Below are 144,056 nucleotides of genomic sequence, written 5' to 3'. Positions count from 1 at the left end.
TAGTTCATGGTTTTAAATACATATTACCTTATTTCAAAATGTCTTAAATTACACATGTCAAAACTTTCTATAGCATTACAAATAAATGTAAGGCAAAAGTTGAAAAAACAACTTAAATTTTTCATTCACATTCAAATGTTAAAAGACCAGACTTTACTGAGTGACTGTGGTTCCTGACTAATAAAGCAAACCTGTCTGCAGTGATTAGGAGCCAAGCAAAAACAAAAAATGAAAAACGTTATGATGAGTGGACTTTACATTTCACTTTATGGGCTCTTAACATTTTTTTCCAGAGCTCAGTAAAAGATTATAGGTTTTCATTAAAAACATTATTTTCTTTTAAACAGATACAGATAATGATTTTAACCATTTAACTTTTTATAGTAAGTTAATTCAACAGTTAATGGCTGTTTCAAGCAGTGGATTCTTTGGATAGAAAGATTATCAGTTTCGCATCTTACTGTATTAGGAGGCATGTAGATACTTAAATAACTATAATATAATATAACAAATGCTTTGCTAATGGTCCTAACAAAAAAATATTGGAGCACAATTCTATTTAGGTGAAATGTTGTTACTGGTTTGTGATGGGCACATTTCATTCTGATTGTACTCTGAATTTGTCATACTTACTTTCATGTAGCACATAAATAGGCATTAATTTTTGAAAAATAGAAATGCTTATCCTTAATGTATTTTTAATAATACTAACATTGAGTTTTCATTTTCTTTCCTAAAATAACATATTACATACAATGAAAGAATTTATTCTCAGGTGAATAATTTTTATATCAGCTATTCTTATAAGGTAAAAGTTTACTTATTTTTTATTTCTAACATGTTACCTATAAGTAAATATCAATGATATCCTTTAAGAAAAATAAATATGACTATATTATTAGTAATATGCTTTAACAATTGAAAATTGACGACAACCCTTCATTTTGTATATTGAAATGGATTCTTTGTTATTTAATACAGATAAATGAATAATGAGTGACTCATTAAAAATGAAAAAATCCTGGCACTAAAATTGTAATTATTTCAAGTATCTGAGGGGAGTTTGCAAGTGAAGAAGGAACATCGACAATGTTTTAATTCACCTTCATATTTTAAATTTAAATTTGGCATTCTTATAGATTTTTTAATCTCTACCTTGTGAAAATATTCTTTCACTTACATTTTATTGCATTAACAGGTTAAAAGTTTAACACTATGTTTATCAGTTTCCTTAGAATTTTTTTGAGTAAATTTGATACTCTTAAACACTTAGGCAAGATTTTAAATGCACTTATTTTTAAAATTGTTTTATTGAAATCACGTTGGTTTAAAACATTACATAGGTTTTAGGTGTATGACGTTATAATTAGATGTATGTCTGTCTCACATCATGATCACCTCCAGAAGGGTAACTTCCACCCCCTACCATATAGTTGATTCCCTTTACCCAGTTTACTCACCTTCCTTTCCCTTTCTTCCCTGGCAAACACCCTTTTGTTCTTTATTATCTAGAGTTTGGTTTGGTTTGGTTTGTTCCTCTTGTTTCTTTCTTTCTACATATGAATGCAATCATGTTGCATTTGTCTTTAATATTATTTCACTTAGCATCATACCCTCTAGGGCCATCCATGTTGTTGCAAATAACAAACTCTCACTTTTTTTTTTAATCGCTGAGTAGTATTCCCTTGTGTAATGGTACATGTCTTCTTCATTCACACATCTGTTGATGGGCAGTTAGGTTATTTCCCTGTCTGGGCTATTGCAAATAATGTTTTAGTGAATATTTATCTCCTTGATTAGTGTTTTTATATTTTTGGGGTAAATACCCAGAATGGGATAACTGGATCATATGGATTTCTAGCCTTAGTTTTTTGAGAGCTCTCCTTACTGTTTCCCATAATGGTTGTACCAGTTTACGTTCCCACTAACAAGACTTGAGAGTTCCTTTTCCTCCCTATCCTCCTCAGCTGTGAGCTGATGGCAGGCAAAACCATGCAGTAGTGAGCTCACAGATAACAACATCCTCTTCAAAGGGCTCTATGACCATCAACTTAAGTAACTATGCACTGGATAAAGAGTAATGCCCAGACATTTCAAGGTCTATTGGATTCAGAAACGAAAAGCATTCTTGACTCTTTTATCAGAGTGGGGGCATTTGAGGGTCAGGGAGTAATTAAAATTCTGGCCTCGGTCCAGTTCATAGTGAGTCTGCCTACTTCTCTGTGGACCCATCTGGTCTGCACAGTTCTAATTCCTGCATCTATAATTGGAATAGACCTGCATGGGGGTTGGCATGACCCCCACATTGTTTTGTTGGTCTCAGGGATAAGAACTAGGGTTGCTGTAAAAAGTACCACAAAGTAGATAGCTGAAAATAGCAGAAATGTATTCTCTCCCATTTTTGGAGGTCAGAATCAAAGTCAGTAGATTGGTAGGATTGATTCTTTCTTGAGGCTCAGGGAGAGAATTAGTTCCAGGCCTCTTAGCCTCTGGTAACGGCTGCAAATCCTTGGAGTTCCTTATGTAGCTGTTTAACTCAGCTCTTGTCATATGGCCACCTTTCTTGTGACTCTATCTTGGTGTCTCTTTTCTGCTTCGAAGGACAAGAATCATTTTGGATTTAGGGTCCAGCATACTCCAATTTGATCACATCTATAAAGACCCTATGTCTAAATAAAGTCATATTTTGAGACTTCGGGAAGGTTATGAATTTTGAGGAGGGAGACACTGTTGAACCCACGAGAGTGGGAGAAGGGTAAAGGAAGTCTCCAAAATGACTGCCCCCCTCAGCCAAGATAGGAGATAAAATTTCATTCTGGGAGGGGGATGGAAAAAGAATGGAAAAAATTAAAGATGTGAGGGAGGGTGGTTTTTGTAGCATATCCCCATCTTAATAAACGAATCTTGCTTCTGCAAAAGTCAGATTCTGGATGATAACATTATTTACTCCAAACTTAGCTAAAACTACTAGCTATTATAGGGCAGCTTTGCCAGATACTCTATTTTTGCTAGAACAGATTAACACAACTTCTGTCAACCTGGTATCTGTCCAACCACTGATTTGCCAAGTGCCTCCTTTTCCACTCCAGTGAGAAAGAGAATTATAAATATTTTGCATTAATCTGCAATGCACAGAGGTATACATTTCAATCTTGAGTTTAAACTTAAGGTTCTCCCACCTCAATATATTCCAGAGACTTGAATCCACTGGATATTACACAGAACGTGGTACCTGTCCACTCTTTTTTTTTTTTAAAGATTTATTTATTTATGCATACAAGAGCTGGAGTACAGGCAGAGGTGAGAGGATTCACCAGAGACAGTGGGGAACAGAACAGGCAAACTGACTGAAATACACTGCTGAGGGGGGCAGCGGGCAAGATAGGAGAGGTCTGCTGCGCCATGTGGGCTGCTCCCTGGCCGACCGGGGATCGAACTCGTGCTGCAGAGTCTTCAGATTGCTTCATGGTGCGGTGCTCCTTGCACCACCAGGGAGGCCCCTCTTTTTTTTTTTTTTAAGATTTATTTTTATTTATGCATACAAGAACTGGGGTATAGACCAGAGGTGTGGACGGTGACAGGATTCACCAGAGACAGAGAGGGAAACAGAACAGGCAGATCTACTGAAATTCACTGCTGAGGGGAGCAACGGGCGTGACAGGAGAGGTATGCTGTGCCAGATGGGTCAGCTCCCTGGCCAGGATTGAACTCATGCTCATGCCACAGTAGCTGGCTATAGCCTGATAGAACTTAGACTTTAACCCCTGCACCACCGGGGAGGCCCTGGTCTACTGGACATCATAGATCAGATGAGCAAGAAGTGGCTAATATGTTGGGGGCCTGGGTAAGGAACGTGCTGCAGAGGGAATGTATCAAATCACAGGTCAGAGCATATTCTGCAGAAAAACCTTTTCTCATCTTCCTTTTTTGGCCCAAGTATATGGAATTTCTCCTTAGAAAGTCAACTTTGCATAAAGATGACTTACAATTGTTCAACATGGACTGCCTTAACCACGGTATTAGCACATTTTGAGTTGGTTCCTTCTCATGAGATTGTTCTGTGCATTATGGGGTTAACAGCGGTGCCCCTGGCCTCTTTCCACTCGATGTTAGAAGCACAATAAAAAAGTCTCAACTTTGTCAAATGTCTTAACATCCTGGAAGAAGGAGTCCCCCTTTTCTGAGAACACCGAAGTATAGATTTGGGTTGAAACTAGATGAAACTCATGTACCCGAAGATTTCAGTGGAAAAATTGTCTTTAATACTTTCTTGTGCTTTTTTCCCTATGCAGGTAAGGTTCATAGACCACCCAGGGAGGGTGGTCCTAGTTCTGATTTGCTCCAATGGAAGTAGTAAAACCATTTTGAAATTCTGATTTAAAACTACTTATTTTAGTGGAGTAACATTGGTCTGTAACATAGGTTTCAGGTGTACTACATTCTGATTTTTCAAATAAGCTTATTATGTCAGAATTGGATGAAGTATCTGCAAACTTATTCTGAAGGTGTCCATACTTAAAAGCTTCTCTTTCAGTGCTGGTTTGAGTTCATTTTGGGTTATCTTTGGATTATTTTGTGACCTGTTTATTACATGTCGGGTTATTTATCTGCTATTCTCAAGCTATTTTTTAAATGAGGTTCCCAATTTGGGCCTGTTCATGGGTGGGGAGGGAGCTGCCATTACTTGCAATAATATTATGAATATTAGAAATATTATGAATAATATGAATATTAGAAATGGGTGCCCATAACTGTCTGTATAGACAGTTTGGCAATATATGTCTGTGTAGCTTTGCTTTTGTTTTGAAGTTCAAGATAAGAAACAAACAAACAAGCAAAAATCCTACTGGCACTATTAGACAATACCATTGAAGTCATTATGTATATATTGTTACTATAAGGTGCAGCTGAAGATACAAAACCTACACAGCAGACCACAGAGAAAAGAATTGAGAACTGAATTGAATAAAAGGCCACTGGAAGTTTCCTGTCATTTTTATGACCTTTGATTGGAAAATCAAAATAACAATTTCCAATTTAAATTCAGAGTTCGATTCAGAGTGCTGGGGGAAATGAATCTCACTTTGGAAATATGGCAATGCCAGGGCTTTTTATTTAAAAAAAAATTTATCTCATGCTTTACAACTAAGGCCCAACCTCCCCTGCCACCTTCCCCAGTGACCGCAAGACAGTTTCTCACTGGGCATGTGAAGACAGGACAGAAGATGCCTCGTTGACCCAGCGGAATGTGAAAGCCATGGCCACCAGGTGGCAGCAGAGAGCTGTGTGGGGGCGTCCTGGCACCAGAGCAGGGGTGCGGGTAGGCAGCTGGGGCTGCGGTGGGAGGAGAGACCAACTGGAGCCAATGAGACAGTCAAGCTGGAGGCCTAAATCTAGGGAGCAAAAAGTCATCGCTGCTAGTTCGTTTGGGAAATAGGAGGCAACAGGGTTCAGGATGTCAGAACAAACTAGAAGGGTGAGCCAGAAGACTGTTCCAGTCATTCACAAAATGCAGGGTGAATAGCTAGAAGGTAGGAAGGACAAGGATTGCGTGGCAGACAAAAGCTTGAAGCTGGGTTTTTCATCACCGGTGTTAAATCTTTCCTTTTTTCCCTTGAATCAGCCACAGAACTGAACCTTTTCAGGCATTCCTCAGAAGGCAAGCAGGGAATCCTCGGATCCTGAAAGCAGGCTTTATTGATAACTGAGATAATTGCGAATGAGACAGACAATAAGTGGTAAGAGGAAATCTCCAGAAAAACTGGCATTGAGGTATCATCTTTGTCAATAAAGATCGGATCATGGTCTCGAATGTGATTTTGATGCAAAATGGCTACTTAAAGGCGTTAAAAGTCACTGACCTACAATAGAAGATTCAAGAAATTACCCTTTTTATGTAACCATGGAAGATGAATAAGAGAACAAGTTCCCTTATCCAGCCCTGCAGTTCTGGAAAAGGACTGATGAGACAAGTGAAACTTGTTAACAATAAAAATGGGAGCCAGATTGTAGAGGAGACTGATTTTAGGTAAGATTCTACGTAAGATGATGATTAAGAGGTTGTACCGTCAGGTAGCGTTTATAAAGAATTGGTCCGTTTGCTCTGGGAAGTAAACTTAAGAAATACGGTCTCTGATTTTTTTCAGTAAAACAGCAAATTTATCTGCTGAAAAACAAAAGTGAAGAAGGTTAAGGGTTAAGGACTGCAGGGTAAGTGAAGTTATCAGACTTTTTTATGCCCTCCCACTGCTAGCATGGATGCCAGGGGCTAAGGGGCATGGGTGCAGGGCTTGAGCACGTGTAAATGCTTACACCACTGCGTAGAGGGGAGGGAAAAGGCAGCAGGGGCCGGCCGCAGGGCAGGAGGACCACTTGAAGGTGAGACTGCCAGACTACAGGAGATGAAGAACACCAGAGAGAGACCAGAGAAGGAGCATGGCAATTCTTGCGGGGGCCGGGGAGCTGGGCTGCCTGCCTAACTCCCAGCCCCCGCTGCCTGGGTGCCTGTGTTTCTGGTTCTTAAGACAGTGTTAAAGGCCTAAAAAATCCATCCAGGGCTTCAGGACCCTCTATCTGCTGAATCGGCAGTGAGCCTGCCCTGTGCACGCTTGCACTACAAGGACCCATGGACTATGAGGGAGATTTAAAAGCAATCTGTGAACAGAAGGGCTGGGTTGATATTCTGAAGGCCCCCAAAAATTCAGGTTCGGAACATTTCAGCATTGTAACTGTAACAGAACCAAGCAAGTATCATCATACAGAAGCTTGGAACAGAAAAGGGGCAACGCTTGCTGTATATGTGGATTTTATGTGACTTTTCCAGGGCACCCAGCCAAGGGGTGACAGGTTTGGAAATTAGGCCTCAGACTTCTAACCTTATCTCCACATCACCGCACCATTTAGAGATGAAGATCCCTAAACTTATGGAAATAAATTATTCTTTCAATTGCGTCAACAAAGTGTCTGTGTATTATAATATAAATTTAGCTGTTTTTTTCTACCAATTAACATAAATATTAACATTAACACCTGGCCTGGCATTGGAACCAGGTTAAGTGTTTGTTCTTCTGCAGTTTGGACTTTTACTTCTAGTAATGTCTGGGAAAACAAGAAGAGAAATGTAACAAGGTAAGAAATGCAATTATAGAGAAAAAGTTTACTTCCATATTCTTTTTTCAAAAGATTTATTTTTATTTATTTATGCATACAAGAACTAGAGTGTAGAACAGAAGTGGGCGAGGGTGAGAGGATTTACCAGAGACAGAGTGGGGAGCAGAACAGGCAGATCTACTGAAAAAACGTTGCTGAGGGTAACTTGATAGTGCTGAGACTTTAACCCCTGCACCACCAGAGAGGCCCCTATTTCCACATTCTTAATGGAAACAGTAACATTTGCGTAGCCTCAGAGTTCTTAACCTTTTCTCTGTCCTTCACTTCCATGAAAAGTGGTTTACTCTTGTATACACCCAAGAAATATATTAATTACAGTAAAAATCATAATGAGATTTTGGGGGTTATTGAAAATTCTGAGATGTTAGTTGTAGCTGAAAAGTAATACAATAGGGCCTCCCCTGGTGGCTCAGCGGTTGAGCACTGGGCTGAGAGGCTGCAGCGCAGGTTCGTTCCTGGCCACCGGTGAGGGTCCCACAAAAAAAAAAAAAAAAGAAAAGAAAAGTAATACAATAATTAAAGTTCTGCCACTAAATTATTGAAATGGGCTATTAGAGATCACTTTCATAGTGGTAGTTCATAAAAGGGAGGGCGTCGGGACTCCAAAATCTGGACTCACAAGTTAGATTTGCTTTTATTTGTGCATGTGGAAGTAACTTCACCTTTATGCCTCAGTCTAAAGATGTAAAATGATTTGCTTTGAGCATTAATTGGAGATTATTCATTCCAAACCCTCAAGACACTTTCTCGCTCTAGGAGCCAGTCAGTCCCGGTGTCATTTAACCCACCTACAGGTAAGTCTCAGGTGAAGCTCTTCTGATTTTTGAGACAAGGGATCCTCATTTTCCTGTCTCTGTTAGACTTTCTTTTTAATCTGCTCCTTTTGGGATTGGCTGTCAAATTTTTAATCCTTAACAGGCAATGTAGATTTATCCAGGACTGGGTTGTTTTTTCCTTTTTGTATCCAAACACTTTTTTGCATATGCCAGAAAGCCAGAGCAATAAACAAACATCACGTGACACACTTAGCCAACCATCCCTAACTACACACTCCCTAGAGAGTAATTGAACAAAAAGAAAACCAGGAAAAAAGAACTCATCAAGAAAATAATGTGTTTGGCAGGCTTTGCACCTACAGTCCATGGCCTCTTTTCAAAGGGCTAACTGAATACAAACAATTTTAAAAGAGGAAATCATTTGTAGAAGAATCCTTGCTGGTTTCTTTAGCTGTTCTCCTGGACCAAAAGAGACCAGTGAATCAAAGATGCTTCTAAGTTCCTCACTTATTTTCTTGACAGTAAGTCAAATCTGTTTTTACTCTACAATTTGAATGAGGTAATTTGACATAAAATATATGATAATGACAAGCATCCTGATTCACACCATTAGAACTATATTTTTGGATATTCTAAATTATTTTATGTTATATATTATAGACCTAGTGAGTGAGTGAATTTTAAAAACTCATTATGTAGCATTTTAGTAATGGTGGTAAAACAAGACTCAGAAGTGTGAATAAATGGGAATATATTTCACAGTTATATGAAAAACAACTGACACTTCTCTGAATAACTTTTTGAGGATGTTTGAGGTTTTACTTCTTAGGAATGTGTAGGCATTAGGACACGTGGCCATTCCTTGTGGTTTCTTTTTCCTTTTAAAATGTCATTGTGGTTGCTTGCTTAGTTATATATAGCCTTCCAGTAAAGAAGGTGTTTTAGCTTAGAAAATTGCTCAAATTTGGATTCAGAGATTATTTTGGTATTTGGTAGGTAGCCTTACGTTTTATTTATATGACTCTAAAGGTATCCGTGAAATTAGCATTGTCCTTAGAAAAGTTTCACAGCTTTGTCTTTGCTTGGAAGGGTATTTATAAAGGCTACATTATAAATATGAGTAACTTTTTTCTCATGTAAACATCTGGCTGAGTGAGATTTAAATATTCATGTCAAAATTTAAAAGAATTGAGTTTCGGGGCAGACCGGGCGTGCAGGGGAGCGCGTCGCCGGCACCAGCATTTTGCAGCAGAGACCCTTCTTGCTGGAGACTGTGTGAACCCAGCAGAAGGTTCACCGAGGAGACAGAGGTTAAGCTGGGAGGCTTGCCCACACCGGGCACCTTCTAGCCTGCAGTTCCAGCCCAGAGGGGAGCAGCACCCACCGCTGGGGCAGACCGGGCGTGCAGGGGAGCTCGTTCCTGCATCGCCATTTTGCAGCAGGGACCTTTCTTGCTGGAGACTGTGTGAACCAGCAGAAGGCTCACCAAGGAGACAGAGGTAAGCTGGGAGGCTTGCCCATGCTGGGCGCCTTCTAGCCTGCAGTTCCAGCCCAGAGGGGAGCAGCACCCACCGCTGGGGCAGACCGGGCGTGCAGGGGAGCGCGTCGCCGGCACCGGCATTTTGCAGCAGGGACCCTTCTTGCTGGAGACTGTGTGAACCCAGCAGAAGGCTCACCGAGGAGACAGAGCAGGGACCTGTCTTTGCTGGAGACTTGTGAACCCAGCAGAAGTTCCCCAGAGGAGCCAGTGGTGAGCTGGGAAGGTCGCCCAAGATGCCGGCCAGTACCAGCAACACAGTGTCACAAGGAATACGGCAAATTAGAAAACAGGCAGTAGGGAGTAGAAAAACAACATGCAACCCAGCAACTCCTCAGCAAAATAGCACACCACAAAAAGAAAACCATCTACCAGATTGCAACGACAGTAACTTGGAAGAACTTCTGAGCCTTCCAGATAGAGAATTTAAAATTGCTGTGATTAAAAAACTGACAGAAGTCATAAAGGAAAACAATGATAAGGGGAAAATAATTAATGACCAGAAGAATGAAATTGAGTCCCTAAAGAGGGAAGTAAAAGAAATGCAGGAGATCAAAGAATTAATGGAGACGCTAAAGAACTCTGGGAAAAGCAGTGAAAGCAGAATAGATGAAATGGAAGAACGAATAAGTACTCTTGAAGACACAGAAATAAAAAGAACTAAAACAGAAAAGGAAGGAGAAGTACGAAGGAAAAAGACCGAAGAAAGACTTCGGGAACTATCTGACTCCATGAGGAAAGGAAATATAAGAGTTATAGGAATCCCAGAAGGAGAGGAGAGAGATGTAGGAACAGAGAAAATATTCATGGATATAATTGAAGAGAACTTCCCAAACGCTAAGAAGGATCTGAAAATTGATATTCAAGAAGCAAGAAGAACACCAAACTTCCATGACGAAAGGAAAAATACAGCAAGACACATAATAGTAAAGCTCCCAAGAATCCAAGACAAAGAAAAAATAATGAAACTAACAAGAGGGAAGAAACAGATAACATTCAAAGGGAAACCAATCAGACTGACATCAGACTTCTCTGAAGAAACACTACAGGCAAGGAGAGAGTGGAGGGACATAGTCAACAGACTCCAAGAAAACAGATGCCAACCAAGAATACTCTATCCCGCAAAGCTCTCCTTCCTCTTTGAAGAAAGAATATGGACCTTCCCAGACAAACAGAAACTCCAGAATTTCATTGCGACTAAATCCCCACTCCAAAAAATACTACAAGGAGTCCTAAAGCCAGAACCTCAGAGGGACGAATAACAACAAAAGAAGGCCAAAGAAAGTTATTAAAAGAATAAATAAATAAAATCAAAGGAAAGACAAACACAATGGCAAATACAGATGCTAACATATCAATACTAACTCTAAATGTAAATGAACTAAACTCTCCAATAAAAAGACAGAGTTGCAGGCTGGATTAAGAAACAAAACCCAACCTTTTGCTGTCTCCAGGAAACACATTTAGCTGCAAAAGATAAAAATAGACTCAAAGTTAAAGGATGGAAAACAATTCTACAAGCAAATGGACCAAAAAAGAAGGCAGGAACAGCTATACTCATATCAGATAAAACAGATTTCAAACTTAAAAAGATAAAAAGAGACCCCAGTGGTCATTACATTATGATCAAGGGGATAATACTTCAAGAAGAAATAACACTCATTAACATATATTCACCAAACGAAGGAGCACCAAAATATATCAGACAACTATTGGCATCTCTGAAAACAGACATCAGAGAAAACACATACGTAGTGGGAGACTTCAACACACCACTATCAACAATGGATAGATCAACAAGACAAAAAATAAGTAAAGACACTAAAGCTCTAAATAAGGATCTAGAGGGCTTAGGCTTAACAGACATATATAGAACACTAAACCCAAAAAAATCTGAGTATACATTTTTCTCAAGCGCACACGGATCATTCTCTAGGATCGATCATATACTGGGGCACAAGACAAACATCAACAGATACACCAAGATTGAAATCATACCAACCATCTTTTCAGACCATGAAGGCATCAAACTAGAAATAAACCATAAAGAGAAGGCAAGGTATTCTCCTACCTCGTGGAGATTGAAACCCACACTACTGGAAGTCCACTGGACTAACGAGGAGATAAAAGAAGAAATTAAAAAATTCTTTGAATTGAATGACAAGGAGGACACCAATTTCCTAAATGTATGGGATGCAGCAAAAGCAGTAATAAGAGGAAAATATATAGCAATAGATGCTCACATCAAGAAACAAGAAAGAACTCAAAGAAACAACCTAATCTCGAAACTCAAAGATCTAGAAAAAGAACAACAAAAAAGCCCCAAAACCAGTAGAAGAAAAGAAATAATAAAAACCAAAGCAGAAATAAATGAAATCGAAACTAAAAAAACAATCCAAAAGATCAATGAAACCAAGAGCTGGTTCTTCGAAAAAATAAATAAAATAGATAAACCCCTTGCCAGGCTCACAAGGGCAAAAAGGGAGAAAGCACAAATAAATAGGATAATAAATGAAAGAGGAGAAATCACAACGGACACAGCAGAAATCAAAAGAATTATTAATAACTACTATGAACAGTTATATGGAAACAAGTTTAACAATCTAGAGGAGATGGACAAATTCCTACAACTCTACAATCACCCAAAGCTAGATAAAGAAGAAATAGAACACCTAAACAGACCAATTACAATTAGTGAAATTGAAATGGTAATCAAAAACCTCCCCAAAAACAAAAGCCCAGGACCTGATGGATTTACAAATGAATTCTACCAAACATTCAGAGACGAATTGGTACCTATCCTTCACAAACTCTTCCAAAAAATTGAGAAGGAAGGTATAATACCTAACACGTTCTATGAAGCCAACATTACGCTAATACCAAAACCGAACAAGGACAACACAAAAAAAGAAAACTATAGGCCAATCTCCCTAATGAACACTGATGCAAAAATCCTCAATAAAATTTTAGCTATCAGAATCCAACAGTGTATCCGTAAGGTAATTCACCACGACCAAGTAGGATTCATTCCAGGGACACAAGGATGGTTTAACATCCGAAAATCAATCAACGTTATCCAACACATCAACAAAAAGAAATATAAAAACCATATGATAATATCAATAGATGCTGAGAAAGCTTTCGACAAAGTGCAACACCCATTCATGATAAAAGCCCTTGAAATTCTTGGGATACAAGGAACGTACCTCAACATCATAAAGGCCATATATGACAAGCCAACAGCCAGTATCATTCTCAATGGTGAAAAGCTGAAAGCAATTCCATTAAGATCTGGAACAAGACAAGGATGTCCACTCTCACCACTGCTTTTCAATATAATACTGGAAGTCCTAGCCAGAGCAATAAGACAAGAGAAAGACATCCAAGGAATCCAAATAGGAAAAGAAGAAGTCAAACTATCACTCTTTGCAGATGATATGATAATATACATAGAGAACCCCAAAAACTCCACAGAAAAACTAATTCAACTCATCAATCAGTTCAGTAAAGTGGCAGGATACAAAATCAACACGCAAAAGTCAGTAGCCTTCCTATATACAAACAATAAATCTGAAGAAGAAGAAATCAAAAAAACCATCCCTTTTATTACTGAAACAAAAAAAATCAAATATTTGGGAATAAATCTAACAAAAGAGGTAAAGGACCTATACAAAGAAAACTATAAAACACTGTTAAAAGAAATAGAAGAAGACACAAAGAAATGGAAAGACATCCCCTGCTCATGGATTGGGAGAATAAACATTATTAAAATGGCCATCCTTCCAAAAGCAATATACAGATTCAATGCTATTCCAATCAAAATTTCAATGTCATTCTTCAAAGAAATAGAACAATTATTGATGAAATTCATATGGAATCACAAAAAACCCCGAATAGCCAAAGCTCTCCTGAAAAAAAAAGACGGGAATGGAGGCATCACACTCCCAGACTTCAAACTCTACTACAAAGCCATAATCATCAAAACTTCATGGTATTGGAACAAGAACAGACATACAGACCAATGGAATCAAATAGAAAATCCAGAAATAAACCCACAGATTTATGGTCAACTAATCTTTGACAAAGGAGCAAAGACTATGCATTGGAGCAAAGAAAGTTTGTTCAATAAATGGTGCTGGGAAAACTGGGTCGCTACATGCAAAAGAATGAAGCTTGACCACTACCTCACACCATATACAAAAATCAACTCAAAATGGATTAAAGAACTAGACATAAGAACTGAAACCATAAAATACATAGAAGGAAATATAGGCGAAACACTACGTGATTTGCATATCAAAGACATCTTTACAGACACATCACCCAAAGCAGTGATAGTGAAGGCAAAGATCAACAGCTGGGACTACATCAAATTAAAGAGCTTCTGCACAGCAAAAGAGACAATAACAAAAACAAAGAGAAACCCCACCAACTGGGAGAAAATTTTTGCGCACAACACTAATGATAAAGGACTGATCACAAAAATCTGCAAAGAGCTGATGAGACTCAACAACAACAAAGAAAATAATCCAGTCAAAAAATGGACAGAGGAACTAAAAAGAAACTTCTCTGAAGAGGAAATGCGAATGGCCAACAGGCATATGAAAAAATGTTCAACCTCACTTGCAATCAGGGAAATGCAAATCAAAACTACCATGAGATACCATCTTACACCAGTGAGAATGGCACATATTAAAAAAACTAGCAACAACAAATGTTGGTGAGGTTGTGGAGAAAAAGGAACTCTTCTGCACTGTTGGTGGGAGTGCAAACTGGTCCAACCATATGGAGAGCTGTGTGGAGATTTCTGGACCTACTAAACATAGAGCTTCCATATGATCCAGCAATTCCACTCCTAGGTATTTACCCAAAGAACACAGAAACATCAATTCCAAAGAACACCTGCACCCCTATGTTTATAGCAGCACTGTTTACAATAGCTAAGCTTTGGAAACAGCCCAAATGCCCAAAAATAGATGACTGGATCAAGAAGATGTGGTACATATATACCATGGAATATTACTCAGCATTCAAAAAAGATAAACACATGCAATTTGCAGCAACATGGATGACGCTGGAAGGGATCATGCTCAGTGAAATAAGCCAAAAAGAAAAAGAAAAATACCGGATGGTCTCACTCATAGCAGAGATCTAGAAAACTTAAATAAGGGACCAGGAAAATGAATAACTATAAGAAAGTGAAAATCAAAATCAACAAAAACTATGAACCAGAGACACTTTTTGGGGGGTGGGGGGTGGGAGGGGAGGGATTGGGGTCAGAATGGGGGGATTGCAATTGTATGGGGAATATAAAAATAAAATTTATTAATTAAAAAAAATAAAATAAAATAACAATGGCAACAAAAAAAATAAATAAAATTATGTCAGTTTCTAAAAAAAAAAAATTTAAAAGAATTTAGAACAAATGAAAATGAAGGCAAATGAAAAAAATATTTTAAAAGGAGGTCACAGTTGGACTTCAAAGGTTTCCAAAACTTTCATTAATGACAGATTTTTTTAAACGACCTATTGGGTGGATTACTTCTGCAGAAAATGTCCTCATTCATTATGTGTGTTATGGATGTGTGTTAGCATGTGTGTTTGACTGCAAAGAATTTGTAGGTGGACTGTAACTTTAAAAAAAAAAAAAGATTTATTTATCTATGCATACAAGAACTGGGGTGTAGGCCAGAGGAGCAGGAGAGGTGAGAGGATTCACCAGAGACAGAGTGGGGAGCAGAACAGGCAGACTGACTGAAATACACTGCTGAGGGGAGCAGCGGGGAGACAGGAGAGGTCTGCTGCACCATGTGGGTCATCTCCCTGGCTAGGCGATTGAACTCATGCCACAGTGGCTGACTATAGCTTGATAGTGCTGAGACTTTAACTCCTGCACCCCCAGGGTTTGGACTGTAACTTTTCCTCTGATCTTTGAGCTGAAGATTCTTTGCCTGCAATTTATTTCCACTAGCATTCTATCTTCATGTGATAGAAATCAGCTTCTGATCTTGGCAGGAGAAAATTAACTCCATCAAATTCTCAAGTATTTCTGCTGGTTATTTTAAATATTTTTTCCTTTTAATTTTTAAATTATTTTAATCACAAAAGTAATATCTGCCCTAAATAAAGCTAAATAATACGAATGTGTAGGAAGCAAAAAATAAAAGTGAGAGATTTTGCTTTCATCCTAGCCACATTTCCTCCCCAATCTACTTCCCATTTAAATTTACATCTTTTGGGCCTCCCCGGTGGCGCAGCGGTTGAGCGCTGGGTTGCAAAGCTGCCGGCGACCTCTGCGGCGCCGGTTCGATCCCCGGCTGCTCCCCGGCCACCAGAGGAGGGTCCCACATGGCGCGCAGACCTCTCCTGCCGCCCGCTGCTCCCCTCAGCAGTGTACTTCGGTCCTTCTGCCTGCTCTGCTCCCCGCTCTGGCTCTGGTAAATTCTCTCACCCTCCCGTGCTTCTGACTGTACCCAGTGCATGTATGAACAAAACGAACGAACAAACAAATAAATAAATTAAAAAAAAAAAACATGTCTCTATAAAAAAAAAAAAAAAAAGAAAATGAACATTTAAAAAAATAAATAAATGAATAAATAAATAAATTTACATCTTTTAAGGGTAATAGGTACACACACCTGGTTACATATATGTTTACAGATGTATATAGACATACAAATTTAGGTTTTCTTCGCTAAAATGAGATCATGCTTAAAAATGCTGCAAATTGTTTTTTTTAAAACAGTATATCATTTATATCTTTTCACACCTTTGTATTGAACTTAACACAACAGAAAAGACTTTCAGTCCTTCAAGGTACCTATTTAAGGATAGTATACAATGCAAAGAATTTTGTGGGAGACATGAACTATTGCAGTTTGATTTTGTTTCCTCTAGGAATGTTTATATGATTACTTATATTTTGAAGTAAAGTTCTTTTTATTCCTTAACTTAATAACTAGTCTTACTCTAGGAAGTCTCATATTTTGGGCAGTTATTCAATATTCCTTCTTCTAGTATTGCAGAGTGCCCTAAAAATGCCCTAGACGGTACATCATAGATTCTGAGCATGCATTTCTATATTTTACTTTAGCACCGAAGTCAAGGTTTTAATTCTTTTGATTCTATAGTATAATAATGGGCATGTTTTTCTTCTTCCTCAGATAACAGTGTTGGGATATGGATAATGAAATTATCTGTTACTTAACAAGATCCTGACCAAAGGGGCTTGTGGTTTTTCAAACTGCACTTATTGCTGCAATTATAGAATTAAGTGCCTGTCTTCAAAGCTCTATTTTAAATCTTCTGCATTTAACCTGTCTACCAGTCTCCACCTCATGCATCCCCTACTCTATACTCTGAGGACAGGATACTTGGTTTCTCATCCTGAGAAAATAAAAGCTTTCAGGTGGGAACATCCCTCAGCTTCCCAACACAAACCCTACATTGTTCATCATCCCTTTCTTTAGCCTCATCTCTAATGTCTTTCCTCATTTTGTAGCTGGGTCCCATCCCTTCCAACATTGCCAGGGAAGTTGCACATTGGATTTCCCCATCTGTGTCCTTTCCTTCTATTTTCTCCCTCCAACTAGAGTCTTATCTTTGGTATTTAAAATTATTAGTTTCTTCACTAATAAAATCAAGACTTTCCCTCATCCACTTTTCCTCCCCAAGCAAGGACACTGTTCCCCTCTCTTAACAGCTAAACTTCTTGAAAGGATTGTCCTCACGTAGGCTCAACTGAATATGATCTCTGGTCACACCATACTACCCAAATGGCCATTGCTAAGGTGAGTGACAACTCCTATGTCAAGAGCAACTGATATTGTTCATGCCTTGTCTTACCTGCTCTTTCAATGAAATATTATAACATAGCATTCACCTGATTTCCCTTCACTTTTTTAGCTTTTCCTTCTCAGTCTTCTTTGCTCTCCTACTTCTTTAAATATGTCGTTCCACCAGATTCCATCCTAGTGTTCCTCCTCTCTTCTATGTACTCTCTTTAGAAGATGCCATTCATTTCCATAAATTTGTTTACGATTTACATGCTGACAGTGCCAAGAATCCTACTTCAACTTTTAGGCCAGCAAATTTTTCCTGTAAACAGCAAGATAGCAAATATTTCAAGCATGGGGGTCAAACTGTTTCCACTGCAACTATGCAAGTAATTTATTTCTCCAATATCATCTATAGTCTGTCCTTCCATTCAACCATCCATGAATCCATCCATCCATCCATCTTATTTTGCTACAGGTAACCTTTTCTGTGTTTCCAATGCCTTATGCTCCTTCTTTCCTTTTGCAGCTGCTGTTTTCTCTGCCCAGAATTTTCTTCTCCAATCTCAACTCTCCCCACAGAATCTTTGTTTAGAGAAGAATGCAGCCTTCAACTCTTGGTATAAATGTCACTTCTTCAAAGAAGGCTTCCCTGTTATTGCGCTCATGGCGCTCTCCACTTCTCCTTTAAGGCAATAGCTCAACTATAATTAAGCAATTGATTTTGCAATGAGTTGTTTTTTGCCTCCTTCTTCAGCTCCACCACAAATCTAAGACTCCAGGGAAATGAGGAGCATTTCTGCTTGGATCTCCGCTGTCTCTCCATCACTGTCACAACATATTGTCATGATAGACACCCAGCAATTTCTCAAAAGACTCTTATAATTAATACAAATTAATGCCAAAGTCTTCAAGATTGTTCTGATGTTAGTAATAGTTCACTATGTGATAAGTGATGGAAATATGTAAATACTGTTATATGTTCACTGTATGTTAAGTTATAGAAATATGTAAAAACAAAAAGAAACAAAAGATGTATTTTTTTCAGTAGTTAAGATAATAATTTGTTAACACTCCAATCTAAGTTACAACAAAACTTTCTGTGATGGAGGAACTGACATCAATTATTGGAATAAATATGAGGACACTTCCTTTCACCTCTAACAGAGGATCTATAAATGAATGGTTTGTTTTTATTTGTGTAGTTTATTTCTCTCCTTTTGTATTCTTTGCATCATTAAATATTACAAAGGAATGAAAAAAATAAGAAACAAATGACAGTGATGGGTCTCTGAGAGCTAGCATTCTGGTAAGTTGCTAGGTTTTTACCCACATATCGCACATTAATTAATAGAGAAATTAAAATTAATTTTAAAATTAATTTTAAAATTTAAATTTTAATTTTAAATTCTTAAATTTAAAATTAAAATTCTTAAATTTAAAATTAAAATTAAGAGAAATTAAATGCATTCATGAGTTTTCTTGCACATATTCAATTTAATTAGCTTACCTGTATTAGATGTTAAGATGCTGGCAGTAGAAAATAAGTAAGGATTGTGTTTATGCTTCCCTGAGTTGAAGAAAAAAATATTGTATCAGTTAGCTATTGCCAGAAAAAATGCTGTGCAAAAACAATCCACAAACCAGTGGTCTGTGGCATGGCTGAGGGTTGGTGGACCCAGTCTGGGTGAGGCGGGACTTGCTGCTGCAAGTTGCATCCAGGTCTGTTCTGTGTTTTTTTCATTCTCCCTGGGTCAGCAAGCTAGCTGGACATGCTCTTCTCAGACAATCACAGAAGTGCAAGTGGGCAAGTCTTCGTGCACAAACACACTTCAAGCTCCTGCTCACATCAGAGCTGATAAAACTCACTGGTTCAAACAAACCATGTGGACAAAACCAAAGTCAAGTGCAGAGAGGTCTATCTTGTCTACCATGAAGCCCAGAGCAAGTCAAATGCCAAGTCTGAGGTCAAAGATATGGGGAGTCATAGACTCTTCATGGACTTGAGGGAGGGAAAAAGGAGTGAAAATTAGAACCATGAATTCCTTTACCACAATGTTATTGAAGCCAATTCATGTGGTCAGTACATAAATATATTTTTTGGGTGGAACTGAGGATTAAATGAGACAGTATGTTAAAATTTACCTAGCACAGATAGGTTTTATAAGGCACGTAATAAAATGAATCTCAGTTGTTCTTTCAAGTATTTTGCCAAACATTTGCAGCTGCAAGACATTTTTGAATTAATGCCTTATTTCTGCCGTAGACTCTCCTAATGTATGCCGGCTTCATCTTTGTTATGTCCATCTTTATGACTCTGGTCACAGTGATTGTCCAAATCGTAGTAATCACTGGCTTCATGGTGCTGTTCTCTCTTCGTCCTAGATGGCCTGTCTTTGGTGAGTTTGGCTAAACATTGCTGTCTTAATCTTTCAGGGCTCGGATATAGGAGCGAATTGTTTCTTCATAGCATTGGGATGGCATAGTGACTAATTTTGTATTCCATTTTCAGTTTTGAGAAAGTTTTTGACAATGTGAGAAACTGAAGGATATTGTTATTCTTGATTCACAAAAGAAAAAATTATCCCAATTGGAAGTCTTCCGTCACATAGACTGACTTTCCTCCTGGGCATGTTGATAAACAAGCCCATCCTTACCTATTCAGTTGGCTTGATCGTTACTGTATTTTGGGGATGTCTGGGGTTCACTGTATTGATAGACAATTTCCTACATATTTGGAATGGGTTTTAGTCCATTTGCCTTTACTGCTGGAATTGTCCAGGTAAGGCCACAATGATGTCATGATTTTATTTATTAGATTTTTCAAAATTATAGAAGAATTTTGTTTCAGAAAACTTATTGATTAATCATCCTATATCTTAAGAAATTCTGCTGTTGCCAAGCTAAATAAAAAAAAAAACATTTCTTATCAATGTAATAAGCAAATAGGTAGATCATTTGTAAAATCCTAGAAAATTTAAGGAAGAAAAAAATAAATGCCCATTATCCATTATCTGACCACTGAGTAATATCTAGTTTCTATGTTTAATTAAAAAGGGAGTGAAATGTGGAGGTGATAAGTAATGAGTGGGGCCAGGTGGCATGAGTGGATGACCGTGGTCAAATAGCTTAACTTCTGTGGCCTCACTTTCTTCATCTGCAGAATGGGGATGTCAGTGGAACTCACCTCCTGGAGGTGATTGTGAGGACTAACTGTTATTACACTAGAACAATGTCTGATACATTCCATATGAATATTAGCTGTTATATTTACTATCTATTTTGTATTGTTTTAAAAATGTTCTCAATTCTTCAGCACTTACTTAATGTTTTGACATTTCTGTTGTATCATTTATTTTTATTCAACACTTCCTTGTAATGTTTAATCTAATTAGTATGCAAAAGAACTTTAAAAGGAGAGATCAAAAATGTATTAGAGATACTTTTTAGATTTTGACAAACCATCAGAGAAAGTAGATTCCATTCTCTAGGATTCATTGAACAAATAAACATACCATTCTAAACCAAATGTCTAAGGTCACCATTTTTTTATTCTCTACTTTATCAAGTGCTTCATCTATTGACAAGACTTCTTTCCATTTGTAAATAAACTTGATCTTTGGGAAGATATATTTACCACATCTATTTTACATCTCTTTCTAGTGTGTAGAGAGACCATTTTATTGGAGTATGAAGATTCTTGGGCACGGTATAGGAATGGCATATTTAGCTTTCAAAACATGACACTGTTAAGGTAGGATATTTTTCAGTGAAGTAAGTGGTAGCAGGTGATTTTTGCACTCACTACCCTAATGGTTAAGCCAATACTAATTTAAAAAGTTGTTACTGTATCAGAACTGTTAAAGCAAAATTAAAGTCAATACTGTGTGTTTGCAAACCCATCTGTTCCTCCTGGGCACATGGCTTGACTGCTTTTCCCAAATGATGTGGCAGGGTGACATGAAAAAATCCAGGCTTTTAAATGTGGCTCACTTTTGCCCATTACCTCTTCTCCCCAGGTTTTCATGGTTACATATAAGTGTGGAATCACACAGATAGAAACCTGGACTGTGGATGATTGCATGAAGCAAAAAACTTATGCTGACCCAGTGCAACATCTTACATTTAACAATTTTGTATTTCCTTTAAATGTCCTCTCTTCCCACTCTGAAGGCAAGTCACTACCTGCTCTGAGTTTCTCTTCCCAAAATATGTCTTATTTGGTTGCTGGTTCACTTCTCTAAATCTCTTTCCTTAAAACTATGATACAGTCATTTGTCAGTTAAACTTCTGTTCTTGCATTATTTTACTTTCTCATCTAGTAGTTTTCCATTTTATGACACTAATTTTATTTATAAAAAGCAACAACTATCATTGAAGATGATACAACTTCATTGAAGATGAAGCCATCTTCTTCACTGAAGAAGATGAAGCAATTAAAGCTGAAAGAGGCCTCCCTGGTGGCACAAGGGGTTAAGCACCGCACTATGAAGCAATCCGGAGCCGCTGCCACACAAGTTCGATCCCCAGCCCAGCCAGGGAGAAACCCACATGGCGAGGCAGACCTCTCCTGACTTGCCTGCTGCTCCCCTTGGCAGTGTATTTCAGTCAATCTGCCTGTTCAACTCACCAAACTGTCTCTGGTGAATCCTCTCACTCCCCACATCTCTGACCTGTACCCCAGCTCTTATATGCATAAATAAATAAATCTTTTTAAAAAATAAAGCTGAAAGAGTGCCAACAGCAAATGCACTCACTACTCTACACTTAGATGGGGTGGAAAGCAAGAGACTAGATCCTTAATGTTATTAAAACATCTCCCAAACATCAACTGCATCTTTCTAAGAATCCTATGAGTAATCAACTATTTGTTGAAGAAGGTGAGTAAGTAAATGAACTTATAAACTATCTCTTGCATGCTCAAAAAATATTGCTACTTCATAACCACATTTATCTCCCTTAGTAGAAGGAAGATTGAATCAAAAGCTATATGTGGGTCTGATATCCCATGTCTCCTGGAGGTGGTTTTACATGGGTGTGGATCATCAGGCAACAGGAAGATTGCGTCCTCAAGTTTTGGGCATACTGTCCTCAGGAGAACTCGCTCTGGCCCAGTCTTAAAGTGAAAGGATACCTGGAGTTGTAGATAGCTGTGAAAGGACTGAGCAAAGAAGTTACTGCTCTTAGCACTTTACGGTAAAAGCAAGTAGCCTCCCTAATACTTTGTAGCTGAAGGAAGGGAGGAATATGGATTTTTTTCATTAAACGTGGAAAGTAGACCATAAACAATGTCTTTAAATTTTCATGCAGATAAAATTGAAACATTTAATAAGAACCAAGTCCTAAGATTTAGAATTTAGCAGCATATTAATGGTCCTTAAATAATAGTATTTCAGATTGGTTGTGCTAGAGTTTTCTATATTCTTGTTTTTGGTAGGGATATGTGACTTATGTATAATCCCTGTGGATTTTTTTTGGGGGGGGTCAGATTGGCAGAAGCTCTGAAGCTCTGAGAATAACTGAAAGCTCCTGTGAAGACCTTATCTGAGGGAATAAAGAGAAAGGTAAGTGTGGGCAGCAGAGTTACTCTGTGCACCCACAGATAGGTTCTAGACTCTGTTCCTCTCATTCCAGCTGGGCTTTGTCAGCATCTTGGGAAACCCGTCAGTGCTGCTTCTGGACAAGACATCCATAGGGATGGACTCTAAGGGGCAGAAGAAAAAGTGGTGAGGAAAGTTTTATTAGTGTCAGAGTCAATAGTATGAGTCCAGATTTAATTTTTTAAAATATGTTCCATTAACTTTTGAGGCAATATCCTCTATTATTTAATTAGTGAAACTCAATATAGTATTCAAAATTCCCCAAATAGATATTTTAAGAATATAAAAACCTCTTGGGTATCCTTAATTGGATTTTCTTTCTCTTACTCATTCTCCTCCTGCCCCTTTTATTTTTTCTGTTATTGAAAATCCTACAAAGTGATGTTTCTCTACATTCCCACTTTTGTTTCCATAAAACTATTGTTTAACTATTTCCCAATTTTCTTTTCTTTCTATGAAGCCAGTTCATGTGGTAATATAATTGCGCAATGCAATACAATTTTTATTCTTTCTAGTACAAAGATTATTTTTCTTGTAACCTAATATAAAATTTGCTATTTAGGTTTCATACTTATTCTTGTTCATCTGTTTTCTCAAATTAATTTCTAAATGCAAAAAGTCCCTTACTTTATCTTTAGGCAGGAGATTGAAACCATTGCTAATAACAAAGACCCCTGACCTCCCTCCATGGCAGAGGCTGAGCCAGTGTGTGAGTGTGAGGTCATCACGGTGTCTGGAAGGGTGAGATGGTGCCTATCCAGAGCCAACACTTGACCCTCAAGGTCTAGAGGAGAGAGTTTCACTTCACTGTGAACAGCTGATGCTTTTCAGTCCCTTTATTTGTCATTGAACACCTTTCTCTGCATTTGCAGTTGAGGAAGAAACTAAGAGACAAGTTATCCTAATTAGTTGCCAAGAGAGTCGATGACAATCATATAGGCCATTAATGGGGGAAAAAAATCACTAGGCAGTTTCAGAGAATTAGATTACAGAGGGACCTGGACCTCAGTAAAATAACCAGCAAAGCTCTCTCAAGAAAGACATTATTCATTCCAGAAATGGAAGTTCTTAAAATGCTATTTAGAATCCTGTTTCAGTCACATTTGGGAGTGCTTGCTGAGCTTCCAATTTCCTCTTTTATGGAGATGGCTTTATCTCCTTTTGGCAGGCTCATAGGGGAGGGTCTCTTCCAGCTGCACCTACATCAGATGACTCCAAACTGGGATAATGACAGATTGAAGCTAGAGCAGAGCCAACCCCAGGCAGGGACCACAGAACCCTCTATCAGAGCTGAGAGGCTGGCAGCTGGCGTGGCCCACACACTCTCAGTGCTGAGATATGGATATCTGTATATGTTCTTGAAAAAGCAGATAAAACTGTAGAAATGTGTGAGAAGAAAACATGCACACAGAGAAGAAATGGATGGCTAGAATGACTGCTGCAGCTGCAATTCCAGAAAACTTGCGGTTAGCTACAACACACAAATTTCCAAGTTCTAGTTTACTCAAAATGTTTCTTTACTTAGAAAAATAAGTCTTGATCACATATTTTGTTTTACTTCAATAAAACTTTGATAGAGCCTTAAGTAGCCTGGCATTCCCACGTTCACTACCTGTCTGGACACAAGGAGCAAACTCTCTACCATGAAAGCATAGGGTAGGAGCCCCTGGACAAAAATCAAGTTGGCAAGAAAGCAGAGGCATCTCCAGCTCCACTTAGGAGTCCTCAACCTTTCAAGGGGGAGGCTGACCTCAGCCAAAAGCCATTCCCTCATATACACCACCAGTGCTTGACCCTCTCACCCTTCAACTCAATTGCCTGCAAACCCAAATCTTGGTAACGTTTGTATTCGGAAGACAAACATTGGTGGAAAATGCACATGAACTAGCCTCACTTTAAAGGAATGGCCACAGCCTTCAAGTGGAGCCTTGGTTCTGTCTGATATTCTGTAAGGAAAGTGGAGTAACTTAGCCTCTTTTTCGCCTTCTGCTTCTAGCCTCTGGGAGCACCACCTGCTCCTTTGTTTTCCTCCCAAGTTTCATTACCCATATGTGATAACATGTTATTGCAAAAAGCACTTGGGAGCATGAACATGGGACACACATGCCTGTAATTATGGACACCCAGGCTGAGAAGAGGGAGATCACAAGAGAGATCATGATGGAGATTGCAGAGATCTTTTCCCATTTGCCCAAATCAACAATGAAACTGCCCGGCCTGAGATGGTCACAGGATACCTTCCTTTCATCGATTCACTCTGGATAACTAATCAAATGACTTAGTTCCATCTTCTGTTTTCTCAGAATATAACTTTTCTCCTTTTTCACTGTCAGCAGAATGCAACCATGTAGAAGAGAATGTCTTCACGGGTTTTTACAGCCTCAGGAATCCTCCAGGTGTTGTACCCACCCCTCTGACTTTCTCCTTACTCTTGTGAATGAACAGCATTCCTCCAGAAGGCCACCAGCCCCCACCTGTGCACCTGGGGCCATTACCATCTCTCCTCTATTCAAGATCACACTCCTTCCAGTGTCCACCTGTGTTGTCTTTAGGATTATCACCATAAGGGCTGTTTTTTTAAGTGAAATGGGAGGATTTCTCATGACATATAGATAAAAAGGACCTTAATCCAGGTAACCTTGGGCTCCCACAACAAACTCTGAGGAAAGTAATGACTTAGTATGCAGGTAATTCCCTGTCAACCTGTCTCTGTTCCTACCTAGCAATTAAAAGTCTACAAAACCACAGAAACCTCTAAGAGTTCATCAGAAGCAGGAACTGAAGAAATGTATGAGTTGATGGGAAGTTGATGAGTTGATGTCTTCTGTCCTACAAAATTATTTACAATCAATAATTATTTGGCTTTGAAACTCATTTGGCAAACACCTCGGATACTCAACTCTATCTGTTCAATTTTCTTTTCAAAAATTATTTTTTGTGTTATTATCTTATTTCGAAGAAATATTTCATTTATTTTTAAATATTTTATTGAATTTGTTTACATTGATGCTTCCATAATAGAAGTGCACCATCCCACCTTCAAGCATCGTTGCCATAATCCTCTCGCTACCAAAGAACCCACAGTCGACTGCCAAGACACTGTGCTCCCTCCCTGCTTTATTCTCGCCCCCCCTTTCTCTCTCCCTGTCCCCCTCTGGTTGCCTCATTCCACAGTCAAATTTCAAGGGTTTATTATTTTTTTACTTAGGCTTTATCTGACACAAGTACATCCTTAATATTCTTTCATCCAAGCTATGTAAAATATAAAGATATCCTCAGAGAGGATATCTTTATTGCATGCACATTTACCTGGGAATAGAATTTGAGGTTGACAGTCCTTTTTGTCTTAGCACTTTGAAGACATTATTCTTCTGTTTTAGGACATCTTTTAGCTAACTTTTGAATCTTACTTTATAATTTGTCTTTTCTGTTTTATTTTTTAAAAAATATATTGTTCTCTCTATTCTCCTCATTCACATTTTCTCATACTTTGAAATCAAACTGCAAAATATTTGTTGGATTTTTGTTTGTTTTCTGCAAAGGGCATATTTTTCTAATTTATGGGCTCATGTCTTTAATTCTGAAAAATTCTCATTTTTCAAACTTTCTTCTTATTATTTACAAAGTTTTCTTACTACAAAATGCCTATTAGACATGTGCTAGACTCCCTCAATCTGCCTTCATGTCCTTCATGTCCCTCAATCTGTCTTCCATATTCTGTTTTTGCACTAAATTTTACATAATTTCTTCAGATACATTTTTGGCTTATTAATTTTCTCTTCAGCTGTGTCTAATCTGCTTAAAAACTTACCTATTAAATTTTAAATTTTAACTGTTATCATTTATAAAGTCTATAAAGTCAGATGGGTTATTTTTCTATTAGTTTTCCTTTTGTGTCCTATTTTAACAAGCTTGTGTTACTTCTTTTGACACTTTAGAACTGTTTTTAATAGACTGTCATAATTTTGTTATCTTCAGTTCTTGACTTCTTACTAGGAATCCCACTGTTTTGTTCTGCTGATTCTTTTTTCATGGTGGACTTTTTTTATGAGCTAAGCTGCTAGGAGGAATATTTCATTTTAATTCTGTTGCTTTATAGCCTAAATTCTGGATGTATCTCTATAGGATTATTTGTGTCTTCTCTGTGGGGCTGCAGGATAATAGCATTAGAAACAAGAAGGAGAACAGGATTGGGATTGTCAGCAACAAGTAACACTTGTTAAACTTTTACAATTTTTCAGGCATTGTTGTAAACAAGTATTTTATAATAAACAATTGAATTAATGAATTTAATCTCCACAAATCATATGTGTGTGTAAATATACATGCCTATACAGTAAATTCTCATTAAACACCATCGATAGGTTGTAGGAAATTCTTACTTTAAATGAAATGGCATATAACAAAACCAATTTTACCATAGGCTGATTGATAGAAACAAGGATTAAGTTATGGCAGATTTCTGCTGACAAAAACATCACCAAACTTCCAAAGACACCACCAAACTTCCAAAGACACAAAACACTTATAATACAAAACAGTAATTTGTATTCATTCATTTTCCAACCCTCTTAGAGTCTCTGTTCAGCATCACAGATGGCAGGACCCTCTTGCAGCAGTTCAGGGCACAAGGTGGGAACTGATCTGCATAGGATGCCCTCCTGTGGCAGGGCACACTCACACTCACACACACCCACATACACTTACCTTGACTGGGACAATTGCAACATTTAGTAAACCTCACATGCACACCTTTTGGGATGTGGGAGCTCCCAAAACCAGAGCACCCGAAACCAGAGCACCCACTCAGACATGGGAGAACATGCAAAGTCCACACCAGCTCATCAGTGTTATCATGAAATGACATTGAACAAAATGATGTTATTTGAGGACCTGCTGTTTGTGCAGATCTATATTTATGGCTACTTTTATTTATTATCTCCATTTTTAGGGATGAAAAAACTGAAGGGCTAAATGTTAAATCAGTTGTGCAAGGTCATGTAACTAATGTGAATTTGGCTCCACAGTATATGCACGAACTGCTCTAATATTATTCCTAGACACGTACTATGCTGGGAGAATAAATTGAGATCCCTCTACTGTGTCCTGTACCTGGCTTGTGCTATTGGCACTGAGTTTTTCATTTTTAATAAAGGACAGATATTTTTAACCCAGAGACTGGTCAAAGAATACACATCTTTACTCATCCTTCGGGTAGTAAGTAGTTCTAGATTCAGGCAGAGATATGAAACCTAGGTTCATAATTTTTCAAGGTCATGTCTAGGTTACAAAGGTATGACAGCACCGCTTTGACCAGCTGGATTTCAGACATACCACTTCCAGTTCTGGTTTTAATTTCCTTTACATTTTTAACACCTGGGATGTACTTTTCTTTTTCCTTGCTTTTTCCATTGAGTCTGAGTTTCTTTATCTTTTTCTCCTTCCCTGTTAAGTTTGATTGTGTATCTGGACTTCTCCTTTTGCGTATGTTTTACCCACCATTTCAAATGTACTTCTAGCTGAATATTGGGTACTTCCTCATCATTATAGGTCACCAAATCCTCAGATTTAAATAAAGAAAATGATTCCCCAAATAAAAATAAATCATGTAATTAATCAAATATATCATTGGTGATTATGTTTAGACACTAGTAGTGAAAAAAAAAATAGCTACAGGTTTCTGAAAACCTGAACTGTATTTTAGGTGATTTAAAAGAAACTTTGACTTTTTGTTGACCTGAGATTGACATGAAATTGTAAGTGTTTTTGACCACCCCCATCCTGAGACCTTTAGAATATTTTTATTATCTTTGTTTTTGCTCGTTTTTGATGTAGATGTCATTTCACTGTTGACATTTTTTTTTTAAGCAGGAGAGCTCATTACCAGGAAAGATATTTACATACATACTATGAAGGCTTTAAATGCTTCCAATGATCTCCCTCTTCCCCCAGAATATCTCTAGCTTTATGATTATTAACATCTGTGGATTGGGAGCCATGTCAAATATTTGAGATTTCCCAATTCGTGGACTTTGGTTTCCTGTTTTGCCATTTACTTTGGCAGGTCAAGAAAAGTTTGCAATTCTTTACAGGGAGAGATAGACTATGCAGTGGGAATTGAGTCCATTTCAGATTTTTCCTCCCCTTTATACACAACAATTGAAAGGAATCTTTCTTTCTTTTTTTTTTTTTTGTGCACTTAGCAATCCATTTACTTTTATTTTGTTTTTATTCTTTGTGAAGCTCTGCATCGACAATGGACACTGCAGAAGAAAGAAACTTGCTCACAATTCTTCATTTGTCCAACATAGAGGTTTCTCTGCAGTAGACTATGGATGGCCTGGTTTTAATAGGTAAAAAAAAAAATTCATCTTCAGCACATTTTGCTCATTTTGTGTAATTAACCAAATATATCATTGGTGATTATGTTTAGACACTAGTAGTGAAAAAAAAATAGCTATAGATTTCTCATACCAATTTCACCACTTTGCTTAGTCAGTTATTGTTTTCACTCATTTATTGCTATTTCCCCATCCTGGGCTCATCATGTTTGACGGGCTAGTTCCATTTTCTTTGTTTACCATTTTCTCCCTTAGCCGGGAGGTTGAAAGGCCAAGTGCACAAACACAGGGTTTGTTTTATTCCCAACCAACCACAGAACAGTTATATCCCTCCAGAATAATTGGCTTAGCAAAGAAATGACAGAAAAAAAAAAACCCAAATCCAACAAGTTCATCATGTACAGCTTGGTCTGACTACACCCCTTTTCAGAAACCAGTAAGATTTGCTGGGAGCAGACAACCATCAAAGTAATAAAGGAAGAAGTGGCAGTAGAAAATTGTAATTGTTGCCTTACACAAAAAGAGATCTGCTTTGCCAGTGTTTCCAGAGCGCTTTTTCTCATTTTCCTGACAGTAAGTAAAGTTCAGTGTTGTTGTGCTTGTCAAACATGTGGGTGGACACTGTAAAATCAATCTCTTTTTCAGATGTTTCCAAATACTTGTGTGTTTTCTACTGAAGACCTATTGACAATATTTTTCTGTTTTTCCCAACCAAATTTTAATGTTTTCCCAACAATAGGATAACAGTAAAATTTACTTCTGCACTAGCTAGGGGAAAATTGTTTGACTATTTTGATATGTAAATCTAAAATATTTTAGTTTTAAAGTTATACACATTGAAAAAAATTTCTCTGTTGGCTTATGTGCAAACAGTTGGGCAAAATTATTTTGCCATGTGATTTTTCTCTCCTCTCCTCTCTTCTCTCTCCTCTCCTCTCCATTAACTTTGTGATTTGTTTCCGCAGTTATTCAGGGACTTCTGAATTCAGAAATTTGAGATAAGTTATTTTATTCTTCCTATATCTCAGAATCAGGTTTCAAGTAGGTTGAACCTGGACTATTATCTCAGAGCCACTTTTGATAAGATTTGTTCAATTCAATCTAGAAGCTAAACACTATGAGAAGAAATCTCATTAGCATTACAGCTGATGGGTATAATCAATTATTTAGATGAGTTTAATTAATCAGAGTTTTGATGCTAATTTGATAACCAGGATTTCTATTTAAACACTAAGCAATTACTGGTCAGATGAGTTATACTTCAATTACTCTGCTCATACAGTTGCATTTTTGTTATTAAAGGTTAAAAATGTGAAGGATCTTATAAGTTCTCCAATCCAGTTCTGTCTTTTCTATTGTAATATTGTATGCTATTATAAAATTGTTAAAATAATCACTCTATCGCCACACCATTACCCATTCTTCAAAGACTTTATATTGAGCATATCTGGTATAAAATTTCACAATCATGAATTACTGAAATACATTTTAAATATTCTTGCAGTTTGTAAAAATAGGGACTATTTATTTAAAAAATAAAGTCAAGTTTTTTTCCTTCCCCAATGAGATTTTTCTCATTACATTTATTTTTCTTTGAGCTCCACCATATTTCCTTTCTGCTTGTTTGTTTAATGAACAGACTAAATGCATATGAAACAGAAAAGTGTGTATAGACAAACTCAAGCACTTCTGTGGAAGAATTTTCTGAAGAAATGGAGGATGAAAAAAGAAAGCTCATTGGTATGTGTGAAGGTTTCCCCTCACCACAGTTAGCACTTTCTGTTTTGCTGCCTAGTGATGTTTTTATTTTATATTTGTAAGCAGTGGCTGAATTGATTGATTTTGTGGTTATCTCTAGTCATCCTTGTTGAATTCTGAGACTTACAGCAGTCTCTGAAAAACAATGTAGAATGAGGAAGACTAAAAATATTGCTCATATTAAAATCAAAAAATGAGAATAGGTGAAAATTTAATTTTGCATAAATTAAAGCCACTACTCCACAAAGTAGTTTTAGAGTCAAGAACTAATAAAAATAGTGCCTAGCAGAAATCACAGAATGTTAATTTGGGGAAACAAAATTAGGGGACACTGATTGTCCCCTAAATGATTATCAGTTTGCATTTGGTAGGGAACTATCTGTAGCCCCAAATCTCAGTGGCTTTTACACAGCAAAGGTTTGCTTTTCATCCTTTCCATGTTTTAAGATTGACAGTGGAAGTGAAGTGGGTTGGGCAGGTGAAGGAATCATCACCATATAGTCATTCAGGGACCCAGATTTCTTCATCTAAGAATTCAGTTTTCCCTCAACCTTGGAGATCTCCCCTGAATTCTCCAGTAAGATCAGGGAGTAGAGAGACTGGGAGAGAGAACTCAATTATTTCACCTCACTAAATTTCCAGAATGTAGGATAGCATTGTGTCAAGGAGAAGAGATGACTAATGTTGGTGAACTGCTAGACCATCTCTACCATTCAATCCTTTTCATTTACTTTGATTTTCAATACAAGGATGTGACAAAAATGTTGCTATTTGCCTCTTTGACTCCACTGTGATACTCTGTATGCCACATTTATTAAGATCATCATCCATTACTAGCATGGCTTCTCCATGATTTAATGGGATTGGTTACCTCTAGATTTGGGATCTATGCTGCAAATGCCTCAGATGCACCTTGCATCAGGTTCCCTTTACCCTAAAGAGTGGAGAGTGTGGAGATGCCAAGTATGTGGCAAAATTGGAACTTGCCTTCAACTGTACTTTGATGTTAACTGAGTTCTTTTAGGGATATAATCTAAATTTATCCTTTTTTTCTGTGTTACAGGAATGGGGGTTTCCAATACTTTTAGCACTATATATGGGCCTATTTTCATACTTCAAAGAATATGACCTTTTTTCTGAAAAACCTCCTCAGAATCTGGGAAGAGTAGATAAATTTAATGAGTCTTTTGTACTTATGTATACACCAATCTCTAATATAACCCAGCAGATAATGAATATTACGGCATTTGCTCCCTTTTTGAAAGGTAAGAACAATAATGACCAAAAAATAATTACAGGTATTACTTTATGTCGTTATGATAAAATGTATACATGTTTAATGTGAAGTGACAGTGATCCATTATGCTAATTATTTAGGTATTAAGATAGCATGTAAATTTGGTTAGTTTTTCCTTTCTCTCCCAACAATTACCCTTTTAAACCCTTTCAGCTTGATGTGGGCCCAAAACATGGAGGCCTACATTTCTATTGGAAATTAATTTATGAAACAATAGAGTTACAGTTTCAAGCTTGTAGAATAGAGTCTGCGAAGAGTATGTCATTGGTGGATGTGGGTGTTTTTAATGTGGAAATGCAATGATTAAGATTTATGACTCAGTTAAAAAGTATCTAATTAAAAGAAATTAAGCCACAGTTATTGAACAATAATTTCAGAACTATGAAAAAGTAGGGGCAGATAATCTAAAGATACTCTGTTCTCTATATGGCATAATTTGTAACATCTTTTGAGGTCTGTATTCTAAGGCCACAGTGTATATTACTCAAGGGTCAAAGGCCTATAGCCTGACCTTCTACTCTGTAATTCCGATTTCTAAGAGACACAATTAGTGGAAACAGAAATATTTCAAAAATATATAAAATAGAGACTATTTTGTCATAAATGGAGTCACTTTGTGATCTTGGTTTCTGCATGAGACAAAGATCCTGAGTTGCCTAAACCTGAAATTTGGAGTTTTCTGCCTGTAGTAATTACTTCGATAACCTCTATTTTTCCACCCTAATTCTCTTAAAATGATTGACCCTGGCATCATATTTTTATGAACCTAAACTTGTTTTAATACCTGTCTCATGATTAAATGAAATCATTTAATTCTCATACAAGTCTCCTGATTCTAGAATCTAAAACTTTAAAATAAAAGTGCCTCCCTTGCCTTTTGGGGTAAGTGTAACTGATGTGGAAATGATTTCAGTTTAATTCCAATGAAAAACCTGTGACAATACCACCAGATGTGATGTTCTGTTGTGGTGAGGCCCTAATCATCTCCTATGTGTGTTTTCACCTGTGATTCACAGGAAGAAGAATCATTGGAATGCCAAATCAAAAAGATATGGATAAAATGCTTCAAGACAATTTCCCAAATGTAGTGGAAGTCATCTTTAATGATAATTTGTCTTATAATTTAAGATTTTTTCAGGGTTATAACATTCCATTTTTGAAGGAAGATCTTATCTCAGGTGACTTTTCATATGAAATGTCTTTATGGTATTTTTCTTGTTCTTAACATAGGGTAGGGTTGGAATGGGCAACAGAGATGCTTTTAATGTCATGTGAGAAAGTAGATAAAACACATTTTATTGTGCAACTGATTTCAAGATCAATCCTATCTTCCCACTAGAGGATGACTCAAAAACTCACGAATCATCCAACAGGTATACAGTGAACTCATAGGTGCATGTGGTGAGGGATGTGAGGGACTATCAAGGTGGATAGATCCCAGCCTCAGATGAGATTCCTGTTTAGCAAGAAGGACATACACTGAGCAGTCAACAGGTGCAAGGACTTGAACCAGGGGCCCCCAGTGAGCTGTGAGAAGAGGTGTTCTACCTGGGGAAATGTTATTTTAAGCAACATCGGAAAGACTGGAAGTCCTGCATTTCATGTGGAAAGGCAGGTATGGATTTCCTTTAGCATGAAAGGGCACCTGTTAGTATTTTGGAAGAAGAGCAGTGTAACTGATCGGAGAACACAAACAAGAAGGGGCAAGAGAATGAGACTGAAATTACACAAGGACTAGATCCGTTGTACAAAAATGAAAAATGATGTAAAAAATATATAAAATTAAAAAATAAAAAAAAAAACCGTAGGGCACTGGAGATCAATGGAGGTACTTGAGTCAGGGTAGAAAAGTGACTAGATTTTCAAGCCCAAGTGAGTACTCTGGCCATAGTGCAGAGAACAGGCAGCACAGGGCTCAGGGACAATGCAAGAAAGGCTGCTTAGACCAGACTGGAGGCTGAGCAGGAGCATGGTGGGTGCAGCTGAGGATTTTTAGAAAGTATTGATGTGATTCATCGTCCAATTGGGTTGGTTCTTTTCCTCCCATTTGCTGAGGGTCTTCGTGTCTCACATCATTCTTGACCCTGGAAATTGAAGAGAACCTAAAGCAGAGCCTGTTTGGTTAAATCTTCCTACTCAGGGACATGGGATGGGGAAAAACAATGTACTCTGCCAGGTGGTAATAAAGTAAGAAAGCCAAGAAAAGCAGGGTTAGAAGGTAGAAAGTGATTGAAAGAACTATATTTCTATCTATCTATCTATCTATCTATCTATCTATCTATCTATCTATCTATAATACAATAATATACTATACTATACTGTACTATACTATACTATAAAGTGGCCAGAAAATACCTCTGCGGTGAGTTTTCTTTAGAGAACAGACCAGAATGGAGGAAAGGTGTGAGCCATGGACAAACACACACACACACACAGTTTGAGCACTGGAGTGCTTTAGGTCTTGGTGGCACAGCAATGTCCAACATGGTTAGAACAGTGTTGATTTACATATTTTTATTTACTAAGACTTTCTCTGCTTATAGAGTATCTGTGGGTAAAATTGCTTCTTTTTAATATGTGATCCAAAGTTCTGACTGATGGAGTCTCCTCTACATTGTTTTCTCTTAGATTTTTGTTTCTTATTCTCCAGTAGCCTTTATCCCATAATGTTGGTTATGCTTTTGTTTGTTGATAGCACATTGTTGGGAATCAGATGAAGACTACTCGTGTCAGCTGTCCAAATATTGGAATGATGGATTTGTGGCTTTGCAAACTGCAATTAATGCTGCTATTATACAAGTAAGAAGAGTTCTAATCATTAATGGAAAATAATTCCAGAGGCATCAAGATTTTGATGAAAGATAATATATAATAAATATCATATATATTTCATACTATATATCACACACGCTTAGACTTCCATATGTTCCTACAATGAAGCAGTTATGCAAGTGCTGAAATTACATTTAGGCAAAGGAACATTGATTTTTTTTTTAACTTTACATTTTTAAGTTGTTATAGAATGACAGGAAATTGCAAAAATAATTTACAAAGCCTTGCCAGTTTCGCCTAAGGCATAACCATCGAACAGTAGTAGGACTGGGATGTTGACATAATAGGTACAATCCCCACAGCTTATTGATAATGTAAAATTTTCTGTACTTTAAATAATGATTTTGCTTATTTAAATCCTAAACCCTTATTTAGGTCATGACAAATCACTCTGTGATGGAGAAGTTGATGTCAGTTATTGCAATAAATATGAAGACATTATCTTTTGTTTCTAAAGAGTTTCTTCCAAATGAGCTATTTATTTTCTACTGCTTGCTTTACTTCTCTTCATTTATATACTTTGTATCACTTAATGTTACAAAAGAAAGAAAAAAGAGTAAGGAAGTAATGAACATGATGGGTCTACAAGATTCAGCATTCTGGTGAGTGTCAGATTCAAGTTATGCAAATGAATAAAAGTGGAAATTAAGAGGAAGTGAAAAGTACTATTGCTTTGGCACATCATGATTTAAACTTGATCCATCAACTACTTTTCTTTTGTTTTAACTTACTGATTTTTTAAATTCAAATTTACTGTTTGTTTCATTCCCCTCAAACCAAGCACTTTTTGATATGAAAATCTAAGGGCTATTTCTGTGAATATGCCTTCATATCAAGAAAATATTATTGATGTGGACCTATGAAATGGGAGCTATTTATAGAACAGCTCAGCAAGCCACATGGTCCCTGAAATAAAATTATGTTTAGGGAATTTTAAATTTTCTATGAAGTCTATTTTATTTACAGAGGGAGTTCTCATTCAAAATACAGGAATCATGAACCAGAAAAAGAAGAAAAGTGTCTTGAAATAAAAAAGAAAGGAAGACAGTGTCATTTCATTTTAGAAATGCAAAGAAAGGAATGGGTGGAATATATTAGGGAGGAAGAAAAGGAGTCTATGTAAAAAGGAACTTCTTAGAGTCCAGGGCAAGCCCTGTAGCCCCCAGTGAATAAATAGCTAGGCCTATGTCAACTCTAGATTAAAATCACAAAGGTACTGAATATTTAGATGTGGAATCATTCTCAGGGTAAATGGTTCCTAGTATGCATGTAAACTAAAACTTAGCAAAGTGAATTTTTATACATGTCCTTAAAACTTAGAAGGAAAAAGTTTCCAAAACATTTTAAATATAGGCTGTTTATTGGAATACATTTTGTGACAACCTTTTTATTTACTAATGTAATAAATGTAATCACTACTTAAAGTGTGATGCATTTTTTTATTATGAAGGTATTCCTAAGTTTGTTAACATCACCCCTCCCCTCTCAACTCATGGCAATGAAGTTCCTTTTTTCCTAGGTTATGTTTTAATTTCCTCCATTTGTAATTCCCCTACCATGATTTTTCAGTTCCTACCTATAGTAGTTCCCCTCTGCATTCAGGAAGTGCCATGTGCAGTATGTTTTTTAAAAATGCTGATCTTTCTAACAGTTTGAATCATCCTAATGACATGAAATGTAGAAAGAAGTCAAATAAGCAGGGAACATGTTCTACTGGGACATGATAATGCAAGTTCTTGTTTTAAATACTCTCGCTATTTTCTTCAGCAATTCAATTGTTATTTAATCAGGCATTTTTATGTAGGGGAAAGAGCTCTGGATGGAGTGAAAGTCTCCCACTTCCTCTCAGCTGTGTAGTTGATTTACTGTGTTGATTTTTAGTACACCCATTAACTAACAGAATAGCAGTTCACTCATCTGCAAAATGAGGAACTTGCCCTATAAACACCCTATAGGCTTGTTAAATCTGAGATTGAATTCTGTTTCTTTATACCTACCTCATAAAAATGTGAACAGTAGCACAGGGAAAGAAAACAGTGTGAACACTGCATTTATACTATAATTATTTCAGTTTAAGTCAATAGCATTTAAATTTAATATTATATTAAATATATTAAAGTTAGTATAATAACGTATTAGATATGATTGAATACAATCTGTTGTGTATTTAAATGTAACCAATTTAAATGTAATATTGTTTGTTAAAATTATTTTTACCATAGTTTATATCCATTTAAATAAAGAAATCACATATAGCAATGGCAAGAATGGAGTGGACTTAGGGGAGTTATAAAATTCTATTTTTCTACTAATGTGGAGAATGGAGGTGACTATACCTAAAAATGCTGAAATTGTCATCATTCTCCAATTTTCTATGGTTGTTTAATCACCAGATGTTAAGTTTCCTTCCAATTCTAAAGTTAAAACAATTTGATAATACATAATGCTTAAGAAACAAAAACCTCATCCCCTTTAAATCAGTAGTTTCACTTTAGAGAAAATTTTGTGCATTTTCCCAAGAGAGACAAATCCAAGAATGTTCTAAGCAACATTGCACTCAAAATAAAAATTGGGAACAAGCTAAATGTTCTTGCGTAGAAGGGGATATATGCAAACAATGAAATATTATACAGCAGTATAAAATATTGTATATGTTGATTGAGAAAGACAAGTTGCAGAGGAATACATATAAGATGATACTTTTTATGCAGTTTTCCTAGTGTTATATGATATGTGCATACAGCTTTGACCCCTAGTCAGTACAGCCATGCCAATGTACTATTAGCAATATTTTAGTTGTTAGGGTATTTGGCAAATGCAACGAGAGCCATTGTATTAGTTTTTTTAAAGATATTTTTGTGTTTTTAATATTTCAAAATAAAATTACAGTAATTGAAATATTTTTGTCTTTGTTTAGGCTCTCCTGGGGTTTAATGTATGCTGGCTTCATCATCATTATTTCCATAATCATTACAGTTATCATAATATCTGCCCAAATTATGACCACGATAGGTTTCATGGTCATATTCACACTCTTTTTCTCATATGGTTTATCTTTGGTAAGTTCATACGTTTATTACCAGTTTCTCTGCTTTAGGTCGTAGTTGTATGTAACAAAAATTAATGTCTCAGCAGACAAAATAGTTACTTCTTTTATACTGTGTGCATGTGTTTGTGTGCGTGTGTGTGTGAGTGTAAAAATTTATGGGTATGTGTAAAGACAGTGATGTGCCCTAAATAAAACTGGACCACTCCATTGTATAAAGGTCTGAGTTAAATGATGCATTTAAAAAAAAATTTTTTTCTTTCACTAAGAATATCAAAGACTTTTCTAGATAATTAATGAGGATGTGCTTGGTCCTTTTTTTCCCTCAAAAGTCTCCCATTGCATAGTAGATTTTCACATCTCTTTTTCCCTCTTAATCGCACCATGTTCTGGCTTCCCACTCTTTTGTGAACAAAAGTCTCTAATTTCTTTCACATTCTAGGTGGTTTTCTGGAGAAGTTGTGTAAATACTCTTTTTAGTACATTAATTTAGTTTTTCTTCAGTCTTTCCAAAACTGAATTTCCTGTCCTTTCCTCAGCTCATTCATTGTCCAGTTATTCCCAACCTTTTCTTAGCCATAGAAGCCCAACTTAAGAGTAGCACATGTAAGGATCCTCTTTACAAAGGAACTGAGAGGACTGAGCATAATTCCACTGTAATATTTTCATCATTGTCTCACTGATAAATATTTGTTATGATATAAAAATTCATATTTTATTGTGCTACTCATGATTCTCAAATATAAATAAGAGCTAGATAATTTTTTTTCTTTCAGTTAGCTTTGTCATTCCTGATGAGTGTGTTGCTGAAGAAAACTGTCCTGACCAGTTTGGTTGTGTTTCTCTTCACACTCTTTTGGGGGTGTGTGGGGTTCACTACCTATTATAAACAACTTCCTTCATCTTTGGAATGGATTTTAAGTATTTGTAGCCCGTTTGCCTTCACTGCTGGAATGACTAAGGTAAGAGCATAGTTCATTGGTTTATTATTAAACCTTCAAACAAATTTGATCCTTCATGACTTCATCATTATTAATTTTTTTAAAATTAAAAGCTTTTATTCTAAACTATTCTACTCAAAAGCTAAACTTGAAAATGTTATTTATTACAGTGTAGAAAAATTAGCATCTCAGAGGAAATTTGAGTAAGAAAATCTTGAATAAGATTTTCCACACTGAAGATACATTTTCTTGCTGAAGTGCTTTTGTCTCATTATTTTCCATATGCAAATATTTAGCTTCTTTTCTCTTCACATAATGAAAGCATTCTGCTAGTTTATTAAAAATTGTTATGCAAGTTTCTTTTTGTAACCTCAAATATGAAAACTTAAGATGTAAATATAGTTTAGCAAATGCAAAATAAACAAAATTAATCAAGAATAGATCAAGAAAAAGAACTTTGTCACAACCCCAAAAGCTCCCCCAAATACTCTAAAGGTAAAAATTTTGTAATTACTTGCTTCCTTGATTTTTATTATCACCTTAGAATATGTTTCCTAAGTATAAATTTTAGTTTAGCCTATTTTCAACATTATAGAGGTGATATTGTACAAAGTCTATTATTAAAAATCTGACTTTTTCTCTCAGCCTGATGTTTTTAGATTTCATCTATAGATTATATGACGCTATAGTATAGTGTTATGTGGTATTTTGTTGTGTGACTATGCTATCAATTTTCCTACTGATGGACAAAGTATTTTCCAGTTTTTCACTATTATTATCAATAACTGCAAAAAGTCTTACACATATTTCTTAATGAATATGAACATTGTGTACTATTTGGTATATGTTGTCAGGGTACAAAGAAGATCATCTCATATTTCTCCAGAGATATGTAAGCTGCCAAATAATCAAACAAGCATCAAACACATGGATAAGAGAAAAGAAAACCAAAAAGAAATTTAATAATAACATTTAAAATTTCTGTATAGAAAGGAGAGACCTAGTATGTTGGAGGAACTCACCTCATGGCTTCATATACCGTCTTAAACAGCCTAACCAAGACAAAAGAGGTTGGGAGGAAGAAAGGGGGAGGTCAGTGAGGGAGCTTATCAAGGAAGGCACAGTAAACAAATATAGGCAGATTAAAGCTTTGCCTTATCCAGTCAAAGAACATGAGGAGATTCGGTCTCCCCAATACCGTGTGAGGGACATCGTTACAGAGAGACTTTCACATGCTGATGTCTTTTTCAAAAGCAGCATCAATCCAGCCTGAGAGCCTTTCCATGAATTAAACCTTTTAACAAGGATATATTTTGGGGTGATAAATTTTTTCTTCCTTATAATATCTAGGAGATGGATAATGGTACTTAAAATATGTGCATCTCAATCTTCGTAGGGGGGTACTACCAAATATTTTTCCAAAGCGGTTGTATGAATTTTTGCACCAGTAGTGTTTCAGAGTTCTAGTTGCTCCAAATTTTCAACAACATTTGGTATTATCAGTCTTTCAAATTCTAGTCACTCTTGCAGATATGTAATGATTTATCATTGTGATCTTATTTTTCATTTTCCTGCTTATTAAAATTGAATACCTTGTCTTATGCTTAGTGGCTTTTTGTTTTTTTTTCTTTTTGTCTCTCTACTCTTCTCCCCATTTTTACTAATTTTAATCTTTTTTTGTTGTTTTGTAGGAATTCCTTATATATGCCAGATATAAGACAATTTTCACTTGTTACTGACACACATAGTGTCATAATGGTGATTTTAATGAACAGAGGTTCTTAATTTTAACGTAGAATGTTTTTCTATCTTCACAAAATCATGGCATATACCAAGATTTTAAAGATATTCTCCTGTGTTTATGCTGGGAGCTTAATTGATTCTATCTTTATATTTATATATAAAATCCATTTCAAAATAACTTTTGTGTTTATAGGTAGAGGCATTATTTGTCTTTTCACATGATATCCTATTGTGTCAGCTCCATTTATTGAAAAACCATCCTTCCCTGGAATGAATTACAATCTCAACTCAATAAAGAATGTATTAACCCATCTGTCTACCTACGTGCTGTTGCCACGTTGTCCTAATTTCTTTGCTTTATAATAGGTCTTGACATCTTATAATAATTTTACAACTTTCTTTTTTCAAAAAAATCTTTTCTATTCCAGGTTGTTTGCAATGGTATAAATTTAGAATTTACTCACCAAGTTATACATACAGATTGTGCATAAAGCTGCTGAGAGTTTGATGCTGCTGAATTTTCAATCAAGTTGAGGGAAATTGACTTTTTTTTGGTCATGAAGATTACATATCATTTGTACCATTCATTTTCCCTTAGTAATTGTTTTAGTTTTCAGTATGGTCCGGCATATTTTTGGTTGACTTACTCAAAGGTTTTCGATGCTTTTGATGCCATTATAAATATTATAGCATCTGTGTTTAAATTCGTATTTCTGAATGCTTGTTGTTAATGTAGAAAGATGTAAATGATTTTCTGCACACATTATATTCTTTTATAAAATCAAGTCCTTTTCTAGGTTTATATTTGAGTTTCCTTACGTATAATCATGTTGCCAACATAAAATGATGGTTTAATTTTTCCTCTTGCAATCCTTATGCCATTTATTTTTCTTGCCTATTGCACAGAGCAAGACTTCTGCTACAATATTGAATAGAAACGCAAGCAAAGAAAAAAGCTTTCAGCATTTCACAGTTGAGCATGATTTTTGGTGTTGGTCTTCACACCTCTAAATTCATCAGATTAAGAAAAATTTTTTATCTTAGTTTGTGAAAATACTTTATTATAAATGGATATTAACTTATCAAATGTTTATTTCTACATATATTAAAATGACCACATTAATTTCTCCTTCAATGTATTTTATGTTGAACTACATTGACTGACCTTTAGATGCTGAAGCAGGCCTGCACTCAACTTTGAAATGCTGACATTTTAACATAGAAAAGTTGTGGAGTATCGAGGGTGAGGAAATGGACTTCAAATCTGGACTTCCTGTATTCTAATTTCAATTTTGTCACTCCTCACTATGTGATTTTTTAACTTCATATAGTTAAGCTAATTGAACTCTCTGTGCTTCAGTCTCATCATATCTGAAATACAGATAAAAATAATCAGTCCTACTTTCTAGAGTTATGATGAAGAGTAACTGGGGGAAATAGAAAAAATACTTAGCACAGTGCCTAGGACATGGCAGCTATTGTTATATGACAAAATTATGAGTTTAAATCTTGTAGTAATATTTAAGAAAAGAGGTAAGTTTCCCTATCGATATCTTAAAATGCTTCAAATTGTTCTTATTCTTTCTAAAATTTGTATTTCTTTGTTGTATATAATAGGTATTTCATAATATTATGAAGATTTACAAGAACAAGCACCTAAATTATAACTTATAAATCTTATTTTTAGAACATTGCTTTTTCAAATCAATATTTCCTTCTTATATTACTTTGATATCTACAAAATATAAATTATTTCACTAATACCTTCATTATAAGAGCTTCTTGAAAAATTTACTTTTTAAAATGATTCTCCTTAATGTTATACTGTATTACTTTTATTTACTTAAATATTAATTGTTATTTTTGTTTGAATCTTAGATTATGCACCTGGATTATACAACAAATGGCATAAGTTTTTCTGACTCTTCAGGAGACTCATATATAATGATAGCAATTCTTGCCATATTGGCTTTTGATGCTCTATTCTACTTGGCATTGGCATTATACTTTGACAAAATCTTACCTTGTAAGTAGCAGTGGATTTTTTGTCATAATTCTATAGATATTGATCACACTCAAGTTTTTTTTCTTAAGGTTATGTAAATATATTTTAAGAAATGAAGAAAAACAAATATTTCCCATCACAAGCTAAATGAGTTCTTTATTTCACCTTTGTAGTTTTAATGGTCTCAAGGAATTTTTAGGTAAAAATGTATTCTTCTGACTTTAATATAATACACCTAATAGTTAATACAGCAATGATAGTTGCAATGTGAATTATAATTTTGTTTCTTTTTTCAAGTACCCTAAAGCATTTCCAAGCATTTCCTAATAAAATTTTCTTCTTCTTATAAGAATGAGGGATGATTTCAAACATCTGAGCACAGTTAGAAAGAAACTCAGACACAATATAGTGAGGTCTTCCTCACTGTGCCCTGTTTCTGGATGAAACACTTGAGATGTCCATCCTCGAAGGAAATAGCAAAAGGAAAATTAGAGAGGAAACTTGCAGCATTATTCTGAGCTTTTATATATATTAATATATTTGCAGCATTGTATTAGATTTTTATCTTGCAAACAATGAGAGAATTTGTATAAGTCCAGAATTCCTTCACACATAATGGAATTAGAAGGCTTTTCTTCCATATACTATCTTATCTTATTTTTCAGTGTCCCTTCCATTTGGATTGGATTTCAGTTTGTCTTGATATATATCTATGTATTTATTTCTCTCTGTCACTTCTGATTAGTGCAGGATGACACTAACAACAAATACTGCTCATTGTTTTAAAATCTGGAAAATGATCATCTGTTCATCTTGAATAATTAGAAATTCTTCTTGCCCTTTTGATTCACAGAGCACATAGATTTCAGTATTGTGTTCACTCATCTGTTGTGGTCAAGTACGTTCTTAAATTCACAAGCATGTTTCCAATTATTTCTACGTGCCAGTTAAAACTTTTTTCTCAGGTGTTTGAATTGATTCATTCTGCCAACTGCCTTTTTGATCAAACTTTGATTTGTCCTTTGTCAGAAGTTCTATTATACTGTGTGACTTTTAGGATGATATGTTATTTCCTCTGAATTCTCACTGTTTACTGCATTATCACGTCTTCTCAATGATAGGAACTTAGAAGGGAAAGAATTTCTCTACAGTGATTAAAAACCCAAGACTGAACGAAGCTTCTTTGCTTATAGTTCTGATATTGTTGTTGTGATATTTTATTGCCTCTTGATTAATTAGATGGAAATGAGCGCCGTTATGCTCCACTATTTTTTCTGAACTCATCGTCTTGTTTCCGACGCAAAAGGATTGGTAATAAGGTCATCAGAAAGGAGACAGATCTTGAACATGCTCCTAATGATTATTTTGAGCCGGTATCTCCAGAATTCCGAGGAAAAGAAGCCATCAGGTGATCTCACATACTAATATATGGGAGCAAGGCTAATCAGTTATTAACCAACGACCAGCTGAGCCTGCAGCAAAACACTGAAGAACAGCTTGCTTTTGTGGATGTCACTTGGAGCCCCAGAGCCATCACCCCAGCATGTTTTTTACCTGCTACTTGAAAGGGAATTTCTCTTTGCCTAGTTACAGATAATGTTACCACATCACTTTCCACTCTGTCATCCTCCTTGATCTTGTCTTTCGCCCCCCACCTCTTACATGTAGATATGCTCTTTTCTCTCTTTGACTCCTTTCTTCCTTGGTGTTATCTGTTTTACATGGAGTGATGGAAGAAGTAAGAAATTTGGACTCCAGTTCTCAAGTTTGTCATACCACATGCCCCTCTCATTTGATGTATAATCTTGGACTCTGTCTCAGTCTCCTCTATGATGCAATTAATTTTCAGAGATGCATTTAATTTTCACAAAAATCTTGTGAGACACTTTTATTTTGCCCATTTAAAAAATGAGAAAAGCGAAGTACTAAAAGGTTAAGTCTGTTGCCTAATGTAACACAGATAAATGAGGAACTGGGATTGGAATCCCATCTGGCTCCTGAGTTTATGCTCTAAACATCTGGCTACTCTATAGAGATGCCAGGAAGTGAAGGGAGGTGAATAAAATAGAACTGAAGCTGGGAAGTGAAATATTTCCCTCTATGACAAATACAGAGTGACCTTATGCACCCAAATTATGTCCTTCTAATTCTGAGGGCAACAGCCTTTCTCTTCCAGCTCCATAGAAAACATTTATCCGAAAGACAAAGAACAAAAGAGGAATACTGAAATCATTAGTGGCGAAAGAGTGCAGTTAAGTGAGCTGACCTGTCCAAGAAAAACTGCCAAGAGACTAGAGGAAGTGAGGATCATTACAGAACATTCTCTTTTTCTAAGCAAAATCCTAATAATTTTTTGTAACCTTCTAGACATTTATTTTCCATCTCAAGAGAAGCAACAGAAAATAATACTTTACCTTTCTATGTAGAATGGCTTTAACATCTTTTATCTCAAAGGAAGGCACTGATGGCACCTAAAACTCTATCTAGCATTGTTCCTGATCTGTTGTTACTTTAGATACTGTTGTCACTTCTGTGTTGGCTAAGGAAGTAACTCTTTTGTCATTTCAGAATCAGGAATGTTAAAAAAGAATACCAAAGAAGGTCTGCAAAGATTGAAGCATTGAAAGGTAGAGAAAAACATTTCATTGTTTTTATTCACTTTTTGATAAAAAGAATGGGATAAAATGAAGGAAAACTTTGAAAATATGGAAAAACAAAAGAAAAAAAAGAAAAGAGATATAATCTAATTCCATCATCTGGAATTTGACCTGTTTAATACCTGGATGTGAAATCCTTCCAAATGTTTCATTACAAATTTACGAAAATGGTTCGTACAAATGACAATTGTGATTTCTCTTTGTTTTTCAACATGAATTCATGATAAACAATATTTTATTTTTTTGCATGCTGAGGAAGGAAATCTTGACTTAAAATACATAAATTATGTTTTATACTAGCAGGGAATTTGCATAGTTTCCATGTTCTGTGAGATTAAGACAAAATAAGCTGCAGTTTTGATCATGGATTATATGTCACAAGTCACTGCCCTGTGACATAGTTTACAATGTCAGTGAACCAATTTATCTGATACTGCATATTCTCACAAATATAGCTTTTTATAACAAACATTTAAATAAGCATCAAAATAAGTGCCCATGTTTCATAGAGAATAGCATGTTTTAAATAATAATTTTTAGGAGGGAGTTGAATGAGTTTTACAAGCAATTGAGAACTTAATAATTAGCAAAGAAAAACCATAGATCCCCCCAAAAGGTTGATAGTTTGCTGTGTATTTGCTTAGATTGTTTTCTGACAAATGCAGCACCCCTCTACTTGCTCTTCCTTACTCCTTTGAGATTCACTATGTACTTCGACCATTTAACATGCTTATCAGTATACATGTTCTCTCTCCAGATTTTTCTCATCGAATACTATGTAGATTTGGCTTCTTCTTACTTTTAACCACAGAGAGATTGAAATATTTTTAAATTTATCATTTCAGTTTCCAGAGCACCTTCTGAACTGCTTCTACACATATCAATGACTGAGTTGCTTCTTATGTTTAAACATCTTAAACTTCTGCAATAAGTTCTTCTATTTTCAACAGTAGCAGAATCTTAAAAAGATTAAAAGGAATGAGCAACAATACATTAAAAACAAACAGGAATAACAGAGCAAATTGGAGTGATTCTGGAATGATAGGGCCTGGGAGGAAGGACAGGGCACCATACCTAGCATCTGAATCTGCACACACACAGAGCACAGGCTGCACAGACATGCTCTGTGACTAATGATCTGTTTTCTTGGACTGAAACTCTTGCTTTGAACTGAGATTCCTGACCAGGTGACACCATCTCAGCCTGCTCCTCCCCATGCACCTAGTTCTTCTTATGACATTGGACACCTTGGGATGTATATTTAAAATCCCTTATCTGGCCTCCCTGGTGTCCTTGGGATTGAGTCTCAGCACTATTAAGGTATAGCCAGCCACTGTGGCCTGAGTTCGTTTCCTGGCCAGGGAGCTGACCCACATGGAGCAGCAGACCCCTCCTGTCTCCTGTCTGCTCCCCTCAGCAGTGTATTTCAGTAGATCCACTTTTTCTGCCACCCACTCTGTCACTGGTGAATCCTCTCATCCCCTGCACCTTTGGACTATACCCCATCTTTTATGCATAAATAAATAAAATAAATCATTAAAAATATTACTGGTAAGTTCAAGTGACATGCCTTATTTTTATCTAATGCAATTATTCTTTTTTTTTAAGACACATTTATTTAGACTCATAATCAGACTATTACATTTAACAATCAATAGCATGGGTGCAAAAAAAAAAAAAGATCCTACATTAAACCCTGTGCTGGAATTCATTTCACGGGTCATTTTCAAGATAACTAGTGCTACTTTTTTTCTTATCCTTGAATATACTCTTTTTCCATCTTAAAGAAATCCATAAATTTTACTAATGTACTTTTTTAGTTGTCCCAATATTAGAAATTGTTTAATCTTTTTGGTGAATCTGAAAGACCATTTCATGCATCTTTATTACTTATTTTTACTTTGGTCCATTTTAAAAAGGCTTCTATTCTATTCTGTTGGTCAGTGTATGTATCCTGGACTAGTAACATACCATTTTAATTATTATATTGACTCTACTAATATTCTTGTATTAGTAATATATTATTTAATTTTTATATTTCTCCAGTGTATTTTAACACATTGTGTCAAGTCTAATCATACTTTTCATTAATTTTTCTTAATGATTTGAGTTTATTTTTCCAATGATCTTTAGAACTTCTTCATCAAATTATAAGTGAGGGTTTTAATGAATTAGATCAAAATAGGAAGAATTTTCTCTTTACATAAATTATCATTACCAACACACTGAGTAGCTGAATAAACTGAACCTTTTAGAGTTTAGTTTTATCTGAGATCATTCAGATAGAAAATGGATGAAGTGGAATTGCAGGCCCAGTCACAATTAATTTCAGCGTTGTTTGAAAGTGGTTACATAATTTAATTGGAAGGACTGATCTTTTAAATATAATGTATTATAAGATTCTTAAGAATTTTATCTTGCTCTGGCCAACAACTTTCCATCATGAAGCTAGTTAAGTGATTCTTTTATTGAGATGTGAATGTAAAAAGTTTATAACAAAAGAATAGAAAAATGGGCATTGGGAAAAATAAATTATTGGTAATGTATTTTAGAAGTTAATTAATGCCATAAAAAATGCTTATGGTTTAATATCTGAAAAAAAGACTATAAAAGAATAGATTTTGATTAAAGTTTCTAAATATATATATATTTTTACATACTTATATGCACATGCAAATCTACTGGAAGTAAGTGTATTACAAGGTTAATATTTGTAATTATGGTTAATTTAATCTTATCCTCTAAGTAATTATATTTATTTTTCAAACATTCTACAGTAAACATAATTATTTTAGCAACCAGAAAATATTGATTTTTTTTTTTACTTTTGAAGTATTTGGCAATACAAAACTAAAATAGTCTTGCTCTGTTTTTAGTATCAGCCCTGCCTAATGCCCTTTATTTATAATGTTGATACTTCATTCTACAAACAGGTTTGTTCCTGGACATATATGAAGGTCAAATCACAGCATTTCTGGGTCATAGTGGAGCTGGCAAGTCTTCATTACTAAACATCCTTAATGGGTTGTCTGTTCCAACAGAAGGTGAGCAAAAAGATATCTGAAGGGCAAGATGTCTGATAATTGAATCAGGTCATAGGCATGCCTCTCTTGTTTTAATGTTTAAATTTGACTGCATACGAGAAAATAATACTTGTTTTTCTGAATTATTAAACACAGTGATTTTGAATGTATTTTGTATTTCCCCAATTTTTATGAAATTCAGTATATTGATTCTACTTTCTCAGGGCAAATACACTACTCATGTGGGAAAAATTGGTAGTTGTTGAAAAACTTGGAGTCATTATTTTAGACATTTGTGAATACATGTCAATGTTTTCCTAAGTAAGATCTTCAAGCATTAATAAAACCTGTTATCTTGACAATGTTATTTTTAACTTTTATTCTTAGGATCAGTTACCGTCTACAATAAAGACCTCTCTGAAGAGCAAGACTTGGAGGAAAACAGAAAGATAACTGGCTTTTGTCCTCAATTCAATATTCATTTCGACATGCTCACTGTGAAGGAAAACCTCAGGCTGTTTGCTAAAATAAGAGGAATTCAGCCACAGAAAGTGGAACAAGAGGTAGACAGGCTTGCTGGGATTAGTTTACCTGCCAACCACTTGCCAGTTAAATCATGACCTCAAATCCCCCTCAGTATTGTACCTGCCCTGTTATGAATACAATTTAGACAAGGAGGCCCTATAAAAAATAGCTACTGTTACAATGAACAATTAAAATTACATAATGTGGATCAGCTGGTATTTCAAGCTTTGTATGTTTTCTTGTTTAGGTACAAAGAATTTTATTGGAATTGGACATACAAAACATTCAGGATGATCTTGCTAAGCTCTTAAGTGAAGGACAGAAAAGAAAGCTGACCCTTGGTATTGCCATTTTAGGAGATCCTCAAGTAAGTGAGATCATGCAAGTGGAGGAAAACAGATTGACTATCAATTAAAAGTTAAGCTCTTCTTTTGCCACGAGAAATAGTAGCACTTTCATTATAACATATCAAAAGAAACTCACTCTTCTTACTGTGTATATAGGTATATTGGGCATAAATAGTTGCAGCATCATTACTATCTTTTGTTGTTTCTAAGCTGCCATGTAGAGGTAGTTAAGGTGGGAGAGAGACTCGTTTTATACCTTGTCACCCTGTAGGTTTTGATATTAGATGAACCAACGGCAGGACTGGATCCCTTTTCAAGGCACAGGGTCTGGAGCTTCCTCAAAGAGCGCAAAGCAAACCGGGTGATTCTCTTGAGTACCAATTTCATGGATGAAGCTGACCTCCTGGCTGGTAATTATGGTGTTCTAATGTTAGTAGCAAATAAAGAATTTGGGAAATGTTTATTCCCAGAGCTAGAGATCTGCCATACTTACCTCTCTGCTCCAGTGTTCTATGTGCTGTAGAGCATGGCAAGAGGCCACTGCCGCTGTAAACTTCCTTGCCATCTGTGCATTGGGTAGATTGTGAGCGCTAATAAAAAATTGTGATTTTTTTTTCAGACCAGCTATTCGTCAATTTAAATATGTGAATCTTTAGCACAGATTTTTTTTAATGTTGTGTGTGTGTATAGAAGAACTGGGGTATAGGCCAAAGGTGTGGGGGGTGAGAGGATTCACTAGAGACAGAGTGGGGAGCAGAACAGGTGGATCAACTGAAATACACTGCTGAGAGGAGCAGCAGGGAGACAGGAGAGGTCTGCTGTGCCATGTGGGTCAGCTCCCTGGCAGAATTCAAACTCAGGCCTTAGTAGTGATAGCACTGAGACTTAACCCCTAGGCCACCTAGGGAGCCCTTTAGCATAGATTTGGTTGAAAAATACCCAATTCATTCATTCTTTAGCATCCAGAGTAGACAATATGCCTAGAGAATTGTTTTTTCTTTTGCAAAAGCATAAAGGAGGGCACTGAAAAAGACTGGAATCCATCAGCTCATTTTAATTGCATGAATGTTATTGCATATTTCAAACATTTAAATGTTCATTAGCTTTAGTCATGCCACAGAACACTTCTGAGCTTTGACTCCTTACTTAGACTTTTGAGAGCATGAAGAAATGGCTCCTAATATCCTTGACTCTTGCTTCTTTTTTCACTTAGATAGAAAAGTAATCATGTCCAGTGGGAGGCTGAAGGGTGCAGGCTCCTCTGTCTTTTTGAAGAGAAGATGGGGTCTTGGCTATCATTTAAGGTAAAGATTTTGGAGACAGACTGGAGCTATCTTGCGTACATAAAGTTCAGTACAAATTTTTCAGCACTGACTTGGAAAAAGTAGCATTTGTGAGAGAATCAGCCTGTGGCACTAATGGATAGTGCTTCCTAAATGCTTTTCCTCCATTCCTGCCTCTTTATATCCTTACTAATGCTAATGACAGGCAAAGCTTCAAAGTGGTAAGCCCAGGGGGACGGATGCCCACAGGGCTACTTCATGGACCACTTTGGCCAAGGAGCTGTTCTGTGTAGCCCTTTAAGCTTCTACCTTCTTCCTACCCTCCATTTACCTCAGCTGATCCAGAAAAATTCCATAATATGTCTTCATTTTTGGCACATCATCAGATAATTTCCAAAGCTGGTGTCAAAAGTGGGAGTGAAGTTGGCAGTAGAGAGTGAAGAAATTGCATCTAACAAGAAAGGCTAAAAAACTTAAAAAATGAAACAACAACCCACAGCCAAGGAAAACACACATGTAGGCCAAATTTCCCTCTTCACTGCTAATCCCTGATACCTTCCCAGTCTGCTGTAATAATTATTTCCCTGGAAAGTCTCTTCTGCCTCCTGCTTTTACCTCCTTAATCTATCTTCATACTTGATAAATACTTTCAATTATATGCTGTATTCTTTGGTGTATTTGTAGTTGTTCTGAGTTTACACAGCTTCTCTGTATAGATCATAAGCTTTTTTTCAAAACAATGACATTATTATTACTGTTAGTTCTTCATTTTGTTTGTCGCATAAAGTCCAGTAAAAGTAGTAATCAAAGGAGAGATATTCAATAAGAGCTCTTCTCTCATGTTAGTGATGGACAAATACAAATGAATTGTCTTTTCTTTTAAATATTAGTTTGTACAGAAATGAGATATGTGATCCAGAAAAAGCCACATCCTTCATTAATCATCATATCCCTGATGCTGTATTAAAAACAGAAAGCACAGAAAAGCTCGTGTATACTTTGCCTTTGGAAAAGACAAATAAGTTTCCAGGTAACTTAAATATTATTTCTATGGATGCCTTTTGGGAGCGGATGTTCATATTATTACTATAATCTTCATCGTTTCATGGATTTGGGTTTCATTTTAGTTGGGGTTCCCCAAAAAGCAGAACTTGAGCTGAGGATTTTCGAGCAAGTCATTTGTTTGGTAACTGATGCCTGGAAGCACCAGTAGGAAACAGGAGGAAGCCGGGGAATTTTGAGTTACTGAGCAAGTTATTGCCATAAGCAGTGGGGAGAAATACTGCTGGGGATATAATAAGTGAATATCAATAACTGGACGTAGAGTTGTATCCCTGCAGGATAGAGCTGGGGTGCTGGTCATCCTTCCTTATCCATTACTGTTCATGAGGTGCTTCCAGGAGCTTTGATTTTCTGACCCTTCTGACTTGTGTTCAATATGAGCTGAGTACCCTTCAAAGTAAAGGAAAAACTGCCCTCGGGCAGATTTACTGCAGGTGTAAGTGCAGGAGATGAGGGGTAAAGCATTAAGGCGTATGCCACAGGTTCCCTTTCCAATTTGGTTTAATGTGTGCATTCATTTCACAGAGAAGAATGGAGTTTATTCCACAAGGTCTTCACCATAGTTTCGCAGCCTGCTGGGTAGCTGTACCAAGTAGGCTTTTTTGATAAGGAGTCCTAATTGCTGACCCTTTGCACGATGCTTACTATGAGTCAGGTGCTGTTCTTATGGGTTCATATATATCGATTTACTTAGTCCTCTCGAATGGTCTATGAAGTGGGTGCTATAATTTTCTCTGACTTTTAAGTGAGGAAATGTACCTTGGTCTTTTCTGATTAATAGCTTCCTTTGAGTTTAAACATTAAGTTTAAAGAGGTAGTTCTCCTGCTCACCTGTGACTGTGCAGGTGCCTCTCTTTAACTCCTCCGTAATAGACATGTCCAAGGTGCTAGGGATACACAATTAGAGATATGAGCTCCTACTCTCATGAAGCCTACATTCCATTGGGTGGACAAGTGGACACAGACAATAAAGCAAACTGTATAACAATCGTACAATAAAATAATAAAGAAGGCCGTATGGGTTAGAGAGATGTCTGGTGTGGGGCTGTGATTTGTATAGTGTGGTCACAGGTGGCCACAGAAGTTCTTGAATGGTCAGGGGCATTCCAAGCAGAGGGTACAGTGAGGGGGGAAGTGGCAAGTGGGGGTGGTGGGCTGTAGGAATAGCAACTTGCTCATGTGGAGCTTTGGAGGCTGTTGTGTGGTCTCTGAGTTATTTTAAATGCATGAAAGAACCACTGAAAGTCACTAAATGGAATAACTGATGTGCCGTGACTTACATTTTCATTCTCTGGATATAGAGGGACAAGAGATTGTCCCTGCATGTGGGAGAGCAGCTACATGAACTTTTCAGAGATTAGGTAATAGGTTATCGTGATGGGGATAGCGTGGTGTTGGGTGAGAAATGGGTAGAAGTGGGTAGATCTGAAACACATGCGGAGATAATGCTAAAGAATCTTCCTGATGACCTCTGGGTGGAACATGAGGAAAAATCAAGAGGGACATCTAGAATTCTGCCTCGGTCATTGGAGAAAATGTGGCGTTATTATTGTGAAACAATAGAAGAGGCAGCTGGATAGGATGGAGAAGGAGAAACTAATGTTCTACACTGGAAATATTTGTTTTGACATGCTTGTATATTTTAAGCTGAGACTTAACCCCTAGGTCACCAGGGAGGCTCCTTTGCATCATCTTTTAAATAAGTATTAATCTGCTAGATTGAGTTACTGATGTGTATGTCAAATGTCTCTGCTGCCCCAGACCTTTTCTCTGACCTGGATAAGTGTTCCAGCCAGGGAGTGATGAGTTACGACATTTCCATGTCAACTCTGAGTGAAGTCTTCGTGAAACTGGAAGGAACATCAGCTATCAGACAAGGTCAGGCCATTTGTAGAATTCACAGAACATCAATTTCCAAACAACCATGAATCAATTTGCTTTATAGTTATGTTTTATTTATAATGGTTTTTATATGATTCACCCCAAAGAATGTGACAAATTCCAAATTTGACTCTGCTGTCAGGGAAGGGCTGCCATTGTTTCCTAACATCATTACCAGGACTGAACACAGATTCCATCTTGGGAAATACCAGATTGCTCTCTGGAAGCTATTGCCTTCAATGTTAGCATTTTCTCCTATCCCCAGATATTCTCTGTTTCTTGGATCCTTTGAGAATGAATGTGAAAGGCTCTCAGTCCTGGTCATGAAATCTGAGCAGAGATTTCTTAGCTTGTTAAAAATTCTACTAAGGTGTTAATGGGAGAAATCGTGGGAACATCTCTTGTGTATTTTAATGGGCAATGCGGAGAAAAGTTGTCATTTATGGGGTCCTTATGCTTAACACCTTGATCAATGTGTGGCTATATTGTACTACCTTCCTACAGTAACCAGCCTTTCCACCCAGTGTCATTGGTGCTGTTTGACATGTGACACTAACAGCAGCTGAGTGATTTTCTCCAGATCATTACTTTAAGTCCCCATGTGGGAATCAGGGATAGCTCTGGACCTTTCAGAGCTGGTAATCCTCCACCTACTGAATTACTGATAGCTCACAAGCAGACATTTAGGCATCAATTCTTGGCTATTTCTATGGAGAATATGGCTTGGACTTCCTCAGAATCTTGTTACATATGGAACCTTCTCTACCTTTTGAAAAACTGGCCATAGTGAATTAATGAATTTTCCTTTTGGTATGAATTCAGCCTGTCTTATCTCTGTGTTTATTGAATCTGGATGTCATAAACATAATTTGTTTCTTATATTGTTTGTTTCATAACCACAAATATTTCAAAGCAATTTTTCATATCACTGAAAAAGAGAAAACTGATGAATGGCATTACTAATATATGTGTACATGCAGATTTTGAACAAGCAGAAATGATAAAAGACACAGAAAACCTGCACAAAACACAGTCAGTTCGTTCTGCTCTCCCTGAAATGCAGAAGCCTGTAACGGACATGGGTTTGTGGAGAATGCAGGTCTGTGCAGTAGCTTGGCTCCGTTTCTTGAAGTTAAAACGTGGAACAAAAGAGCTTTTGACTCTGTGAGTATCCGAGCACTGTGGCTTTTTTACATAATGAGTTTCAAAAACGGGAAAAACTGAAAGAGAATTTTAAACTAGAATACAGTACCCAACATTCCTGCCTGAGGGTGGGAAAAATGAGCATTTGATTTTGCTGACAGTGGGAATCCCTGTATGTCAGCCCTCCATCAGCCTTACGCAAATGTCTACATCGTTTCGGTGGCTTGATAGGCTGGTGTTTATGGAGCAAAACCTTTTGGTGCTCTGCAGCATGCTAAAGTATGGCTTTCAGGATGTTAGCACCTGCGATGGTGGTTGGCATCGAGCAGAATTGGCATCCAACAATATTTACACAATGTTTGACTAAAGAAATACAGCAGCTGTAGACTCACATAGTCATCGTTCTATCCTGGTAGGTTGTTGGTCTTTGGAATTGCAGTGTTCCCTTTCATTATGGAAAGTGTGCTTGAAGCTACACTGATTGACCAGAAAAGTAACTGGGAATTTAAACCTGAACTGTATTTTCTCTCTCCTGGACAACTTCCCCAAGATCCTCGGAGCAGCCTGCTGATCATCAATAACACAGGTGAATAGAAAGACAATATTCAAGACATCGTTTCTACTGTTAAGTAGCACCTCTGGGGAAATAGAGCAGATTATAAAGAAAAAAATGTGTACTTTGTCTAGGGTTACTTTAGGCCCTTCCCCGGATAAAATTTCCTAGAAAGTAACTGTAGGGACTTGTTTGTCTCCGGGAACAACTATAGCTGCTGGTGGTGTCTGTGGGACCTGGGGAGGAGCTGTGGTCACCTTGTCCCAGGGGTAGTTAGCCAGTCCATGAGCCTGACCAGTGTATGATTTAATTAGTAGAATTTGGAGGGGTAACTTGTTTCAGGGGCCAATATTATCATCATGCCTCACATGATCTTATATGAACAGTGACATTCAATTTGTATGTGGTTTCTTTAAAAAATTTGACACCTATGCTGTTGCATTTATATGGTCTTCTGTTACTGATTTCTTACTAGAATCAAATATTGAAGATTTCATACAGTCACTGAAGCATCAACACTTACTTTTGGAAGTAGATGACTTTGAAAACAGAAACGGCACTGATGACTTGTCATACAACGGTGCCATTATTGTGGCTGGGAAACCCAAGGTGTGCTGGTCTCTGACCTCTTATTTTTGCTTTCTTTGAAAAAACTGTTAATGAAATGCTAAATTTTAACTTTTAAAAATGGCAGGCTTGAACCCTGTTAATATACAGCAACTTGACTCGAAAACATTTTGCGTCGTTAGTGAATAATTAAGCTGTGAAATTCAAATCTATTTTTATGAAACATTTTCTATCCAGATTTTTGAATGAGATGATTTCTACATTTATTTGAAATTAGTTAAATGTAATATTATTCAGAAACCTTTGACTTTGTCATTACCAATCAACATAATGATGAATTTAAAGAATCTTACCCCATATCCCCCAAAATAATTTTATATTTTGAGGAAACATAAGACAGTATAGCAGCCCCATGGAAACAGAGAGAACAATGTTTTCCATCTACAATTTCAACATGTTTCAATCTGGTTAAAAGGGAATAAGCAACAGAGCTTCTTCCAGGAACAAGATTATTAAAAATGCAGCCTAATTGCAAGTAAAACTCTTGATTTTAAATTCCAATGAAAAACAGGGAGCCAAATTAAATAAAACTACTTTTGCATTTCTCGTGATAATGGAAATAAAAACAAATGGAATGGATTTGATAATGGAAATAAAATCAAAAGTCTCTTAACATATACCTTTGGAGTCAGCTGTAACTGAATGAAGTACATTAGAACAACATGCAACCTTTGTGCCAGCTGTAGGAACCTGCTTTACTTGCTGTTTATCCAACATATTTATTATGTGAACTATTGAAAATATTTAAACAGTACCAAACCTCCTGATAAATAGATGAACATTTTCATACACATAAAGAACATAACTAGTGAGCAAATAAATAGTGAGCAAATGGTTCACAGCCAGGGTCACCATGGATATTTATGAACCCCAGGCTTATTTCCTATCCCTGAAATTAGGGTTCTTTTGTTTGGTCTCCAGAATCTGAAAGTCTCTTTGTCAGAGCCACTGTTAAATTCCTTCAGCTGAAATGTCCTCACTAGTGAAATGGGGCTGATGTGAGCTAAAGTTATTCGTGCTAATGAAAGCCCATGTTGCCTACTCCATGCCTTCCAAGAGCCACAGGACTAGCTCAGAGAGGTCCATTCACCTGACGATAGCCACACAGCCAGGAAGTGGCAGTTAGAATCTCACGTGGAAAAGCTTTGTTCTTTAAAGGTTCAGAATTAGGGCCTCGCCGGTGGCGCAGCGGTTGAGCGCTGGGTTGCGAAGCTGCCCGCAGCCTCTGCAGCACCCGTTCAATCCCCGGCTGCCAGCAAGGGTCCCACATGGCACGCAGACCTCTCCTGCCACCCCCGCTGCTCCCCTCAGCAGTGTATTTCATCAGTCTGCCTGTTCTGTTCCCCCTCTGGTGAGTTCTCTCACCCTCCCGCACTTCTGACTGTACCCAGTGCTTGTATAAATAAATAAATAAATCTTTAAAAAAAATAAACAAAGGTTTAGAATTAATATTATTCACTTTGCTTTTCTTCACTTTGCTTGAAGGATTATAGATTTTCAGTTGTGTGCAATACCAGGAGGCTGCATTGCTTTCCCATCCTGATGAACGTCATCAGCAACGGGCTGCTTGGCATGTTGAACCACACACAGTCTATTCAGACCCAGAGAAGCTCATTTCCTATTGTGAGTATAAGATGTTCTTGTGCTGAACAGCACAAGATTAGGAATTTGACAAGAAACATGTTTATTTCCTTCTTAGCTTTTGAGTATTTAAATTGATTCATTCTAAAAATTATTATTTTGTCCTCACATTTTAAGCGGATTTCCTCTAGCAAAATATGATTTTTTTTTAAGTTACTATTAGAGAATTCTCATGGAAGAATTCTGTCATATTGTGTCATAGTCTCCTAGGGAGTTCTCTGAAAAGTTTTTCATACTTGATTACAGAAATGTAACCTGGCTTTAGATTCTTACAAAACTAATATAACTTGTTAGTGGACTCACCATTGACTAAGTGGTAATAGATTGGCTAATACGAAGGAGAATCTGCCAGTTCTTGGGCTATGCGCTTTCTGATTATTTCCTTTGTCTATTCATAGTTGCTCTATGCAGCAGAGGCCCCTGACACACACATGCTGTCTCTCCAGGTATCCCCGCCAGTGGGCTACAGCCTGGGTTTAGGCTGCTGGAAGCAGTGGGAGGGCCTGGAGAGCAGGGGGGCCTGGTACAACGGGCCCCAGTCACACCCCCTCCTTTTGTTCCTCTTGTCCAAAAGTGACAGTGGCTTCTTGCTTCCCTGTTCTTTCCACCAACCATTGCATGATTAGTGTCTCTCTATTTTAAGTATTAAAGGTGATTATGAGCTTTTGGTTAGATACTGAGGGAAACCCAAGAAGGATCTCTCAAAGCTGACTCCAAGTGTTTCAAACCAGGAGGGCAGAAGAGCAATTAACGGAATTAGAAAAGGGGCCATCAAAAAGGGAAGCCTATTTTGTGACAGAGAGGTCCATTCAGTTGGAGCCTTTCTGCATTGCTGGTGCTGGGGGTACAAGGAAGAGCAGTTGGTGGAACACTCCTGAGAGAGAACTACCCAGAAAGTAGAACCAGTTAGCAGGAGAAAAAAATGGATATTACCCCCACTTGGTCCTTTAGTTTCCTCTTGTCCTCACCTGTTTGTTCAGCATACAAATGGACAAAAGCCCCATGGCCACACTCTTAGTACCTCCCTATGGCCCCCATCTTTCCCCTCTCAACCATTCTTATGAAGCTGGTGAAAAATTGGCACTTGTGGTATAGACTCCAAAACCTTAAATAAAATTGGAGAACTATAGAATTATTTTGAAACAGGCTACTCCAACTGCTCCCCTGTAATTCTACCTAGAAGGCAGCCCTGGACCTGCCCGAGCTCAGGCCAGCCCCCAGGGGACAATGAACTGGAGGTAACTGCTCAAAGTCCATGTTGTTGAAGATGAGCCTGGTGGCACAAGTTTCCTTCTTGGGTCTATGCATAGGAGAGCACACCCACGCAGCTGCCCAGGTCTGCACTCTCCAGCTCTAGCATTGTGAGCAGACCTGGGTAATCTGTTTCCCTAGGATCATAATTTCAGAGTTGTTATTTTCTGTATTGTGGTAATAAAAACACATGCAATCTATCATTTCAATCACTTTTAAGTGCAGTTCAATAGTGTTAAGTCCACCCTGGTGGAGCAGGGGTTAAAATCTTAGCACTATCAAGCGATCCCCAGCCATGCAGCATGATTTCGATTTCCCACCAGGGAGCTGACCCACATGGTGCAGCATACCTCTCCTGCCTCACCCGCTGCTCCCCTCAGCAGTGTATTTCAGTAGATCTGCCTGTTTTGCTCCCCACTCTGTCTCTGGTGACTCCTTTCATCCCTGCACCCCTGGTCTACACCCCAGTTCTTATATGTATAAATAAATAAATCTTTAAAAAAAAAGTATGTTTCCATTCCTGTGAAGCAGATCCCCAGAACTTTCTCCTCTTGCAGAACTGCCCATCTATACCCATCAGAGACCACACCTGCCCACCCCCCAGTAATTGGCAGTCACCTTTCTCCTGTCTGTTCCTGGGAATTTAACTAGTCTCAACACTTCCTATAAGTCAAGTCAAACAGTATTTATCTTTCTGTGACTGCTTACTTCCTTTAGAATAATGTTCTCAGAAGATGTGGTACAGATACACAGTGGAATATTACTCAGCCATCAAAAAAGATAAACTCATGCCATTTACAGCAACATGGAGGAGCTGGAAGGGATCATGCTCAGCAAAATAAGCCAGAAAGAAAAAGAAAAATACCAGATGGTCTCACTCATAGCAGAATTTAGAAAACCTAAATAAGGCACCAGGAAAAAGACTAATTATAATAAAGTAAAAATCAAAATCAACAAGCAACTATAAACCAGAGACACACTATGGGGGAGGGGGGCAGGAGGGAGTAAGATCAAAACAAGGGGCGTGGGAATTGTATGGGGACTATAACCAAGATGAAAATGCATACATTGTGCAAAAAAATGAAAAATGATGTAAAAAATATATAAAATTTAAAAAATAATAATAATAAATAGACTACAAAAAGAAAAAAAAAGAATAATGTCCTCAAGATTCAACTTTATTGTAACTGAATTTCCTTCCTTTTAAAAGCTGGATAATATTTCAATTGTATGCACATACCACATTTTGTGCATCCATTTATCTGCCATGGACATTAGGGTTGCTTCCACCTCTTGGTGGTTGTGACGAGTCCTGCTTGAACATGTGTGTGCAGACATCGGTGAGACCCTGATTTCAATTCTCTTCAACAGAGTTATTTTTTTATTTCTCTTTTTGTCTAAGAGTTGAAGCCTCATTCAATGATCCAAAGCTATTTCCCCTTCCCTTCTTCATACCTCCATATTGATAAACTAGATGTACACTTTTAATGATGAATAATTTTGTTTCCTTTTTTAAAATAGTCACTGAAGTACCTTTGTATTTGCAGAATTATGCAATATCCTGGAGTGGGCTGCCAGAGGCCTCCGTTTTCATATTTTCCATTGTATGCAGTATTTCTCCTTACATTGCAATGAGCAGTGTCAGCGATTACAAAGTAAGAAAAGGGTTGGGGGGAGAAAATAAACTTTAGGGGGGCCTCCCTGGTGGTACAAGGGGTTAAGACGCAACCTATGAAACTATCCACAGCCACTGCAGCACTAGTTCAATCCCCGGCCAGGGAGCTAACCACATGGTGCAGCAGACCTCTCCTGACTAGCCCGCTGCTCCCCTCAGCAGTGTAGTTCAGTCAATCTGCCTGTTCTGTGCCCCGCTCTGTCTCTGGTGAATCCTATCACCCCCCACACCTCTGGCCTGTACCCCAGCTTTTGTATGCATAAATAAATAAATCTTTAAAAAAAAAAAGAAACTTTAGGAAACTCAGCAATTGTATCTTGAGTGGTATATGTTCAGAATCTTCTATGAGAAAAGCATAATATAGGTTTGTTTTAGATAATGTAATTAAGCATTATTTCTATTAAGTCAGAAAATTCACTTCTAAAAATACAAAATATTTTTTACATCAGAGTTACAGGAAAAGTGTAATAATTCTGCAGAGATTCAATTTAAACCTCCAAAAGGAAATACAATAAAACTTCCAACTATGTTATTTCCTAACCACAAAGAGGAAATCATTGATGTTGAAATTGAGACCAAATGTAAGACTTGGACCACTTTTCTACTGTGGAGAAAACAGTTTTTTTTTTTTTTTTGGTAATATTCATGCTGGTTATGCCCCTTATCCAAGCAAACCAGTTAAATCAGATCAAGATAAACCATCCTGCACCATTCGGAGTCAGTTACTCTCCCAGAGAGTATTTGTCTAGTGGAGAACCTATTGTCCTTCAGGTCACAAAATGACATGAAGCAGGGGAATGCCTTGACCATTATGTAGCCCACTTTTACTATTCATCACTCATGAGTTCAAGTGGTTGTGAATCATACCTATCAAATAAAACAACATTCATTCCATTTTCTGAATGATGAGCATGATGGAATTGGCCGTTTAGAACTCAGGTTCCTAAATAATATACACATAATTAAAATTATTTAAGAAAATAAAATTATTAGAAAGTTAAAGAATATTAGAAGGTTATATTTGGATTTTATAAACCTTTCCATGTGTTTGTTTTGAATTTGAATTTCAATTGAATATATATGTCTATTCTGTCTTCTTTCATCAGAGGAGAGTTAAATCCCAGCTGTGGACTTCGGGCCTCTATCCTTCTGCTTACTGGTGTGGGCAGGCACTGGTGGATGTTCACCTCTACACTTTTATTCTCCTTTTATTGTATTTATTTTTATATGTGTTAGGCATAATACATGTTCCTCTGACAAGTCAAACAGTGTTTGCCTTGGTAAGTAGCACATTACATGACAATATCTTAGGATGTAATTCATAATAATTGTTAACATTAATATTTTTGATGATTAAATATTTTCATTTTTATTGTATTACAAAAACTTAGAAACTATGCAAAGTACATGTGCAATAAGATATTTAAAAATATTTGTAATTAACTTTTCCCTCAGTTGACATTTCCTATTTTGATGTTGATATTTTCTGTATTATTTTCAGGTAGTGGCTATATTTGGTTATGCAGCATCTTTGGTCTTCATGACATACGTGATATCATTTATTTTTCGCAAGAGGAAAAAAAGTAGTGGTTTTTGGTCATTTTGTCTCTATTTGGTAAGTACCTGTACAAACATAAATAATGTCTATTATATTTTAGCTTTCAATGTAACATTAAATATAGTCACCTTAAACAAGGGGAAAATCAATACCTTAAATTGTACTGTAGAAAGGAGGGGGAAGTTGAGCATGTTACCAAGCCAATGATGTTCCTGAAGAATTCATATAGCGAAATTTCACCAGAAATTATGAAGGATCTAACAGACAACCTCAAGTCCAAAATGCTACTATTCAGTTCATGGATACTCCAGAGTACAGCGTTTCCTGGCCACATTAGAACAAAGACTTGACTTTACAACATTTGACAGTACAATCCATTTCTATAGTCTTTAAAAAGGTCTCTGTTAACCTCAGATGCTAATAGTTTCAGAGATCAGATGGTTTTATATGTGTGCTCGAGAACTTATTAGTAAAGATGAATGAAAATCAAGATTACGGGGAGTCTGAGATTACCAAACACTTTCTTGGAAATGTATATCAAGACTCTAGGATCCCATCCCAGAGATCCTAGTCCAAGCACATCAGGTGCCTTATCTTAAATTCCCAGCTGGTGCTTGAATGTCTGTGTTGGAAGCCCAGGTCCCAATTCTTGGTGTGAGAGGAATCCAAAGGCCATCTGCTGAGAAAACCTTTCCATTCATAGTTTGCTTGAGGACTTTTTTTGTACTGTCAGCAAACTTCCTTCCTTTTCCCAGTGTAAACCCAGGTGTGGAGTAAGCTGTAGAGGTCAACAGAAGAGAATCTATACTCAGCTGATTTCTTTTCAATCAGCATTCTCATGTATACCCAGCAAAGACAGAAAAAGAAATCATGTTCACACTGTGCTTTCCGTTAGTTTCGACTCTAACTAAGGTTTGTTTTGGAGCTGATGTTCAAGCCATCAGGGTTATCGCCAGGACAGCTGTTAATAGTCTGTTAGTACCACTCTGAGGGAAGTTTTAAGATATCCTAGTGAGTGTCCTCATAGACATTCTTTAAGCTTATTGTTCTTCAGTCCTAAGTAATCAGCAGCAGCCTGAAGTCATGTTCTTTTTTCTTTGTATCTTTTCCCAATCTTTACGTTAGCTTTTCTTAAGCAGAAATTATTCTAGACTGGGATGGATGCATTGTTGCTATGTTACAAGTGAGAAATGAATCTGTGATTTCCCTGACCAGTCACTACCCATGAGGTTTGTGTTGATTTGGCTTTCTCTGAGATGAGGGAGCACTCTGCTTGGATGGTAGAATCACACCACATACTCTTACCCAACAGTGTGAGGTCACAGAAATCAAAAGAAGAGAAACATGTAACATGGGTATCATGCCATAAGCAGATTGTTGGGAGTGTAAATGAAAGAAGTGCTTTGGATTTGCTGAAACACTTGTGCTCTTAATGAATATTTGATTATAAATTCTTTGGTTCTCTTTTCAATTGTCTTCGTATGTAGATTACATATTCCCCCCAAATTATAAATTTATTTATTATTAATGCAACATACCTTTAGAAGACAATCCCTCACCATAGTATAGTTATCTGACATAGAGATTTAGGAAACACACACACTCAGAATTTTGTCACTCACTGACTCTGTGGCCTTGAGGATATTATTGAATGCCTCTGGACCCTTGATTCCCCATATAAAAAGGGAACGATACTAAGAATAACCACATCATAGAGTTGTTGTGATGATTAAACTAAACAATGCAGGTGAAATTCTAAATGTCTGGCATTGTGTAATTTTCAGTAAATTTAGTAGTATTGATTCTTACTACTTTTACTATAATTGGCACATCAATAAGATCCAGCAAAGTACCAACATATACTTGTCACTGATAATATGATCCTTAAAGAAAAATAAAATCTTACCTTTATCTCTCTTCCCCCCAGTTTATCAATATTCTAAAAGAAAATAAGTTCATAGCAATCAAAATGCACAATCTTAGAACAATCATTTGTTTAGAATGCGGAAGAAATGAAGCAGAGAGGGCAACAAAGCTTCAGTCTATGTGAAAAGCAGTGCAGATTTTTTATAAATGTATAGTTTTTCCGTATAACTTTTCATGTATGCATTTTTCTACGTTAAAAATATCCTTCCCCTTAGCTATAAAAAAGTAATTTCATTCTTCATCCTGTTGTATAGATTGCACTGTCAGGGAGTTTATTTGGTTAATTTAGCTTTCACCTTCTCCCCAGATATTTTATCTAAAATTTTCTGTGGAGGACCTAATAATCATGTGTATTCTCATTAACAAAAGATCCCCCGTTCCCTTCTCCCTCTGTAAGGGGAATTGTGATGTCCATGGGTGTGTCTGTATATGGGAAAATTCTGATTACATGGCAGTAGGGACCCCTGCATGGCTGAGTATATCTGACATGCATCATGTTTCAACTTGCTTTGTAGATCATGACCACTGCCTTTGACATCATTATAATGAATCACTTCAACTCAGCTATCATAATTACTAGCATGGTGTTAGTCCCCCCAACTACCTTGGCTGGATTTCTAACTGTTTTTGTAGAGGTAAGAACTGTTACCAATTGTGTTATTAATTTTGATAATGCAGACTCTTAAAATGTTTTGCCCAAATCTATAAAAACAATAAACAAGTTAGTGTTTTGAGGGATTGCTGGGATGGGAATGGGGAATGAAAGTAAATGCATATAAGGTACCTTTTTGGGGTGATGGAAATGTTCTTAAGTTGAATTGAGGTGATGCTCTCACAACTATATATTTACAAAAAATTCCTGTACCCTTAAATGAATGAATTTTATTGCATGAAAATTCAACCTCAATAAAGTTGTTAAAAAACTTGGCCATATGCACTTTGTCAAATGTAAGCAGCCTCAAATGCTGTTCAAAATTAATGCCAGATTGAAAAAAGTTGCCTAGTTGAGTGGGTATTCATTATCTGTTGTAAGGATACAGCCATGTGCAATACCATTCATTTATTCAACAACGTACATTAGGCACTATTCTGCCTTAGGCACTGTGTGTTGGTAACATTAGAGATACTTGATGTACAGGTGGCACAACCCTTCTTCTCAGAGCTTAATGCTGACAAAGACAGACCAACCTCACCCAAGTCAGTGCAAGGGGCTTGGTTACAAAGATAGGCAGAGCACTGAGTGTAAAAGACAAAGCACGACCTGTGTGCCCCGGAGAGACAGAAAGTTCTGAGAGAAGCAATGTTTAAACAGAGTTGTAAAGAATGAGTTTGAATTAATTAGTGAGTTTATGGGGCAGGAGGTAAGCATCTGTGGAGAGAAGCAAAAGCATTGAAATGCATAGACCAGGCACTAAGGAAGTCAATGTGACTCAAATGGAATAAAGTATACCCAGGGAGGAGCTGCACAGCTCAGACAGCTGTGCCATCCTGGGTGAAGTGGCGTTAAAGAAAGTAGAGGGGGTTTACCAAATAGTTTGTGTTTTTGGGGATCTAGGGCATCCCTCTATCTGTAAAAATCATTTTCTATTGACTGAACAATACCTGGAATTCTCTATGGGAAATCCTTTCCTTTGTTTAAAGCACTTCTTTCCTGCAAGGTGAAATATATTAACCTAGACCTGTCACACATTATTTAGGAGGAATGAGTGGCTTTCTGAATGCGATGATTGGTGAAGAAAGAATAACATAATGGGACTAAGTGTGGTGAGAACGGTCACCAGGAGGATAGGAAAGTGACCCTGAAAAGCTTGGGAGGGACGTTTAGAACAAACATTGTTGATTCCTAGACTTTTTCTTGATCATGCCACCTCTCTCTGCTATGCTTTAGTAGAATTTCAGCAAACATGAAACCAAAAAATTAAAAGAAAGAAAGAACTGCAAGAGAGGAGCAGACACAGGTTGCCTGCTTGCTCATTGAGACAATCAGCCTTGAATTAGACACCCTCCTTCCCATCCTCGCAGGGAATTGCTGGTCAACAGTATGTACTGGGGAACCAAGTTTAATGAGGCAAATATTCAATATATATGTGAAATTCCGCATTATTTAAATGAAAATCATAAGGTTGATAAGTTTCTATTTAGCCATTTTTTCTTTGTCTTTGCAGAAAGTCCACAGGCACCGAGCTAAATTTCAAGACTTGAATTATAACCTGAGTGAAGTTGATATTCTACTATGCCTAATAGTAAGTTCTTTCTACCTCATCACCAATTTTTTGGTTCATTTACTGTAGTAACTATTTGATATTGTTTTAACTGTGTTAGATTTAAAAATCTTAGACAAAACAACTGCATTCAGACCTGATTCCAAACCCTGGAGTTACTTTTTATATGCATGAATGGACTAAGTTCAGAATTCAACATGAAATTAATGTGTCATGCCTATTTGTCCTGCATCCCCTCCAAATTTGAGAAAATTTACAAAAAGTACAGATGCAATATGAATGAAATCCTTTGTACTGGAGAGAAAAAGGCAAAGTTGAATAATAAACATGAGAGGCAAAATGATTATGGCTCTATATTTAGACTGAAGAAAGCTACTGCTTTGAATACTTTTCTGTCAGTACATTGCCAGGCATAGGAGAAAATGTAGACAACATCCCTACCCTCATGGAGCTTATATTCTGGTGGATGATGACAGATAATAAATGAATTAAATAATATATACTGTGTCAGGTAGGTGGTCAGAAAAACCTGGCTGAGAAATAAATACCCGAAGAGACAAGGAAGCAAGATGTAAGGACAAGCAAGGTGAGCCTGGCTTGTTCCAGGGCCAGTGTTGTTGTGGTAGGGTAGCCACAGGTGAGAGTGGTATCAGAGAAGATCTCATTGGGTTGGGGCCAACAGAAGGGTTACCACAACAAGCTGGGTCATGAAAGGACATTGACGCCACCTTGAATAATTAAGGAGTCTCTGCCTCATTTTAAGCAAAGTGATGTGATTGGACTTATGTGTTAGTAGAGAAGTTCTGGTTACTGAATTGAGAATAGATGGCTGGACAAGGGGAGAAGAGGGCGATCTAGTAGCTAGTGTGACAATAGTATAATGAGAAATTATAATGACCTGGACCTGGTAGCAGTAGCTCTAACAGAGCTGAGAAGTCGCTGAATTCTGCAGAATTCTGAAGGTAGGCAGATGGAACTGCTGACAAAGTGGATATGGGATATGGGAGGAAAAAAGAGGCTGTTTCCACTAAGCTGGACTGTCACTGGGTAGCTACATCTCTCCCTCGAGCTTTAGGACTGATTCACTACTATTGCACCTCAAGTCAAAAGACTAGCATTTGTAATTCGATTCAAATGTTTAAAGAATATGTGAGAACATGCGCCTAAATGGAAATGTTATTCTTTGCTTCCAGCCTTACTTTCAGACTTTGCTGTTTGCTTTTATTCTAAGATGCATGGAAATGAAGTGTGGAAAGAAAGTAACGCGAAAGGATCCCATTTTCAGGTTGGGATAAACTTAATTTCATCCCTAATCTCATGTCTTAGTATTCCTAGATAGTGGCTGCATTATCAATGTGTTCACAGGAATTTACATTTACAGTGGAAACAACATGATAATTTCCTAAATGGCTAATGAATTGCTGGCTTACTGTCAGGAGCTGTGATTTCTAGGCAGAGTTCTTTTGCTAATCAGTTGAAGGAAACTTTCAGACCCTCAGCAATGTAATGAGTACTCAAGAATGCCATTCTCCATCCAAGATGATGTTACATCCTTGAGCAGAAGAGACGGGAAGGAGTTGGGATAGTGGCATGGTTCACAGTACAGCAGAGTGGGGGGACTCTAGACAGGGTAACCAGGATGAGATATGATGCCAGTGTCAGGATGATGAAGAGGGCCTGTGTCTATGGAGAATGTGTAGATGCAGATGACCTGCAATGTGAAGAGGGCACAGGACTTGCTGAGAAATTTGGGAGGGTCTGAGATGCTAACTAGAAGGGGAACATCAACACTGAGAAAGGGATTCTGGCCACCAGGAGGGGTTCTTGTCGGTGGGCCTTCCTGGTGGTGCAAGGGGTTAAGTCTCAGAACTATCAAGCTATTGACAGCCACTGCAACATGAGTTCATTCCCCGGCTGACCAGGGAGCTACCCACATGGTGCAGCAGATCTCTCCTATCTCCCCGCTGCTCCCTTCAGCAGTGTGTTTCAGTAGATCTGCCTGTTCTGCTCCCCACTCTGTCTCTGGTGAAACCTCTCACCCCCACACCTCTGGCCTATACCCCAGTTCTTGTATGCATAAATAAATAATAATAAATATTTTAAAAAAAATTTCTTGTTGGCAAAAGCAGAGCAGTCTATTCACTGCCCATCATTTCCAGCTGATGAAAAAGAAAGGACAGTGGTAAAACCACAGGGAAGCTGATTCTAGATATATCTTTGACAACTAGAAAACACACATCATGTCATGCATTTCATTTCATTTTCTCCACAGAATTTGCCCCCAAAGGGCAAATGTTCAACGGAATCCAGAAGAACCTGTAGATGAAGATGAAGATGTTCAAGCAGAAAGAATAAGAGCAGCCACTGCCCTGACCACTTCCCACACAGAGGAGGTAGAAAAGCAAGTGACAAGTCAATGTTAATGCGGGTATTTAAAAACTATAGGGGTAGGCTGGTTGTGCTGGTTTTCCTTTTGAAACTTTAGCATTGGTTGCATTTTTGCAATTCTTTTTTTTCAATTAATTAATTTATTTATTTTTAATGACATCTTTCCTTTTTTTTTTTTTTATTTATACAAGCACTGGGTACAGTCAGAAGCGCGGGAGGGTGAGAGAATTCACCAGAGCCAGAGCGGGGAACAGAACAGGCAGACTGACGAAGTACACTGCTGAGGGGAGCAGCGGGCAACAGGAGAGGTCTGCGCACCATGTGGGACCCTCACCCAGCAGCTGGGGATTGAACCGGCACTGCAGAGGCTGCGGGCAGCTTCGCAACCCAGTGCCCAAACGCTGCGCCACCGGGGAGGCCCAGCATTTTTGCAATTCTTAAACATGCAGGCTCTTCTTTGAAATATTCTGGAGGGTATCTCCTTCTCAAAGGGGAAGGCGAACCATAAGGGTTGTATTTTTTTTTTTTTTGCAATACATGGGTTTTGATAAGCAGTTCCAACATCAAAACCAAACATTTCTTGAGTTGAGGATTTCATGTGAATCTTGTCAGAAAATGCTTAGTAGTAATTAATATTTTAAGTGTTTTTCTTTTGTCCCACTTAGATGTCATGTTGCCACTTTTCACTTCTGAGAAGGCAACAAACTGGCTATGGAATTCAGCTGCTTCCTCAGACCATTTAGAAGCATGACATATTATTAACTTCAATGCATGCATGTTAACACTTGAAACAAGCAATATGGATTACTCTTAACCCAAAATAAGATTGAGTTTAAGACACAGGATATAGGCAACAGAGGGTCTGGCAGGGAGACTACAGGAACATTACATCTCTTGGAGTATAAGAGGAAAATCACACACTGTCTTATTTTCCAGAGACCAGTCATTCTTGCTAGTTGTCTACACAAAGAATATGCAGTCCAGAAGAGAAGTTGCTTTTCAAAAAGAAAGAAGAAAATAGCAATAAGAAATATCTCCTTCTGTGTTAAAAAAGGTTTGGAAGAATCACTTTTTTTTTCACCATTATCTCTAGAAATAGCCCCAAAGCGTATGTTATATATAGTACAATAGCACCTGTTGAAGCATTCATTCATCCATTCATTCATTCATTCATTCAACATAAATTTTCAAGTGTGCCAGGGACAAATATAGGCTCTGGCAATAAAATTATGAAAGAAAGAGGCAAGTTCCTCTGCTCATGGATTTTAGTCCTACCAAGGATCACTAAACAAAAATAACTTATCAAGAAAACTCAGATACTACAATAGGCAAGTTCTCTTGGAGCATTCAGATATGTGATGTGACATGAGTGACTTTGTAATGTGTTCAGTTTGGGTTAGGACAGGCCTTTCTTGAGCAGTAATGTCTAAGTCAAGATTGGGTGCTGAAGGAGTCAATGTGTGTGCATGAAGAGAGGGCAAGGAGTCAGAAAAGGGGCCGCCTTTCGAGTCTTACACAAGTAGGTCTCAGCATGAATCTATGGCGGGATGGGGTGTAGCCAGAGAGGGGAGCAGGGCCAGCTCAGCTGCAGTGTTGGAATATGCAGCAGAGTTTGCATTTTATACCACATTAGCACAATGATGCTTGAGGGTAATTAGCAGGAATTCATCACTATTTCATCGATATTTTGAAGAAATTGTGCCCTGGCTATTGTTTGTGAATTTGAGTAGCAGGCAAATTAAGAGGCTCTTATGTTTGTTCAGATGAAAGATGATGATGGCCTGGACACAGGAGGTGGAATTTGGGATGCAGAATATATCCCTGACTTCTCAAGTTTAAGAACTGTATTTACGTGTGTACAGCATGTCAGCTGTCTGCTACAGAAACTATCTGGGCACACTTTTAACTGAAAAACATGGCAGCCCTCCCCTCCTTATCTGTGAGAGAGATGTTCTAAGACTCCCAGTAGATGCCTCAATCTGTGGATATTATTACATATATATGTGTGTGTGTATATAAAACATAATGCTTCCCCTGTATATACATGCCGATGGTTAGGTTTAATTTATAAATTAGACATAGCAGATCAACAGCAACAACTATTATAAAATAGAAAAATATACTGCAATAAAAAATTATGTGACTGTTACTTCTCTATCCCTCTCACTCATTTCCTTTCAAAGTATTTCATTGTATATAATATTTTCAGACCATGGTCTATTTCTGGAAACTGAAGCTGCAGAAAATGAAAATTCAAATAAGGGTGGAGACTACTGTAATCTGGAAAGAAATAATATATGTTGACATCAAATCCATAAGCTTTTGTCTAGTATTTTGTATAATTACAGGAATTAAAGAACATGTCTTGATGACATAGATTACATTGGTGTTATCTGTTTCAAAATGGTAGAAAGAGGCACACATATCTCAAGGTTATTGAAGAAACAGGTTTATGTTAATCAATACTTCCAGTATTTATAGTAAGTGATTCTTTTTCAGGTGAAATCTTGGGATTGCTAGGACCCAATGGTGCTGGTAAAAGTTCATTTATTAGGATGATAGCTGGGGTCACAAAGCCAACAGCTGGAGAGGTTAGTGAAAAATGAAACGATTTCCATTCCCTAAATAGAAATTTCATGATAAACAGAGGTTATATTTGCAAGATGATACTTTTGTAATAGTACTTTAAATAGTTTTTATAATAAGTACATGAAGTAATTCCTATAATAGTTCTTTGATGCTCAAAAAATTCAGGTATTTATTTGGGACAACATGTATAGAACAGGAGGGGATTATGCTAAGGGGAGTAAATCAGAAGGAGAAAGACAAATACTGGATGGTGTCACTAATATGTGGACAAAGAGTTCCACAAACTAATAATAAACCCTAGAAATCTAGAAATGTAGGACTGAGGCTGCCAGAGAGGCATTGGAGGGGCAGGAGAAAGAGCTAACTGGGGAGGGAGCACAGTGAACTAGGGTGGAGGACTGTGGGCATTTTGGTGGTGGGTGCAGTGTGATAACAAGACTTGGAGGGGAGGGTCCTCTACCTCTAAATCACAAACAACATTGAAAAACAGTGTCACTTCAAAAAAATGCATTTATTAGCTAGATGTCTATTTCTTGAATAATTGCATAACTGGAGAAAAGGCTACATGTTTCCAAAACTGTTTTACTTTCTCAGGTGGAGCTGAATGGATGTAGTCCAGTTTGGGATCCACAGGGAGGCAGTGAGGTCCAGTTCCTGGCCTACTGCCCTCAGGAGAACACGTTGTGGCCCAACCTGACGGCAAGGGAGCATCTCCAGGTGTTCGCTGCTGTGAAAGGGCTGAGGAAAGGGGAAGCCACCCTGGCCATTTCACGGTACAGAGAGGTCATGTGAAGCCTTGGTGTCAACAGGGGGGCCGTACCATTGGTGTTGAATTCACTGATAGAGTATAGAGGGGAGAAAGGGCCTCACCTCTCCAGCCTGGAGACAGGTGTGGAGTCCAGGTGCTGTTTCCTGAATCCCCAATGAAGGGATCTTTAAGAAAATAAACACATAAAACAATAACGAAGTTATCCTGAATAATCATTCATGACAGTTCCAAATTCAGAATCCTCATTTTTCTTAAAGATTTTTTATCTTTCAAAAGAAACTACTTTTTTCTTTGATGACTGAAGTTTTGAGAGTAGTCGTTGTAAAACTTCCCTCCGATACAGTTACTGTTCCAGGTGATTGCATTTTCCAAAAATTCTCTCTTGGCCTTACCATCTCCCCTTGTCTTCCAACAGACTGGTAGATACTTTCAGACTGCATGACCAGCTGAATGTTCCCGTGCAGAGACTGACGCCAGGAGCTGCTAGAAAGGTATGTGTGGTATGTGGTGTGTGGTGTTACCTGAGGCTGAGGTGGTGGTGGCAGCAAAACGAGCTGTTTCTCTGCATTTCAGTTGTGTTTTGTGCTGAGCATCTTGGGAAACTCACCCATCCTGCTTCTAGATGAAATGTCTACAGGCTTGGATCCAGGGGTGCAGCAGCAGATGTGGTGAGAATCCTCAAAAACTTCAGATCCAGGAGTTTAAAACTTATTTATGTAAAATTTGATGGAAAATCAAATCCACCAGTTCTTAATTTAGTGCAGATAATCCATATTGTTAGGAAAATAAGTATTTAATGTTGCATCATGTTCATGTGGTATTCATGTGTGTGTGTGTATATATATATATATATTTAAAAAAAAAACCCTCTAAATACGTTGTTGGAGATAGAGTTCTTGCAATTTGAAGTGTATTTTAATTTTGCCTTTTCATCACCAAAAGGTCTATAACTGTTTCTTAGAAACTATTAACAACTGACACAATTTCTCCATTTCATGCCCCCTCCTTTTTACCTACTCTGTCAAATTTTATCCAGTTTTTCTAGGTTTTAAAATTCTTTTTACTTTTCTATCTACAATTTCCACTTGTACTAATAAAATTCTTCAGTCCAGTTTCATGTTCAATTGATTTTCCCATCTTTTAAAAATAACTTTTTAGTAGAAATGTTATATGAAGGTGAGGAGAATCACTTAGGAACCTATTATACCCCCACTAAGTTTCAATATTCATCCACATACAGCCAGTCTTTTTTCATCTATATCCCCACCCACTACCTTTCCCCAATTATTTTGAAGAAAATACTTGGCAGCATATCCTTGATTTAGAAATATATGTCCAGTGGTTTCACCAAAATATAAGAAAACTCCTTTTTAAAAAAAAAATAACCAAAATAATGTTATCACCCTGAAAACTATTTAAAACTATTCTTTGGGGCCTCCCTGGTGGCCTAAGGGTTAATCTCAGCGCTATCACAGCTACAGCCTGAGTTCTATCCCCGGCAAGGGGATAAAGTATATCTTTTCTATGAAATTTCCCCCATCTCTCTCTTTTTTTTAATGGTGATAATATTTCGACTTGCTTTAGGCAGACAATCCAGGGAACCATTAAAAAGACAGAAAAGGCAGCCCTCCTGACCACCCACTACCTGGCTGAGGCTGAGGCTCTATGTGACCGCATTGCCATCATAGTGTCTGGAAGACTCAGGTGAGTGCCTGTCCAGAACCTCGCTTGACCCTCAGAAGGAGTTCCCCTGTGTAAAGCAATTGAAGTTCTTCTTTTCATCTCGTGCAGTGATGCCCTTTCCTCTACATTTGAAATTGAAGACTAGCATTAAAAAAAAAATTAAGAGGCGATATTTTTCAACCTGTTTTCCCTCTTGCCCATAGATGCATTGGTTCCACCCAACACCTGAAAAGCAAATTTGGCAAGGATTACATTCTGGAACTAAAAGTGAAGGAAGCTGCTCAAGTGACTTTGGTCCACACTGAGATTCTGAAGCTTTTCCCACAAGCTTCACAGCAGGAAAGGTGATGTTTTTATTATGGAGAAATGTATTGCTTTTATTATGGAGAAATGTATTGCTTTTTACCCACTCAATCATCCTTTTTTTTGCTCTGTGAGAACTTCAGGATGATTTTACTTCATAATAAATATTAGGGACCTCAGATGTTGATTTGTTGAATTTTCTAGTTCATAGAACATATGGGAACTATCAGACAGCTATGTGAGCTGTTTTGCCATATAAGACTGGTCCCCGGTTCTGGAAGGGAACTTGGGAAAAAAAGAGGAAGGTGCTTCAGATGACTCAGATCTGCATGTGACTAAGTCTGACCCCACAGCACTCTCCTGCACCACCCTGTAGATATATAGAAGATGTAAATATTCACAATTTAGAAGATATACCTGGAGTGATTTCCTCTTAAAGGATAGAAACAACAATTGAAATAATCAAAGAGTCTCCCTTTGATGGAATTTTCATGCCTCGATGAAGAAAAGAAAGGGGAGAGTGTGTGTGTGTGTGTTTGTGGGTGTCTCTATGTTACTTGGGGGAGGGCAGGGAGATAGAGCAGAAACTGAATTTGAAATTCCTTGAAGGGATGAACACATCAAAAAAGCAGAACACAGCAATTGCTAATTTCATTTTAATATTGTTTAAATATAACAGAATTACTTAAGGTATATGCCTCGGTACATAGTATAACACAGTTCTATTTCCAGACCTTTGAGGTCAGAAACCCAAGTCTGATATAGGTAAGCAGGGGAGACCATGAATAGTAAGACTACAAGAGCAGGGACCTAGCAGAAGAGGGTTTATCTTGGAGGTCTGGGTAGCTGTAGGACCACCCAGGGACAGCATATCCTGTTTGGGAATATGCTGAGAATAGGGCAAGAGGTTATAAAGCCAGAAGAAGCACATGGGAACAAGATGCTAAAAATCAGTGCTGACTCTTCCTGTCCTCAGAAGAAGTTTTCAGTTAAACCTTTTGAATGTCTCCATTACTGTGGTCTTTTCTCCTAACCACTTATCTTTCTTTCCTTAGCTTTCTGGCAATGCAGATGTAATATAAATTGGGATGAGTTCCAACCTAATTTAAAGTAATCAAAGGGATTAGCTCAGAATATTTGTGTTCCATAAGAAAAAAGGTTTGCATAAACTGACCATACATGTAATTGTGCAGGATCATTTCTAGGGAAACTATCTCCAACAGCTAGCCACCAAAGTCATTTTAAGAATTGTCCATTGATAAATTATTTTATTTGTTTCATATTTAAGACATCTGCTACCTTGTATTGCTTATATTTTAAAAAGGAAATTACTGACACTACCAATATTTTTTTTCATTTTCTCCCATAAAATCTAAGGTCAAATATTTTCCTTTCCCCAGGTGTTCTTCCTTCTTGGCCTATAAACTGCCCTTGACAGATGTTCAGCCTCTATCTCAGGCCTTTTACAAATTAGAGGCAGGTAAGAACATCCATTTTTAAATACAGCTTTTAAAGATCTCTCCCTCTGGTAGCCTCAGTTCTTCAGAAACATTGCATGAGTGTGTTTTGGTTTAGTTTTGCCTGACCCCTTGTTTTGTTTCTCTATATTTCACATACAAATGAAATCATCCAGTATTTGTCTTTCTCCTTCTGTCTTATTTCACTTAGCATAATCCCTGCCACTTCCATCTACATTGTCACAAATGACAAGAGTTCAGGGTTTTTTTTATATCCATTGTGTATGTTTATATGCACTACATCTTCCTAGTCCACTCATCTGTCATTGAACATGGGTTCTTTCCATAATTTGACTATTGTGAATAGTGCTGCAGTGAACACAGAAGTGCAAGTTTCCTTTCTTTGCAGTCTTTAGGTAGATTCCTGGGAGTGGAATGGCTGGATCATATGGTAGATCTATTTTTCACATTTTAAGAAACCTCCATACTCTTTTCCATAGTGGCTGGACCAGTCTACATTCCCACCAACAGTGTATGAGGGTTCTTTTTCTCCACACCCTCACCAACACTTATTTCTGCTCTTTTAGAGATGGGACCTTGTCATCCTCACAGGTGTGAGGTGATATCTCAGCGTGGCTTTGATTTTCATTTCCCTGCTGATGAGTGATGAGAATTTCTTCATGAGATTAAGACAGTTTTTGTTTTAATGTTTTCTTTACACCTAATCCCTGGCACCTCAGGGTGTTTTGCACATAGGAGATTCTTAACTTATAAATGGTGAAGTGTGAGTATGTACATCTGTTGACCCATTTCATGGTTATTTCTGGTGGGGAAGCCCCGCAGAGATACACATTGAAGCACAGTCACACAGAAGTATGGGGTCCTCTTACTGGAAGCAGTATGGGGTTGAGTCTTCCCATGTGTGACAGCATATCAGTCAATTATGTAAGTTACTCGAGGAACTTAAACATCTTCTAAGACATAATAGTAATAAAACAAGTCATCAAAGGTAACGTGAGAAACATCTAATCTCAAGATACATTTAGTTATTTATTTATATTAATTCTGACTTTCTATTATTTCTTCCTTTCACCAGGCATTTGTTTCCCAAACTTTATAGCCCATGCCTCTTAATATTGCATTTTTATTTTGTGTGACTTTGTCAAAGTTCCTGGTATTAAATTGCAAGCATCTATGGCCAGTCTGTTTTTTGTTTTGTTTTGTTTTTCAGTGAAACATAACTTTGACCTGGAGGAATACAGCCTCTCTCAGTGCACACTGGAAAAGGTGAGTCAACTCTCATGGTTCTCTATCACTCCTGTTAGTTTCACGCGACAGTAGCATGCATTTTTCCTGTTGATTTGAAAGACCAACCATGAATTGACCATTCTTTTTCCTCCCTCTTCCTCTCCTACAGGTAATCTTAGAGCTTTCCAAGGAGCAGCAGCTGGGAGAGATTGATGAAGAAGTTGACACAACCATGAGATGGAAACTGCTCCTTCACTCAGACGACCCTTAGTTCCTGGAGCCCAATAATTCCTTGTTGCTGTCAGATAAGCTTTATGTTGTTTGTAATCATTAGTGGTATGGCCATTAAAAATGGTTAACAGCAATATTAGATATATTTGTATGTTACATTAATAAAACAATCCATTTAAAATTTTTCTTCCCCACCAATTTAGGGGTGATCGAAATCTGTGGTAAAGGCAGTGCACAGTGTTTATAAGGTTACCTGGAGAGCCAGGTGCTGGGTGCTAAGGAAATAAAACCACAATCCTGTAATTTTTTGAAGTATCATTTTTGGAAGAATGACATTTACTGAAAAATTCTCTTGCTGAATGATGTGAGGAGTGTATTCAGCCATCAGAAGCTCTGTGATTACTGTCTGCCAGTTGTGATTGTTGGGGTTTTATGAGCTTGTTTTGATACACAAATCAACCCAAGAGGCTTCGCTTGAAACCTGTAGAAATCGTTTTGAAAGTCTACGCTTGGGAGTCCCTTGGGCTCATAAGTGATCCAGCTAGCACGCTGCAGAAGTGTTTCAGACATGTCTTTTCAAAACAAGGGAAATCACAGCAGCATTTATTCAGACTTAAAAATGTGAATGTTATATTGATTTCACAGTTGTGGGGGTGCTGATTTCCCTCATCACCTCATCATTAATTTCCCATCTGTACTCATTGCTCTTTTAGGGGAGTTTTCCTCTTTTGTGTGTGCACCTTTGTGTGTGTGTACCCTACACACACGCCTGCATGTCTTTTGTGTTAATAAAAAAAAAAAAAAACTATCCACTTTCATCTTTTCTTTAAACAATAACTGCTTCATTTTGAATATCACCAGAAAATCTTTTGAAGACTAAGCAGTATTCCTGATGCTTTTGCGGGCAGTGATAAACTACTTAAAATTTTTATAGTCACTGAAGAAAAACTGTATAGCAGGGGAAAATATAGAAATTGAATAAATCTGATTAAAAACATCAATCATATTTCTTCATACCCAACCCATATTTCTTCTATCTATAATGCAGTTTTTATATAGTTAGAATCAGTTTAGTATGTATAATTTCTTAATTAAATATATATGCATATTTCCTGAAATTGCATTAAAATTATTTTAATTTACTTACGGTAAGGTTACAGGCTTATATGTTTCCATTTGTTTTGTGTTAATTATTTTGTATTCTTTGTTCACTTATTTTTGTGCTTTTATCTTTTTCTTATCCATTTTATAATATTTTATTATAATTATATATTTTATCTCTGTTTTACATATATCAATTATATTTGGAGCATTATATTTCCAGGTGATCTATGATTCATTGTTCATTCAGGAACATTTGGTGCCCTATGAATGTACATCCATATTAAAGTGAGAGATGAATTAACATTATCTCTAAAATTTAAACAATGAATTCTTCTGTCTTACTCAATTGTGCAACATGATGGCCTATATAACCATTTCACCTAACAATATGAAGAAAGCTTTGTTTGTATTCTTTATAAACTATGAGTTTTTTTAATTTATAGAGATATATTTACATAATATGTATGCATATAGTATTATCTAAACTCGCTGTGTTCCTGTCATTATTTGCTCAGTAGGATTTGGACTTGATGCAGGTGAAGTTGAAGTTAAGGCTGGGAGTGATTTGAGTGCAGTGGTGCACATAACCAACCAAGACCGGTTAGTAAACCCAGCAAAAGCCCAATTTTATCACTGCCTAGTGATAAAATTGTTAGAAATCACCTAGGCAGGAGATACCCAGGATACACTACATACAGCTAAAAGTAGAACACTGTTGCTATCCACTGGTGGAACCAATGAGGAAGCCCAGCATTTGGTTGGTTGGTTTGGATTTGGGAGAATGTATATTCCTCATTTGGGAAGACTGCTAGCTCTTCTACATAAGATTACCCTAAAGAAAGCTGTATTTGAGTGGGGACCTGAATCAAAGCAAACTGGAATTATAAAAAGTGGTAGGAAGCCCAGTGCCCTTGGGCCACCATGACCACAGATTTCAGAGCTGTGGTTTGCCCTGAAACCCATCTCTGGTGGATCCAAGAAGCCTCAATTTTCAGTTTTCTTACCTTTTTCTTATTGTTTAGTGAAAGGAATGATGCCTCCTAAGTTCTTTACAAGTTAGAGGTGAAGTAACTGAATTTCAAATGTCATCGAGCTGGTGAATTACATTTAAATACCCACCATATTGGACAACACTTCTGTCTTTACCCTGATCTGTAATGTTTTCAGGACACATGGCTCTGCTCATACCTCTTTTCTCCCATGTAATTGATATTATTTCAGTCACCATCTCATCCCCCTACCCCACACGTAGATTAATCATTGTCATCACTACTTTGCACAGTCAGTGTATTTACTAGTTTCTAGCATCCCCAAGTACTTCCTTCTGGGTTTAATTTCTTCAAGGGTATCTATTAATAGTCCTTTCAGTGAGATCTGTGAAAGAAAGTTCAGATTTTGTTTAAATATTTGTCTGTTTTATCCTTACACAAGAATTTATTTTAACTGGCTTGTCAATCAGGCTGTGCCAAACCACCCTAAAACTGGCTGGCTTAACTCAGCAATCTTATTTTAACTATGTTTTCTTGTTTCCTTTCTGGCATCCAGATATTTGTTTTTCTTTGAATTTGATCTCTACTTTTAAAATCTTCCATTCACTTGATGTTTTTATTCAGGGACTAAACATATTAGCATAGCCCAACATTTGGTAGAAAGCTTGCTATTGTCTTTTATAATTACATTTGCACTATTTTGACTGAAATGTTAAAAGGTAATTGGTTCAACATTTTCTTCAGCTTTTTAAATTTTGACATGAGTATCCCTGGAGTGGGTTTGGAAGAATAATCATTGTATATTGTAAACAATACTTTTACATGATGGAATACATAGTTTTTGTTTTTGTTCAGTAAGTTACAAAAGATAGATTGAGCGTTAGAACTTCATAAATATAAATCTCAAAAAAATGATTTCTCGGAAAGAAAAAAATGCATGCAAAATTTAGCATATAAGAATATAAGCTAGGCAAACATCTAAAAAACAAATACAGAAAAGGTTAGAAACCTGAAAGGTGAAATGATGCAGGGCCCGAATTTCCTAGTCTGTAATAGAGAAGGGGCTGAGATTGCAGCATTTCCATTCAGTCATTCTGTATGGAGATTGGCACCTACCTTAAAGATCAACTCACTTCTTGCCCCCTGCCCTGTGATATTCCACTGGCAGTACTGCTTGCTGCCTTCAAATACAGTGAGCCAGGAACAGCTTCTATAAATCTACCTAGCACTTGGAATGATGTAAATAAAATTGACGAGGATATTTAAGAAGCCCCGCACTTAATAGTAATGCGTACATAAAGTAAGGGGGGGGAAAGAGAAACCTGTGTTGACCCGATGATATTCCTTTGTAAATTCAAAATTGGTGGATATAGAAAAAATATGAAATCATATTTAAACATGCATTAGGCAAATGGCCTTTCATTAAAGGAATAAAAGAGCAAAAATACCGTACAGTGTGACAATACGTATGTCAATTCATGACCTTGGCATTGCCTTTTTCACCTTTTGCTGATGTTTGAGTCAGTTGTTCCACAATACTGGTTTTTCTTTCTTGCTCATTTAAGCATTTTTCTTGTCTTGTTTTTAAGTAAACTGTTATTTGTTATTTCAGTAGCCACTGATGCCTTTATTGATCCACCAGTGATCAACTTCTCAGACTATGTTATTTGGAGCTGTCAGTTAAAGGCAAAGTAGACACATCTTCCTTTTGTTTTAAGGAGCACTACCCACCTTAGGGGGTTTTGGGATGACTCACGTCCCTAACAGGAAATTTCCTGCATTCTCATGAGAACTATCTGGAGACTCCCAACAATACCATCAGTTGCCGAGCACATCTGTTGGTCTATTCTTAGAACTTTCTCCACACTTCACGGAAAAAGATCTTTATTCTCAGGGGCGAAAACCTGATTTTATGTTGAATATTTAAAATTTCTCTTAGCTCTCACTTCCACCTCTTTTTTGTCTCATTATCCAGAAATGCTCCCTTCTTTTCAAAGCTGTTCTTTCAATTTGGTTCTGATTTAATCCTTTCTTATTCCCACCGGTTCCTCCACCCCCCTCAAAAAAAAAAAAAAAAAAAAGCCATGCTCCATCTGATATTCAATTTGTTCTGTATTTTCAGCATTTACTTTTTTTTATTTCTTTCTAAATACCATTTTTAATAAAACCTACCCTTGCCCAAAACAACTTATTTTGGCTACCACCCTACCCCACCAGTGACCTTTATTTTTTTATCACCAGACTTCTGGAAAGAATAAATGATATTGTAATCTGTTTCCTCCCCTCTTATTCAACATTATACATTAAAAACTCAAGAGTTGTATTGCATCTTTCATCCCAAACTGGGATGTGTACAGTGGTGAAGTTTCTGTGTTTGCCTTCAGAAGTTTACAATCTATGGTGAAAGAGAAATGATGCAATTGGATTGAAACTGGTACATATAGAAAAGCAGTAACCTAGGTGTGCTGTGGAGCACCTGAAAGAGCATCCATCCCATGAGGGAAAGGGTGAGGGAAGCTCCTAGTAGTAAGACCCGGGACCTGCACGACCAAAAGAAATCAGACAGTCATCGTGGAGAAGCAGGCTGAGGGGGAGGTTCATTACCAAATGTAGTTCATGAGAACAGGTGCAGTCATTAAAAAAAAAAAAAGATCATGTTTCAGTATGACCGGAGTAAGAAGCAAGGGAAAGCTGGTGAGAGAAGAAGGATCAGATGACAAATACCTAGTGTGGTTTTGCAAAGAAACCAGGACACTGAAGTCAGCAGTGGGAGTGACATAAAAATTGTGTTGGAAAGGTGACTTACCACCTGAGAATGGATTGCTTTCTGGTTTCAGGATGATCGACAGGCAAAAGGAAAAACAAGGACAATAGGTGTCAAATATCTAAGAAACTTCTGGGAATAAAAGAATGAAGCAGCTAGAAGGGAGGTGATATTTGGCAAATGTATTAGCTGAAAATCTCCCAGAACTTAAAAAATGGCACAAGTTCTATCAGCGTCACATAAGACAAAAGAAAACAAACACAAGACCCTCACCCAGGCCCGTTGTCATGGAATTTCATGAGTTGTGGTTAAAGAGAAAATCCTAAAACATCCTTGAGAGGAAAAGAAAACAACTCAAATACTATGAAATAGTGATGTTGCTTTTGGATTCTTCATTCATTGGGAAGCAGAATTTACCACTAAAGGGAATGTGAACGGGGATTAGACCATTGAGAGACTCACTTGCTGATGAGAATGAAGGTTCTGGAAGCATTCTTATCTGTAAAACTTGATATAAGAAAGCAGTAACATTTGTTTTTAAGTAGATGATTTAAGCCATTTTCAGTCAAGGTCAAAACCAAAAATCAGAAACCAAAATCTAGAAATACAGGGTGGGGAAAATGCACAAGGTATTAGTTGAAACATGTACAAATGACCAAAAATTACGTTAAGGTATGCTTGACATTGCAAGTAACCTAAGAAATATATTACAATTAATCAATACATTAGGATTTTTTTTAATCAATCAGATTTGTAATTTAAAAAAAAAAATATTGACCATTTCCAGTTTGAAGGAGGCAATGGAGAATTTAAGTACTGGCATTTATTGATAACCCACTCAACTCTGAGTACCCTGCTAAGTACTGACACTTCACAAAGCCATTTCCCTTCATCCCTGTCCTACCCCCCTGTCCAATCTCAAAATTTAAAATTCCAAACAACCCCTATGGGATACTATTGTTATCTGTAGCTTACAGGTGAGGAAACAGGCAGGGACTGCCAAGGTAAGTCCCTTGCCCAGCATTGCAGTTAGGAGCTTCAAGGTAAAAATGTAGAAAGACTTTTCCTAAGGGATGGGGGTACCTAGGGCAGGTTACAAAGGGAACACAGGCAGAGATACTGGCTGAGTTTTTGCATTTCCATACTAATGCAGATTCAAATATGTTTGTCAACATTTAAGAGTAATCACTGGTAGAATGAAATACCAGCAAGTTCTCACCCAGAACTTCCCAGATGAGAGTAGGAGAAAAAGACAAGGGTAATGTGAAAAAAAAGGCACAGAGAAAAATAACACCACCGGAGGAGTGATGGAGCAGTGGAGATGGCAGGAAATGTTAATTTGGAGACTACCACCAAGTCAGACGACTGGACACAATGGATTGGTTATCCTAGGACCTTAGGTTCCCTTGTGGAAAGTCAAAGATTTGCTGTTAGGTGAAAAGAAAAATAAAATCATACTGTTTCAAGTGACCACGTGGCAGATAACAGAGATAGATCGAAATATACCTGAAAAATACAAATGCAAATATGGAACAGATCCTACAGAGGATGTTTCAAGGCAAAAACCAAAACTGGAAATGTGTTTCTTATATTTTTAAGAAACAGAGGCATTTTGGGAGGCAAAACCCCAAAGCAGGCCTGTGCTGGATCTGAGAAAGGGTGAAAAATGAGAACAGAAAATCCCTGGGAAATGTGCAGACATGTCCAGTCTCTTCGTCAGGCTGCTGGGCTGCTTTCTGCTTCTCTCCTGCAAACCGGGTTTTTCTGCCTTTGCATGCAGAGTTGAACGTTGCACACAGACCCCATGGGGACAAGAACACTGTACAAGCAGCTGGGAAGGAGTCCAGGTGGGGTGTTTCAGCCCAAACAGATACATCACATGAACTCTGTAAGGCTTCTGGTGCTGGAAAATATATGGAGCAAAGGCAAGGAGAAATGTAAAGTGTGTGCATGTCCAGTGAGACTAACTGAATGACATACAGAAGGGACACACAGCATCTGTCATTTCTGTTCACAGGCGGTGATGGTCTGGGTTTTAAACCAGGCTTTGCTGCTCACTCACTGTGTAAATTGGGAAAGTTATTTAAATTCTCTGGACCTCACTATTGGCATCTGTAAAATAGGGGTGATTATAATAATGCCTACCTCATGAGATTATTCTGTGGCTGAGGACTTGCACACAGTAACTGCCACAGGCAATTGCTAGGTTAGTACACTATTCAATCAAACCAGTGCCATTTCGTTTTTGAAATCATGATCAAATAATGTCACTTTTTTCATTGAAAATCTTGATTACATTTTTTTTTACATTTTTTTTAAATCAGTAAACTGACTCTAAAGCTTATTTAGAAGAGTGAAGAAGATATATGACTTAATCAAGAAAATGTTGAAAAGCAAGATTAATGTGGATGGTGCTAGAGAGACCGTAATGTGGTGCTCGTGAAAGCAGAGGCCAATGAACCAAAAAAGAATAGAACCTGGAACCAAGCAAGGCCAGGACGCATGTGGACTATCCTAGGTACAAAATCCTTCTGGGAAATAATTCCCTGAAAACGATATCCTAATATTTTCCCCGTGTACAAAATGCTGGCGATTTGATTGAATGTGATCATTTTGTCTCTTTCAGGGAAGACAGCAGACGTACGGAAACAATCAGAAGTCTTGTTTGTTTGACAGTCTCATGCATTAATAAGTTCAGTCTGTTTGTACTTTGCTTGCTGTGCAATTTCTGGTCTCATATACATGCAATTAGCAGAAGAGTAAACATGCTGGAATAAATATTGAGGGGATGGGAACTAGGTAAGGAAGTTTTCGTGCAATGGGCACGGACAATGGGACACAGATGAGCCTTTGATGTACGAAGTGCACTCACAGCTCGTGGATTTCTGTTCAGTTATGAGGTCAGGAAACAATTACGGTGCAGGAGAACTTGAACTGGCCGCAAGTGCAAAGGCAGGGACTCTCTGCTTCTTTGCTTCTGTAGCCAAAGACAAACTCCATGCATTACAGGAAATTTTGGAATTCCCTTGTCTTCCTCTTATATTAATGGTTAAAAAAGTTAGAAAGGTCATTATTACCCATGAAAAATATTTCTTGAGCAAGATGAAAAACATCATGTTTTAAAAGCCAGGGGCGGCTTACAGAGAAAGTAATTTGTTTTCTGGGTCTTGTTGCAGAAATAACAAGTCTGTGGGTCTTGGGAATGCAAGTATTTTTATAGGACATTGCTCTAAGGATTCTTTCATTTTTCCACTTCAAGAAAGATGCTGCCCTTTGCATACATGCAAGACAACTGAGATGCAGATGAACATTCAGAGTTCATTTTACTACCCTAAAAAAAAAAAAAAACCACATTGCTTCATTGCTACATTTCTAGATCCAGGTTTTAGAACTGAATTGCAGTGGAAGATCTTGAGTTCCTTTTTGACTTTATTTGAATACTTTTAGGGATAATTTAAAAAAAAATCTTTTCTCCCACTTCTGTCTGCTCTTTTCTGATCTGTCTACTTACCTTTCTTAAAAAGATTGTGTTGGGGATCAACTCTCCCATTAGGGTTTTAGAGGAAAAAACTAATTGAGAAAGACTGGATTCACTTTGGTTTGATCGTTCCTAATGTTTTGATATGTCCAGCCAGCCATCTGCAACTGCAAACTCCCTGCTGAGGCACTGGCGGGGAGACAAAGAAATGGAAAACTGTAAAGAAGTCTCCATGTGATGGAAGCACAGAGCTTTGGGCAGCCTGACTGAATTAAGACCACAGTCCTTTTCGGAAATCAATCTAAAACGGAGCTATTCACAATCAACCTGAAATTCAAAGCATCACATAGGAGTGACCCAAAAGGAATGTGAATTCATCTCCAGGACATGCGGAAGCCCGTGGAGGAGCTGTTTCTATTTTCGTTCCAGCTTTCCTGAGAGTAAGTTAACCTCTAAAATTATGCTTGTTTTGCCTGTGAAAATATAACATACGACTTCAGATAGGGGATGCCAAACTATTTGGATGGAAACAGTAACTATTGTTATTAGAGAACCTGATTTTTCAAGCTCTCTGAGTATTTTATATTGTGTGGCTAAATAGCCGTTTGGAGAACTAAGTTTTTTTTTTTTCCAGCTTTACCCCATTATCAAAGCATGTTTAAACAAATAATATTATATTGTCTAGTAGGCTATGGATAAGTTGAAAAGAACTTTATGTTGCTTGGTAGCAGGAATGAGAGATTCTCCAAATTATTTGAATTATTTATTTTTTGAAATTACTTTCAATTTTATTGCCAGAGGAATTGTAATCATTGGAGGATACAAGACTTTCTGAGTTTTGAATTGTTTGAACTGGTTTGAGAATGTCTTCATGAAGAAAACTTAAAGCAATCTTTTGGTTGATCTTATTTATCACATGAAATATACAAGAAATCTGATCTAACTGGTTGTGCAATGTATTTATTATCTGCACACTAGGAATCTGACTGCAAAATTACTGGCTCTTTATGGCCAAATTATTATTTATAGATCACAGGATTTGTCAGAGTGATTTAAGGGAGTGAGATGTTCTGTGCTATGGCGAGTAGTTATTTTACACGAAGGGTGACATTTACATGACATTTACATGAAGGGTGTTCAGTGGGGGAAAAAAATCCATCAGAAACAAAGAACCACAATCAGGACAATTAGATCACATTGATTATTTTTTATTCATAAAAATTTTTTGCACATGCATCCACCTGTGGAAAGAAAGAAGACTGGGCACTTGGGAGATAGACTCGGTGGTTTACCAGGCTTACCAGGTTTACCACATTCCCTACTTGGAGATGGTGCATTTGGGCTTTCGCTGGGGTGTCCAGGCTCACAGAGCCTGCGCAGATGGCTTCATCTCGAGGTCATCCACATCTCTTCTGCATTCCTCTGCTCATTCCTGGACACTGTTTGAACTTAAACCCATTCCTGCCTTTGTCCATGTGTGCACATACCATCAAAGGAGCCTCCAGCACCTATTTTGCCTTATAATGGCCTGGGGCTAGACTGACTTTAAATTTCTTCTTTTCTTTTCTTCTCTAACTCACTCTTCTTATTCGTTTTCTTTTGCTGATGTAACAGATCTCCTCAGGCTTAACGACTGAAACGCATTTACATTCTACAGTCTGGGAGGTAAGAAGTGTGATGTGAGTCTCACTGGACTAAAATCCAGGTGTTGGCAGGATGGTGTTCCTTTCTTGAGGATGTAGGGGAGAATTCTGCCTTTTCCAGTTTCTGGAGGCTTCCCACATTCCCTTGCTCCTGGTCTTTCTTCCTCCATCTTCAAAGCTGGCTGACTCCTTTTCACATCTGTTACTCTGAGCTCCTTTTCCTGCCTCCCTTTTCATTTTTAAGGACCAATGTGATTATACTGGGTTTGCCCAGATCACCCCAGATTACCTCCCTGTTTAGCAACCTTAACTCATCTGCTAACATCATTCCCCCTTGTCATGTAATGCAATGTAATAAAATGTATTCACATATTCTGAGATTAGAAGAACATGATTCTGCCTATCACATTCGTTTTCAATTAATCCCAGACTTTCAGACTTAACTGGCAACAGCATATCCCTGCAGTACACCATGGGGAGTGCCTTGGAGGCTGCCTGGAGTCAGTCTTCCCATGTGAATTACTTCCTGAACACCTGCAGAGGGCAGTATATTCATGGTTTTGCTCCTGCCTCATGGAAAAGATTGGGATGTTTAGGTCCTGCAGCTAGTAACCAGATGATCACTGTTAAAATGATAAGAGGCAATAGCAACCTCTTGATTTCCTTGCCCTCTCAGTATATACCACCAAGGGAGGAGACCATCACGCTAAAAACCCAGGTCTCAATAGCCAATCAACCTTGCCCTCCAAGCACCGTACAAAGCTCAAACCACAGTCCTTGGAACATTTCATCCACTGATTCTCTCTCCAAGTCTTGTCTGTTTGACAGTCATGCTAGAATGACACTCTGCTAGAATGATGGATCCTATTAACTACTATTTTATCAGTTAAGATGCTTCATGGGGTTTCACCCCTGTTTTGCTAAATGAAAGTGACCCACTGAGGATTTTGTCTTTAATGGCAAAAGATGGAAAGCAAGAAAGTGTTGAGTGTTGGTTTTATAGCAGCTGCTCTAGAGGTGGTATGATTCCCAGCGGCAAGAGTGGCCCCGCCAAGCTCCTGTCCTAGGGACTACATGTTTGTTAAGTTATGTGTTTATTATCACACTCCTGCTTTCGCTATATGTTAGTATTATTTTAGCTTTTATGAGTTATTTGGTATGATTTGGTTGGCAATTTTAGGGATCTGGGAATGCTCAAAAGTTTTCTGAATAAATTAATGGTAATTGCGTACTTGATTTATACCACTTCCTCTTATGTAAGGTTTCGTTGGAATGCTCTACTTTTGGATAGTGGGGAAAACCTATACTAGTAATTCTTGGGCCACACTAAAATTATCATTTAAATAATTTCATTGCATCACCACTACCAGATCGATTGTCATACCTGGAGTCTGCTGCCTTTATCAGGTTTGAAGCACCTCCATTAATGTCTGTTAGACAGATGTGTCCTGAAGTCTTGCTGGGTAGTTTCTAGACTAGAATTAGAATGCTGGCTGCAAGCAATTCAAACCACAAGTTGGTGATGTTAGAATCCAATTGTCTGACTGACTGGATAAGCTGTGTTAACATAAAGGTTTTTCTCCCTGCAAGGCTAAGTCCTTAGGTGGGTTACCCCAAGGCCCAGGCTGAACCCATAAAAGGAGGGAATAGATCATTATATCCCTTTGACAACAGCAGAGCAACTTGGGTGCCTGCAAATAATGATGTCTATGGTGACTCCAATAATAGCCTATTTAACTGAGAATGAGGTTCCAGCTCAGGACTTGCAAGTACAAATTTATCTGATTTGTATATCTGTTGTCAGCTTACCCCCACCACTACTACCACCTCCCACCTAAGCAAATATGCAAGGGGGAATGACAGATATCATGGGTCTGAGATTTATTCTATTGGCAATAAAACTGGGTCCTCTAGGTATTTGATTTCGATATATAGGGCTGATTTTTACACCATTATAAACTGTTGACCCCCTTCCAGTCAACTAGATTCTTATTGACTTTTCCCTTTACTTCTTAATTTCAAAGGTATTATTTTTGTCATATTTGGTACTTGGAAAGCTTTTTGGGAAATATATGCATTTTTACACATTTCACAACATTGAAATATTAATTTCCATCACACATATTACAATTAATTTTCCCTAATGCATTTTTCTTGCAGCTGAATTTTCTTCTTTTTGGATATCTCTTTACCAAATACTTTATTTTTGATCATTTCTTTCTCTTTATTCCATGTATTTCTCTCTCTCACATTTTCAAATGTTTAATTTCCTTTGAACATTTGGGAGGCTGATGAAACTTTTCTCTGTGTCATGGAAGATTTTGCATTCTTTCCTGACTTCAGTGGGAATTTGAAGTATGTTATTTATTTTTTGCTTCTTTTTCTCTTCCTTTGTGAATTTTATTATGGTCACTCAATGGAAGATTTTAAAACTTTTCTTGTTTACTGTAATAAAATTTTCTGTTCCAAAAATTATGTATTTTCTGTACCTCTAAAGAGAGAGTTATCTTGTTCTCCTAGTGCTCCAGCATCTGGAAGTGCCTGGCAGTGACAGTGCAAACCAAAGCCTGTGGATAACTAAGTGGCTGAGTGGGCCCCTCCTGATGCCCCTCACTGCTCGTACATGGATGCTAGAGACTCTCTGCTCTTGCACAGAGGGGACGACTGGTCCACAATTTCCCTAGACAAATTTCTACAGCTCACTGATTAGGAGTGAGTGCTCCAGAACTGGACCATCTGGGTTAAAGTCCTGACTCTACCACAAGTAGTGGTGTTTGGCCAGTCAATGCCAATCTGTGCTTCATTTTCGTCATCTGTAAAATGGGGAGAATAATCAAATATCTCCTGAAGGCTTATTGTGAGAATTAAACTAGTTAATTCTTACAAAACACTTAAAACTACCTGGAACATGGGAAGCCACCATTAAATGTTAGTTAACATTCAAACTCTCTCCACTCACCATTTGGTCCAGTCATCATGAACCATACAGAAGCCTCTGAACTTACATGAGATTTCTTTATCTACTTGCCTGTGAGTTTTGTTCCTGGTGGGGTTATTGTTTGTTTTGATGGCTTTCTTGGTCCTATTTTGATATTCACTCATAAAAGGCTAATCCTATTTTTGAGCTCAAGGCACACAAAATGATTGGTTCATGCGAAACTCCTACCTTGTTTTGGTTATTTATTTCTTTTAATTTACTACTCCCAGTTTATACTCAACTTTAGTCCCCATTTTCCACTGCCGCAGGTCATCTTTTCATTGTATTTGATGGTGATTCTGTGCCTCCTGGATGTTCTTGAAAAAGGTGTGCTGCACATTAATAGAAATGGCATGGTGATGTAGCTTCCTGGTCTTCTTTCATGTTTTTAAATCAGCACTATTGTTTTCAGATTTTTGCTTATTGCTGTGTGGATGCAAATCTATTGCTCTGAGTCTCTTGAAGTCCATTGAAACTTGCTTTATAACACTGTGCTACACTGCTCTATGTCATGAGCATCTTCATGCAGTGCCCTCATGGACCCCTGAAGAATTTTCTTGGCATATATACCCAGAAGCAGATCTGATTGATGGCAGAATATTGCTAAGTAGTAATGAGTTGGTAATAAATCACCAAATGTCTGTGTAAGTAGAAAATTGAGCAAAGTTAATTTGTAGTGATGATGCTACCTAACACTAATTTTTACCAGGGAAATGAAGATAAATGTACATGACATCTCATAATTGTTTTAATTTTTGTTTCTCTCAGTACTTAACTTGAACATCCTTTGTTTTTAACCTTTGGCTCCCTCCTCTATGCATGCAATTGGAAACAGCTGTTAGGAGGTTTCTTTTTGGTTTGATTGCACAATGTTTTCTATTTCAGACCTTCACATTTACTTCCTTTCCTTCCTTGTTTTAAAGTAAACAGGTCAGAATGAGCAAAAGGCACATCAGTGTGGGTCAGCAAACATGGGCCCTCCTCTGCAAGAACTTACTGAAAAAATGGAGGATGAGAAGAGAGACCTTGTTGGTATGGTCAGAGTTTTTGTCTCCTTAAACTTAGAAGAAAAGAAAAAGAAAAGACTTTTTCCTCATTATTTAATGTTTAACATCTATTCCATTTCTAACTAGCAGGATGGATTTTTTTCAAATTCTGCACTTGGCTTTTGTTTCAAATATTACCTCTTTAAAATATATTCTTATATGTCCTACCGTGGCATTTTTAAAAAGAACTCATATTCAAAAACTCCCAGGAAAATAAGGCCACATCTGATACTGCAAAGATAGAAATTATTAATATTTGAATTCATCTGAGTCTCATGAAGGAATAAGAACAAACGTTCAGGGCCAAAACCAAAGAGGCAAAATGTAGCCTAGAATTAATTCAAAAAGTAATCTGAAGTTTTAAAAGCACTCAAAAGTCAAATTCTAACACTTCTAATCAATAGTACTAGGGATAGAGACAATATCAATTAGAAGGGAATAATGGGTGCATAAACAGGAATAGAAAATGGCATTTTCACTTTTGATTCCATTTAGATCGTGCTTATTTTTGTGAAGAAAATTCAGTAAATTTGAAAAAAAAATCACAAATAAGGTAAAATCCCTCATAAACTGTATTTCAAAAATGTTCCGATTGGCAATGATCGAAGTGTACAAAACCCCCTGCATGGAGCACGGATTATGTAAATATAAATATGAAAGTTGTCTTCTACCTCTATGTTGTTGCTTTACTTCCAGGTTTAAACTTTTTCTATAAGCATTGTATCTGTCGATTTCCTGTCTAGATACTAGTAGATATATTGTCCAACAAATAGCTAAAATAGGATCATAAGGTAAATATGATCTTTTTCATGTGCTTTTTCTGAAAAGGCTATTTGTTTAGAATTATATCATCATCATAATCTTCATCATCCTGTTCTTATAGTTGGACTTCAAATGCATCTTGTTGCATTTCCAATTCTAGAATGTTGTCAAGTGACGAAGACTTTCAGAATTCTTTTGATGTGCTATATAGTTGGAGACTATCTTTTTCTACATGCAGGCAGATGAGGGTAATAACACCTTGCTTCTGTTGATGGAAACTGGTTATCTACCCCAAACCAGCTAACACTCACTTCTTTATCACTGCCACTCAGGTTTCAAATGACTATTAACCATTGGGCCATTTGCATTAAAGTATGACCAACTTAGATTCTCAATTCGGAATTCACTCTACAACTCTGTCTTGATGGGTAATGTGCATATTGCATATTTAAAGGACAAAGGGAAGATGAAACAATTGAAAACTGGGACAGAAAAGATGGAATCCAAACTGCATGACATAATTGTTTTCAGTTGTCTGTGAATGTTTAATCTGTGGTTGAATGGAGATTGATTTGCTTCACTTTTTTTCTTGTTGCTGTGTAGGAGTGGTTTTTCTCATTTCTTCTAATACTGTTTGCATACCTATTTGCCTCTGATTTACATCAAGTTAATGACTTTCCTCACTTGCCTGCAATGGATCTGGGACGTGTAGATAATTTTAATGATTCTAATTATGTTATTGCATTTGCACCCGAGTCCACAATGACCCAGGAAATAATGAATAAAGTGGCTTCAGCCCCATTCCTGAAAGGTATGTGTGGGTAATTCATAGTAATTTCCACATTTGCAAAACACAAAAAATCATTTTGGGATTTTCTTGATAGACTGTTAAGTGTTCAAGTTCTAGATTTAATTTATAACACTGATGCACATTCCTTTCTAATATCAGAGAGATTTCCTTATCCTATTTTCTAGTCTCCTATTTAGGAAATCTTATATAAAAAGAATTTATCCTCATTATAGGATAAAAGTGATATAGTCCAGGGTTTTTCATTTTGTGAGAAGTTTCAGGAAAGTTTGAGCAGCATTTACAGCATGTATTTTGTTCTCTTCAAATACATAAGAATTGAGAATAAAATTAGATAGCAAAACCAAGAAATCAGGGACAATGTTTACAAGATTGGATGACAGTATTTTACTGAATACCAAAATATAAGTGAATGAGGAAGAAGCACTTAGCAGCTACAAGCCTGTATTCTCTTTTCTCTCTGGAGGTGGTGAGAGAGCAAAGGGATGCAGTAGGATATCTGATGGGCTTAAGAAGGGGAGAAAAACACTATATGAGGAAGCCAGTACTAATTTGTAAAGAACAATTGAAACCATTTTCAGTAATTGTGTTGGTAGTGCTGTGTTAGAACATTATTACAAGGCTGTTAATGGTTAAAGTGGGACAGGCCAAATAAGTAATTATGAAATAGTCTAGTTCTGTCAGCCATACCTTTGAAACACCAGTGTCTCAGTACAGAAGAAAGGAGAGGCTGAGGTCTAGGGCAGAAATTTACAGGGTGAGGAATGTTACCGTTCCAGATAGCTAGAAAGCCATTGGGAACAAATGGGTTACTTCAGCCTGAAGAGACTCTCACTGGCCAAAGTTGGCTTAAGTTGATCTTCAACAAAAACAAGTGTAATGATTTGAAACTTACTCAACATATACCTAAATCTGTGCTTTCATAATGACGTTAAAGGAAAAATATTATTTGTCCTTGGAGGATCAGTCCTTAGTTTGAAAATGGGACAACAGACTGGACTGTTGATAACCAAAAAGATGATGGAAAGTACTGCTTCATGTCTTCTACTCATAAAAGAAAAAGAAATGATAGAGCATTGCCATTTTGAAACCCCCATTGAGTTAGTGGATCTGGATACGGAAGGTCGAAGTTGCTAATATCTCAAAAGGAGAGAGAATCAGAAATGATGACACTCTGATGGAAGAACACAAAGGGATTAGACCTGAGTGTGCTTAAGCCTATGGGTCCAGTTACCAGATTGCAAAAAATACAAAGAACAAAGGAACATGTTCAAATGCACCAGGAACATGTATGCAACAGCATCCCATCTGTGAGGAAGCACATGGGTTACACGGTCTGGGTTTGGTTAGTAACAGTCATTCACTTACACTACATATTCTAGAATAAACAAAGTCTCTTGAAAAAACACTTCAAATTTAACAATTTTATGCTGTCTTTGGAAGTTTGACCACATTGACAACATTGTCAAATGGAAATATATACTATAATTACAGCATCTGCCTATCATTATAGTATATATTTCAGCTTTAGATAGATCTATGTGTTCATGAGTTTTAATATATGCATCGGTATTGCTATTATTCCAAATTCATTGTGCTCTAACTTATTGGCTAAGTAGTGTATTTGCACAGGCAGAATCTATTAGTGATAAAATGTAATTACCACTTAACTCTTCTGGTTTTATTTAGAATGTTTGAACTCCCCCACCACAGTCATCCTTCTAACGCTGAGTCTCTTGTTTAGGGTCAGCTTGCCTTTAGTGAAGAAATAACTCTAACATGATTGAATATGGAGTGCTGTCTTTGGACCACGTAGAAATCTTTACTGAGTTATTCCTTTCTCTCACTTGGCAGGAAGAGCAATCATGGGGTGGCCCGATGAAAAAAGCATGGATGAATTGGACTTTAACTATTCTATAGATGCAGTGAGAGTCATCTTTAATGATACCTTCTCATATCATTTGAAGTTTTCCTGGAGAGGTAGAATCCCCAAGATGAAGGAACACAGAGACCATTTAGGTAACTTTCTCTTAGAAAAAAAAGTTTGTCTTGTTATTATGACATTAGCCACAAGTGTACATATGTGATGGCATAAAGCTACCCAAACATACACAACACAAACTTTAAATTTCTGAATGTAAATGAGATTTATTCCTATGAAATAAAGCTTTGGTCTTAAGTACATTGCTTTGTTAGGAAATAATATTTGCTGTTATTCCTGCTTTACTCCTAAACAAAACCTCAAGATAACATTGTTGGTCAATGATTCCCAAATTTTTTTTTAAAAATTGTGTTTTCTTGGTCCAAACAATATAAGAATGAAGATCAACAAAACATTCTTGATTAATGGAGAGAATTAGATGAGAGAATGCAAAATTATTGAGAACTGATCTTAAGAATATTAGTAACACATTCCAACATATGGTGTCACTTGGATGTGAAATATGAAGAAATCAAACAAGGGTCAGATAAAGACAAGATTAAAAACTAACCCTTGATAGCTGACTATAGAACTGAACCATACAGATTGGGAGGAAGGACCAGAACAAAGCAGGGAGGGAGCACACTGGATTGTGGCAGTGGATGAGGGCTGATTTGGTGATGGGTACACTAGTTTACTACACTTGAAGGGGGACCTATACTTCCAAAACACCAACAGTAATGTAAGCCAACATTACCTCCATTTAAATATATGTATTCCAATGTATTCTCCTTGGATGTTGGATTCTCCTACGGAACCTCACCGAACAGTCCTGCCATTTACTATCATGGACTAAGAGTGCAGGTTGGAACATGTGAACTTTTGATTTTTCCTCTAACCAAGATCATCTCATCCCATCATGATATTTCTGTTCTTCTTTTCCTAAAGCACATTGTCAAGCAATAGATGAAAAAATCACATGTGAAGGTTCCATCTTCTGGGAGAAAGGCTTCGTAGCTTTCCAAGCTGCCATTAATGCTGCCATCATAGAAGTGAGTAGTAAGTTAAGGGAACACAACAACAATGTGAATTGAATTTTGGTGGATGGTGATATAAAGGGCTGCCCTATTAATTTATGCACTTGAGGACTTTGGTGCAATATACTGAACAGCTACTATGTTGACACAGTTATGCTAAGCACTGAGGGTTAGGAAAGAAGTAGAACTTGGGATCTGAGGTAGTGAGGAGATAGAAATATGGACATATAGCTGTAATCAGAGTTTAAGTTCTATGATAGAATCGGAAGTGGTGTGGTAGATAAACAACGAACTGCAAGGCACTGATGAGAAGTATCAGAGGAGATGTATGGATTGAAGTGACATTTAATTAGAGCCTCCATGCATGAGTAGGGTTTTGTCAAGCAGACATGGTAAATACGGATGACCTAAAAATTCAGAAGAAAAACAGTTTTTCCTCTGTTTTTTCCTCCCACGGGCCAGGTTATGATGGACATATATATTTAAATGTGAAATATACATTGCTTCTTACAATTGAGAAAAAGTGTCTGAGGTTATAATTAGTTTAATAACAGTGTATTTATTGATATCTCTCTTCAGATCACAACAAATCATTCAGTGATGGAAGAGCTCATGTCAGTTACTGGCATAAATATGAAGCTCTTACCTTTTGTTGCCCAAGCAGGAGTCACGACGGATTTTTTCATTTTCTTCTGCGTTATCTCTTTTTCTGCATTCATATACTATGTCTCAGTCAATGTTGCGCAAGAAAGACAATGCATTAAGTCACTGATGACAATGATGGGACTTCGAGAGTCAGCATTCTGGTAAATCACATGGCTACAATCCATCACACAGCACAGATAAACAGAGCAAGCTAATATGGTGGTGTGCCCAACATATCAGATGTAAATGTGGTGCTTTCACTAGTAGTACATTCTAGTGGAGGAGATAGACCTTTAGGCTTGGTAAACGCAACTTTTATACCTCTTTGAATTAAAGAAAGTCTCATGCCATTTGCAGCAACATGAATGGAGCTGGAAGGGATTATGCTCAGTGAAATAAGCCAGAAGGAAAAAGAAAAATATCGGATGGTTTCACTTCTAGGAGGAATGTAGGGGAACCAAATAAGGGACCAGGAAAAAAATAATTATAATAAATTAAAAAACAAAATTAACAGGCAACTATTAATCAGAGACATGCTGCATAGGAGGGGGAGAGAGAGGGATCAAAACAGGGGAGGGAATGTGTTGGTGGGGAATTTTGCAGGGACTACACCCAAGAGGAGAAAGCATGCATTGGACAAAAAGGAAGAATAACGTAAAATATATATTAAGAAAATAAAATAAACTTTCAGGAAAAAAAAATTAAAAAATGAATTAAAGAAAGTCTCATCCTGTAGCTATCTGCTGATACACAGGACACTGTGCAAATGATGCTGGCTCTCAGTCAGTGGCAAACAGATATGGGTAAACCCAAATACACAAGAACCTGAGACTTCTGATGTTTGATGGAATGCATGTTTCAGATGTTTTATTTGAAAGAATGATTGATTTTGACCCCATATTGAATGAGCCATCATGCTAATTAAGCTCAGAGCTTTTCTCACCAGAAGTGCTGAAGTGGGTGGGAAGCAGGAAGCAACGGTTCATCTCCACGTGGGCATTACCCCCCTGAGCCAACTCCCTAATTTCTTTAAACTTTGGTTTTCTTTTCTGTGAAGCATTAATAATAATTTTATCTTTCCTTGGCCATGTGGATTAAAGAAGGAATTGTATTTAAAGTGCATTATATAAATTCACATTAAATGTTATATAAATAGATGGCAGATGGTAGAACTTTGGAAAGTATGCCTGGGAGAACAGTAGTGCAAGTTATGAAACCAAAGATCAAATGCCCAATTGACAATAAAATAAAATTTTCTAATGAATTTAGCCAAAGGAAGTACAGGTATCCCCTGCTTTTCAAAAGTTTGCATTATGTCCTTTTACCTTTACTAGAGACCTACACTAGTGCCTGTTTTTGCTAGTTAAATAAAATTCAAAAAGAATTTTCTCTTTTATAACAAAAAGTGACAAGACTTTGCAGCAGCCATAACTATCTCTCAGAATCATAATTTTAGTGTAGCAGAGAAAACTTGAACCCAGATCCATGTGCTTGAGAAGCATTTTTTGTTCTCTTTCTCTTCTGAAGAAATCTCTTCCTGTTTCTTTGGTATTAATAGCAAGAACAACCTAGCTTCACATTCGACATATATAAACGACATCCTTACCTTTGTGTATATCCGCATCTATATCTAATTTCTAATAATTCATATTAAAATTGGCAAATGAGAGCCCATTTTTATACAATCTGAAAATTAGAAATGGGTTTTGTTAATGTTTAGGAAAAAAATCCAAAGAGCAAGAATATTTAATGGTGCACAGATATTTATGTGAAAATCAAATTCATTGTCCACAAATAAATTTTTATTTGGAACACAAACATACTCATCATTTGTGTATTGTCTACAATGGCTTTATGCTACAAAGCAAACTTATTACCCACAAAGCCTAAAATATTTACTATTTGGCTTTTTAGAGAAAAAAAAAATGTGCTGATCCTTATGTCTTTATGTATATTTCATCCTTGGTGTTTATATAATTACTTTATTAAAGGAAGTCAAGAATTGTAAACTCATAGATGTCACACTAAAAACCTCTCCCAATTGCTCTCATTCTATCACCCAGACTTGTTTTGTTTTTTGTTTTTTGTTTTTTTTGCAATTAAATACCTGTTTTACCTCTTGACTCATTTATGGCCTTCTTCCCCCTGTAGAATATGAATTTTGAGGCAGAGAAATTTTCCTATTTATTAGCTGTTGTATTTCCTTTGGCTGTTGTGTTCTTGACACATGATAAGCTTTGCAAATCATTTGCTGAATAAACGAATGAACGAGCAATGAACTAACAGCCATCAGAGCTGATGTTCTGTTTCTCTGTTAGGTTCTCCTGGGGGTTGATGTACGCTGGCTTCACGCTCATTGTGGCCATGCTGATGGCTCTTATTGTGAAATCTGCCCAGGTTATTGTCCTAACTGGCTTCATGGTGATCTTCATCCTCTTCCTCCTGTATGGCCTTTCTTTGGTGAGTTCGCGGATTAAACAACGAGACCTACTGGTCATTTCTCACTGAATCTCATCCACTCCTTCTCTTCTCTTTGCAACATTGCAGGATTTCTAGGAGACAGTATCTCAGAGTGGAATGTTGATGAAATACCCTTTTGTGATATGAAACTCATTTTATTATGCTACTGATGATTCTCAGAGAATTATGCGCTCACTAAAGTTTTTCTCTCTTCCCAGATAACTTTAGCTTTCCTGGTGAGCGTGTTGGTGAAGAAACCCTTCCTCACTGGCTTGGTGGTCTTTCTCCTAATTGTCTTTTGGGGGAGTCTGGGATTCACTGCATTGTATAGACATCTCCCTGCTTTTTGGGAGTGGACCTTATGTCTTCTTAGCCCTTTTGCGTTCACTGCTGGAATGGCCCAGGTAAGAGCTAATGTAACTGTTTCACTTTTTTAGTTAAAAGAGGTTCCCTCTGAGAAATTCATGCTACAAGTCTGAAGCATTAAAATTCCCACCCACTTTTGTAAAGATGCACCCCTATGGGATAGGAGAAGTTTGCATTTATTTCTCTCAGCCTAATCAGTTTTCTTTGTAAATTACCAATTATAGATCTGGATCAACTTTTACCTTTAATGTTTTTTTCCTAATGATATACTTGTAATTTGTATTTTTCCCTAATGATAAGTTTTCTAATGATATGATAGTGTTAATCTAATTTAATGCACAGGAAGTGTGACCCCTTAACAATATTACAAGTATTTGAAAACCAGGAATTTAATAGAAATACATTTTTACTTTTTGATTGATTAGTTATAAATGAAACTGAACCTCTTCTCAGGAAATTTAATTCTACATGTGACATCATAGATATAAAATGTTAAATGTAAGATTATGTTACATATAAACTCATTGTATTATATAATTAAATTTCAAAGAAATTATTCTTCTGTCTTCTGCCCAACTACTGAAGTACTCTCACCCCGCCATGTTCTCATTCTCAAATGGTATCCTGTCTGGAATACCCTTCTTCCCCTATCCTAAGCCCAATGCAGTCCTTGTGCCCCCAGATCAAAATTCACCTTCCTTGAGTTTTTACCTCCTCCTACAGGATTTGTCTACTGCTGCTATGCATCTCTAGGTCCTTGGTTTCTACCTCCATTAATTCCCCAAGTTACTTTGGAGTTGGATTGTTTCATTGCTTTGTCTTCCAGTAGATTAGAACTCTGTAAAGACAGGAATTATGTCTGTTTATATCTATTAAATCCCAGTGTCTAGCAGAAATAAGAAAAAATAACTCTGCATTTTATCCTTTGGAAATTCAACATATGTTTTTTTTTTTCCAGCTTATACATTTGGACTATGACGTGAATTCTAATGTCCATTTGGATTCTACAAACAACCCTTACTTAATAATAGCGACTTTTTTCATGTTGATATTTGATGCTTTTTTGTATTTGGTATTGACATTGTATTTTGACAAAATTTTGCCCAGTAAGTAGTAACCTGGTTGTGATTCAATACAATTTAATTCATTGCATTTCTTTAAACTGCCTACAATGTATTGAATATAAATTATCAAGCATCTTTCTTTAAAACTTCTAAATAAGCCTAAAGGTATTCTGCACTTTGTTTATAGAGTTACCTTCTAAAATGTTGTTCTGCAATTAATACTTTAGATTATTTGTTTTAAAAAAGAGGCACAAGAGATTATGGAAAATTATACTGTTAATGCTTATAGTAGAACTAGGTGAAGGATGCTAGTGCTTGACATTGGATTTTAAGAATTTCCAAGTGATTCCCAATTTAACTCACCTGCAAGCAATATGGATTATGAATCCACATTTTAGTTGCATAGAAAAAGCAAATCTGTCCTACAGAGAAGGACAGTCTTTACCTAAGGAGTTTGTCTATCCATCCTACTTCCTATTAGATAAATGTTAGGGAGGAGGTAGTGGAAAAAAACGGGAAAGTTAGTTAAGGAAGGAAGGAGACTTTTGAATTTTTATTCATCATCTTTCTGAGAGAATTGACATATAGAATAACAGCTGTCAGTACTTTTGAAAAACGTCTAGCATAAGCCATTCCATAAAAGTAAACTTAGGGGGCCTCCCCTGGTGGCACAGGTGGTTGAGCGCTGGGCTGCGAAGCTGCTCACAGCCTCTGCAGCGCCGGTTCAATCCCCGGGCCGCAGGCGACAGTCCCACATGGTGCGCAGACCTCTCCTGCTGCCCGCTGCTCCCCTCAGCAGTGTACTTTGTCACTCTGCCTGTTCTGTTCCCCTCTCTGGCTCTGGTGAATTCTCTCACCCTCCCGCGCTTCTGACTGTACCCAGTGCTTGTATAAATAAATAAATAAATAATCTTTAAAAAAAAGTAAATTTAGGAATAACATGAATCAATCATCTTTACTCTCTTGTAAAAATTTCCAGTCACCCAGATCCCATTTTCCTGTAATTTATTTGCATTTTCTGTTCTTGTCCTAAGAGTACTAAGAGTAATGGTTAGAGGCAGCTATGTTTATATTGCTGAGAAGTACCACCCAGAAGCCTTTCACTTTTCTCCTTAATGTCTATGCATTTGCTCCATTTCTTTCATTCTTAAGATTTGTCCTTAATTTCATTATTTCCTGCCCCAAGTTCGCTTATAAGGAGAACCTTAAGTTCTAGAATCATCAGTCTTTATTGACTTGTTAAAATTCTACCAGGCAATGACACAAGACCTATTTCTTAGCATTACCAGTGACTCTGAAAAACGTATTTAAGTATCTGGGCAAATTAAGATTTTGTTTAATATTATATTTAAATTCCTCCTGAATTATTTCACTCTGCTTTGAGGGATTTCTAATTAGATAACAATGCAACACGCTTCTCATATTAGAAACACCATAGTGGATGGTAACACCTAAGTTATGTTTTTCTCACTGTTCTGTATATGTCATGGACATATTGAAACAGTAAGACCTTTAGGTGACAATCTATTGAGTTTTAAAATAAAGGAGATTGTATTGATGTGATGCTCTGTGGTGGAAATAGTCCATAAAGTGGTGATTGACCCAGTATTTGTCTCCTGTTCATGAAGCCGAATATGGACATCGACATTCTCCCTGGTTTTTCCTGAAGTCCTCTTTCTGGTTCCAACCCCAGAGGGCTGATCACGTGGCTCTTGAGAATGAAACAGATTCAAATTCTTCATCTAATGACTCTTTTGAACCAGTGTCTCCAGAATTCCATGGAAAAGAAGCCATCAGGTAATAAGGAAATTACATGGACAATCAATGGGGAGCAGGTGACAGACCAGAACTCTATCAGACAGAATACAGATGTGACGAAGATTTGCATCTTGGTACAACTACACCCAGGATACTATGCTCATGAAAGAATATACTCGTTCTTAATAGCACTTTTTTTTGTCAAATTACCAGCAGTTTCATTTACTAGCACTTTATAGTATACCAATAATCATCATTAAAGAAATAATCTTTATATGTCATTTTCCTCAGTGTCCTTCTTCTTCTTCTTCTTCTTCTTCTTCTTCTTCTTCTTCTTCTTCTTCTTCTTCTTCTTCTTCTTCTTCTTCTTCTTCTTCTTCTTCTTCTTCTTCTTCTTCTTCTTCTTCTTCTTCCTCTTCCTCTTCCTCTTCCTCTTCCTCTTCTTCCTCTTCTTCCTCTTCTTCCTCTTCTTCTTCTTCCTTCTCTCTCTCTCTCTCTCTCTCTCTCTCTCTCTCTCTCTCTCTCTCTCTCTTCTCTCCCCTTTTCTCCATCCCTCCTTCTCCCCTACCCCCTTCCAGCATTCTGTTTCCCCGCTCTAGCTGCTACTGCTTCTAGTGCAGCCTGTCAGCTTACAATGATCGAGACTTCTCCATCTAAGGGGGTGTCCTGGATGCTTCTGCCATCACCTGGGTGTGCAGGAAGGAGAGAACCCCGAATTTTCCAAAGTCTCAAAGACTTAATGTATCAGTCATCTGATCATCTCCATAATTCCCTCAAAATATTTTCTTCTTTTTTTTTCAGAATTAAAAATCTTAAGAAAGAATATAAAAAAGGAAAACATGAAAAAGTAGAAGCTTTGAAAGGTAATAAAGTATGTTTCTATTTTGTAGGGCTGCTTGATTTATGATTGTGCCTCCCTTTATACCATTTTGGAAGGTTCTAAGAACAGAAAATCCAGACACCGTGGCTCTTCTTTATTTAAACACATTGTTTCCTTCCAAGTAAATTTAAAACCATATAACAATTTTAGAAAGTCAGGTACACCACCTATAGCCAATTAGTCTGAAAGATAAGCAATAGCATCATTATATTCTTTATTTTCAACTCATCATATTCCCTAATCTTAAAGCTGATTTTTTTAGTCAGTCTATCTTTAATAAACTTTACTTTTATCTAAAAATTTGTTAATCACATAATAATGGTTACAATGTAACAGCTATAAAGTATGTATCATAGGGAGATAATTTTTTTCTTGTAAAGATAATTTTTAAAAATTTTAAAATTTTTTATTTTTTTAAACAATATCTACTTCCCCCACCCCCTCAGGTGTAGTTCCCATAGAGTTTCCTTCCCCAATGCCCCCGTGCACCATCACCTCAGTCCCCTGTGCTCCTCCCTCCTTCCCTTTGATCCCTCTCCCTCCTCCTCCCCTGCAGAATGTCTCTGATTTATAATTGTCTGTTTTTGCTTTGTTGTGTTTTGTACTACTATTACTTTTTTACACCGATGTCTTATTTGGTTCTGCTATATTCCTGCTATAAGTGAAACCATCCGATATTTTTCTTTTTCCTTCTGGCTTAATTCACTGAGCATAATTCCTTCTAGCTCCATCCATGTTGCTGTGAATGGCACGAGTTTATCTTTTTTGATTGCTGAATAATATTCCATTGTGTATATATATCACATCTTCTTGATCCAGTTATCTATTTTTGGGCATTTGGGTTGTTTTCAGGTTTTACCTATTGTAAATAGTGCTGCAATAAACAGGTGTACAGATGTTCTTTTGAATCAATGTTTTTGTGTCTTCGGGTAGACCCCTAGTAGTGGAATTGCCAGGTCATATGGTAGCTCCATTTTTAGTAGACTGAAGAACCTCCAGACAGCTTTCCATAGTGGTTGGACCAGTTTGCACTCCCACCAGCAGTGTAGGAGAGTTCCTTTTTCACCACATCCTCACCAACATTTGTTGTTGCTTGGTTTTTTGCTATGTGCCATTCTTACTGGTGTAAGGTGGTATCTCAGTGTGGTTTTGATTTGCATTTCCCTGATTATAAGGGATGTTGAACATTTTTTCATATGCCTGTTGGCCATTTGCATTTCTTCTTTGGAGAAATGTCTTTTAAGTTCTTCTGCCCATTTCTTGACTGGATTGTTTATTTTGTTTTTGTTGAGCCATGTGAGTTCTTTGTATATCTTTGTGATCAGTCCCTTATCAGTTGAATGGAGTGCAAAGAATTTTTCCCAATCAGTGGGGTGTCTCTCTGTTTTGGTTAATGTCTCTTTTGCTGTACAGAAGCTTTTCAGTTTGATGTAATCCCAGGTGTTTATCTTTGCCTTCACTATCACTGCTTTGGGTGATGAGTCTTTAAAGATGTTTCTGAGATGTATGTCTTGTAGTGTTTTGCCTGTATTTTCTTCCATTTATTTTATGGTTTCAGGTCTTTTGTCCAGTTCTTTATCCATTTTGAATTGATTTTTGTGCATGGTGAGAGGTAGTGGTCTAGTTTCACTTTTTTGCATGTGGAGTTTTCCCAGCACCATTTATTAAACAAACTGTCCATTTTCCATTGCACATTCTTTGCTCCTTTGTCAAAGATTAGTTGTTCATATAAGTGTGTCATTATTTCTGGGCTCTCTATTCAGCATAGGGAGATAATTTTAAAGAAAAAATTGCATGGATTTTCTTTGACTCTTGCTAGCCAATGTATACATGCTATAAGAAATTATTAAAAAATTCAGAGACTGCAAAGTTACCAGATAGGCTCTGAGTATACTTTATTTTTTTTGAAATAATGCAGGTCTGGTGTTTGACATATATGAAGGCCAGATTACTGCCCTCCTCGGTCACAGTGGTGCTGGAAAAACCACCCTGCTGAATGTACTCAGTGGGCTTTTGGCTCCAACATCAGGTGAGAAAACAATCAGCCAATGACAAGAATAAGGCAAATGAATTAACTGCATTTTACTAGTCAAGTAGCTTTGTTAATTCTCAGGTAGTAGTTTCATTAACTACTAATCACATTTAGGCATGAAGAGAAAAGTTATAGGGCCTCCCTGGTGGTGTAAGGGTTAAAGTCTCAGTGCTATCAAGCTATCACCAGCCACTGCAGCATGAGTTTGATCCCCAGTCAGGGAGCTGACCCACATGGCACAGCAGACCTCTCCTCAGCAGTGTATTTCAATAGATCTACCTCTCTGCTTCTCATTCTCTCTGGTGAATCCTCTACCCCACCTCTGGCCTACACCCCAGCTCTTGTATGCATAAATAAATAAAAGAGTAAATCTTTAAAAAAGAGAAAAGTTTTAGAAATTTCTTCAATTTTTTTATAGATTTATATTCTCTTTAGGAAAAGCTTTGTGGTTTAAATATTTCATGATGAGTGGCTTTATGCTGACTAATTGGCATTCCAACTACATCAGGTATATCATGAATATTAAATTTGCCATTGTTCTATGTAGCTAAAATATGCTTTAAAGACTTTAGTGATTAACACACATTGTTTTCCACTTTATGGTACTTTATCCTGATGCTAAATCTCTACCTTCTACTCTTAGGGTCGGTCACCATCTATAATCACTCCCTTTCAGAGACTGCTGACTTGGAAGCTGTCAGCAAACTCACGGGAGTTTGTCCACAATTCAATGTGCAATTTGGCTTTCTCACGGTGAAAGAAAATCTGAGGCTGTTTGCTAAAGTAAAGGGGATTCAGCCACAGGAAGTGGAGCAAGAGGTAAATGAACATGTTAGATGTCATGCAGAACATGAAATGTATCAACTAGAAAACTGAATATGTTTGTGTTATTTCTACACAGCTCATTACCTAGAGGGTAAAAAAGAACAACTTTTATTTTTTTTTAAACATTTTTTAATTGTGATTTGTAGAATACAGACTACAGTCATCATCAGTCCTCTTATTGAGAAATGGTAGAAATGACCATTGAGAAATCCTTATTCTTTCAACATTAACTTACGTATTGAGGAAAATTTAGGTGACATTATGCATTTCACTTTTTTTATCAGTAAATTTGGCATACTTTATGGTGGTGTTTACAATCAAACATAGAAAGCATATAAGCAGAGTGCATGGCATTTAGCAACCTCTTAGTAAATGATAGCTACTTAGTTATCATCGAGTATAATACCAGTACCTATGAGTTACATAGTATTTTTCCACTCTATGAATCATGAAATTGACACTTAAAGATGGTAAATAATTTGCAGAAAATTCTCCAGCTAAATGAACTGGTAGAGTGGGATTGAAGCCAAGGACTCTTTAATTCCACGGACCAGTCTCTTAAGTATGATATTATACCGTCTGATCACTTGTTTCACAAAAATCAGAACATATTTACACGCCAGGTACTACTTGTCACAATTAACATTCTTTACATTTAATACAGAGGAAAACATACAAAATGTGATGAAGATAGACATATGACAATGTACAAGCCTTTTATCTTGACAAAGCATAATCCAAATATTCAAGCACACTTATAAATACCTGCTTAGTACTGGAATCAGTGAATATTGCCTCTCCCAGTAGTGAGCCAAATAATACCAAATTAATGCATTGATTTAAAAAAAAAAAAAAACCTTGGACTTTTACAATGTGTTTTTCATGCATTTAGATAGGACTTAAATGAGGACATTACTCTTTTCCCTGTACTCATTTTTAAAGTTACCGACAAACATTAACCATAGGTAGACCCGTGTATTCTAACTATAGATTCTAATACTACTAGAAAGTGAGAAACCATTTGCTTCTTTATCCCCATTGTGATATACTGTGTTCTAAATAGAAGCATCCAATTGGGCTTAAGCAGAAAACCTATGTTGTTTCGTATGCAGTGGGATCCTCTTTGAATACGCCCCACTTTTGTCTCAAAGTCTCAGCCATGTCAACTTTCAATATAAATAGAACCGTAAAGTGAGTTTTATGAATACATAAACCAAAGAGGGGTTTTTTTCGGTGCCTCTTTTATCAATCAAGCTATGACCTATTAATCATGTAGTTTAGTGTCTAACAGAATCCTATGAACATTTCTCTGGTGGTGTTTTTCATTCTGAAGTCAATCATTGGATTGTACATGTGATGAATCACATTTTATAAGATTATGTAGTGTCTTCTTGAATGTTTTATCTAAAAGAAGAAATATAATGGGATCTGTGCTACTTCTAGCTGATGCAAGACAGGTGAGGATGTTTTTTATTTCTACTAAATAATTCAATTGCTCACAGTCATTTGAGTGATGTAGAGAATAAAAAATGGGTTTAAAAATGCTGTATGGAAGAAAGCAAACTATTAGTAGAATCTGGATGACCAAAAGGTGCCTCTTCACAGAATGGTAAGTCAAATCTAAAAAAGAACAACTTTTAAACAAACACCAAAGTTCTAGTGCTTTAAATAAAACATTCTGAATTTTGGAATAAAAATCCTTTATTTGCTCAGGTACAACGAGTGATACAGGACTTAGAGATGAAAAATATTCAAGACATTCTTGCTCAAAATTTAAGCGGAGGACAAAAAAGGAAACTCACTTTTGGGATTGCCATTTTAGGAGATCCGCAGGTAAGTCAAACCAAAATTACTGGTGAAATTAACATCAGGACTATAGGGCTACTTTTCTTTTCAATGACACTAGAGTCTGCTCATCTTGAATATAAAACTATTTTATTCCATTGGACTTCATTTGCAAATCATGAATGGAAGAGGACTCTTAAAATGGAAAATTAAGTACTAAGATATTTCCCCAAAATATACTTTTAAGTATATTGCTTTAAAAAACAATCTTGCAGGAAAGGACAACATGGATTTACGTGCTTTCCTATTGCACAGGTTCTGCTATTGGATGAACCAACTGCTGGCTCAGATCCTCTTTCAAGGCACCGAGTGTGGAGCCTCCTGAAGGAGAGAAAATCAGACAGAGTCATTCTCTTCAGCACCCAGTTCATGGATGAGGCTGACATCTTGGCTGGTGACTCGGTTTTCTGTCATATATTTTAGTAAGGAATTAGGAGCACATGTGGTGTGTATGGAAATGTGCCATCACAGCTGCCAGGTGTGACTGCCAAGAGGCATGATGGGAGAATCTCGCTCTCATCCATTTGAGTGTCCACATCCCTGAATACATTCCTCATGGGAATACGCTGATCCTATTGCAAAGCATCGCCTTGGCTATAAAACATGTGACCTACTCGCAAAGATGTTTAATATGGATGCCAGTTGACTTGAGACAGGTTCTTTTGACAGGTGATCAGTTTGCTTAATACAGTAAACAATAAAATTACTTTACTTATTGGATGAGAAAGAGTATATCTATTTCCAGATCGTGCTCTTAAAATAGATTATTTATTAGTGAATTTGTTCTTTTACAAATAGTGAAAGAATAGATCCTTAATGCAACCTATTTTTTTTTTTCTACTTAGACAGGAAGGTGTTTATATCCAACGGGAGGCTGAAGTGTGCAGGCTCTTCTCTATTCCTGAAGCAGAAATGGGGCATTGGCTACCATTTAAGGTACAGACCTGGGGACTGCAGACATGTTAGAACATACTGGGGACAGGTGATGTCAGTATTAGTATGTTACCATAGGACTCACGTGTGTAAGTTCATTTCAGGAGATCTGTATTAGAACTACACTGAAACTTCTCTTAGCAAGAATGTAGGATTGTGGGATGATAGTCAGTGAAAATATAAAGATGATTGAGCTATATTTAAATAAAAATTTTGGAAAATGTTTTCTCAGCACAGTATTTGCTAAGAGAGATTTATTGATATCTTAGACCTGTCGTCATATTTTCATGCATCTTGAAAATTTCAATAGATTTCTCACCCCTTCACCACTTCCCTATCTGGTCTCGCAATGTACTGTTTCATCTCCCAACAGTCTTGAGGTAGGGTGCTTTTATAAAAGCCAGATGTGGCTGAAATCTCTTTTCTCCTTGGGTCACTTGTATCCCTGACACTGGTTCCTCCACCATGTTGTAAATTTTATCTTCATTTTACTTCTATCATTAGATTATACATTTTGTCTCATAAATATTAATAAAGTGACAAGTGCCTAGTGCAATTGTTCATAGAGGTAATGTTGGATAGAAATAACTTTACCCTTTTAAAATGTAGTTTGCATCTGAATGAAATGTGCAATCCAGACAGTATAACATCGCTGGTTAAACAGCACATCCCTGATGCCAAACTAACAGCACAGAGTGAAGAGAAGCTTGTATATATTTTGCCTTTGGGAAGGACAAACAAATTTCCAGGTAAAAGAGTGTTGAGACCATGGCATGCTTTATATCAACGATGTTACTAACAATTACAATGGTGTTATGACAAGAGAGAGAGGAGAGAGAATGCAAAGCTATATATATGCATTAGTCTTTTAATTCATGCTTTTTAAAACAAGGGAAACTTACACAGCACTTAATTATTTCTATAATCATTTAGTTACTTTGTATAGTCTAACTGCTTGTTTCTTTTAAAGTAATCTAACAATTATCTCAAATATGATGTACAAATCTCTATTACTGAGAAAATATTACTTAATGGGTGTTTGAATTAAACATTTTCTATTTCAGTCCAGGCTGTTGTTACAGACACCATAGACTGGGTGGCTTACAACAATACACGTTTATTTCTCACAGTTCTGGAGAGCAGAAGTCCAGGGTCAGGCGCCAGCACAGCTGAGTTCTGGTGGGCAATCTCTCCCGAGCTGCAGACTATCTACTTCTCTTGTAGCCTGTAGAGCAGGGAGAGGAAATGAGCTTTCCTGTTTCTTGAAAGGCACTAATCCCATTCATGAGGCCCCTACCCTCATAACCTCTTCTCACCCTAATTAGCTCCCAAAGACCCCACCTCCTAATTCCATCACATCAGGGCACACAAGCATTCAGTCCATCTGTAAGACTCCCTTATTCTTTTTTTTTTTCCTCTGTTATGTACATTTCTCTTAATTTCTTTAAAAGACATAACAATTTTTTTATATTTTATAGTATTTTATAGTTTTTTTAAATAATAAATTTTATTTTTATATTCCCCATACAATTGCAGCCCCCCCATTCTGACCCCAATCCCTCCCCTCCCGCCCCCGCCAAAGACTCCCTTATTCTAACAATTTCTTAAAAAGACGTTTAGATAAAATATAATGTTTTCCAAATTCCACCCACTGTGTAGTTTTCTAAGAATGAAATAAATGAATGTTTAAAATTTTACACTCACATTATAAGGAAAGATGAAATGTTGCCATTTATAGCAAAATGGAAGGAATTCAAGGGAATTATGTGTAGCAAAGCAAGACAGAATGACCAAGACAAATATTGGACTTTTATATAGCAGACATTTCAACAAGGTAAAATATTTCTTAAAAATTAGTGAACACCAATGAATGAAATGAGGGTTCTGAGGTCAAGGGGGTGGGGAAAGAGTGGGTCAAGAGGGTAAGGGGTGGTGGAGATGGGGAAAGCCAGGAGTAGTTTAGCGGGTGTTTGTGACTCAGAATCTCTTATAAGGTTGCAGTAAAAATAAAATGAAATAAAATTTGTTTAATTTCCGTTTTGCATCTGATGAATGCATTTGGCTTATCATAATTGTTTTCTCTTTTTGTAAATATGTTACTATCAATTTTACTAAAAATTATATTTTTTGATACAATCTTGTGCCTATTTATAGACCTTTACAGGGATCTTGATAGATGTTGTAACCAGGGTATTGAGAATTATGGTGTTTCCATGACAACTTTGAATGAGGTATTCTTGAAATTAGAAGGAAAATCAGCTATCGATGAATCAGGTAAAAAAGAAATTTGAATTTTCTCTTTCTGTGAAATATTTTATTTTGAAAATATACTTTGAATGATCAAGTTATATAATTTTGGAGCTGTAGATTCAGTCTGATTTTGGAAAAACTTAGAGCAGATGGGAAATGTATTTTTGTTTCATTCCCTTTTCTCTTAATGCTGGTCTCCCATCTTGACTGCCTTATTTTTGTAGCATGTATCTTACTAGACATATGGAATACATCAGTGTACAAGACTAGGTCATTGTGGAGCAGATGATGTAATACTTTTTTGAATATACAACGTATTCAACACAGAGAAAAGAAAACTAAAATTGTAGAATGCTAGTTACTTTTCTGGCAGCTTGTTGAATGTATCATTCCAATGTCTTCAGGATTCCATTGCTGCTGCTGAAGGATTTGCTGTCAGTCTAATTGCCATTCCTTGGAAAGGGTCTACATTTCCTTTCTCATTGCTCTAAAACATTTTGTTGTTTCTGGTTTATTATTATCTTACAGTGTTTGCTCTTTGCCATGCTCTTTATTTTTTTTTCCTTTTCCTAATTGAGTTTTAAAATTCTACTTCCCATCTTTTACCCAATTTTGAAAATATATATTTGATCTTTTTGTTGTGTATATGTCTTCACTTTTAATGTAAATTTCACATGATTTTCTAAAAGTCTAGAGTTGGTCAGTTTCTCTAGGCTTCTCTTCCAAAAGAGGTCATTTTTGTCTTGTTTCCAGCCATGGCTATATTGCGAAATATTGTCTTTATCAATTTTCTTGCCTGAGTGCAGGGAGAGGCAAAGTTCTACAGGTACTAACACATCCACCATGGTAGAAATATACAATGCCTTATCTCTTGCAGGAATAGATTTTTCTTAGCTAGCTATGAACCTCTTTTCATTGATGTCCCTAGAATTAAGCCCTACAAAGTTGTAGGCACAGAATATTTTTTCAGAAAATACAAGATAGACATTTATGATATTATTTTGTTCATTCCCATTTCTTCAGTAGTTGCTCCAATAATGCCATGAATCATATTATTTGTGTCTTTGTCCAAAACGCTCTTCAATAGCGCTATTTTATGAAAAGATGATCATAGAAAAAGCTAAATAACACACACCTAAAACGATACTTCATAAACAACCTGATTTTATGTTTTATAGGTATTGGGGTTTGGGGAAAGTTACAAAATGATAGGACAAAAGATACAGGAAGCCTTGTTGAGCTGGAACAAGTTTTGTCTTCCCTTAATGAAACAAAGAAAGCAACCAGTGGCATGAGTCTCTGGAGGCAGCAGCTCTGTGCAATAGCAAAAATTCGCTTCCTAAAGTTAAAGAATGAAAAGAAAACTCTTTTGACCATGTGAGTAACTGAATATTCAGATATGTTTTTCATCATCAACTCAAAGTCAAAGTCAAATAAAAATCAATTGAAAAATTAAAGAAAGACTCATATAAAATAAATTCAGCAGCTGAGTACAATCTTTGGAACACAGAAACCAATTTTCAATTGCTTAGGTAGTAGGTAATTAAAAAATCTTAGCCAGGGTTGAGTTAACTTTTCAGAAGCATGGAATTAGCACTTGGGTCCCATCCCAAAGACTTGCCTCTGTCCCCAAAGTAGCTCTATGCATAGCTGTATCTTCACCAAGGCTTGGCAGCACTATTTGAACCCTCCTGTGTGGCTCACACATTCCTCTGAGGTTTCTGGTTCTTCGCTGAGCAATGCTTCCATGCATAAGAGTTGCTGCCCACTCAGGACACTCATTCATTCAAAATACTTGTGTGCATCTTTGCCTCACACTCTGTGTTACATGTCTGCAACCTCTCAAAATAAATCAGACATGAGATTCAGCTCTGGAGGAGGGTGATTAGAAGTTGGTTAACAGTGGTTAACAATGGATCACATATACAATGGTGGTCCAGTCAGACTATACCGTAGAGCTTAGGTGTCTAGGAGGCTATGCTGTGGAGGCTTATGTAATTACACTCTGTGAACAAGGCTTGCTCCATGACAGCATTGCCTAGCAATGTATTTCTCAAAATGTATTCCTGTCGCTAAGCAATGTGGTGCTGTACAGTAAAAAAAAAAAAAAAAGGGTGAAATTAAATAATATTGTCAAGGACAGCATTCAGTATTGGAGAGAGTATGCCCAACTAAGGACATCAGGAGAAAAATTTATGAAAAGTCATGAGCAGTGACTTGAATTTGGAATAGAAAAATGTAACAGTTAAGGAAAAGAAGGGATTTTGGAAATTACGGCAGGAACAGCAATGAGCATGGAAACACATGAGGAGCCTGAAGAACTTCAATGACATTAACTTAGTTATAACACAAGGTGTCCAAAGAATAAAAATAATTTTGATAATATAGAACTAAATAAAGAGTGTGGACTTCACGAATAATAAGGAACTATTAAAGTTTTAGTTTTCATCTTCCACAGGTAATGGACATAATATAGAACCTAATGCTGAGACGCTTAATTAGGCAACAGTGCAAAAATGGTTTGGAAATAATAGACACTGGAGGTGAAGAAAGCAGTCATTTAGGACATCGTTGAAAGAGGTCAGGAAAGAAGTGATTAAGGTTCACATTTGAAAAGCGGAAAAGAGAACATGGGAGGCAAGTAATAGTGATGCCATGGCAGATGCCAGTTCCCAACCATTTGGAAATGGGACTTATGGGAGAGAAATGAGTGTAAAGTGATTGAGATTTATAGCCTAAGTGAATGAGAAAATGTTGTAATTCAAATTGGCAGTAAGAGGGAGGAACGTTTCAGTGTTGATGATGTGCCAGCTTGCCATGGTCCAGAAAAAAGAAAACCAAGACTGAGACCCAGCAAAGAAGGGGGTGTTGTAGGAAAACTTTGAGAGTCGTAATTAGCAGACTTCCTAAATTTAATGAGGTATCCAAGAGTGGCGGGGGGAGCCTAATCCCCGTGTCTGCTTAGAGGATGTAATTTGTTTCTGTTATAGACATCCATTATCCGCTCAAACTTAAAACCTACAAAAGTGGCTATTGATGAATTTTTTTCTCTTGCCTTTTTTCCCCACATAGATTGTTGCTTTTTGGCATTAGCTTTTGCCCTCAGCTTTTGGAACATCTATTCTATGAGTTATACCAAAAACATTACTCTTGGGGACTGTCTCCTAACATGTACTTCCTGTCTCCGGGACAACAGCCTGAAGCTCCTCTGACCCGCCTACTGGTCATCAATAAAACAGGTGAACTTGGCATTAACACACAGCTTCTGGATGTCCTTGTGGAAAGGTCCCCTGGAAAACAGAAACCATGCAGGAAAAAAACAATTTTTTTAGATAGCTCATCTGAGGTCAAACAGGACACTAAATCAAAATGAAAAATAGAAGGTGGGAAGTATGTTTTAAGAACACATTTTGCAAGTTTACTTAAACCCTACAGCTTATTGCACAAAGCAAAAAAGGTGAACCATTGACTAGACTCCAAGGTCTCCCATATTATTTTCTAAATGCTATGCATTCTCGGGCTCGGGGGAAAAAAAAAAACGGTTCCCAATTTATAAGAAATTTATAAGCAAATAGAAAAATTAATATCATCAAGGATTACATGTTAATTTTAAGTAGTATTTTACATCAACAGAAGTCATGAGTAAATGCCGACTCATTAATGCCTCAGCATCGATTTCATCCTTTTAGAAAATCCTCAGTTTGATCCATATACCTTGAGTGACATTGTTGTTATTATTATTGCTGCTGTTGTTATTATTTGACCATTGCTATACTCCTTTCCTGCTACTTTTGGTCTTCCCCTCATGGTAGGGTCAAGCATTGATGACTTCATCCACTCATTGAGGAGGCAGAACATAGCTCTGGACGTGGATGCCTTTGGAACAAGACACGGCCCTAACGAGTCATCGTACAATGGTGCCCTCACCGTGTCAGGTGATGAGAAGGTGCGTTGTGACTGCTGCCGCTCACCCTCCATGGGACACGCTCTTGCAGGTTAAATAGTCCATGTCACCTGACATCAAAGGCCCCTGGACACAAATGAATGGGATGTTTGTCATTTTTAGAAAAGAAGCTGGACTTCAATTACTTGCCCATGCTCACCATTATAATATATAATGAAATTAATACTATATATTATAATATATAATATAATGAAATGTTTACTATATAATACATAGTATTTAATGGGACGCTGCTTGATTTGATTCCTTGTTAAATAGTATACACTGCTGTAATTAATGTTACATTTAAATTTTATTATCAATTGTATTCTGTTCCAGTGATTAATTGGAATCTTATTTTCAATTGGATTTCAACTCAAATGACATGTTGATGAAGCCAAACATGAATCTGATTAATACTAAGGTGAACTTTGGCTTCAGTTACCAACAAAAATTTAACTCTTAATTTTTACGGTAGATTTGAGTGTGTTTTTCATGGAAAGAAAGCTTGAATCCTATGTGCTGAACTTTACACAAATGGGTCAAATTGCCAGATAAATATTTATGTCCCACAATCTGATGTTAAACAAAAAAAAAAAAGCCTTAGTTTCCTGCAACTGGAAATGTGGTTCATGAACCAATGTGATTGAATCACGCAAGTGTTTGTTATAGCTGAAGATCAGATTTACTCAGTTAGAATCCGCACTTTAGTAAAGTCTGGAGTGGGGTTTATAGTCTCATTAAACCCGATAGCTCTATTTGGTAATATATAAGATTGGAAGAGTTCACATGAAATGTAAATTTCTGGCTTCTTTTGAAAAATCCCTCCATGTGCCCGTTCTGGCAGTCTGCAGTTGGCGGCAAGATAGTTACCCTTTCTAAACTTGGCTTCAGACTGTGACCTCCACATTATTTTATTCATTTCTATCCCCTGCGTAGACCTTGTAGGGGCCTGGGTGGTGATCACTAGAGTGGACTGGTAGAGAAAGATGAGAAGATAGCATTAAATCACAGCTGCAAGATCTCACAAAGTTGGGTCATTTGCAGCTTCTTAGAGTCAATTTTCAGAAATAATATCCATGTAAGAGATACCTTTGATCAAACTTATCCAAACCAGGTGAGTTTTTCGGTATATTCAGGAAAAAAAATGTTTTTAAAAATAGCCTCCTTGTTATGAATACACTTTGCTTTAAGTCATCAGGCTAGATGCAATTCCCTTAATTCATTTATGATTGCAAAAATGCAGATGCAAACTTGCCCACACTTTGAGCAATATAGATAATATAGTCAAAATTTTAATACATATAAATACCATTTTACTGTTTTCCCTGGTTTTCTTGAAGTAGAATTGATATACAGCAATATATAATTTTAAGTTATGCAGTAATGATATGATTTACATATATATTGGGAAACAGGCTTAAAATGTCACTTTTAAAGAGATTCCACATGCAAACTTTCTTTCACAAGCTCTGTATTTGTGAAAACCCAGGCTTCCATCACAACAGCTGTCTGCCTTCCACGTCTCCAATAGCCACAATCTTTATTTATAAAATAGATCTCTCACATTTTGAAACAAAAACTGCTGTTATAACAAGGGGCACATGGGGGCCTCCCCAGTGGTGCAGCGGTTGAGCGCTGGGATGAGAATTGCCCGCGGCCTCTGCAGTTCAGGTTTGGTCCCTGGCCAGGTGCCAGGCGAGGGTCCCACATGGCGCACAGACCTCTCCTGCCGCCCACTGCTCCCCTCAGCAGTGTACTTCGTCAGTCTGCCTGTTCTGCTCTCCTCTCTGGCTCTGGTGAATTCTCTCACCCTCGCACACTTCTGACTGTACCCCAGTGCTTGTATAAATGAATAAATAAATCTTAAAAAAATATATAAAAAATTCTTTTAAAAAATAAAAAATAAATTAAAAAAAATAAAACAAGGGGCACACTATGAAGTTTTACAGGTTGCTGCTAAAAGTCATTTGAGATTTTGTGTGTGTATGAGTTTAAGCATAATTAACTATATGACTGGTGCTATTGTTGGCAGAGACAAAAACTCTGGATTCCTTGATGTATATTGGGAATTAACCCAATAATATGGGTGATGGTAGATTAATCACATTCGGTGCTTTAACCTTATTGTATTATCAATAATTTGAACGATTTTCTAGCATAGTCTTTTATTTAATTGTATTTCCTTTCTGAGAACATAGTCTGCATATTTATTATATTTTAGGATCACAGATTTTCAATAGCATGTAATACCAAAAGGCTGAATTGCTTTCCTGTCCTCATGGATATCATTAGCAATGGGCTGCTTGGAATTTTTAATTCTTCAGAACACATTCAGACTGACAGAAGCACATACTTTGAAGTGAGTATATTTTCTCAGAGCGATCCACCAGAAGTTTTCAACAAAATACTTGAAATGCAGAAATAACATGCTATTTTATGAACTTCTTGAATAAGATCTACATATATATGAATTACTATACACACAATATTTTGCAATGACTGCATTACATTGTAATCTTATTCAGATAACTTAGAATCAATGGAACAGTAGAAAATATAATTATTGGAGAATGGAAATACATACCTGTGGCCTTAGATCCACATCTTTAACCTTAGATAGTGAAACATGGAGGAAATGACCAATGTCTTAAGATCAGACTATGTGACTTTCTTGATTTCTATAGGTCTTGATTCCCCTATCCACAAAAAGTAGTAAAAGTTTCATCACAAAGACTTCTTTAAAAGTAAATGAGGCAATATGAGCACCAGGCTGAATGGGCTGAGCTATCTAAAGATGAGTGATAAGGAACATAAATGCAGGAGAGCAGTCATCACTAATCCTATAGACATGACTTCTCTTGGGAGTGCACCAAGAGAAGTTTCCATTAAAGATCAATCTTGAACCTCTAGTCAAATTCAACCTTGACTAGATCGGGAGACTGGCTGGGTTGAAATGAGGAGCAGTCTTGTTTAAATGTCATCTGCCAGGCCTATATAGAGCCTCTGAGTCAGCATCTCCATGGTGAAGAGGAAGATTACAAACTGTCTTCAAGTCAACTTTTTCATTTTGCTCCACTGAATCTCCTTTTGTCCTCCTTACGTGACACCTTGGGCATATTGTAGAGCTTCCTGAACTCTTTTGGTTATTAAGAATTCTTCCAGTGCTATCCTTCAATTTCCTATTCAATTTTAACCCTCTAGGGTCAACTTGTGGCTTCAGGGACATGGACCAGGGTGGATGATGGTGATGTGATTTGCTCTTTCATTCCATTTTGTAGTCTGCATCTTGGAGTAGAGAGAAGAGCACGACATCTCTCTGGAACATGTCCCATCCCTCCATTCTTCTCCCTTCTGAGTAAAATGCTGCTGAGACTGGGAATGGGCTATCGATCAAATCAAAGCATCTAGCAAAATCCTACTTCCTCTTGTCAAAACTTTAATTTTTTAATAATTCAATGCCTCCTTGCAGAGTGTGTGATAACTATTCAGTTTTATTTCCTAGCATCAGCCTACTCTTTAATTTCTATCTGCCAGGTCCCTGTAATCATTTGAATTTGCTACTTTTGCATTATGTTGAACCAGAAAAGTAAGTCTTCATAAATGTTGAGATGACCTGATTTAGCACCATATCTGAGAGTTGTAAAGTAGTTCATCCACTGACAATCCACAAACTCAACTCTGAATCTCCTTTTACTGAAATGCCAGCCTAAATCTTAAAATCAGAGAGCAGAAGTTTTATGCCATCTCACAAGTTAGCAGTGAGACTACACCAATTCATGCAATTTGGGAAAGTTTGCTTCTTCATAAGTAAATCAAGACTCATGTTCAAAATGCCCCAATTGCTTCAAAAGTTGAGGGGTTGAAAATGAGTGTGGATAAGAAGTTGCAATAGAACCTTGGGATGTACTTTGTGTGGTTTGGTGGATCCATTTGAGTGAGTTAGTTAAGAAAGTGCAAATGAACCATATGACTAGTTGCTATCAACTTGACACATTGTGCATGCTTTCAGGAACACATGTCTTATGAGTATGGATACCTGAGTAACACCTTCTTCTGGATACCTGTGGCCACCTGCTTTACCCCTTACATTGCAATGAGCAGCATCGGTGACTATAAAGTAAGAAAAGTCCTGACATGTTATTAATACTTTGGACAATCCCTCCAATCCTATGACCATAAATTATATGTAGGTGGTGAATCTAATTTATGTGCTGGAGGCCATAAATAATCAATCATTTTAAAGTTAACACAGATGAAGAAGATGCTATTTTTCTTTAAAAAAATATAGGGCCTCATGTAGGACACTTAGGAAGTATCATCAACTAACAGGCGAAGGCAGTTTTACCTGGTGTATCACTTACAGCTTTATTTGTGGACACTTACCCATTGACATCATCACCTCCCCTCCCTCTATGATGGTTTCTATTTCCAGCTGGTGGTAAAGGTCAGTAAAACAGCCCTTGCTAATTTGCCATAGCACCTAGACTTATTGTTGAAAAGGACTGACCCACCAGAACTTCATTTTCATGATACTTTTATAAAATTTCAAGAAGCCTGCCCAAAGGTCCTGCCTCTCCAGGGTACTCTTGTGCTGGTCGCTTTCTCACCCCCAGACTTAGTGAAGGGTGAAGTCATGAGTTTTATCATTTTTACCTAATAAATTTCCTCACCCAGGCTCAATTTTAGATTGGAAATTATAATTGCTGTCATGCTTGAATGTTAGAAAAGTCCAAGTATAGTTTAAGACATTGTGTTACCATAAACCCTGTGGCAGAAAAATATGGTTTATATCACGACATAAGTGTAACATTTGAATGATACCCTTGTTCATGACAAACTAAAGACTTCTAATTAAATTGACTCATTTGGTGCCCCTTTCTTTTACACACACAAAAAAAAATGCCAGGTATGACTGCATCATTGACATTCCGCATGCAATTTAAGAATCTTAACAAAAAATTGTAAACCAACATCTGTTGAACTTTTGTGTCATGCACAAGTTTTCTTAGTGTCAAAGGAGAAAAGAGCTTTGGAATGGAAAGTAAAGCATCTTTTCATTGAGGCGATGCCCACTCTGTGATGAGATGGGAGCTAGTGATGTTGTTTGGCACATTTTACTTTTAGACAATATGGTGATCATGTGATCTGCAACATTATTTATGCCCCTGAAGCAGGAGGGAAGCAATGACAATTTTTTTGCTAAATCAAACAGGTTTGCAATTTCTCAAGCCTAAACTCTTCAAGGACATTAATGATTATTCCATTTCTTTTTCAGAACAAAGCTCACTCCCAGCTGTGGATTTCAGGCCTCTACCCCTCTGCTTACTGGTTTGGTCAGGCACTGGTCGATATTCCGCTGTACTTCTTGATCCTCCTCCTGATGCAAATAATGGATTATGTTTTTAGCCCAGATGAGATTATATTTATAATTCAAAACCTGTTAGTTCAGGTAAGTGGCAAACCTTCTCAGATGATTTTATTAGACTTTTTCATGACCACAGTAACATTTTTAATCATCAACCAAAAACTTCAAGTTACCTTTGCTATCGCAGAGTTTGAACTTAATGGATGAATAACAATTGAGCTTAATGTATGAATACTTTCCTAGATAGCATTTACCTTATCTAGCTTTAATATGCTTATTTTCAGATCCTCTGTAGTATCGGATATGTCTCATCTCTTGTTTTCTTGACCTATGTTATTTCATTCATTTTTCGCAATGGGAGAAAAAATAGTGGCATTTGGTCATTTTTTTTCTTAATTGTAAGTATGCATGCAATGTCTATTATTTTATTTTTAAACCATCTGAAAGTAAATCAAGGGCAAACATTTGAATCTTTGTACTAAACAGAATGGCAAATTAATATTGCTCTCTAGACAATTCTATAGTCTTAGATAATCACAGGCCTATAGGACATACACTGTAGGGTGGATCTATACCATTTATAAACTGAGTTCAGCTCTGTCTCCAGGTCTCATATCTGAATTGATGACTTCTCTCTCCAACAGTTTGTTTATCCTTTCACTTGAATATTTCAGGTCACTGTCTTCCCAATTGTTGCTATTGATCTAAATGAATATGGATTTCTAGGGCTACTTCTCTGCACCCTATTAATCCCGCCCTTCGCAATGCTTGGCTCTCTGTTAATTTTTTCTGAGGTAAGTAATCTCACATCTGTTCTAGTATCATGGCATTTTTGGCCATTGAAAAAGCCTTAAATGTTGTGAAAATGTAGATAAAGTCAGTTCTTAGCTGTATAAGACCTGAAGTCTGTCTTTGGGAAGCCAACTATCTTGCCTCAAGCAAGAATCATGTTCTCACTCAAGAGGAAGCCCTGCCTTGGTTCATGAAGGTCAAAGGCAACTCCACAGTCATAGAATTTTACAGTTCTCTTGAGAACCCTTGCTCCTGGAAACAAATAACCTTACTGTGAAGCTGACAGGATGCTTTTTCTCTGTTAATTTTGTAGATGTTAAGTTTAAGACTTCTGGTAGACACACAATGGGACATGTGAGTCTGAAAGTCAGGGTGTGGTTCTCTGTAGAGCCTGAAACTAAAACTAGATGCCTGAGATGCATCGGCATCTAAGGGATATTTAAAACCACAGGACTAGGTAATGTAATCTACAGAATAAGTATAGTTTTAATGAAAAAGGAGGCTAGGGTTTGGCCTGAGTTTAGAGAGTCAGTCTTCCCTCTGAGTCTACTTCCTTAGGGAAAGAGGTAAAGTTCTCAACCAGCAGTGAGATGAATTTTAGGGATAGAGGTGAGCATTTATTTCATTGAATAGGTGAGTAGAATTGGCAGGCAGTGTTAAGGGGCCCCTGCCTGCCTTTTCAGGTGAAGTTAGGAAAGTTGAGTGTCTTTGTGGCATCATCTGCTTCTCAGATGCATTTCAGGTGAGTGGAGAGTGAGGAGGACACAAGCTTAGTGTTTTGAAAGGTGAGCCTGACAAAAGCATGGAGGTCTTGAGTGAGGACTTGCAACAAGGGACCATAGTTTCCAAGCTAAGAAATGAAGATATGAAGGAATGAAGGGGTTTGTGGACAGTGAAAAAAGGATGGGGTTGGTAGGTTGGAGGTTCCTCAACTCCAAATTATGGAGTAACAGCTGAAAAATTAAAATGTTGCAGACAGGGCAAAGGTCAGGGGGCCTGAGGTTTATTGTGGATGTGTCCAGTGAGGGACACTTAGGGCAGCAAGAGCTTTGATGTCAGGGTCCTAGAAGATCATCCAATGGGGAAAAGTCCATCTTAGAAGGTAAGTGGCTATGATGGTTTGAGATTTGCTACAGCAACTTATAGTTGCTCAGAAAGAAAGTCTTAGGAAATATTGCTCAAGAAACAGAAGTGACCCTTCACTGTTCATTCACTAAAGCATTGAAGGATGTTTCAAATTATATTGTACATCTAATGAAAACCACATTCTCACATGGAGGCATGTGAAATTAGGGGTTGTCGTGATTAGTCTCAAAAGTGGGTGGGGCATGGAACAGAGAAATGTAATGGTTCTAGGGCTGCTGGGAAGGAGAGAGAAGGGGCTCCTATGCAGAGAGAAAACCTTGCCCCTGGCTTCTGGGGGTTCTCCCAGCAGGGTGGATCCTTATAACTTGCATCTAAAAGCATCTAAGCTTAGAGCCAAGCACAGGTTAGCAGGTCATGGTGACCTTGGAAGCAAGGAGACAGACACCAGACACCTGTACAGTCAGAAATGGACTTTGACCTGATGCACAAGCATGAATGCTGTGTAATTCTTGGGTCATGAAGTGGACAGTAATCTACCTTAGTCAATGAATAGATGAAGTCTCATCTGAACACAGTTTTTCCCCATTTTACAGATTTCTCCAGATTCAGTGGATTACTTAGGAGCTTCAGAAGAACATATTGTATTTTTGGCACTGCTAATAGTAAGGAGACATTTCCATTTAAATGTTCTTGCATGCTTTGCATTACATGAAAGTTTTAATTTCTGTACTGAAATATTTGGCACTTCAGTCATTTGAAATAACACACACTCACACACATAATCTTTATATGATATTTATAATGATCTTCTGACACTGGGTGTGAAGTCCAAACTCTAAATACCATGAAGGATACTAATATCAACTTACTACTACTTCTGCTTCTGACCTGCTTGCTCTGCAGAGCAGTGATGGTAACCATGAGAGTGTCACACACTATTGAATAGGTTGTCTTTTAATCTTGTGAAATGTTATCAAATCAACCTTTAGATATGATTAAATTCTCTAAATAAACTTAGCATTGAAATGGTTTTCTTTATGGTGATGCTAATTTTGATTGTCTTTTTTCCCCCTAGCCTTACCTTCATTTTTTCATTTTTCTTTTTGTCCTACGATGTCTGGAAATGAACATTAGGAAGAAATCAATGAGAAAAGATCCTGTGTTCAGGTTGAGAAATTCAAATAGAATTTCATGTTTTATTTTCATATTCATTGCTTTAAGACATTTTAATATGCCTATATTAACCCAGTAAGATATATTGTATATGGATATTTTTAAGGGACTGTGTTGTTTCCAAATCCATAATTCACAGTGCTTCAGTGAGCTATGACTTGGTGAGGGATGTCATATTCACATACTTGAGAAACTGAAAAATTAAGGGAGATCTTAATTTCACTGACACACTAGATGAAAGTTAATACAAAAATAAGCTCTTCAAAATAGTGGGAAAGTATATATAAGCATTTGGATGTGTGCAACCAATCCAAGAAGATGAATAGGCTAGGCAAAAGAACAAAAGTTGAAGTAATGCCACCTTCCTGTAGGCAAGTGGAATGAATTGGAAGGTTGGTGTTGGAGGATAATGGAAAACTAAATTGAGGCTAGATATCAGAGAGTCTTGGCCTAGGGAAGTGTAGGAAATGTTTTTCAAATTACAAAATAGGAAACAAAGACACGGGTGCTTTGAAAACCTTGTGTCATCCACAAAATACAAATCAAGCTCAAGTCTAATGCAGGTGGCAGAGCAGGAGAGAGACAAGATGATAGCCAAGGCTTAGGAAATGAGCTGACAACAGAAATCTGTGATGACATGAGGGAGAGAGACAGGGGTGGAGGTGATGAAGGAATGAATTAGCCTGGTCCCAGTCAGGACAGAGCAGTTCTGACACATCTTCCCAAGAAGCAACAACACTCCATTACTGGTAAATCCATGTCCTGGATTTTGTAAGATAGATCTCTGCTTCCAAATATTTCAATCCATGGTTCTTACAAAGTGCTCAGAATCCCCAAATCTCTGTGTTAATATTAGAGTTCCGAATTCCTTTCTCTTGCAACTCTGCTCCCAAATCTTTTGCCTAAGAGCATGGACTGTTTTGTTTTTGTTTTTGTTTTTTTAATTGAAAATAGTCAGGATTGGTAGGATAAAAGACAAAAGCAGGAATGATATGAGAGTCACATCATTTGACTTATTCATGGACACTAGGTTTCTTGAAAGGCAGATGGTGCAGAGCAGAGAGATGGAGATCCCCTGTCCTCACTGTTAATCTGTTCAAATAATTGGAAGCAGAATATAAAAAAAATTATTTTCATTGCAAGTTTTCCAACTGAAAACCCTTTATTGCCCCACTGTTTTAATTTCAGGATTTCACCCAGAATCAGTGATGTTTTTCCAAACCCAGAAGAACCTGAAGGAGAGGATGAGGATGTGCAGATGGAAAGAGGGAGAACAGCAAATGCTGTGACTGTGTCAGACTTTGAAGAGGTAGAGCTTCTGCAAATGTGCTTCATTGAGGGATTTGGGCAGACAGGAGGTGCCTTTCTAATCTTCATTTTTGAAGAATACTTTGAGATTCTCTCATTGTGGCACTGAGAGCTCATTACTCGACTTCAGTGGATATGTGGTGCCAACAAAAATAAGAGAACAAAGGACAAACACTTGTGAATCTCTTTCCAAGGTCATATTTTTTGGTGAATAAAGTTAATCAGGACAAAACCCAAGAAAGGCTTTATGAGTTTTATAAACTGAGTAAAGCTTACTGCAAGCAATTAGAAGAGAGTTCCTCTGAGAGGTGTGTAGACACGTGTGAGTGTGTGGGTCTTAGCAGACCTGTTAGTTTGGCAGATGCCGTTATTCTGAAGGACACACACAAACACGGCATAACCTGTCTTTTTTCTGCAGAAATATAGATTGGGGTGATTTATCTAGAAAATGGCAGCTCCTATGGAGGGATAAGTTTGGTTCATGATTTTGTGTCAGGAAAAATGTAGAGAGTATGGAATATGCACTGATTTCAAGGTAAAACTGGTCTTGTAATTTCTTCTTTTTTTATAGAAACCAGTTGTCATTGCCAGTTGTCTACGGAAGGAATATGCAGGCAAAAAGAAAAGTTGCTTTGCCAAGAGAAAGAAAAGAGTAGCCACAAGAAATGTATCTTTCTGCATTAAGAAAGGTTGGATGTAGTCCCAGTTGTTTATCTTTTCCATCACTTTCTTTCCTTTAGGAAATGAGTTGTTAAAGATATTTCTGAGATGTATGTCATGGAGTGTTTTATCTGTTTTTTCTTCTATATATTTTATGGTTTCAGGTCTTATGTTCATGTGTTTTATCCATCTTGAGTTGGTTTTTGTGCATGGTGTAAGGTAGTAGTCTAGTTTCATTTTTTCTGCATGTGGTGGTCCAGTTTTCCCAGCATCATTTATTGAATAGACTATACTTGTTTCATTGCATATTCTTTGCTCCTTTGTAATGGAATACTATTCAGCAATCAAAAAAGATAAACTCATGTCTTTTGCAGCAACATAGACGGGGCCTGAAGGAATTATGCTCGGTGAATTAACTCAGAAGGAAAAAGAAAAATCCAAATGGTATCACTTATAGGAGGAATATAGGGGAACCAAATAAAGGAATCAGGGAAAAATAAAAGAGAGAGAAAAACTACTGGGCAACTATAAATCAGAGACATTTAGCAGGGGAGGGGGAGGGAGAGGGATTAAAACAGGGGCAAGAAGAGCACAAGAGAATATGGTGATGGTTTCACTGGCGACTTGATAGTGGGAATGCTATGGGGACTACACCTGAAAGGAGAAATCAAACATTGCACAAAAATAAAAATGAACAATAATGTGTATATATATATGTGTGTGTGTATATATATATATAATAAATATTAAAAAAAAGAAAAATTGGAAGCTATACTTCCATAAGCAGAATGACCTTGACCTCTGAAGATGAGGTCTTTTTTTTTTTTTTAAGATTTATTTATTTATTTATGCAAGCACTGGGTACAGTCAGAAGCGCGGGAGGGCAAGAGAATTCACCAGAGCCAGAGCGGGGAGCAGAGCAGGCAAAAGGACCAAAGTACACTGCTGAGGGGAGCAGCGGGCGGCAGGAGAGGTCTGCGCGCCATGTGGGACCCTCCTCAGAGCAGCCGGGGATCGAACCGGCACTGCAGAGGCTGCGGGCTGCTTCGCAACCCAGGGCTCAACCGCTGCGCCACCGGGGAGGCCCGAAGATGAGGTCTTTTGAAGGGAATACCATCTGAATCTGGGGCACTGTATTGACAAACAGGAAAAGCAGCCAATGTTTTATCAGCCTCAGGTTGAAGATGCAACTTGAGGGCTTCAGTCATCATTATAACAATGCTTTCCTTTGCCTCGGAAGACAGTTATGTCTGTTCTGCTAATACAAGCAAACAAGAAGATGGTCTTTGTTAAGTAACATGTTTTTAAGTGATAAAATTTTTTAAGTAGTATGATTTTTTAAGTAATACAGTTAATTCATAACATGACAAGGGAACATGTTGGCACATAGTGGCATTTCTTCATTTCCAGCAAAGCACATTTTCTGGGAGCATTGGTTAACTGCAGCAGCCTTGGGAATCAAAATTTCTTACAAATTTCCAGTTCAACCTCTTACTGGCTGCAGGACCTTGGGGAGGTTATTCATACTCTTTATGGCTCCATTTCCTTGCCTGTAAAATGAAAGTTGGTGTGTGCTTGAAGAATAAGTGAATTATTGTATACAGCACTTTTGACATAGAACTTGACATGTAGTGAATCTTCAAATAGTACTTATTTACTTTTTATTGTAATTATTTACAGTTGTAATTCTCTTTTCTCTCAGGTGAAGTTATAGGTCTGTTAGGACACAATGGAGCTGGTAAAAGTACCATTATTAAGATGATAACCGGAGCCGCCAAGCCAACTGCGGGGCAGGTCAGTAAAAACCACAGAAATATGGTCAGTAGTGTTGCCTAGAAGAAATGTTTCACAAGGAATATTATGACAAGCCAAAAAATACATATATATGATCCTTTTTATTAATCAGTGCAATTTATGTATCAAATGAAGATTAATCAAAAATTTCCCTCATTAATTCCAAAAATAGATATTAAAAGGGTTACAAATTATCTCTACTACCCTTTAATAACTTAAAAGAAGACAGATATTCTGAGACCTCTGCTGTGTTGACTAGTGTATTCTGAGAACTTGCTGACTTACATTGCTTTATCCAGCATCACGTCAGAAACCACTGTTAGAATAATGACAAGTTCAGCCCGTGTAAGATATAAATCTTCATCTTTAATATGCCACAACTAAAAATTCTAGATGACTTGTGTAACAATGAGAGCCCATTAGCAAGTAAAACTTCACAGGTCTTTACTGAGAGCAAGACTTGCAAGAGCAAGTCTCTAACAATTGTTGAAGCATCTCCTGGCCCAGTTGGTGTGATAGTTTGGCTGGTAACTGTAGGTAAATTGAGCAAAAGAGGATATTACTGTAGACACATTGACATTCTTGAAGCACAACAGTCATGCTGCTCCAGGATGAATTAAGAATATAGAGATTACAGATGAGAGAAAAAAAATAATAATTGCTTAAATTCCAAAAAAAAAAAAAGGATAGAACATGATGATCCCCTTTTATTCTTTAATGCATCCATGTCCTTGAAAGCATTAAGCAGTGATTATCAGTAATTGTTTGCTTATTCATTCCTTGTTTATTTTCTATTTCTCTCTCTGAATGGAAAGCCCTATGAGGTTAACTAGCTCTCTCCTCCTTTGTACCAGGGACAGAATATTGTATCAAGGTCAAGGGCTTGTATTCTGCACTCCCAGGCTTACTTTGTGTGACTTCTTATAAGTTTCTAAACCTCTACAGACATCAGCTTTCTCAAATAATAAATCAGGGGTGATAAAACTCATGCCTAACTCATATGGGATTTTTCTGAAAACAAAATAATTCAAACATAAAATATTTACATTTGGGCATGTAGCAAACACTGGTACACATTACCTAGTATTATTGCCACTAGCATATTATGAGCACATAGTCTGTTGTTATATAACATGTTATAAGCATATTATTGGTTAAAAAAACGATGCATGTTATCACGTGTTTACTGGTTTATATGTGCCATACTAGTGCTTAGAGCTTTTTGTTGACTACCTTAGTTCAGGGTTTCTCAAGATTTGCACTAGTGACATTTTGCACTGGATTACCTTTATTGTGAGTTACAGTCCTGTGTATCTCAGGAAGTACAGCAGTATCCCTGGCCTTCCTGAACTGTCACCTTCTGTGACAAGCAGAAATGTCCCTGAACACTTTTTCTAGAGGATCATCCCCAAGGACCACTAGCTTATTTAATCCTCACAAAAACCTCATTAGACAGACTCTATAACTATTTTAACATTGGAGAGACAGACTCCTCAACAAGCATCTATCCTTTGAATGTTTGAAGATAAACAATAGGTAACTAAATAAGCAAACTTGCATTCAACCAATGAGGGAACTGACAAGATCTAAACTATAATGGTGGACTAGCTTTGCATTTGAGTTTATGTTGTCTCTCTTCCAGAGCTCCAGAGCTCAGTGGTTTCTTGTTTACTTTTATATTTTTGTCACTCATGTGTGTAAGAGGAGGAAATTGTTGAAATACACATACTGTGTGCACAAACACCACACAGTTTTGGACAGAATGTGAGGATGAACTTTTGGTGTAGGTGATTTTGAAAGGGAGCAGTGGAGGGGAGCCCCTGGGATTCCTGGGGTACTGCCCACAGGAGAACGCACTGTGGCCCAACCTGACGGTGAAGGAGCACCTGGAGGTGTTTGCCGCTGTCAAAGGGTTGAGGAAGGCGGACGCCACTGTGGCCATTGCAAGGTATGCAGGGGACCATGTCTTCTCTATGGGGGGGCAGGGGTGTGTAACAGTAATGGCGTGTCCATAAAATGAAGGAAGGGAGACTCTAACATCTTCATCTTGAGGAGACTTGGTCATCTTTCACTTTAAGCCTATAAAGAAAGTTTATTGCTTGCTCTTAATATGAAAAGAAGTCATTGAAAATATATGTTTGAGTACCCTGAAAAGTTCATAAAGTATCCTAAGTAGTTTTAATCTTAGGATCACTCTGATCACACTTTTTTTTATTTTTAAAGATTTATTTATACAAGCACTGGGTATAGTCAGAAGCGCGGGAGGGTGAGAGAATTCACTAGGACCAGAGCGGGAAGCAGAACAGGCAGACCGATGAAATACACTGCTGAGGGGAGCAGCGGGCGAGGCAGGAGAGGTCTGCCTGCCATGTGGGACCCTCGCCATTGGTTGGGTATCAAACCGGCGCTTCAGAGGCTGCAGGCAGCTTCGCAGCCCAGCACTCAACCACTGCGCCACCAGGGAGGCCCTGAACACCCTCTTTAAAATGTCTCTACTGTAGTGTTTGCTCTGATCCGCCCATCCTCCCACAAGCCTTCCCTGTTGTGCCGGGAAATGTGAATTGACTCACAATTTCCTCTAGGTTGGTGGAGGCGCTCAAGCTGCAGGAGCAGCTGAAGCTTCCTGTGAAGACCTTATCCGAGGGGATAAAGAGAAAGGTAGTGCGGGGCCCTGGGTTCCTCTGTGCACCCACAGATCTAGGCTGTTCCAGACACTGTTCCTCTCATTCTAGCTGTGCTTTGCACTGAGCATCCTGGGAAACCCGTCGGTGGTGCTTCTGGATGAGCCGTCCACAGGAATGGACCCCGAGGGGCAGCAGCAAATGTGGTGAGGGGTCATGAGTAAATCTAAGTGAATTTATAATCCCTGTAACAACTGACCATCAGAAATGTAGTTATTTGTAAAATGAAAGATATCCACATTTAAGGAAAGCAATGTTAATGGGGAAATCAGATGTCTTATCTGATTTTTTTTTGCTAAGTTTTTAAGCTAGTTTTTTTGCTAAGTTTTTAAGCCAGTTTTTGCTAAGGAGAAAAAGATCTAACAACTTAATAATCTAAGAATCTTACGTTTATCTTGGATCTTCAGGGCCCTTTTTTTATATTTAACCAAGTCTATTATTAAGCTTTAAATCTTCCTGCAACATCACCTGACATACAATTCTTATGGAGGAAAAAAAATTCCAAATCCTCAATAATTCTTTCACTATTTTAAAAAATATTCTGAAATCTATCATTTTGTGCTTTAGGGAATTTGTCATTATTATGCTTTTAAATAAGTTTTCCTCATTTCCTGTCTTTTCCCCTAGGACTGTTTCTGTTTCTGATAACTGTTTTTGATTTTTCAGCAATCGAGTCTTCTTCAAAACATCCTCTTACCCAGTATCATTCTCTACATTCTGTTCAAGTCATGCTATGAATTGTACATTCTAACCAAGAGTTTGGTTATTTCACACCTGCTGTCCCTCCAAAAGTCCTTTCTATTTCTGGTCTGCACTGATAGCTTTATATGTATATATAAAGCATATGTGTATATGTGTGTATATGTGTGACCTGGAACATCCCACTAGTTAACATTTCCTCGCCCTGACTAGGCAGGCCATCCGAGCCACCTTCGGGAACACGGAGAAGGGTGCCCTCCTCACCACCCATTACATGACAGAGGCTGAAGCCGTGTGTGACCGCGTGGCCATCATGGTGTCTGGAAGGCTGAGGTGGGTGCCCATCCATGCCCACCCTTGAACCCCTGGCCCGCCCTGAACAAGTCCTTGTCCTGCATAGGGATGTCTCTGTGAGCATTGGTGTAGCTGCCTGTTTCAGCTGAAAATCATCCATGATAGATTTCTCGCTCCTTTTTCTTGCTTAACCTCAACTTGCTGCCTGCAGATGTATTGGTTCCATCCAACACCTGAAAAGCAAATTTGGCAAGGATTATCTGCTGGAGATGAAGGTGAAGACGCCTGAGCAAGTGGAGCCTCTCCACAATGAAATTCTGAGGCTTTTCCCCCAGGCTGCTCGGCAGCAAAGGTAAAGTGAGGTGTTGGTTGTTTTCATCTTGGCCATTTTTACGCTTTTCCACCATAATAGTGAGAAACAAAAGCTTTATCTGCCTATCTTTTTAACTCTACGATAAGAGTACTTAGTTACTAGAAAACAAGCTGTTGGGGAGGAAGCTAATCTTCCTCTACCCTTCAAAGTGAGTGGTGGCGCAAGGGGTTAAGATGCAACCTATGAAGCTATCCGCAGCCATGAATCACAAGTTCGATCCCCAGCCAAGGAGCAACCCACATGGCACAGCAGACCTCTCCTGACTCGCCCACTGCTCCCCTCAGCAGTGTATTTCAGTCAATCTGCCTGTTCTGTTCCTACCTCTGTCTCTGGTAAATCCTCTCACCCCCACACGTCTCTGACCTGTACCCCAGTTCTTGCATGCATAAATAAATAAATCTTTTTTTTAAAAAAAAAAGTGTGTAGGCTGGAAAATAGTTAAATTTCCCTCTAGAGTAAGAAGGAGACTTTTCTCAAGGGCCTTCTAGAGTATCTGCCATAGTAGAGGACACTACTAGAGGGAAAGAGCGTTCACACTCTGCTTCTCCAAGGCTGCACAGATAATTGCATTTAAAGGAACTAAGGATGGGGTTGTTCCTTTTTTGTGGTTGTGTTTTATCAGGCTTGGGATCTTGAGAGTAAGAACTTCCATGTGCAGGAAGATTTCACTCACGATGCAAGCCAAATGCATGTAACCACAATACAAATTTACTGCGGGAGGGAGGAATCCATGTTATAATCCATGCTATAATGATATAATTCAATTGGCAGCATAAAGGAAATATTAAAAAAAAACCTCATAGCAAAGCTTGCAAGACTATCACACTAATCTGTTTGGTACCAACTGAAATACATTTTCCCTGCTCAAAGCACTCAATCTTTTTTTTTTTTTTTTTAAGATTTCATTTATTTATTTTTGGGCAGGAAGAACTTGGGTATAGCTGGAGATGGGTGGGGGGGGTGGGGGGAGAGTATTCACCAGTGACAGAGTGGGGAGCAGAACAGGCAGATCTACTGAAATACACTGCTGAGGGGAGCAGTGGGAGAGACAGGAGAGGTCTGCTGCACCATGTGGGTCAGCTACCTGGCCAGGGATCAAACTCAGGCCATGATAGCATTGAGAGTTAACCCCTAGGCCACCAGGGAGGCCCTGGTGATTCAGTCTTAACTGCAGTTGGACACACACACCTGACTGTGTTGGGTAACCTCAAGATCATTGTAAGAGCGATATATACGACAGGCTATGATTGAAACTTGGAGCTCAGATTCTTTACTCTGTTCCTTACAGATACTCCTCCCTGATGGTCTATAAGTTGCCTGTTGAGGATGTGCAACCTTTATCTCAAGCTTTCTTCAAATTAGAGATAGGTAAGAGAAGACCTTGGGAAACAGATACAGTTAAAACATTGTAAAAAGTGCATGAAGACAGAGCTGTGGTATTATACTGTGAGTAAATTATCAAGACTTAATCAGTGGTTCTCAACCAGGTGTGATTTGGCAATATCTGGCCATATCTTTGATTGTCACAACTGGGGATGGGGTTGTGGGAAGCAGCTTGTATCTAGTGGGTCAAGGCCAGATTTGCTGCCAAACCCATTACAGTGCACAGATCAGCCTCTTCCACAACAAAGGATGATCAGACTTCCTGCCAAGGCTGAGAAATCCTGCCCTAGATGAGTGAGGCTATGGGAAGCAGAGACTATTGAATTTGGAACCAAATTCATGCAAACAGGAAGAAGATGTTTATGTCTCTGTGTACTCTTAGATGGCAGTAGATCCTCACTAGGAGGGCTTCTTTGTTGAGGCAGGATAACCCATAATCCTTCTCTAGCTGTTGGTCTTTACATGTTGCGTCAGTCTATCCTGGACTCTGTTTTTGCCTGTGACATCATTGTATGGCATCTGATGAAGAGCTGAACTCCCTCCCTCTCTTTCTGGACTGTTCCTCTCTTGCTATTGCCTGCCATTCCAGACTCCAGGCATGTGAGTCCTTAAATAGATGTTTCTCCTTGAGACAAGGCTAGGATCCTCCTTAATGGGGTTCCTTTTCACTCTCTCGTCCTGCTGGTCATTTTTCCACACTGACCACTTTGACCCAGTAACCACATTTGTGTCTTCCAAATGGGAAAGATACAGGCTCTGATCAACAGGAAGAGTTTTATAACTCATTTAGAGAAGGGAGGGAGATATTCCAGGATGGCTGCCTTCCTAGAATACGTAAGAGACTTCTTATATTTCTGAGTTCAAAAATGTTCCCTCCCATTTCTAAATTCTTCTGTGTTAAATTTGCTAAATCAGAAGTTCTCATTGAGGGAGAAAAATTAGGGTGTTTCCTGCTCCCTTCTGTGAAGATTATACAGAGTATAAAATATGGAGATGCAAGCTAGCATTTTTTTTCTTCATATGTTAGCTTAGACACAGCGACATTCTCAGCTGTATTATATTTATTTACTAAGCTAAGCCCAGCAGTCGGCAGGCAGAACATATGACCCCTGACTAATCCTTTGTCTGGCTCCATCAACTGTTCTGCCTTACAACCACGTCACTTCTGACTGATGCAAGCTGCAACAAAAATCTAGACTCTCATGCTCCTCCAGGTCAGACAAAACTTAGGTTTTGGAGCCCTGAAGCTTGAAAGTGGGGTGGTTCATTTTACCTCTCCTCTTTCGTTGTTCCCTTTTCATAAACTGAGGTTTTGGGTTTCTATAGGGTGGAGGATAAGGCTTATAAGGGGAAGGAAGCTTGATTTGATTATTAAAACTGTACCATAGTCAACTGTGTGGACATGAACCATTGCTGACCCTTCCTTTATGGGGTGCTTTTGTGGGTTCCTTGAAGACTCCTTCTTCTTTCTGATTTATGACCACTGACTCCAGCCTCCCAGGCCTGGTGAGGATGCTTCTTTGGGTGTCTTGTGAGCCTCCTGCAACCCCTGGGCTCCTGCCTTGGAATACCTTCACCTTTCCAGGAGATCCTTTTAGGATACCTGCCCTTTGAAGTCCATGAGAAACACACAGCATTCTTGTTTCCCCTGAATGTGCAGGGCCACCTGCCACCCACAGCATTTCTTTGCATGTTCCCGACATGAGTCAAGGACCAGCCCTCATGGTCCGAATCGCAGGCCACTCTCACCTTGTCTCTGTTCATGGAGGCAGGAAAGAGGGTGTCACAGCAAGCTGGTAACTGTCCAGGCAGACCTTTGCTTTCCAGGCCCCCCTTTCTATTTATTATCTCCCTTTTATTTTGCAAGTTTAGGGTCATAGTCATGGTCCACAATTACAAGAGACTATAAACTGGAAGAGAATACTGAAGATACTTAGGTTTTGGAGCCCTGCAAATGGCCTGAGGCTAGAAAGCACAGACTGTTACCAACATTAGTTCCAAAGCAACTAGGAGAGAAAACAGTGATGGGGACTTGGGCTACATCGAATGTGCCAGCTTGACAGAAGAGGTGGCCTTGAATTTAGGGACACAGTTGGTGTCCTTGTGGTGCCTCTGCCCAAACTCAGACAATGGGGTTTTACAACCCTGTTACAGGACTCTAGTGAATTTGCATCCCCATATTTAGTCCAGGGGTATTTATGACTTTATATTTTATATTTAAAGTCTATTTGTGTATTCTTTTGGTACATGGTTGGTAAAACTCTCTGAATAGAAAGTATGCATGCCCCTGACATGTGTCTACCTTTATACAGTGAAGCAGAGCTTCGACCTGGAGGAGTACAGCCTCTCGCAGTCCACGCTGGAGCAGGTGGGTTGTTTTCAGTGGTGTTACATCCTGCATGGAATATCCATGGACTATCCATGAATATAGTATGTAACTCTGCTTTGCACGCACATGGAGCTGCAGGAGGTGGGTTGACTTCGCTGTCTTTGTTTCTTACCCCCCACTCCTGACCAGGTGTTCCTGGAGCTCTCCAAAGAGCAGGAGCTGGATGATTTTGATGAAGAACTTCACCCTTCAGTGAAGTGGAAGCTTCTCCCACAGGAAGAGCCCTGAAGCCCCAAATACCCTGTTACTCTTTAAGTTCGTGACTTTTTAAAAGATGCTGTTTTATAGAATTAATACACCTTATCTCAGACGTGGTACCAAACACTACTGAAACTCATGTCATCATATTTCTCAGTAATCTTACTTGTTATAGGAATGAGGCATCAGATCAGGGAGAGCCCAGACACACAGCCTCTGGACTAGCAACCAAACCCCAGGGTTCAGTAAGTTAAAAATGCATTTATTATAGGATTGTTCATGTTTTTGAGAGTGACACAGAGATAGTTTAATTTTCTTTCTGTGAACTTCAAAATGTTGATTATTTTCTGATCTTTTCGATGTATTAAAGTACAAAATAAGGTACAATGTGATGTTGAGGGAAGGGACTCAATTGATCACACAGCAGCAAAGTGTTAGCTTTTTGTAATTTGTTGATTATTCTTTTCTGTCATTTTTCAGATTTTACACTGTACAGTACAGGTTTTCTCTCTCATGACCATAAAGGAGATTTGAAATCTGTTAAAGTTAATCATTGCAGCCAGAATTTGAATTATTGATTTGATGGAAATTTTAAAATACATATCTTACATACAATTTTGAAGCATGTCTCTGATTTTATATGCTCTTATGATACAAGGTCTACCCTCACATAAAAGTACTAAAACATCATTGATCTTAATTTCACATATCTTTATATGTTCAGACCATTGCAACTGGTGACCACAAGCCCCTTGAAATCAATGCAATATACTTGTACAGGCTTATTTAGGTGAGTGTTTCTTGCTGCTGTTGCTACTATTATTTTTGCTAACACTGATGCAGTGAATTGTGTCTCCCCCAACAAGACTCCCCATATTCCCAGTTCATATTTTGAAGCCCTAACCTCCAATGTGGCTATATTTAAAGACTGAGGCTTTAAGGAGGTAACAGCTTAAATGAAGTTAAAAGGGTAGGACCCGAATTCAATAGCACTGGTGTCTTTATGAGAAGAGAAAGAGACGCCATCTTTTCTGCACACATACAGGAAAGAGGTCAGGTGAGGACACAGCACAGAGAACCATCTACAAGTTGGAAGAGCATCCTTACCAGACCATCTTCCTCGCACCCTGAATTTGAACTTCTAGTCTCTAGAATGATGGCACAAATAAGTTCATGTAATTTAAACCACCAAGTACATACATTGTTATGACACCCCTACCAGACTAACTCACTAGCTAATCAAACTTCAGAGGAAAATTGTCTGAAAAACTCTTACTTTGGTTTATTGCTCCTGGCATCTTCCTGGTTTATGCAAATAAAAAATTTGAGAAGCTCATATAGGTTCTTAAGCATGGAAAATGGAAAATAATCAATAGAAAATAGTTGTAGACAATGGAGCCACTTCTGTTTTGAAGCTCACGAATATTTTCAAAAGAGCATGGACTTCAGTAACAGGCTACACCAGAACATCTGTTGGTTGTCTCTGTGAGAGGAGAGAAAGAACACAACACATAATGGTGCGAGCTGAGTCAGCAGGACACCTGAAGAAGGAAGCCCCTCCTCTTTGTGTATTCTACATACTTTCCCAGTTATCTTTGCAAAGGCCTTTTTGTCAATGACTTGATCTGAAAGGTAAATGTCGAGGTAGACATGTCACCTTACCTGGGAAAATCTCCTTACTCAACACTGACCCCTCACCTGAGGTTGGGAAGAACATGTTAACCAGCAATACAAAATAATCTTAGAGGTTTTAGCTGAGAATGTCTTCTGAGGTCCTAGTATCACTTGCTTATTTTGCAAATGCAGAAAATAACAGATTCTATTAGTTGCTTACTAGAGATTATTTTATTTCAGGGCATCATAAATTCTTGTGGACTTGTTTTTTAGAAATTCATTATAAGATGAGAACTGATTTCTAATTTATGTGAAATTAAATATAAGTTATGGCATTGTATGGTGTCAGTGGAGGCAAGGGAATTCCTTAGGAGACCATTATAAGAATACTAATGGAGAGATAATAGAGGTTTGGGGTAGGGTCGTGGCATTGGGTAGGGAGACAGAGAATGGTCTGGCATATACTTGTGAATAAAGTTGATAAATAGACTTAATGATGAAGTGGGTATTCATTTTGTCTTGAGCAAAGGGAGTATGAAGGAAATAAGGAAAGAAGAAGTTGATGTGGGAAGCAGAGAAGAATCAACAATTTTCTTTTAAAGTATTAAAAACCTGATTAGAAAACCTGATCAACAGTTTCAGAAATTCCAGAACTGAATAGAGAAAAGAAAAGGTTTTTTTTTTCTCACTGAGCTCTACTTTCCTAATATTTAAAGGTAATGTTTTATATTTTGAAAGCAGCCACTTTGTTCTGAGACATAGAAGATAATATTTACAGATACTAGACTCCCTCTGTAGGATACTCTTTTTAATAAAGCACAGTCAGCCCAACAAGCACAGCTGGCGCTTTTCTGAGGCAGGAATTGGCTGGACATCAATAAAAAAAAGCAATTTTTTTAAAAGTGATCATGTGAACACAGTGTTCTCAGGCTAAGAAGATTGCAGCCACAATCTCCCTCCAGAAAACAGTCTTAATGAGGCAAATAACTACCATGCAGAGATGTTGTAGATGCTAGGAAGAAATATGAACAATTTTCCTGGAAGTAATAAGACTAGGGCTAAGGTAAGCTGAGCTTCCAGATTACTTTTCCCTAAAGTATGTTCATCCTTATTTTTTTCCCTTTCTTGTCTGTATTATCAATTACCAATTGAATTCCTGCATACCAAATGACAATCCTCTTTGGAGAAATTATATTTAAAAATAATGAATTTACTGTTTATGAATCATTGCTGATTTATATTCTGCAGAGAAAAAGGTTGGATTAATAGCTAAAAAATTCAAATACAAAATTTTGAGTGAGGTAGAGGCAATAAAAACATTTTTGTGAATGTGAAAAAGCATCAATATTAGAGAACATGTACCCAAATGCCATAAGTTGTATATAGCAGACCTTCTGTGAGTTCCCACAATTTTAAGGAAAGGCCCAGAAAAGCATATTTGCATGGGATTTGTCAACTGTGACTATGAAAAGGTGTGATGTCTACATAGAATACAACTCCATAGAAAGTTGAGGAGCATTGGGGCTCAGTGAACAGGCTCCATTTTTCTTCCCCATGTACAGGCAGTCACCTGGGATTATAAGTCCCAGTATGCCATGAACCAGACTTCCAGGTGAGGGGAGCTCCTGGGAACTAGGAGTGAAGTTCAGCAGCTCTACTTGGTATATAACTGAACACATTGGGGCTCAGGGTTCTTTCTTTTTTTCTGTGGCCCACCTTGCACCCTGCTACCACTGGGATTGGGGCTTGGAGGAGACATGTGGAGGGGAGACATGTAGTGCACATGAATGAGACATGTGGGTGAGAAACACATGGAGAGGTTGGCAATGGCAGCTGTTCTCTTGATACGGCATCTCTTTTTGTCTTGGTTCTCTAAGACCTGCCTAAAACTCTTCTTGCTATTTCCCACCTAATGATGCCTTAAACTTATGGCAAATTTTCAGGCCAACTTTGTTTGGCTGGGCTTTTGCTCTTGAGGAGATGGATAATTTGGGGCTTTGGGGAGGAAACTTTTATTAGGAATATCCTTTTATTCTTCTCTCTCTTATGCATATTGCCTTGTGTAGCAGATGATGGATTAAGGTACGTACCCCTTAATAGTTTGGGGTTCCTGGGTACCCCTCAGACACATGCTAAAATATAAGATTATGCTCTGAAACTTCTTCTGGGAGAGAGTTTGGGTTTCTGTTGTAATAATTATGACTTATAATAAGAAGTAAATATTTGGTCTTTATCCCTATTTCTGACACAACTCTTAAAACACTTGGAATTCTTTTTTTTCTTTAAAGACCCATTTATTTTTATACAAGAGCTGGGGTACAGGCCAGGGGCATGGGAGGGTGAGAGGATTCACCAGAGACACTGCTGAGTGGAGCAGCAGGCATGACAGGAGAGTTCTGCTGCACCATGAGGAAATCTCTCTGGCTAGCCAGGAATCGAACCCACGCAGAGTACAGAGGCTGCGGACAGCTTAACAGCACTGCACTCAATCCACTGCGTCACAGGGGAGGACCAACACTTGGAATTCTTTAAGGGATGAAAAAGATAAAGGTGTCTTTTGTTATGTTAATGAGATGACTTTGGACCCCAATCTTCAGATGGTGACTAAGTTTCCAGCAGAGCTGGGACTTTTCTTTCCTCCTTTAGGCATCAGGGGTGAGAGGCATGTGTGGAGACTGAATCAAGAGTTGAGGATCATATCAGTAATGACTGTGTTATAAAACTGCCACACAAAAAAAGCAACAAAATGGAAGGAGTTCAGAGAGCTTCCTGGTCGGTGAGCACATGGAGATCCAGGGAGAAGGGCATGCTCGCAGACCGTGTGCCCCCACCCCACACCTTGCCCTGTGTGTTTCTTCCATCTCTCCCTGAATCATGCCCTTTTATAATAAACTAGTAATCTATTAAGTGACATGTTTCTCTCTGTGAACTATTCTAGCAAACTAATTGAATCCAAGGAAGGAAGGAGTTTTAGAAACTGATTTTGAGCCAGTTGCTCAGAGGTACAGGAAAATGACCTGGACTGGGATTGGCATCCTGAGTCAGAGGGGTTGTTGGAGTCTCCAATTCATAGGTGGTGGATCAGAAGCACAGGTAACACAGGTCTGTCTGTCCATCTGTCTGTCCATCCGTCCATCCATCTATTATCATCTCTCTATCATCAACTATTTCTCCTATTGTTCTGTTTCTCTGGAGAGCCTTGACTAATATGCCTACCAAATTATAAGCACTCCCAACTCTCCCTCCCCCAGCAAATGCTGTTTTTGCTACAGGTGGGAAGTACTAAGCTTGTGATTTGCTGCTTTTGCCAGAGGAGGGGGCTGGTCTACTGCTGTACTTCTGCTTTCTGAGTACTGAGGGCTTAAATTCCCCCAAAACAGTTCTGTATTTCTGCACTATTATCTCCCTCACCAGTACTACCTTCCTCCCACAGAAAAATATGCCTTTTAGTGAGGAGCTAATATTGTCAACCCCAGAGGGGAAGCCCAGAAGAGCTGGTCAATGTTTAGAGACAAGAATAAAGGAAGCGCTTATCTAGACTTCTTATCATCACTCTACAAAGAGATCAACATCTGAAAGGAGACCTGAAGATGAGAAGGGATCACAAAAATATATAAGAGAAAAGAAAGAAGTATTAAGTGGTGTGACAGTGTGACAAATGCAAAGAAAAAAAGGTAAGTCTTCACCATGAAAGCATTATGATCTCATGGAGGAAACAGCACTGACACGTCACATATAAGGTCTCGTTGAGACACTGTCCGTGGAGCTGTGGAGAATAGTAAGGAGGGCTTCAGTGGCAAGAATTCCAAAATTCTGATTTGTGCTCAATCTAATTTTATCAAAGGCAATGGAGACCAGAGTTGTATTTCTTCAAGTGATTTATTTCACTTAGTTTTGAGAAACTGTTTCCAAACATGAAGTCCTTCATTTGGTTTTGAGAAAACATCTGTCAAATTCCATGTCTACCTGTTGGCCTGCGAAATCAAAATGGAGTTCCAGTTACAGAGCATTTACTTCAGCTCAGCTCAAACAATTGCACAAGAACTTTTCCTTGAAACTATCGTCATTCTTCAGCATGCAACTCAACGGCTTTCTGTGTGCTCTGCCCCATCATTCAGCCTATGAAAAATGGCATGTGATTAAGGATTGGGTTGTAATAAAATGAGTCCTTTTAACTGTTTCATAAAGGACACATTTGAAGAAAACAAGCAGATTTTTTTTTCACGTGCAAATGTGTGGTTTTGAAGAGTGTGCTGATTACTGAGAGTTTGGTGGGGCTGCATTAAATGTTCTCAGGCACCAATATTTTTACTCCCATTGCTTTTGCACTGTAAGTGTGATTTTAAGATAATTGTTCCAGGTTAAGGCATGAGATTCAGAAGAGTTATTCAGCACTGAATTTTTCAGCCACACTTGTCACTTGCCAAGCATCCCCCTTAACAACAAAGCTGTTTTCCTGAGCTATCAGTACTGGTGCTAAATGAACATCAGGGAAACAGCAAGACCTGCCTTGTCTGTGGATGTGGCTGAAAGGCATAAGCTTCATTCTGCAAAAAGCTCAGTCTTCACGCTTGCAGCTAAAACTTTTATTGCTAAAAAGTGTCACCATGGTGATTTCTTTCCACCAAGCAAGTATTTGGCAATGTCAACTGTACACGGATTGATTAGTCTTCAGGTGTTATATGTTTCTGTAATCAACACAACATAATAACTTACTCCATAGGATGCTTCTTGAATTCATTTCACATTTAAAATTTTCTTACTTTTTTTTTTTTTGCCTTTAAAATGCTCATGGTATCCATGTTTAAAATACTAGATTATTTTTTCCCTTAAACTCTGAATAATTTTTCTCAACATGACAGTGACATTTACTTGGCACCAGAGTCTGGAGCACAAGACACAATCAGGAAAATGGTGAACATCTTTTAAGCTAACACTAGTCTTTGTTTCTTACAAATCCCTTTAGCTTGAAGGAACTTAGCTGAGACACGAGAAAGCAAGTCTAATGTCCCCCTTTTAAATATAAAATTAATTTCAAATGTTAATATTTACTATGTTGTAATAAAATATCATTAAATTATAAAATAATAAAATATTTAGATAAAAATTAGATGAGTTTCTAAGATAAGCTCAGACATTGACAATAAGTAAATGATTTGCTTCTTACTGTGTTTCTATATAGGTACAGGCTATAACTAACTTGAGCACCCCAACTTTCTGTGTCCTGTGGTCATTTGTCAGTCTCCCTAGATTGGCACTGCTCAGTACTGATCTGACACTGTTGATTGTGTATTTTCAGCCTGTTAGGCTAAAAATAATTGTCCATCCCAGTCTACTTTGGTCCACAAGAAAGGTATTCAATCAGTAACTCAGATTACATTTTTGGACAAAATAACAAAATAAAATTTTTCTAAAATAGGTGTTCAGCTCCATTAAGGCAAGCTACAATGGTTTTAGGAAAGAAATTCCTGAATTTATCTGCTCCTTCTAAAACCTGTGTTTTATGTCTCACTCTATAATTCTCAGGTATTTTCATGTTGCAACGTCTCTTCCTTCCATAACTTCTTGCTGCTGTGCTGAAAGTGCTAAAACATTGGTGCTTGTACAGAGAAAAAAACCTTCCGACCACTATTTTCTTCCCTTTAAGATCAGCTGTTATATATTCTGCAAAATGGAAGAAATTGTTATTTTCTCAAACATAAACAAATGGATTTGTGTATTTTAACCATGTGACAAGTAAATCATACCAGGAATCTGCTTTTACACATGTTATTTGACATGTGTGTGATCTTTTTGTTCTGAGGTGACTTCCCAACCCAGGAGGCGCCTGGAAGAGTGATGGTCACAATTTCTATTAGGGAGTGAGCCATCCCAGAAGGAGGGAAGTATTCTCAATCCAGATGCCAGTGGAGGGGGAGCTGCTAGGGACATGGGCACCACAAAATTCCTAGAATTGTTAACCCCTGGCATGAAACCCACTCACTGATCATTAACTGTAGACAGTGCAAAGTTAGGCGCGTCATTTGTAATCCCTTCAGCAATCTGTAAAATAATGATAAAAACATGTATAGTTTTAAAAAATGGGTCAATTAAAGTGAAATATTTAAAAAGTTCAACCCCAAAGAACACAGGAAACAGAAGAATGAAAGCCAGAGATAACAAAAAGAAAACAAATACCAAAATGGCAGACCCGAATCCAAACATATCAGTAGCTACATTCAGTGTAACTCATTTAAACACACCAAATAAAAGACATCATTATCAGACTGGATTTAAAAAACTACAACTGCAATCAAAAAGACATGGCTGTGCTACCAGCTGTCTAAAAAAAGCTCACTTCAAAAATAATGGAAGAGGTAGTTGAAAATAAACAGATGGAAAAATGTACCATCAAAATATCTATTAACAGCACATGGGAACAGGTATACTAATATCAGAGAAACTAGTTTCAGAAAGTTACCAGGGATAAAGACAGACATTACATAATGACAAAGAAGTCAATTCACCAAAAAGACATGCCAGTCCTCAATGTTTATACACCTAACAACACAGCTTCAAATGATGTGATGCAACACCAGAGAGATCTGAGAATAGGTCTCCCTGAATAAATTAGAAAAATAGAATAGAAAAGCCCTTAATGTTTGTTAAAATCTTTAATACCCCAGTCTCAGTAATCTGCAGAACTGGTAGGCTGAAAATCAGCCAAAATACAGAAAACTGAACACCATCACCCAACTAGAGCCAGTGGATCTTATCTAATACCATTCTCAGCAACAGGAGAACCTCCTATTTGCAAGTACACAGGCAATATTTGCCAAGATAGATTATTTCCTAAAGAATAAAACAAGTCTCAACAGATTTGACATATAAAAGTCAATTTTCTGACTATAAAAGAATAAAATTAGAAATAACAAAAAGATAACAGGAAAATCTCTAGACACTTGGAAACTAAACAACACACATCTAAATGATTTCTAGAGTGAGGCATATGTCTCAGGGGAGAACAGAAAATATTCTGAGCTGAATGAAATTGACATACAGGAATAAAAATCCTGACTCTCCAAGCAATGATGTCAATCATGTGTAGAGTGGAGAGAAGAGTCTTTCTCTGATGAAGCTGTTTACTGTCTCAAGGGTTAAAGGCAGCTTTAAATGTTGATATTAGCCACAATCATCTTGGACATAAGATAATATTGGATTATACTATAATTGCTGATGTTGAATTTCCTCTATTTGGTTGCTCTTTAGAATATGTGGCCACCAAGCTACCAAGGATAAGTACCACTGCCCCACAGGATGTGGCTGAATGTCACTGAAAAAAGCAAAGAGCCAAGGGTAATCACATCAACGTGAGGTTTGAAAGAGCCAACAGATTGAGATCATATTTTTCTGAACACCATCTTCACAACGACTTTTTCCCAAATGTCAAACAGCAAAGTCTAGAGCCCAGGGGAAAAAAAATGTGAATTATTTTCTTCTAAATAAGGAGATCAGTGGAGTAACTGTGTTTCTAGATTCTAGATTCCTTGCTTCTAATTTCTCAAAGGTAAGTTCTTTTTTTTTTTTTTCTGTTTTGTCTTGTGCATTTTGCTTTGGACCTTTCTCATTTTCTTGTCACAAATCAGGCTTCAGGAACTGAATGCCAACCATCAGTGTGGAAATTATTTTGAAAATTAATGGACTATTTTGATGTTTTTGAATATTTGGTTTAAATGTAATATAAATGTAAGTATGGAGGTAAAACATACATTTTGGGAAATTATGCAACAATTAAGTGGTTTTAAGCCAGAAACCAATTGTAGGCAAAAGCTAAAATTTGTTGATAAGATGAGAAGAACTAAAAGAATGCTG

The 144,056-nt window shown here is 37.5% G+C and overlaps 1 protein-coding gene across 1 annotated transcript; it reads left to right on the top strand.

The window, feature by feature from the left end:
* Window positions 1–30,843: 30,843 nt before the first annotated feature.
* LOC311173963 (ATP-binding cassette sub-family A member 9-like) lies at window positions 30,844–134,621 on the top strand (the record flags this gene model as incomplete). Its single annotated transcript, XM_084238047.1, has 73 exons — window positions 30,844–30,939; window positions 32,021–32,222; window positions 33,271–33,432; window positions 34,950–35,053; window positions 35,462–35,688; window positions 38,004–38,145; window positions 38,909–39,094; window positions 42,695–42,842; window positions 44,061–44,229; window positions 45,390–45,448; window positions 48,412–48,522; window positions 48,889–49,064; window positions 49,274–49,393; window positions 49,645–49,783; window positions 50,587–50,677; window positions 51,547–51,686; window positions 53,480–53,596; window positions 54,580–54,763; window positions 55,159–55,328; window positions 55,771–55,904; window positions 57,408–57,545; window positions 60,362–60,469; window positions 61,596–61,769; window positions 61,991–62,104; window positions 64,489–64,608; window positions 66,139–66,216; window positions 67,389–67,480; window positions 68,468–68,588; window positions 71,767–71,945; window positions 72,357–72,432; window positions 73,530–73,645; window positions 73,828–73,968; window positions 75,328–75,407; window positions 76,616–76,671; window positions 76,802–76,902; window positions 90,742–90,850; window positions 92,230–92,437; window positions 94,289–94,453; window positions 95,304–95,407; window positions 95,972–96,198; window positions 98,356–98,497; window positions 98,716–98,901; window positions 99,822–99,969; window positions 101,556–101,724; window positions 102,487–102,548; window positions 104,484–104,594; window positions 105,241–105,416; window positions 107,136–107,255; window positions 107,523–107,661; window positions 108,113–108,203; window positions 108,810–108,949; window positions 110,355–110,474; window positions 111,629–111,827; window positions 113,523–113,689; window positions 114,263–114,396; window positions 116,618–116,755; window positions 118,406–118,513; window positions 119,672–119,845; window positions 120,046–120,159; window positions 120,436–120,555; window positions 122,233–122,301; window positions 122,715–122,806; window positions 124,001–124,121; window positions 124,692–124,809; window positions 126,483–126,574; window positions 128,362–128,522; window positions 129,157–129,232; window positions 129,307–129,401; window positions 130,168–130,287; window positions 130,460–130,600; window positions 131,910–131,989; window positions 134,317–134,372; window positions 134,523–134,621. 73 exons carry the CDS (start codon window positions 30,844–30,846, stop codon window positions 134,619–134,621), a joined length of 9,462 nt encoding a protein of 3,153 aa, XP_084094173.1.
* Between the last annotated feature and the right edge of the window lie 9,435 nt (window positions 134,622–144,056).

The sequence above is a fragment of the Talpa europaea genome (genome assembly GCF_964194135.1).
Source record: "Talpa europaea genome assembly, chromosome: 7".
Taxonomy (NCBI): Eukaryota; Metazoa; Chordata; class Mammalia; order Eulipotyphla; family Talpidae; genus Talpa; species Talpa europaea.
This window is presented reverse-complemented; position numbering and strand designations above follow the sequence as displayed.